The sequence below is a fragment of the Diadema setosum genome, chromosome 21 (genome assembly GCF_964275005.1).
Source record: "Diadema setosum chromosome 21, eeDiaSeto1, whole genome shotgun sequence".
Taxonomy (NCBI): domain Eukaryota; kingdom Metazoa; phylum Echinodermata; class Echinoidea; order Diadematoida; family Diadematidae; genus Diadema; species Diadema setosum.
The window spans coordinates 4226352-4370530 of record NC_092705.1 but is presented as its reverse complement, the minus strand read 5'-3'; the positions used below and the strand labels follow the sequence as shown (position 1 = coordinate 4370530).

General features: G+C 38.4%; 6 protein-coding genes and 1 long non-coding RNA gene across 8 annotated transcripts in view; 2 read left to right on the top strand and 5 right to left on the bottom strand.

Moving 5' to 3' along the window:
• Positions 1-3917, bottom strand: part of LOC140244143 (large ribosomal subunit protein uL2m-like) — a 10120-nt gene extending 6203 nt beyond the window's left edge. The window contains exons 1-2 of one of the 2 annotated variants that reach the window (XM_072323772.1): positions 3884-3917; positions 899-1334 (exon numbers count right to left, since the gene is read on the bottom strand). In XM_072323772.1, coding sequence (XP_072179873.1) covers positions 899-1226 — 328 coding nt within the window. In that variant the 5' untranslated portion in view covers positions 1227-1334; positions 3884-3917. Of the gene's footprint in view, positions 1-898; positions 1550-3883 lie in introns of those variants that run through there. The other variant, XM_072323773.1, reaches the window with a different exon arrangement.
• Positions 3918-9117: 5200 nt separating this feature from the next.
• Positions 9118-20433, bottom strand: LOC140244822 (methionine--tRNA ligase, mitochondrial-like). The gene is made up of 11 exons (XM_072324436.1): positions 20241-20433; positions 19332-19522; positions 17210-17296; positions 16320-16448; positions 15630-15741; positions 14915-15045; positions 13501-13607; positions 12366-12465; positions 11407-11518; positions 10590-10805; positions 9118-9893 (listed from the first exon to the last, which is right to left on the bottom strand). Exons 1-11 carry the CDS (start codon positions 20431-20433, stop codon positions 9508-9510), a joined length of 1764 nt encoding a protein of 587 aa, XP_072180537.1. The 3' UTR covers positions 9118-9507.
• A 7280-nt stretch (positions 20434-27713) lies between these two features.
• On the top strand, positions 27714-33423 carry LOC140244821 (G-protein coupled receptor 161-like). The gene is made up of 4 exons (XM_072324435.1): positions 27714-27766; positions 28407-28893; positions 31232-32037; positions 33107-33423. The coding sequence occupies exons 2-4, from the start codon at positions 28412-28414 to the stop codon at positions 33421-33423; spliced, it is 1605 nt and encodes a 534-aa protein (XP_072180536.1). The 5' UTR covers positions 27714-27766; positions 28407-28411.
• A 23222-nt stretch (positions 33424-56645) lies between these two features.
• On the top strand, positions 56646-59106 carry LOC140244680 (uncharacterized). Its single transcript, XR_011902302.1, has 3 exons — positions 56646-56724; positions 57881-57895; positions 59026-59106. It is a non-coding gene; the product is annotated as an uncharacterized lncRNA (long non-coding RNA).
• A 10963-nt stretch (positions 59107-70069) lies between these two features.
• LOC140244310 (transcription factor RFX4-like) lies at positions 70070-92355 on the bottom strand. Its single transcript, XM_072323952.1, has 18 exons — positions 92178-92355; positions 90704-90899; positions 86948-87089; positions 86269-86392; positions 85190-85549; positions 84049-84168; positions 83131-83208; positions 81702-81868; positions 80750-80841; positions 79778-79836; positions 78446-78593; positions 77710-77804; positions 77144-77261; positions 76362-76481; positions 74561-74724; positions 73841-74108; positions 72308-72552; positions 70070-71170 (listed from the first exon to the last, which is right to left on the bottom strand). The coding sequence occupies exons 2-18, from the start codon at positions 90810-90812 to the stop codon at positions 71081-71083; spliced, it is 2499 nt and encodes an 832-aa protein (XP_072180053.1). The 5' UTR covers positions 90813-90899; positions 92178-92355; the 3' UTR covers positions 70070-71080.
• Positions 92356-99552: 7197 nt separating this feature from the next.
• On the bottom strand, positions 99553-125212 carry LOC140244820 (ADP-ribosyl cyclase/cyclic ADP-ribose hydrolase 2-like). The gene is made up of 7 exons (XM_072324434.1): positions 124908-125212; positions 118474-118603; positions 117135-117353; positions 114388-114464; positions 112065-112157; positions 110414-110500; positions 99553-99694 (listed from the first exon to the last, which is right to left on the bottom strand). Exons 1-7 carry the CDS (start codon positions 125210-125212, stop codon positions 99553-99555), a joined length of 1053 nt encoding a protein of 350 aa, XP_072180535.1.
• Positions 125213-128314: 3102 nt separating this feature from the next.
• LOC140244519 (GPALPP motifs-containing protein 1-like) lies at positions 128315-138276 on the bottom strand. Its single transcript, XM_072324146.1, has 5 exons — positions 138165-138276; positions 136710-137353; positions 134941-135105; positions 133110-133280; positions 128315-132217 (listed from the first exon to the last, which is right to left on the bottom strand). The coding sequence occupies exons 1-5, from the start codon at positions 138274-138276 to the stop codon at positions 132059-132061; spliced, it is 1251 nt and encodes a 416-aa protein (XP_072180247.1). The 3' UTR covers positions 128315-132058.
• Positions 138277-144179: the final 5903 nt, after the last annotated feature.

Here is a 144179-nt window from a genome sequence, read left to right as displayed (position 1 = left end):
GACGTGTAATATTTGAATATAATTAGTCACATGTGACAGCTCCTTTCCTCTCATCTACCTTCCATTGAGTCAGTATGCTGTCATAATTTTTACTACATGTACAAGTGGACAAATTTGAGAATATCTAGTTTTCTTTTCACACGGTTATGTCATGCTACATGATTTTTGTTTCACTTCCGTTGTCGAACATTGCGGTATATGAACGTATAACGAGCGTATATGAACCACTATATAGCAAGAACAATGGAGCATGTAATCGTGCACGCGTGGGCAAAGCATTCCCCAAACGCTGCAACTGGTGTCCCCGAAAGCCGAATTATGTAAATGTATGCGACGCACCAGCCAATCGCATGCGAAACCCTGCGCCGTAGCAACACTGGGGATATTGGCGCGGCGTTCGAAAGAAGCTCAAAACTGATGAGTGCTATCCAACATAGGGTGCTTAAAATTCCATTTTCGATAGGAAAAACTTAGTCTAATGCTATGAAATTTAGTGTAGATGTAGAAAACATACCAAAGATTCGATTTCTGCAAAAAACCTAAATCGACAAAAATAGTGGTCAAAATCTTTGTACCCCGCCTAGGAGGGAATTTGCTCTTGCGACTTTTGCCTGAAACCGTTGTCGCGGGTCACAATTGGCCTGATTCTACACACATCATAAAATGTCTTCTATTTTTTTCAGTACATGCATTGTTTAGCATGAAGAGAAAAACCCCCCACAAATTTCCTGTTATCCTTTGACTTCTCAAAGGCTTCTCTCCTGATATTACATGGCACAACATGTGATTATATTGTATGTTAATCTTTACATCATACTATCATACTAACAGAAACTAAGAATGGAATAGAATTATCATCATGTGGTGAAGAACAAAGAATCTCTGAAGAGTAACAAACCAGTATGATTTCTATTGGTAATCCTTTTCTTGCCGAGAGGTCTGATAGTGTACTCTGGAGTGTTCTTCCACGGTCTAAATCTTTCTAGTGGAAGACTGGTGTGCAGCTCCCTGTGCAATGGTCTGTCCACAATGCTTGGAGTCTTCAGAGACAGGGCTCTGATGGACAAATTCTGCAGGAGGGATTTCTGGGGTAATAGCGAAGAGCTGGAGGGGAGGAGACTGGCATGTGAGGCGCAGAGGGTGCTGGCTTGGCCCCGGGCGCTGCCCAGTAGGGCCAGACCCTTGAATGCCTTGCACAGCCTTGTCAGAGTCGCTGCAGAGGTCATTGTGTATTTGTGACAGAGCACTGCTAAGCCCAAATGTTATGTGACTGACTGTCCCAAGCACTGCAGCCTCAGCTACTCGACCAAGGAAGTTCTTTGTGGATGATACATCTGTGGTGGGAGAGAAACAGGTTGGACAATTATTTAATGCCAGTTTGCATCTAGATGGCAAGTAGACCACTTTCTAATGTAATGGTATTTAACATACCTGTACTAACCAAATGTGTTCGCATATATGAAATTTGAGTTCTTTTTCGAGCTGTTTTTAAAACCTACAATTTTCTACACACATAGGAGCTTGTCAGACAAGTTTTTTTTTTTTTTTTTTTTTTCCAAATTTCTCTGTAGTGTTGGTCCCTGCAGTGACTTTTTTTTTTTTTTTTTTTTAGTTTGTTAATGTCTAGTATAATAAGGCAAGTATTATACCCATGGCCATACATTGTCGCCTAATTTTGGGCATAAAATATCTTACTGCAGAACTTGTTTTCTTGTGCCTGTGGTGCATGGTGTGGTAACTACATGTAACTACACACCACTACCCTGTTGCTGCACAGAAATGCTGTGCTTTGCATGGCATCTGGTTGAGCTACAAGTTGACTTGTGTAGTATGGTACTCTATTTACACCTGGTTGTACCTGCCGTGACAGTGTGACAAAATAGCATTCATGTTACTGTAGACATTAGTACTTAAGCTGTCTGTAGATGTACAATTGTAGATCTACATGTTTTTAGTAATCACTGAGCAGAGGCTGAGTGAAACTAACAATTGTGACAGAGTAAAGTCCACCACCCCTGGCATAGTCCTGGTAGCAGGACTGTCCAGCTGGGTTCTAGATCCCAATTATTCCCATAACTTTAGAAAACATAAGACAATCCAGAAGTTACTAAAATAAAGTTTCTAACGTTAGGCCCATGTTTTAATTACTGGTATGTATTTTCTGGTCAATCTGGACAGCCTTTAACATTTAGTTTTATGGGGATTATTTTGACTGGTGGGTAATTTGTATTGCGATTTGGGCAAGAGTTCCTTTTGAGACAGCCACCCAAAAGTGAGTGCGTGCATCCGTGCGCATCGCAAGCAAAGTTAGGCTAGGTAGAGTTGTATAGATCTGCACTTATTTAGTACTAGTGTGGTTGGGGTGGCTGTCTCAAAAGGAAGTCTTTCCGCGATTTGTACTCGACCACAGGGCTGTGCAGCTGTGCTTGTTTACAAGTTTACAGACTCTAAATTTACTCAAGACCTAGTTTGTATAAAGACGGATGTCGCGGATGTATTTTTTTCATCCATATTCTGATCCAGACCTAGTAGATGAGTAGGAGTGAGATCTAGATCTAGAATCTAGGGTAGTCCAATTCTATCAACGTCTAGTCTAGATCTAAACTGTAAACATGGTAAACATTGTCACTGCAGTGATCATAAAATACAAATTACAATCTAGAATCTACATTATCTAGATTCTAGTCAGTACAGTATGCAGTAAATTTACCAGTAGTCTCGTTAGAGTCTCTAGATAACCTATAGAAACTAGGCACAGCCCGACCAGACGCAGCACACAGCCCAGATGTTTGCTTTATATCTTAGCGTTGTTTTGTTTTTCTAATTTCATGTACATTTGTGATAAAGTTCGCATTAAATACTCCCGATTAATCACGAGCACCGATCGAGCCCCTCTCGTGTATTGGAGTGGCCTAGGCAGGTGGACAGCCAATCACGGCCCGTCCTCCCCTTGCCGAGACGTCTGCTCAAGGTACCGAGCCGGGCTGGCCAGAAAATATGATCGTCGATTGGGCAACTCGAACCGAGGCCAGTGAGGGAGATTTATTTGATTTGATATGATATATTAATTTTGAATTATTTGCAATAAAATGAAAATAATATAGGGTAAAATTTGGAAATTTAAAGAAATTTTAAGAATAGACTCTAGATCTAGAAAGGTATGGCGTAAATATTCCTCGAGGAATGATAAACGCCAAATAAATTGGGCATACTCGTGAAATAGGCCCCACCACTGCGTGTCCGTACTAATACGATGGCGGCTTGCCTGTTTATACTCGTGAATTCAGCCCCACCGTGTGGCGTTCATCGGTAGGTAAGCACGGCGGTGGGGCTTCCTTCCACCATTGTCCACAGTATAATACTCGTGAATGCGGCCCCACCAAACGGCGTTTACGCGAGATTGATACAGCGGTGGGGCCGATTTCCACAGCATAGCATCTTTCGTCCTCCCTTTCTACCGTTTTTTGCTATCATAGATTCAAATAACAACAAGAAGAAGAAGCAGTGAAAAGCACGGCGACACTTTTGTACGGCGACAGGGTTCATACATGTACTATTTTACATTTAGTTTTACTTAGGTAGGGCCTAACCTAACCCTACGAAAACCGAAAATGGATAACAGACATAAATTAAAACGTATAAGCCTACACAGATATACATGTATGGGACAACACAGTTGCACTCGTGTACTGTACTGTGCACCTGTGTGGTGTCCACGAGTCAAAAAAACAGGAGACTCGGAGAGCTATCGTAACACCAAATCGAACTTTTGCCTGTCTTTACCAAAGCGCTAAACATTCTTCTAGACACGAAGACAGAAATTCAACTGAAAAACTCACACACGTGCACACTTCTGACAAATTCTGAGCAGACTTAGGCCTACCTGAGAGATGCGTCTACGCACGACTGGCACGGCACGGTTACGGACGGCGGCGCCGCGCTGCCGGTGGGATAAACTGGCTACTATCAATATGCGGTACGTTGGGGGGGGGGGGGGGGGGGGGGGGGGGGGGGGGGTAGGGGGATGGAGGGCACCCGGCTCCATAAATAATCATGGTGCCTCTTGTGAACATATCAAAACCTTAGTCCTTACATGCATGCATAGACGTGTAGGATTTATTTACGCACTTGCGAGAATAGGGTAGCAAACAAAAGTAAAAAACAAACAAACAAACAAACAAACAACCTAAAAAACAAAACAGACCAAAACTGCAACCCACTGGTGTCATTGATGTGAACTTGTTGATTTTCAATTTTAACTCAATTCAGAAGAAGCAATATTCTGTGATCAAGTTGGCTCTACTAGAATTGTAAATGAGAGCAAATGAACCAAATATGTAACATTTAAAATGAAAAATATATATATATTTTCATTTTTTAATTCAAATTTTGAATGGAAAGGATAGAATGAAAGTTGTAGTACCACTAGAAGGAAAAAAAAATCATCATAAAATATACAGCACATATTTAGATACCGGGTATTCTTTTGGCCACATAAGTGATGATTCAAGGTATTGGTATGAAATGCAAATACAAGTCCACAAGTAGTAGCATTACATATACCTTGTATATACTTATCGTTTCTATCATTGCCCAAGTGAAAGCTTTGCTGGTCTCTGGCTTATTTACTCTTTCTGGAGTGGCATAAAACTTTCAAGGTAAAGATATTTTTTCTTGGAAAGACTGCAATACAAAACAACATACCACACGACATCCTTTAGAATTCTCTTTTAGTTGGTTTATTTCCAATAAAAATACAGTCGTATCACAATGGCCATACAGAAGTTGTGGAGTCGTATAAACAAGCTAGAAAGTGGATAAAAATTGACCTAAAAATTAATGAATGTCTGTGGTGAAATTTAAAGACATGAGTCTCAAAACAATCATAACGAATGAGATGCATAACGCTTAGCCAGACAGTGTTTAGCATGAACTCTGATGCAACCTTTACCTGGGTCAATGTGAAAGGTTACATGCAGTGTTCATACAGATAATGGTATGGTCTCTATGTTGAGATTTTTACTTCCTTTTTCAAATGATACTTTCGTCTCAATCCATGTAGTCTTGAACCACTGAAACACTTGTGCAAAGTGATTGATAGCACACATCCCAGGATAGTGTGAAAAATTTATACCAACTCTACGAGAAGACATTGGTTCTGTACTCCAGATTAAGTGTCAAGGCAAAATTGAGCAATAAAACAAGTTGTGATTTCAGAGCTAATAAGTACTATTTTACTTCTTTTTCTTTTCTTTTTTTTTTTTTTTGGGGGGGGGGGGCAAACTTATAAGAGATAGCCCAATATTGGCACAATATACTCAGTCAGTATGATAAAGCACACAGAAATTCAAAAATATTTAATTCCACTAGGCTATGATGCTCTTAATCCTCACACATGTAACAGTGCAAAGATCAAATAATTATAACAAAAACCTGCCAGATAAAAGGAGATTCCTAGTTTGTAATAGACTTTATGAGAAAAAATTTTCAACTATGAATGCATATAATATACAATGTATTGGTAGAAAAAAAAAGATGTTCTCAACAGAAATTTCTGAGAGAGAAAGCTCTTACCTCAGGAATGCTGCCCTTGGATGACACAGGCTTTGAGGTCACAGGTCAGATGTCAAGCAAAGGGCAATTCCTCACTTCTCATTGTATGTTGTGTGTGTGCGTGTGTGTGTGTGTGTGTGTGTGTGTGTGTGTGTGTGTGTGTGTGTGTGTGTGTGTGTGTGCGTGTGTGTTTTCAAAGCATAAAACTGTCTGAAACAACAGGTTGGAAGGGATTATCAAATAACCCCTTAAAGGGATCTTGCAGACTCAGGGTAATCAATTTTACACTGCACAGAGCACATTGAATAAGACTTTAGATCTTTCTAGGGTAGATATACAATCTTTTGCCTTCCTACTAGCGAATTATTATGGTTTGAGAGAGGTCCTTTATTGTGACATGTAGACGTTTAAAAAAAACAAAAAATCTGTAAGATGCAATATATCCATGCATGCAATCATGAAACACTTCCACTGTCAACTGGTTGTATTACATGTACAATGTACCTGTATCTACTGTACTTGTTTTATCCTCCAGATACAAAACGAAGTACACTACATTGTAGGAATAAGAAAAATATTGCAATTCACATGAATGCTTTATGTGTCCATGGATGTAGATATAATTTCACAAGCTCTTTCATTAGCAATATGCTCATCTTCAAAAACTTGACCTTCCTATGACTTACGGTATCAGTTATGGCCCATTCCAATGCAAGATTGCCTCAGTCCAACAGTAGGGCAGTAACTGACACATTGGGGATCAGGGGGGTTAAATAATCTTTTCTCATTGACAGTTGGTTTCCATATATTTGGGTCAAACGGCAAAGAAAGTGTTTTAGCCAATGTATCGATCAGTGGGAAAGAAAAGCATTCCTTTTGATCTTTGTCAGGCATGAACAGTACGAGGGGATGCCTCCCTTAAAAAAGCAATTGCAGTATTCGGAGGGCTGAAAAGGCATATATTTTGGGGAGAACTTTATTTTCCCCTTTCCTGCAATAGATATGTGAAGTAATATAATTGGGGGGAAAAAGCATTTTCCATGTATGCATGAGTACATTTAGTAACAAATAGTACAAAATGCTGCAAAAAAAAAAAAGAAGAAAAAAAGTTGGCATTTCTGAGGTTAATACACTGTACAATCCTGAGGGCACACCATAACTAAGCACCCTCTTGCATTAAAATGCATATGGATTTTGATGGACTTCAGCACTTTATGTATAAGAGGTCATTATTATTATTATCATCATTATCATTATTATAATAATCATTCAGACTGACTGGTGCTCACCATCATGTTGTTCCATAGCAATAGTTAGAGTCCTGTACTTTGGAAATACATGTATATGTTGTGCAACCTCTTGTATACAATTCTATTGGCACATAACTATTAGCTGTACTCCGCACATTTTTCTGTTTAAATATTACACACACCTGACATTTTGAAGACAGTTTTCTTCATCCACCAATACTAATTTCTGCCCGTAGGGGGCACTTCAATTGTACTTCTCACAGGGCAGCACACACCAAGAATGTAACACTTCTCTTATCTCTGTGGACAGCTTCTCACAAACTGATATCAGGCACAGCTGGTCTGAAGATTCTTGTGATTACATAGTAAAATGGTCATGAATCCCCCTTTTTCATTTTGAACGGCTTTACAAATCGTGTTGTATCTGGATGCAAATAATGAAAAAGTCAACCTCTGAAGCGAGCGAGCCTGGGCTAACCCAAAATGAGCATCTTGGAAAGGAAACATGAGATAACTCTGCTCCATTCCCACCAAAGAATTAATCATTTGTCTTTGTTCTTGTCCGACCACAAATGACTACAACCCCCCTCCAATAAAAACAAACAAACAAACAAACAAACAAACAATGACAAAAAGTGTGGGCCATGTACAAAATGACACATTAAACTTCTATTTGAAAACAACCACCATTGCATATGTGCTCTTAGAGCCAGAAAATTTCTCAAAGTGGTCACATGTCCACACAAATTTTCATGCTAAAGTTAGCATCATATAACATTTTTAGTTCAATCACTTCAAGTGAGTGGAGGAGCAAGACACTGGTTTTATCTTCCAGGAAACACCTGTAGGTCGGCTCCAAATAGCCAAGATACCCAAACTTTACATCTATACACACCATCTGGCATGTAAAATAAGTTAATTCAAGAAGCACCATAATCATATCGTCATTCAGGTACACCTGTGCCAGAGAACGGGAAGGCGGAAAGGCTTGGGAGGCTCTGGTACAAGCGTTACGGTGAAATGCATTTTGAGAGAAACTGAGCTTCTTCCAAGCAGTTCCCTTAATATGCACTGCACAAATAAAATTGGCAATGTGTCGCAGCGTACTTGATGGACTAGCCACACTTCAACAAGCTGCACAAGCTTGTCAATACTCATACACTCTGTATCAAAGCTTTACTGGTAAATCAGAAGGATTTATGAAATCAAATTATTTGTTGCTTATGATGCTAACTCTGATCATCTGATAAAACATTTCTGGTTACTGAAATCTGATCACCATTTTTTTTCTTTTGTTTTTGTTTTTGTTTTTTAATCTGAGTACATCTTAAGCCACCTTTCTGAATTTCAAAATGGCCACCACAGAAAAAAACAAAAAGTTTTGCAATAAATGATCAGGGGATAAATATTTCGTAGCAATAACATATTCTCTGTATATCAAGTCCCAGTGCATTGGCCAAAGTGTATATAAAACATTACATGTATCACAAAGGAATTTCTACATAAATGCAAAATGTATAAATCTTTTTTAATGAAAAAAAAAAAATCAAGCAGTCCCTTGTTTAACAAGGGAGACTGCTCACAGGCAACAAAATGCATCCTCCTCCTCCATATCTGGTTCTATTTACAGAGGTAGTTCTAACCAATCACTGAATTTAGTGAAATCTGTATTAGAGGAATACCGCTCTCAGCTACAAAGAATACCATTGTGTCTGCTATTATAATTCTATCATAAATGCAGAATAAAGAGCACTCATCATCATCACCACTGAAGAACCAGAACCTAGAAATATTCAGGTTAATATTTCTCACATAATGAATTGCACAAAACTGTCATACAGTCAGAAACATAATTCATTGCTGGGGTGACAAAACCTTGTATCTCAAATTTTGGTGAAAATGACTTTTTTGCATTAGTGGTCAAATAATCGGTTAAGTGATGTCCTGTCCAAATCCCAGCTGTCTTACCCCAAAAATGAAGCCACCACGGCATGTCAAAGGAACGGCTATCCCATTCAGTATAGTGCTTTGGCCGCCATGTTTTTTGGCTCTCCTGAACATTTGACATTTTTGAGATACGAGGTCTTGTCGCCCCAGCGACGATATAATTGTGCCAGCCTGCATTTTGTTGCATGAGGCTAACTTTGCATACACAGCTGGGATGATAACCTGGCAAATAGCACTACAGTATTCCGAGGGCTGAAAAAGTACATTTTTGGGAAGAAAATGCTACAGATGTGATCCCTTTCCCATCCTATAAAGTGCTCGTCCCTCTATCTGGTTTTGATAATTGAAATCATAATCATTTTATGTGACATGTTGTGGGGGTACCATAAATGTGGTGAAAAGGCAAAGTACCATGACATCAGCAATAACATTTCTTTATCAATACTATTATCATAATCACACACATCCACAGCTATCATATGATAATAATTCTCTGGATATTTTCCTGCAACTAAGTGATGGCTGCTATCACAAAATATCAGGCAAACCAATGCATGGCTGCTCCTCGGTTTCACTGCAGGTACGTTATCATTTATCGTATGCAGATCCTGCCCAATCACCTAGAGTTCTTTGATAACCTTCATAAGATTGCAGAAAACTTAGGCGACTTTTTTGGCAACTTCACTCCCACTTGCACCAAGATTGTGGACATCTCGGTGGCCTCGTTCACATCAAATGAATAAATCTGGAACCGGCGCTATCTTCTTGACTCTGTCTTGAGTCTGGAGAAGAGCACACTAGAGTCTCCACTGAGTTGCCTCCCTCCACAACCCTTGCTCTCACCAGACAGGGCTTCAAAGCACTTCAAGTCTTTCCACCCCCTCTCCCCCTCAGCTACGCCCATCTTCGTCAGCAGTCGGTCCGTCAGCCGGGGCACCACGGGCTGGGCCAGGATGCCGCACACTCGCAGCGTTTCCATGGTGATGTGGATGACTGAGTCCAGCCAGGGGCGGTCGACGGGATTCTTGGCCAGGTTCCACGGCTCGTGGCGCTGGACGAAGGCATTGGCCATGCGAAGGCAAGTCATAATTTCCTCCAGTCCCCGGTAGAACAGGAACTGGTTGTAGTTTTCAGCCACGATTTCTGAAAGTGATGTGAACAAAATGCAGGTAGAAATAAAGACAGCTGTCTACATTACTGTCAGTAAGCTACAACAATGTTGTCTACATCTAACCATTTGAGGACGAGTCCCGAGTATACTCCAGCAGGGGTCTATGGCAAATGTGTGTTGTAGCAAAATTAACCCGTCCTCAACGGGTTAATCATCTGTCAATTCAGGCGAGACAAAAACAGATGCGGTAGCTCAAATTTCTGAACACTGTGAGGCAGTACGAGAAGTTCTGGAGGGGGGGGGGGGGGGTGCTGGAGACACCCTACTCTACCCCTGGCCTTATACAGGGTTAAATAACCATGTCTTATGATACTGGTTGCCTATGATCTGCACTTTATAATCATAATAGGCCTCAGTGAAACCAGGTGGGCATTGTTGTTATTTACCATTTTATCAAATCTGATTTAAATAGAAAAGAAACACTCTGTCCCTTTCACTGTACATAAAGCAGCACTCCCATGCGTTGGGAGTCACAATGTGTGTATATAAAAGATACCCCGTCTCTTCTCGCAGAGAGCAGCATGTTATACAGATGAAGTTGTCCCTCCCTATCACATGCATCATCCATGCTGTTCATCCCAAGTGATCAGCAAGGTTATTAAGTGGTGTTAACCAGGCACAATGTAAAAAATAAAAAATGATAGAAGTGTCTTTGACTTGCATCCTACCCGGCAATCTGTGCAGTGAATTGACCAGCAAGTAATCTTCATCCACACTCCTTGCTGTTGGAGAAGCACCCGGCCGGCTGGGGAAGAGGTTGGCATCCAGCAGGGGGAAGACTTGCTGTGGGTTCAGTGTCGGGGCTGCCACCCTGGAGAGGAGGTTGCCAAAGGTGTCTGCCAGTTCAGCGTTGAGTAGCGCTGATACTTTTGTGTCTGAATAGTCTGGAGATGCACAAGAGGAAGCAAATTCTTAACCTTGTATCTCAATGTAGGATAAACCAATCAAGTCCTGGAGGAATCTGGTTGTAGTTAGTCACTGACTTCTACAGAACTATCTGGATATCTCATGGGCCCATTCATGCTGTACAAATGATTGAAGCTGCCATGCCGCCATCTTACCAGGCAGACTCTATGGGGACTTGCACGCATTTTCCTGTGGAGACTGTCACCAAGATCATGCTACACGCACAAGTGTATGGAGATGTGCGTAGTAAAATGGCGGCATGGTGACTTCAATGCAATTGGCCAATGAGATATCTAGATACTTCCTATAAAGATCACTGAAGTTATCACCATGTCATCATCAAATTGGCCCCTCTATATTTCACTGCATATCTTATACTGGAAAAAAAAAAATAAAACAACTACATGCCACTGGAAATGTTCATTAAATCTCAAAAATAAATGTCAACACTACTGAAAATTTGTAATCCATGTGCACAGCATGAGTTTCCGTTATTTCATTTTTTTCTTGCAAGTTCCAAAATGACATTTCTACACTTAAAGTAACATATTATCATGTATGAGATTTTGGATGAACCACCTCCATCGGAGTGAAGGACGCCCTCTCGCAACAGGAAGTAGCGCAGGCCATCTGCTGTGTAGTGGGCAAGTCTGTCAAAAGGGTTGATGACATTCCCTTTGCTCTTGGACATCTGTGTCAAAAAAAGAAAGAGAAAGAAAAATGAGAAACATAAGGGGAATAAGAAGGAGGATGAAGATAACAAAAGACAGAAACAGCAAGTTATAAGGGTCTCATGAATTATGAAACATGTCTACAGTAGGAAATGTTACAATTTAAAATATGAATGAATCCTCTAACAATAGCTATTTTTTTGTTCCATCTGACAATTCATTATCATAGAAATCAATTCATTCTCACTATATGGTAAGAGGTGTGAACATGACTGGGAAATCTGCTTCATCATGGGCAAGAAAGAAAAGATGAAAATGATGTGCAAAGTTACCTTTGTAATAAAAATGCATCACTAAGATTACAGTACAAAGACAATTTTCTTCTCCATACCAGACATACCATACAATCAAAACGACATTTTTGTATTTGATATCAAAAAGTACTTTTGTTTTCTCTTTTTTAAACATTTTTTTTTTTGTTTTTTGTTTTTTGCTCATCATTGAAAATGCTCGTTTCAAGATTAGAAGTCTAATGTCAAATTATTATGCAACACACATGAATTGAAATCACTGCAGCTTCACAGCAAAATATTTAATCTCAAAAAGCATTGTAAAGCCAGGAATCTGAGACTTTGTAAAAAAAAAAGAAAGAAAAAAAAAAAAGAGGTGGTTCATATGTACTATCAACCCGTTAAGGACAAGTCCCGGTATATATACTCGGGTAGATGTCTATGGGAAATGCATGTTGTAGCAAAATCAGTCTGTCCTCAACGGTTAAAATTGAAAGGGGGAAGAAGGTAGAGATGATCTTCTAGGGATTGATTTCAGGAAATCAATCTAGGGGTGGAAATAAGCGGAGGATTTCACCTTGAAGTTATCCCTTGTCCAATGGGAGTGGCAGACAACGGTTGCCGGTGGTGATATGTCTGCTGCCATCAGGAACGCTGGCCAATAAATGGCATGGAATCTTCAGGAAAAACGAGTGATATTGCAAAAATTGTAACATGTAGGAGGAATTCTTTTTTGGATATATGCAGTAGGTAAAATATAATAGGAATTGATTTGGAATTGCAAAACTCTGATAAAATTAAGCATTAAACCAAAATAATGGCCAAGATATTTGAAGGTGACCAGCTTTGGCTCACCCACACACAATTCACATCATAAACAAGACTGTGTTACAAAACAGATCAGTTTCCCAGTAGACCTGAAATATGTGTTTTGGGTAAACCAAGTTGATTTCCCATTTTGTTTCTTGCTGATGGCATATTACTTCCTCTATCTAGATCCACTTCATATCATCAGTCCACAGAACCAGTAAATTGCCTGAAGATATCATTCACTTACTGCCTAAGTATGTACTGTGTGAAAACCAATGGGGAATCAGCATTATTTGGATGCGAAAGGCTTAAAAGGATGGTACAGTATTGGTGGAGATGAGGATTGGGCTTTTAACTTTTTGCGAGATACCAAGAAAGCACTTATGATATACATGTAGTACAGAGCCAAAGTTTATTTGATGAAAATCGGGTTTGGAATGACTGAAACGTCTAGGGCAATTACCCCCTGGGCAATTACCCCGCACCCTTCCCCTGGCCCTAATCCTAATCCTAATCCTGAACCTAGCCCTAACACTAACCCAAACTCCTAACCCTAAACCTAACCCTAACCCTAATCTTTACTCTCACCTTACCACTAACCAGTATTTGGCCGGGGGGTAATTGCCCTCCGGGGGTAATTGCCCGGATACGAACAATCCAAAAACAAAGTAAAACAAAGCGATCATAATAAAGTGTGGGTCCCACACTTTATTAGAATAGTTCGTTTTTTGATATCTCAGCCATGTCAAAACCGATTTTCATCATATAAACGTTAAATTCCTCATAGAAGTAAATGCTCTTTCATATTAGGAGGTTTCTCCTTATCTCACAAAAAAATAATAGAAACCTGAAATTAGGTCTCAACCAAAACTGTACCATCCCTTTAAGATCTGACCCCTTACTTGAGGATGTCCTTTCCAACAATGTGGGTAGGAGGCCACAGTCGCTTCTTCTCAGGGTATCCACTGACCGTCAAGTAGTTGACCAGTGCGTCCAGCCACACGTAAATCTGTCAAGAGTGAAAAAAAAGTTGGCACTTACAGCTTTCAATTCCCTGTTTATAGAGTGGTTCCTTGGGACATCATCTTTTTTATTAACCCTTTTGAGGACGAGTCGCGTGTGTATTCGGGCAGGTGTCTATGGGAAATGCGTGTTGTACTGTCGTAGCTAAATCAGCCCGTCCTCAACGGGTTAACAGCAGAATCAAATGGCACTGGGCATTGTCAATGTCCTGTTGTAAAAGAAATCTTGGAAGATGAAGCTTACAACTGCAGCATGAAAACATTACGCAGATGACCTACAAGGGCATATGCACGATCTGAACTGATGCAACACAGGATAACTTATTATTTATATATTTATTTATTATTATTTTTTATTTATTTGGCGTTGAATATTTCTTGATGGGCTTCTTCATTATGACCACAATACTTTGGCAAATACTCATGACGGAGTTGTTCTCCTTTTTCTTTTTTATTTTTTGGGGGGTGGGAGAAAGGGCATTGTTAAAACTTGCTTTTGTTGTAAGATGAGAAAAGATTCCATGATTCTCCACGTGTGTAGTTGCATCATTTCTTTTTCTTATTTTTTTTTCTTCAAAATCATCCTATAGTCAAGGCGCTAATTCCTGTAAGAGGCTTAATTAAGGAGTTCGTTCAACCTAACGTTACCAACCCTAGTCTTAATTTCTAGCTGTTTTTATTTCGCCTTTATTTCTCTGAGTTACAGCTTGTGTGTTGTGCAGAAGCCCGCTGTATTCCGCTAAGCCGAGTGAGGGTGCATGCTCAATGATTGCCACAAAAAAACGGTTCGGGCGTCACAATCGCTGGGTATGCACTCTCACTTGGCTTGCTTTAACTCGGAGAAATAAAGACGAAATAAAAACGTCTGGAAACTACACTACACCGATCCCAGCTTAGGGTGAAAAGTCAGTTTGCAGGCAAAAACCGATGTTTGTCGCCGAAAAAGTCTTTGTACGCTAAGACTATAACACGCACCACTGGCATTGGCGCCTGCTGCAGTGCTAGTAGTATGTGTAGTAGTCTTAGTGTGCGCAGACGCTTCCTCGAAGAATATGGTCATGTCGCAACTAAAATGGCCTGTAAAATTTCATTGATACCACAATTTGATATCACATACTACCTAGGGGTGTTCCAGAGGGTCCAACCGACCACCCCATGCAGTCAAACCTTTTCTGCGGGGTGGGTTGAACGAAGTCATTTTTTCTGGGTCGCTGCGCCTGGACTACTAGCATGCAGAATATTGTCAGTGGTCATGATCATACCATAATCCTATCCAAAACATGGTATAACTTACAGTCTGTGATGGGTCTCCAGGGACAGGGATACCCCATGGTAGGCGATCCCTCTGCCGTGACACGGAGAGATCTTGGATGCCTTCTTCAAGCCAGTGAGTGACGATGGCATGGAATTTGGCCGGCTGCACAGCTGCTCAGAGCAAAGGGGGAATACACAATAGATTATTACAATGACATAACATCATACAGAACCCCCCCCCCCCCCCCCCCAACCACCATATTTCAAGTTCCTTCTAAAATCTAAACTTCCTTCGGCAATAGCTATGAATAACTATTATCTACCTACTCTAACCCTACCAAAAAACTGTGCCTTTATCTATCATGAGTTTTGAGCCTAGAGTCTTGCACATATTCTGATAACAAATTGAAAAAAAAAAATGGCGTAACTGTTTGTGTTTGCAAAGTTTGTTTAACAATTATATTATAATCCCATTGTTGGGAGAGGCTGCAATACAGGGCCTACATTGTATGGGACAGTGCCAGTAGTGCATGTAGTAGTCTTGGTGCAAACTCCTTTACGACCAACAAGGGTTTGTGCCTGCAAACTAGGTTCAAAGCATGTTGCTTTGCTTCCTCCTACCATTGACTGTTTGTCTCACCCCAACCCCTGTGTTTTTTTTTTGGTTTTTTTAGACATTCATATACATTAAAAAAAGGACAAATAGACACTTTACACTGACCATTATCTGTAAAACACAGCACCTTTAATCCCACCTTGTGGATTAGTCTCAAGCCACCTCAGAAGCTTGTCCTTGAATGCACTCAGCCGAAACATGTAGTTCACCTCACTCGTCCACTCAACAACACTGCCACTCTCCACCGAGACCTGGGAAAAAGAATATCAGCAGGCACTCTTTGTTGATTATCATCCACGGCTGAATCCCCCAGAAAGGGTATTCAAGAAAAACACCAGTTATATTTAGCTTTTCATGAGAAAATGAATGGGATAGAAAAAACCAAACAAGGTATACAACATGTATCATCAGAGACAAACTAATTGTAAAGCAGAACCATTGATTTCAGCTCAGCTTCACTTTTGTTATGAATTGTTATGCATCAAACTTCTACTCTGAGATGGAAATGGAACGGGGGGGGGGGGGGGGTTCAAATAATCCAAATTTGTTCAATCATCTATGAAAGGCACTCCAATTGACCAGTGCTGCACTGTAGGATACCTTGATGTGCGAGATAAATATCTTGTATCTCGTATCTCATATCTTGTTTACACGACAGGCAGATGTGTCTGCAAAATCAGATGTAGAAGAACATTTCACACAGAATGACTTCATCTGACCTTAAGTGTGTAGGCCAATAATGGACATACACAAATTTCTGCATGGTCTTGTTGTGTTTAATTGCACACATTTATCTGCAGTCTCCTGAATCAAGGTTTATATCCAGTACCTTAATAGTACTTCCATCTCCTCGATCTATCTCTTGTATCTGGCCATTGGTCAAGAAGCTTTCGTCTGTGACAGAGTACCATCCCTCGTATTCTCCCTTGTAGATGAAACCTTTGTCCACCAGAGTGTTCTACAAGAAAAGATCGAGAAAGAAAGGAATGTACGGAGCATAAGTAAACAGTACTGAGGAGAGACAGGAATCTTTCTCTTCTTCTGAAGATGCGGAATGCACACGTTTGATGTTCAGCATACATTTTGAACGTGAAAGCTGTTGTATTTGACAGGAGAGGAAAAAAGCTTGAAAATAACCTTCTAAACATTAGGGATAAGCAGTCTAAATCCTTGAAGGTTGCTTTATTGTGACCTTCTAACATTCCTTATGGAGAATGCACATTGTGTAAACACACGAAGGCCAGTATTCTCACAAAATAAAGAATGTGTAGACGTTAGAGCCAAATCTCTGCATAGCCTCCTTTTAGACGTTTACCCTTCACAGAATAATATCTCACAGCTCTTGTAGGTAACTTATGGTCACACATTAAATGATGAGAAGAAAAAGCCAGAAACTCAGATACATAAACTTGTCCTCTGCACAAAGAAAACATTGTGCTGCTGTGACAAAGGCATGAGCTTGGATTTAAAATGCAGACAAGCTTTGGATCTCTTGTTTTAATGCCCTTTGACCAATGAATCTCCAATTTTACAATGTTCTTTGGGACTTTGACAAGAAATTTCAAATGAGCTCACATTGCAAGAATTTGACAGCTCAACCCCCCCCCCAAAAAAAAAAAAAAAAAAAAAAAAAATTGGTCTAAATAATATTTTGCCCATTCAGTAGGATGATACCCTTCCTTATGGAAGGTATATGTCAAAAGTTTACGCTGAGCTCACCCAAAAGTGATGTACTGCCGTGTGATGTCTTTCTTCTGTGGTGCGAATGAAATCAGTGTAGCCAATGCTGCTCAGCTTGAAGAGTCTCTACAAGATGCAAGAGAGAATGCAAGAGCTAGCTTGAAAAACTGCTTGGACAGAGGGAAGAAACATGACTGCAAACATTTCACGATAAGTTTTGGCCTGAAAAATCAATTTTGGCCCCTGCCCGGCAGAAGGCCCTGTGGCATGAAATTTCACCCAAAAATTGAATTTTTGTTCGCGACATAATTTAACAGAGATTTGAAAGCTCTCTTATATAATGTGATCATCATTTTTGTGATTTTTTTTTTATTCGCAAGCCATAGAGCCTTTCTGCTGGGAGACATGATTTGAAAATGAAACAATAATGATTGAAAATAAGGTTGTACCTCTCTCCATCACTTTCCAAACAATAATTTGATTATACACACTTCCTTGAATATTGATTCAAAGCAATTGGCAGCAGTTCTGTAAGGGGCCACTTATCATGTATAATTATCACATGCATGCATTTTTGTGCCTTCACAATTTATGGCAATACGAGTCAATTATTGTGCTTGTGTGTATCAAGAACATGCTATGAGTTTGGACCAATTCCCAACATGACTTGTCCAGTATGTCTATTATAAATTTGTATATCAAATCAGGACAACATAGTACTAGCATTATCTTTTAACAATATAACTGAGAGGTCATTAAAATTCTTGCATTCTTTAGCCTTGGTGAAGGATTGTTATTTTGCTCGGGTGTTCTCATAAAGGGGGGGGGGGGGGCGGGGGGTTAAAGAACACCCCATAATATTGTGGGGCTATAAAGACACCAAAGATCAAAATATCATCAGAAGTACTGATGGGTGCAAGACAATTTTGAGGAACTCACATGTAGAATTCACATTTGTAACACTTGTTTCATAAACAAAGAGAAAACCTATCAAGAACAGACAAATCCTACAGTATGTCCCAAAAAAAATTACAACGCGGCCTTCCGCAATGATATCTTTGAAAATAGTGAATCAATCTTAATAAAAATTCAGGGTATGAGACTATAACTCATTGCCCACATCTTACAGAAAACCCCATTCGATTTGCTTCAGTGGTCAAAGAGAAATACGGAATTTTGTAGAGGATATCGGGAATCTCTTCTGTCCAAGTTCTGTCTATTGTTCACACACAAGATCATCGAAATGCTAAACTCGGAAGAATCCGATTCATGACATGCTTTACAACAATCCACATTTCTCTGTGACCGCTTAACCAAATTGAATGGGGTTTTCTGCAAAATAGAGCGAAGATGTTATACCTTAAGACTCTGAAGTAGCACGTACACAGGTTGATCATAATAGGTGTTATCAATTCGAAAGTCTGATTGTAATTTTTGGGGCGACTTTCTGCAGTATGTCCCCAAAAAAATTACAATACGATTTTCGCATTGATAATGCCCAATATGATTAAATTTTTCAAATGCTACTTCAGGGTCTTAAAATATAACATTTTAGCTCTATTTCGCAGAAATCCCCATTCGATTTGGTTAAGCGGTCACAGAGAAATGTGGATTGTTGTAAAGCATGTCATGAATCAGATTCTTCCGAGTTTAGCATTTCGATGATCTTGTGTGTGAACAATAGACAGAACTTGGACAGAAGAGATTCCCCGACATCCTCTACAAAGTTCCGTATTTCTCTTTGACCACTGAAGCAAATCGAATGGGGTTTTCTGTAAGATGTGGGCAATGAGTTATAGTTTCATACCCTGAATTTGTATTTAGATTGATTCACTATTCTTAAAGATATCATTGCGGAGGGCCCCGTTGTAATTTTTTCGGGACATACTGTATTGCTTCAATAAAAGTTTGCGATATCTTTGATTATCTGTACATGTATATGTGATGAATTGTTTCATTTCAGTCAGTGGCATATATTCCTCTTTATGATCCATCATTTGACAAACAGTGGCTGAATATGGTACTAAAGAGATGAAAAACATCAACAACACGTTCCCAACATCATTCAAGGAACAGGAAAATGGAAAACTGTAACCTTCTACTCTTCAATCTTATGGTGAGAGTGATTTACCATGTATTGAGGAGGGTGCTGCGCCCCTACCTTGAACTCTTGCGACACTTCATCACAAAAGTCTTGTGGCTCCTTCCGTGCTTGCCGCGCGGCTTGCTGAATCTTCAGGCCATGCTCATCTGTTCCTGTGGCAAAGATGGTGTCCCTTTCTCCCATGATCCTTTGCCACCTGTGAGCTGCATCAGCCAGGCATGCAGAGTAGAGGTGGCCAATGTGAGGCACTTTTGAGGAAATACGAAGTGGATATAAACAATAAATAGACTGTAATTTGAAAAATAACATGCAATCCAACTGAATTTTCTAATTGCTTCTACTGGTTAAAATTCTGAGAAAGAACATCCTCCTAATGTGTAATCAACAAATCATATTTAGAGCTAACAAAACAATTGAACTATTTAACCCCTTGTGTCTGACCTCACCTTGTCTGTTCGACCAGGATGGCCTCAACAAGGCATGGTAAATTTCTAGAAAAGCAGAACAATCTGAAAGTGCCATTGGCCTGCTAAATGGAAATTGAGCGTTCTGCGGAGCCCTGTTGCATAAAAAGATGCAACGTGAAAACATAAGAAAATGAGATATCAGTCAGGTATCAGCCTATCAGAATTGCGTATCCAGGGACTTCTGTTTGATTTTCTGATGTCTTCGATCTGAACTTTTATGTACAGTGTAACAGAGTTCTGATTTGATGTAAAGATTTTTAGAGTTATTGGCTGTTTCTGAGATCTTGGGTATTCCTGATTGAAAAAAAAAAAAATGAAGATACATCAACAAACTTAAGAGAAGTTTCCTCTCTTAGGGTTATGTATAACACAGACAATAATACTTACTGTAAAGCACAATATTTTTGCAGTATGAAATTTTTGCTAATGACATACTTTCTTTACATTTCTGGACAAGACATTCTGTATCTCATTAATCTTAATTTTTGCTATCAAATACCTGAATTAACATAAAAGATTGGAGTTGTGAAAAAAGGCTTGTTGGCTGCTGGGGGACTTGAAGACTGGTGATCCCTCTGCACACTGTCTGTGCAACTCAAAGGTGTACTCATCTGGAAGCATCGTGCAGCAAGATGGGGTGAGCACCACCGCGGCTGGAGCAGGGCTCTCCTGATACACTGCCTCACTATCATGTTGGCCCACAGTTGACTGAAAAGTGCCCTTGGTCAAATGGTGGATGCTTGGTAGTGAACTCAACTGGTCTACTCAGAATTCATAGCAGAGCTCAAGTGTGAACCGACCATAGCACTCAAATGTACCTGCATACAATGCAGACATTATGATCACATTAGAGAAACACCGACAAATATTAATCAACATCAGTGCAACATCATTAATAATAACTAGATCTAATATGCAATGTGTAGCCTAGAACTTGATCCTACATGTAGTCTGCAGTTTATGATCATCTTCTTGCATTAAAAAGAAAATAGAGACTATGCACACTATTTGTCATCTTAAGCAACATGTGTAAATTTCAGCAAACCCTATCCCTAGACAATTGTAGCACATAACAATTCATGAATTGGAATCACAATGGCAATGTCAACAAATAAAAAATAAAATAAAACAAAACAAAAATTAAGAACAAAAATATCAAACAGGAAAGAAAATAACTTGATACTCAGCAACAATGTATCACTCAGTATCACATAGCTGGAGCAGAGTTGTTTGTGGATATGTTGGAATCATAGAAATCTAACACAATCACAGTGCGACTGTCATATGGGCACATAATGTGGCATGCATGATTACATCATTGTTAACCCTGACATTTCGGTCATTTTAAAACCCGACTGTAGACAGAAAATCTATATGTCCAGAGGAGTTTTATATATGTACTTTTTTAATCTTACTTCCTGTCTTCTGTGGTGTAAATAAAGACTAAATTTAAATCTATTTTTTCACAGTTTCAGTCTAACCCGACTGCAGGGAGAGCTTCGAGAGTAGATGGCACAATACCAATCGGTTGATAATATTGCACATTGTAATAATTACAAATCATCTGTAAAAGAGTAGCTTTTGGTCAAGAGTTAGATTGAAGAATCTTCTTAATAAATCTTATTCTTAATGTTATGATGCACTTTCCGTGAACACTTAAATTTTAGTTTTCTGTCTGCGTTGAAAGTGTTAAAATTTTATTATTAGTCTAAATACACTACTATCGCAGTTTTAAACAAGAGATCAAAGTTTATAATACTGCAGTAATAACATTTACTAGCACTACGTACAAATGGACATTAACGTAGATAGAAGACAATAGCTGTTTAGAGTAATTTAACCGCATTAACATTTCGGTAAATACCATCTATTCTAATTCCTCGATTATCCACTAACATCAAACACAATGTTTGGGACTAAGGAAACTTCGGCCTCCACGCCACGGTATACGGATGTATGGACCATCGCTGGACATGGACATGGTCATGCCCCATGGTATCCGAGGCCTGCAGATAGAGAGCCGGATGGATATGGCTATAAACCATCACTCTGTCTTCAGACAACAGACTAACAGCGGCACAGCATCACTAAGATGTATGCTGTCACCGTGCAAAGCCAAAGTATCAAATTTTACGCAATTAAAATAAAAGAAAATGCCGAACAGTACCCTGGATGGACCTACCTTCCCGCATCCATTCATGACCTGGGAATGCCACACACGTTCGAGTCGAGTGTATGTGTATTACGTGTAAATTCTCGTGTATGGGACTCGCTTTAATTCGGGACACCCGTGCACGCACCCAAGATCTACCGGCCCCCAGGGCCTGTTGACAAAAAAAAAAAAAACCCAAACAAACAAAAACACCCATAACACCCAAGAGGACCCCCCCCCCAAAAAAAAACAAACAAACAAACAAAAAAACAAAAAAACAAAAAAAAAACAAAAAAAAACAAAACAAAACAAAACAAAAAAACAAAACAAAAAAAAAAAACCCCAAAACCCCCCAAAAACAAAAAACAAAAACAAAAACAACAACAACAAAAACAACAACAACACCAAAACAAAACAAAACAAAACAAAAAACCCATAAACAAACAAACAAACAAACTGCGAAACCATCATGTCAAAGTTGATGATGATGGTGGTGGTGCTGATGATGATGATGATGACCACAACAGAGAATTTAGATGGCAATCGTGGAAAAGAGGAACTCACACTTCTAAGAAGCATGCACTTATTTTCTTCAGACTGATGCTATGAAGGATGTTAGGGTATGTGAACCAGGGACGTGGGAAGACCCCACATCCCTGGAGCAACCCTGCTTTCTGGTAATAAGGGCAGGGTGATGAATAATGTCGACAAGGTATTGGAAATAAAAACGACCTCTCTACTCTAAAGGCATAAGTGAGATGGCTATAAAGCTAAAACTTTGGATAGATTTTAAGCTGTTGCTATATCAGGCAAGGTTTCTAGTAGACAAGCTAGTGAACATTTTTGAGCAGATCTATCGACAAAGGAAGGGTCCGGTCTGTAGGAGGTATGGGGAGACAAGGTTTTCGTGTTCGTGATAAATCTTTTGAAATGTGTGTAATATTTATGCATTTTCACATAATAATACATTGTACCGGCGATGGAAAGGATTCATTAACGATGCGAAATGCAAATCGCTTCAGTAGACATGTTGTGTACGTCAAACCTGGGAGTTATTCCAGATGGAGCGACAACTCGTCGTAATCCATGCAATTTAACACATGGTTCTAAAGCACTAACTGTGATATCTATTTTATTTCCTCTTCGCTTTGAAATCGCGCTTGGCGCCACTCTAGCTTCAAGACGAAATTTCACATTTCATTGAACTACAAGCTGTATAAAAGTGTAATTAGAGCGCTCCTAGTCCTGATTACTGAATGCTCTCATTTGTCACAGCACCAGACCTTGATACCGCCTGTAGTTAAAGGGAACACAATCCCAAAGAGCAATGTGGATTGAGTGAAAGCAGCAACATTATAACATATCAGTGAAAGTTTAAGGAAAATCAGACAATCGATGTAAAAGTTATGAATTGTTAAAGTTTTGGTGTTGGAACCGCTGGATGAGGCGACTACTATAGAGGTTATGACGTATGTGTGGACAATAAAGAAAATTCCACAAAAATTCACTTTTCTATTAGCATAATTTGATTTGATTTGATAATGGTTTATTAGAACAAACATGCAAAGTAATGAAAGAGCACTTGACTAAAAGCTTCCAGAAAGCAGGGGGAATAATTGCTTCCCTTAACTATTATGTCAGTACCAAGTTGATGGAATGTGTAATCTTCATGAAAAATGAATTTTTGTGGAATCCCCTTTGTATTTTTCATTACTTGTCCACACGATATGGTACGTCATAATCTATTGTAGTCTCCTCATCCAGCGGTTCCAACACCAAAACTTTAAAAATTCATAACTTTTGCATCGATTGTCCGATTTTCCTCAAACTTTCACTGATATATGTTCTACTAATGTTGCTGCTTTCACTCAATCCACATTTCTCTTTGGGTTTGGGTTTCCTTTAAGCGCATAAGTTCTCGAGCATGACTCAGAGAACAGTAGTTCTTTCTCCATCTCTTGATGTAACATCTCCCTGGTACGATATGACAAGTAGGCACAAGTGAAAACACTATTATTCACTCATATTTTCAGAAGAATCCCTCATCGAAAAACATGCTGTCTCTTGACCACGTATGGCGAAGAATGCACCTTGTTTGGGACGCATGAAAGAGGACCCTGAATCCCCTAGCATTACTCTCTCTCCTATAGGATACGTATCTTCCACTGAATCTATTCCTGTAAGACGCATGTAATGGGAGATTATGCTTATCTTTATGTCCTTCATGGCCTCTTTTACATTTTACTTCTGCCCTCATGACCCAAATATCAATTAGTTTCTTTCTTACTTCATTATGTACACATCCTGTAATTCAACTTGTGAAAATCCAATCATCTATTCTTGAGTTATTGTGAATCAAAGGTCCTGTTTACCTTTGGGAGCAGTGATTTTAAAAATGTTCAAGATATCACTTTTGATGCATATGTGTAGGCCAGTTGTATCACAAAACATCCTACCATATAAAATTTTTGCAATAAAGCCTAAAATATAAGGCAATATTTTGAACCAGTAATGCTGGGTTTTTGTTTCATTTGCAAATGGTAAATTATGCCTTTTTTATAAGCTTAGTTTATTTCATTATTCTTTATGACCCCGATGACCTTTGACTTTTGACCTCCAGATGAAATTCTTTCTCCACGATTTTATTGTAAAAACACTCTACAAGTTTGGTGAAATCCAATCTTCCGTTCTTAGTTATTGGGAGATCAGGAAGCTTATTTTATGTCCTTTATGACCACTATGACCAGTGACCTTTGACCTCATGATCCCAAATTTAATCGTTTCTTTCTTGCCATTATAAACACACCCTGCAAGTTTTGTGAAACTAATTTACAAATTTGCTTTTCCGTTCTAGAGTTATCTTGTACACAAACAGACAGACAGACAGACACACAGAAACACAAACAGACAGACATACCGAAAACCGAAACCGAAAACATACTATGTTCTATGCGGACACTGAACGACCACTTCTGTCAGCTTCCCCAGAAGGCATGGGAAATGATATTTTGACTTGTAATTTCAATAGCAAGTCGGAAAATTGCGTACCAATCACACACACACACACACACACACACACACACACACACACACACACACACACACACACAATGATGGCATACATTCATATCGCTCTAAAAATTTTACATCATGCACATTCCAGTAATTTAAGTGTCTGCCAAGCGATAGCAGCACATAAGATTTTAAATGACAATCTTATAATGAAGCTGTACAAAAACAGTGACAACGATTACAGCTAATGAGCATATTACGTCAGATGATGAGGTCATTGCTACACAACTCTCCTTTGTTATGGTTGTAGCCTACGTGGAGTGGAATTAATGTAAGTCAATATTTTAGCGGCTATGATACCATTTGCAAAGAGTCACAATGCTTAATTCAGGAAAATGCATCCCTGATGCAAGAGTTACATTTTCTTCTCCTTTAATTAATTTGAAAGGAGTAATTCACTGGAAAGAAATCGCGGAACACACGTGCCACTCGGTAACATGTGACTGCCATTAAAAAAAAAATCTACATTTCTTGACTGATTCACTGTATGTTTAGGGAAAGATATGTAAGTGCATTGCCACTTCAGTTCAAGTCTACTTATTAAAAAGATAGAGCAATATCAAACTAACAGAATAAAAAATAAACAAACACGCACACACCAAAAAACCTTTATATCATATGATATAGGTATGAATAAAATTACATGTTTTCTCTCAACGATCGTTTTTGTTTTTGTTTTTGTTTTTCAAACAAAGTTTCTAGTGTAATAGGCGATGATGTCATGGCCAAACAACATTCCGATAACTGTGTGCAAGAACCCCATTATTAAACAACAGCCAAGACATGTTGTTTATTTCGTCAGTATTACTCAGTAAACGAATTTTGAGAAGGAACAACGACAACAGCAACAGAATTGATGTTAACCATACTCTCCTCGCTCCATTATTTATAATCCTTATTGCTTATAACTACAGCACGGATTTGTAAATAACCCCTGTCATTTTGTTTGTAAATACCTCCTAAACAAAAGCCCTTATTCGACGGTAAAGAGACCAGTGACAAGAACTTTGTTTTTTGTTTGTTTGTTTGTTTTTAAAGCGGGCCTTGAATAATACTAGTCCTGTAAAGGTACACTTCCTGTATAAATGCATTTATTTTATTTTTTTTATTTTTTTTTTTATTTTTACTTCGCCAAATAGAGCAGGATCATTTTCTCTTAAAAAAAAAAAAATCAGGTGGGAGGAATGTTTCACTACATGACGCCGGACCTGAAAACAAATCAAAAGAATAATTCTTTTGATTTGTTTTCAAAAGAAAAAAGAAAAAAATCGGCCATTTTGTTGAATTATTTTTTTTTTTTTTTAGGGCTGTACCCTGGGTTACCAAAAAGTGGGAAATTAATTTTTTTGTGTGTGATTAATTCTTCAACATTCAATTATGGCCATTGTTCTTGTAAAAAAAAACCCTCTTCATCCTGTAGTTTTCTCAATTAATCCCTTGTTAACGTTATGAGTAACTATTTTACAGTGTATCATTGATATTGTTTCATGCTGTTATGACACTTGTACACCCTGTATTATTATTTATATTGATTCCCCGTGAAATAACTATCTTGTGTACTGATGCTAATTGCGAAAGGATATTTTGTTCGGCACAAAGTGCACAAAGCTTACAAAATTACGGGATCGAAACTACGTCTACGAGATCGTAACTTTGGCACAGCTAGCGGGCTATTATAATAGTGCGTGTAGTCAGTGCATGAAGCGCTATACTGAGTATCGCACTGTACCACGGGTCAGTACAGTGCGCATACGTAACGCAGTAACTCTGCGGTTGTACTCGAGTGAACGTGAGATGGCGCTACACAACGTGGTACCCCGGGTTACTACGATACCCCGGGGTAGCGCGTGGTGCAACTGATACAGAAACTCGCACGTAGATGGCGTCAATATTCGACACACAATTCGTACGACACACAATCGGAGCAGGGACAAATTGAAGCAGGGAGGTGTCACCTTCCTGATTGAAGGGAGATCATCAGTCTCTATCCCGCATTTCCATGGTTATCTAGTCTAAGCAGGGAGGTGAGAGTCTCACCTCGTCTGACTAGTTTCATGGTTGTAGTATAGGTCCATGCATGGTCTATCCCGTTCGAACCATCTGCATGCTCAAGCCATGGAGATACAGTGTACGTACTATACTGGCAGTTCCATGCTCAAGCGATAGCAGACGCCAATTTTTATTTAGTGAGCATGCGCATTGAGTGTAGTAACTTGGGTGGTCTCCCTATTGCCAATCTAGGTCAGCAATGTATGAGTTTTTGTGAGGTTTGAGTTTTAAATATGTTATTTTTCCAATATATAACCAAAATTTTAGTACATTTTATTTATTTTAAGAATATAATAGTTCAAAAAAGGACATTTTATGTAAACAAATCCTATAGATCTGTAATTTTACCGAGTGAGGTTGCTATTTTCGGCCACCCACATGGATTGGCGATGAAGTAGTGTACATTGTACTGTAGCTTTTGTGAGTCACTCTCGCTGCCACAGTGACCAACGAACAGGACCAACCTTTCATGTGTATGCTAAGCTGTGCGCAGTATAGTATTAGTAATCAATCATTCTCTACGTTGGAATTACACCTCACACAACTCTACCCCCTTGCGCAAAATGTCTACGACCGTGAGGGTAGAACCAAGATCCTGATCTTTGCTAGAACGTAATTTTCAGCGAAAGGACGTTTAATTTACAAGCTGATATGACGTCAGTTTTGTTGAGACCTTCTGTCAATGATGGCACTGGCACTGCACTAGCTTGTAAACGTGTTGTGCCGTGTGTGACTGATTTGAATAAGCTGTGGTAAGTCAACATCATTGTGCAATTGTAAGCATGCAAAATGCCTTGGTTTGTTACGAATGCTACCTTCTTCTGGTTTAAAGAGGAAACACAATGTTCAATCGACGGACCTTTTCCCAAGAGAAGATGCTTGTAAAAATCGAGAACTAAAAAGTGCTAACGAATAGAGTAGAGTCTGGACTGGAGACTTTGCTGTAAGCCTAAGTCAAGTGTATAACGACCTCAGTTTCACCTTCAAAAATTCTAATTTCATTTCACTGTGGCAGAAAATACCACAGATTAAATTACCATGATCATTGATGATTACGGCACGGGCTCAGAATGTTGACTCAGTACGTGCAGAATTCTCAGCGACAAACACAAGTGCAAGTCAAGTGGCCTCTTTTTTGTGCGCCGGCGTGGCGCGGTGCAAGCTCATCATCATTGGTACCTAATCTAATCATGTCGGTATATATTGTGTCATTTACAATGACAGAAAGAGTCCCATGAATTCGATCAATGTTCATTTGCAGTGAAAAGTGGTGTTCACAACAGGTGCTGATTGCTGTGCAGTACATCATGTATGACAGTATTAAAGTCGTAGAATGTCAGGTATTATGTGTGTGTTTTTCTTTTTCAATTCCACCCTTCCTACCACTACCAGTCTTTATGAAACTCTGTCATGAGTCACCACAGAGGAGATCAATATCACCAATGGCCCTAATCACTCCTGATCCGACGACCGATCCAATGTCCCAGCAAGCAACAGAGCTTTCAGATGGTCCAGCAGCAACCACAGCAACTTTTGAAGGACTGGGACAGGGAGAAAGTGACACCAACACCCCGCAGTGGGCGATCATCTTGCAGGCCGTGTCCCTGGCCATCATCACGGTGCTGGCTGGCGCCCTCAACGCCGTCGTCATCCACACGATCCGCAAGCGCATATACCTCCAGACGCCTAGCAACCGCTTCATCTACAGCATGACCATCTCCAACGCTGTCATGACCTTTGTGGTGCTGCCTTTCAATTTTACCACCATCATCATTGGGGAGTGGATATTTGGTGTGGTGATGTGCAATCTCATGGGTTTCATCACACTATGCACATTGACTGGGACCATCTTTAGCATCGCCCTTATTACACTTGACAGGTATTGGGTGGTTGCCTTGTTTTGTGTGTGTGTGTGTGTGTGTGTGTTTTCCCAAATGCAATCAACAGAAAAGATTTATAGCAGGATTGTGACATACACTTGTTTGTACCCTGATTCTTTATCTCTCCTGCAACCACTTCATACCCCCCCCCCCCCCCCCCCCGCAGTCATGCTTACATGTTATACAAATAATGAATGTTTATTAGTGCAATGGACAGAATATTTCATTAGCTGAAAGATGAAATGATCCATTCAACGACTCACGAGGCGCAGCCGAGTTGAATGGATCAAAAATTTCATCTTTCACCGAATGAAATATTCTGTCCATTGCACGAATGAAAAACATTTATTATTTGTTTTATATAAGGCCTAGAAGAGATCCTTGTCCTTTCATGTTTTATTAATAATTTAGAAACAAGAGAGAATCTGAGATTGCGAGAGTGCTCACTGGGCGCTGTCGCATGTACATACACTGCAAAACGCAAGCGTACGCGTAGTATGCCGGGCTCTCAGTGAGCGTGCAATGGAGCAAATCGTATGGATCCAAAATTGCATGGTAAATGGAACCACAATTGCACGGATGATGACGTCATAGTGAAATGGGCCGAATAATCAATGTCAAACAACCAATCAAATTACAAGGATCTCTTCAGGCGTTATATAAAATATTATGATATATCCACCTTGCCTGCATTCTTTGCATATTTGTGACCCTGCACCAGAAAACCAACAAAACGTCGCCAGATTTTTAGTTAAGAGCAGATTCTGAAAGAGCAGACTCTAAGCTTTAAAATGATGTATAACTCAATTCAAATGGACTCCCCTAACCTACCTAAATATTGGAAAGAAAGCACACACTCTGGAAAAGTGTGAACTGAGAAAAGAGGCTCTGAAGTGCACAGTTTATTGAAGCGTTTTATCTCTATCAAGCCGTGCTAGCTGTGCCATGAAAGCGACAAAACACAGGATGCAAAGCAACAACAATGAAGGGATTATCAGATTAAGGTGAAATTGAGCATAGCACATTCTGCCTGTGATTAATGCTAACTTTCAAAGCAGTAGCGCCATCCTTCAAATGTTATTAGACTTGAAAGTGAAGAGTGTGCAAAGGATTTCAAGACATAAAAAGCGGCCTTTAAGACATACCTGATCATTCTACTCTTCCCCCAAAAAGGGTTGTAGAAAAACTGCTAAAAAACTACTTTCCCATTCATGTTAAGATACAAAACTAAAGAATAATGTAGAAGAAGGATAGCTCTTTTAGAAAATATGAAAAACCCAAGATTGACTTGGTTGAACCATTTCACCTTTTTTGAGTCCTCCCGTAAAATCAAGAAGTGCAACTTTTTGTTCGTTTTGTGATGCACGGTCACATTTACTATTATTATTACTACTACTACTATTTCTATAATTTCTTTTTTTTTTTTAGAACTAACTTCTGTTGTTAACCCAAATACATGTATTACATGTAAGTACATGTGTATTCAGTGAATGTATTGCAGTTAGAAGAACATTTTTGTTGAAGTTCGGAGGAAAATTGGACTATTTGTTCTTTCAAAAGTTATGAAGTTCGTAGGTTTTGTTAAATCGATGTGGCATCATCGCTGGATAAGAAAGATTCAACAGCCTTTGATATCATGGTGGGGGAACAATTCAATACAAAGAAAATAGCAAGAAAACTGGACAAGATTTATTTATTTATTTTTTACTACAAGTACAAGTGGAATACTCTTTACTTGTCACATAACAATCATGTTAAATGTAATATCATTGCCCCTGCCTTCTGAAGTAGAATGTCATGAGCTCTTTCTATATGCAAGGAAATGAAATACCGGTAAGTTACTGTATACGCCGTTATTTTCGCGTACAGATATTTTCGCGAGTGACAAGGTCATAGACATTTTCGCGAGATGTTGTTTTTGCGAATCGACGCCGACGTTTACGTTAATGCTCTATTAACAAAGCACATGGAGACAATTTCGCGTGTTGTTAAATTCGCGATCCGACTGCAATTCGCGAAATTCGCGAAAATAAAAGGGTATGCAGTATATAAATATTTGTATATCATATAACAGGGCTGCACACTAACCCATTTTTTCTACTTGTCAGACAGACAGGTCAGACCAGTGGGTACCAAGTTTTTCAATTTTTTACTGGTTCATTCCTGAAAAAAGTTACTAATCCGACAGTGATTTTTACTGGTCCTGGACCATTAGACCAGTGCCAGTGTGCAGCATTGTGTATAACTTATTTCATTTCCTAGCATATAACTATATGTCTGTCTGTTATTAATTTATGTTAATTCTTATTTTGATTTGTTTTTTTCTGTACTCCACAGGTATTATGCAATAGTTCAGCCCATGCTGTACCCATTGAAAATGACATCGAATTATACTTCCCACTTGGTGGTGTCCATCTGGATATTGGCTCTCATATGTACCCTTCCGCCCTCATTTGGTTGGTCGAGGTATACGTATCGACCAGCCAAGGCAGCGTGCATGACGGAGTGGCACTACCATGTGTCCTTCTCCGGTTTCTTCGCCGCCTCGTCTACCCTGTTTCCCGTTTTCCTTATATGCTACTGCTACGTAGGCATTCTGAAAGTTGCTAGGCAGAGTTCCCGCAGGGTGAGCCATGGCAATGTCGTGGTGGAGGAAGCAATAAAAATCATGTCTCGGAGGCGATCGCGCAGAACGTCACTGCTCGTGAACATACGAATGAACTCGCCAACGAAGGCTTTACGGACAGTCCTTATTACTGTAGGCGCACTAATGCTGACTTGGTTTCCATTTGTTGCGGAGCTGCTGTGTGAGGCGGTTCTGGGAGACTACCACGTTGCAGATTGGTTTGAGGCAGGCGCTGTTTGGTTGGCGTACTGCAGCCTCATCTTGAACCCCATAATCTATGCTCTGTGGAATAAGACAGTGCGCAACGAGATCTTAGGGATGTTCTGCACGCGATCTGTGAGCCTACAGTGGGCGTGGCGAGACGACGACAAGATTCTCGCCCGGCGCAGAGAGTCGCGACGTCTCAGCATCAGCGGTAGCATCACAGATCTGAGCTACACAACAGTGCTAAAAGGGAAGCTAACCAACAGTACCCTTGTCACCACCACTGGACAGCAAACCTCCAGCAATGGATCTGGTCAGTTAAAACTTTATCTCTCTTAAAGGAATGGTATAGTGTTGGTTGAGATGGGGCTTCAGGTTTCCATCTTTTTTGTGAAGTGATTAGAAACCTCTTCTGAAATACTAAAGAGCATATAATTCTTAGAGGAATTCAAAGTTTACCGGTATATGATGAAAATTGTTTTTCAAATGGCCGAAATATCCAGAAAATCCTAATAAAAGGTAGGAACTACGTTTTATTAGGACCACTTTGTTTTGCCTTGTCTTTTTTTTTTTTTTTTTTTTTTTTTAATATATATGTAACTCAGCCATTTCAAACCGATTTTCATCAAATAAACTTTGAATACCTTTTAAAATTGTATACTCTTTAATATTCTATGGGGGGGGGGGGGTTCTAATTACCTTGGAAAAAGTTGAAATCTTAACCCCCTTCTCAACCAAAACTGTACCATCCCTTTAAAGCATTTATAATGATACTTGCTCTTATACTCTGAAATGAGAAACAAAACTTGGAATTGTGCATGTATAAAACATTGTATTTCATTATTAGGGGAATTGTCTGAGATCAGTGAAAGTTTGAGCAAAAAGTAGACAAATGATGATATCATAAAACCATACAAAATGTCTAAAGAGATATCATTTTACACTCACATACATATATTCAGGGCCATTACTGGGTATTCACTGATTTGTTGTGCTGTTTCTAATTTTCAATGTTTGATGCTAGTTTATTTCATTACAACCATCTATCTATATTATCTGCTGACAATACACCACTTTGCATTATGTACATCATGACATCACAGTCCTTTCTTCACTAGGTCGGTTTATTTTACCTCCCTAAAAAAGCAAGAAATACCATTGTGTGGTCTGCACAAGACACATCACATCATGTGACCAATATGGCTGTAGGATGTTATGGCAGGAAACTTGCTGAAAAAGTGAAGAAGACAGACACAAAACAAAACTTCCTTTTAATTGTAATACAACTTCTTTAATCAAATGGATAATTATGCTCTGATATCCCCTTTGCTGTTCTTGGATTGTTTCAGTCCATTCACCTGTGTATTCCAATTTTCCTCCAGTTGTTTCAGGTGTGCCCTTGGCAAGCATACATGAGATTGGGTCCAGCAACAGGGTCACCAGTCCACCGCTGTCCAGCAAAAAATCGAGGTCAAACTCTGGGCAACAGAAAATATCCAAAGCAACAACTTCTAGGGTGCAGCAAGTGGGTAGTGTCACAGCTGACGTCCACCGGCCGGAGAAATCTCCAGTGCGAAGGTCGGCGAGGCTACTGTCAGGTCGCAAGGATGCTCGGGAGGTCAAAGGTGAGGTCGACAGTGGACAGAGCAGCCACCGCAAGCTCAGCATCGTGAGTGTGGATGAGAACAGCACGAATTGATAACAGCATTGTCTTGTCCTGTGATGGCTGAGCTAGAATATGAGTGGCTTGAAATTCATGGACCACCCCATGCTAAGTTGCTGTATAAGATTTTGTCCAAAATGCCTTGATGTTCTTAAAAAGGAGGCAACTTGGCAAGCACTCATGGCAAGTGGGCCTGAAAATTGATCGGATTCGATGTGTGTTGAAAGTACACATACTGCTTTACTGGGTAAAGACTTCAATTGTGGTGCGTGCAAGTTAAATAACTTTGAATCTACACTGTTTTCTTGATCGAATTTTGCATGTAGGTGTGTGTGTGTGTGTGTTTGTGCATTTGTTTCAGTGCCAAATGTAATTCAACTATAGTTTATGAGATACACTACTGTAATATGTACAGTAGAGGAAATTCCACCTTGATAGATAATGGTACTGAGAAGTTTGTATGAATTCACATTGAACAAATTTTAACAACTCTGACCTAGTATAATAGGGCAGCTGTGAGTGTATAGAGGTCTGTATCAGGAATAGTGCTGTGACTACATAGAATCATGGAATATGAACCGCTGTTTCGGAGAGAAGTGACCAGAACAGTTTTTGAAGTGTCGGGGGGAAAAGCAACATTTACTTTTAAAGTGGAGTTTCAAGGTACACTGCATTAGAAGCCTGCTCCATTTTTTATGCTTCCGAGTACTTCATCCACAGATGACATTCGGCATCAAAATTAACTGGAATTGTAAACACTACATTATGATTTTAAAATCAAATGTGATATGTAGCCCCCCCCCCCCCCCCCCAAAAAAAAAAAAAAAAAAAGTGCCGAAAACTGCTTATCCAATAGTGGTGAGCCAGTGAAATAAAATGGAGTCAAAGGAATGGAATCAAAATTGGAGTTACCATTGTATTGCTTCACTTCACACATCCTTTTCTGTGTCAACAGAGAATCTTATTTTGTACTGTAAAAGTCATTAGGAATGTTTCATTAGAAATGGATTACATTGTATGTTTATTTATTCATCTAGTTTTGTACTACAGTAGTTGCATTTAAATTGTGAAGCTGTAATAAGCCTGCCTTTGATTGTATTCTGTACAGTGATATGCAAATGAATATTTGCATGGGATCTGTATTTTGGCTGAACTTTTCTCGTTTTACTGTTGCATTTGTTTTGTCTTTTAGGACAAAGTCTTGTTTTGTGTTTGTTAATTGTTTTGTTTGTTTTGTGGGCCAAGGTCATGCTAGATGCAAAGCAAATTGTTGCCATGTATTCACTGATGGTGAGTCAAATACTCAAACACTGAAATTCATTGTACAGTTAAAGAATACAGTCAACTGTGCATACATCAACAATGCATGCCAAATAATTAACTAGGTGGAAGAAAACAAAATGTACCAATTTACATTCAAAGCCCTACCTGTGTTACTATTCCTCTCTTATGCAGAGTTGAATATCTCCTAGGCCAATTGCATTTTCCTCAGTCCTGTCAAGGTTGACTTATGCAGAATTTATTTATTTATTTATTTTTTATTTATTTATTTATTTATTTTTTTACAAATGTAATAAACCATGTCAGCTAGATAGTATATGTACAGTAAATATGCAGAACACGGGTATGCACTTTGAAAAGTATAAGTATAAGTTCAAAGGCAGTTTTGGGGTTCATGAACATAACTTATCCTTTCAGCTTCACTATCATATGTCTTCACTCTTCACACTACAGTGAAAATGTTGTTTTTGGTGTACTGTTTTCGCTTGAGGTACTGCATCCAGGTACGAACTGCATTCTGAAGAGCCTAATCCTTGAAGTCACTTACACTATAGGCCAGTGGAATCCATTGAACCCATCCACCTTGATTATAACTCAAGATCACTGCGGATGAAGTACAAGTCGCCAATTTCTTGCCGTGTATTGGAAACCAAAACAAAACCGACTGTTTCACTGAAAATGTCAGGAATCACCACGATGTCAGTATTTACAAAATGTACTCTGTTGAATGTTATATTGTATTCAAGTACAGTGTAGTACTGTTCTGTATGTAAATTATTGCAAATGAATGATTTATTTTCAAAGGATAATAATTAGGCATTGCTCATTGTTGCTGACTTTATTTACACAAAATATAGTAGTCTGTGCGTGAGGAGAAGCTCACTTCTACTAGCAGTTCTGTAAAATGTTTTGTTACAATGAAATCAAGGAAAAAATATGAGTGGTATTAGATTTCTGTGCAGAAAAGTGCTGTAGCAAGTTTTAGATGAAAGAGAGAGAGAGAGAGGTGGGGGGGGGGGGGGGAGGGGAGCTGTGACTAAACATTCTTTTGTGTGTGGTTGTGTGCTATTAGTAGTCACATTCCCAGTTTATCTTTTTACACTACACTGTAAAACTGTAGGATACAAGTTCTTGTTATTGCAAAGTACAGGAGGAAAGTTATTCGATTGAGAATGGGGTGCATTCTGAATCCAGTCTTCCTTTAATAATCTTATGAAAGAAATCAGAATGCAAATAAGGAACAACTAGTGCTGCAGAATGGCCTTAGTACTTTGCAAAAAAACAAAAACAAAAAACAAAACAAGAACGAAGAAAACTCAGGCTTTCTTTTATACAGTACAGTGTATTGTATTTAGTCAATGCCATACATGTAACTCTCACTATAACTGACCTACAACAGTTAATGATTGTTGCGCGAGGATGAAGAGTCATTTCCAGGCAAATAGTGACTTGCAAAAATTCATTTTATTCCATACACATATAGGCCTACTTGTATAAATGTATGTGAATACATGATTGTCAATTCTAATTTGCAACATACATGTGTAGCTGTATTTGTCCATATTGTTCTCTCCTTCCCCCCCCCCCAAACTTATGCTATAGTTACTTCAAAGATCCTTTGCTATAGACTTAATAGTTACTTCAAAGATCCTTTCTGCTACTCGCAATAAGAGTGTTATTGTCTGTTTATATTAGCTTGTCTGTTTTCTGATTTGTTTGATCGTTTGAATATACATGTTCCTGAAGTATGGAGTATGCAAGTTAGTGCCTCTGTTGAGTTCTTCCGTGTCTTTTGGAATAAATTGGATTTCGACTATGACATTACATTGTACATTTTTATTTTTTTGTCCCCGCCGAACGAGTTCGAGCAGGGGACTATGAAACGGGCTCCGTACGTGTGTGTATGTGTGTGTGTGTGTGTGTGTGCGTCCGTGTGTGATCAAAATGTTCAATTTGCTACTTCTCTGTCATTTATGAGCCAATTTTGATTCTGTTTGCTTTATATGATAGCACTACATGGGAGCTTTGAAACTTCTACACAGAATTTCAGTTGTGACCTATGACCTTGACCTTTGACCTATATTGTACATTTTGCTACAAAATGCAACTCCTTCGCCATTTCTAACCCGATTTCGATTCCGTTTGCTTCATGTGATGGCACTAGGTGAGGGCTTCAAAACTTTTACACAGAATTTTGACCTTTGACTTCTTTGACCTTTGACCTTGATTTTTTACCTATATTGTACATTTTGCTACAAAATGCTACTGATACTCCTTCGCCATTTCTAACCCGATTTCGATTCCGTTTGCTTTATGTGATGGCACTAGGTGAGGGCTTCAAAACTTCTACACAGAATTTTGACCTTTGACTTCTTTGACCTTTGACCTTGATTTTTGACCTGTATTGTACATTTTGCTACAAAATGCTACTCCGCCATTTCTAACCCGATTTCGATTCCGTTTGCTTTATGTGATGGCACTAGGTGAGGGCTTCAAAACTTCTACACAGAATTTTGACCTTTGACTTCTTTGACCTCTGACCTTGATTTTTGACCTATATTGTACATTTTGCTACAAAATGCTACTTCCGGCGGGGACATATATGACGCACCGCGTAATTTCTACTTTTCCTTGTTGCAAGATTTTGTCGATGATGCCTATTTCTCAACACGTTACCTTCGTTTGTTTGTTTGTTTTTTTCATGGCAACGATGGTAATGACTATACTGCAACGAGACCATTAGGTTGGGGCTGAGTACACGTAATAGTAAATACAACTTGTAAACCCGGTTGTAAACAAAATGCATAGTAAATCATACATTCAAATGTGCAAGAATCCATTTCCGTATCAACACACACACAGTAAAACTTCTGAGAAATGCAAAGCGTAATGTTATCAGCGTTGATGTAAGTCACAAAAACACAAGAGAGGTTGCACATTTTATGGAACTCTGCTAGAGCACTTATAGTGCAGTGAAAACACGTTTATAACGAAGAGTCTTCAAGGTGCAATTGATTGACAAATTGCCCTACATCGACGTAAATAAGCACTGAATTGATCAGTGTTTTCTTGATATAAAGAATTCTCAAGATGCTTCACACACGTTGAAAATTGCAGTGGTTATGTGTGTGCGTGTGCGCGTGTGCGTGTGTGTTGATTGAAATTGTAGCTAAAATATGGGTAACAGGCAACAGGATGGAGCCGGGTACTAGTATCTGTGGTATCTGTGGAGATATTGCTAAGAGGACTCATTTATGAACGCATACTGTATGTCGCAACATTGGTAAGTTGAAAGTTCGCTTACCTCTCTAGCACTCATCACACCAACAGCAGACTAGAGCAGCACACACGTGTTACTTGGAAGGAGTTGTAGCAGCTCAACTTTCTCTGCTTCTCTCTCCTCCTCAATCTCCTTCTCTCCGCTCTGATCTCTCTGTCTTTCCCACTCTCTCTCCTCCTCTCTCCGTGGGTCATTTATCCTCCCCTCTGTTTCTCTTCAAAACAATTCCAAGGTAACCGCTTGACAACACTGACCACTTGCTTGTTTCACTGTCTGATACCAGAGAGGTGAGTCACCTCCTGTACATGTATAAATACCAATTGCTCTTTGTGTGAGAAATGCAGAGTGTATCACAATTTCACCGTCGTCACATCAGTGACTGGCTCCTACACAACTTGGTGCAGAGCCTCTAATAAACCATCATCAATACTACAATGTACGCTCGGAGTGGCTCGTTGTCTTCATTTCCTATAGTGTATACGACCTTAATTAATTAGTGAGTAGGTGTTGCTACCACTACATCATCATTAACAATACTACTCACTAAATTGGTGACCCCGTATTACGAACAACAACGCAGCAATCATGACTGACACGACATCAACTCCAACCACGCCCGAGCTTGCCTCAACACAGGACGCCGACACTCTGGCCGCAGCTGCATGCCTTCCTGATTGTGATCTCCCCTTTCTCGGAGCCGATTTTCTGCATCACTGTAATCTGATCTGCTTTTCGACATGCACCGTTCAAATATTTTTTATTATGCAGGGCTAGGGAATGTGTGGTTAGCACAAGGGGGTAGATTTAGTGCTGCATGGATTTCACACACCTCAAAAGTTAGACTTTTTGATATGTTTATTCAAGAGTGGAGAGCAGCAACATGGTCAAATAGAATCTGTACAAATTATAGAATGTTTAAGGATAATTTGATGTTAGAGAAGTATTTACAAGTCTTGTGTAAGAAAGATTATATTACATTAAGTAAATTCAGATGTAGATCTAATGGATTACCCGTTAATAAGGGCAGGTTTGATGCAAGCCTGACAGATGAATTGCATTGTACTATTTGTTCATCCGATGATATAGGGGATGAATTTCATTATATTTTTGTTTGTCCCTTTTTCAACAAAGAGAGATTATTGTATTTACCAAGTAGCTTGACGGCCAGTAGACCAAGTGCATTACATATGGCCAAATTATTCAATTCAACTAATGCTTGCCATTTGAAAAAAACTAGCCAAATTTGTCAGAATTATTATGTTTCAGTTCTCTTCAATACCAAAGAAGAAAGACAGTATTTTTGTAGAAAGTAAAGTAGATGTGAATGTTTGTACACGTAGTGGTAGAGTAGTTAAACGTCCTTTACGCCTTGTTTTGTAAACATATTTATTTATATCTGTTATTTTCACACGTACATGTACATTATCACTTATATTTTTGTATTCATATATTGTAAATATGTTTGTACTCTCATACCCCGAGAGGGGGTCGATAGAGTCAATAAAATCTTACAAATCTTACAAATCTTACTTTGCATCAACGGGATTGCTCCTTTTTCCCGTCACCGGCCCGCTGCCACATCACGACATGCACTCGACCAGCCCGCGGCCACTCCCTCAATCAATACATTCACCTAAAGGACTTTCCCTCGATCTCGTGCACGCATTTCATCGACACACCTATCGACATTTCAACCACGCTTCTCTAGTCATGAGCAACTCGATCCCCGACTCAACTGGTTCTCTGAACCATGTTACGCTTACTGCCGGGGAAATTCATCGCGCCCATGACGAACTGACATTTATTCGACGATTTCGACCCCGCCACTTACGCCGGCACCTACGCTCATCTTTTGCACGTCACAATGCAGCCGACGACGACATCGCCCGCCATGCCAACGCCAATCATCTTCGAACATGCCATCGCAACGAGCACGCTGCATGTTTTTGCCCACCACGATGCCGCCCGGCCGCCGTCTACTTCACTCGCCGCACGCCTCGACGGTTCCTTCGGCAGGCACGCACGATCGACATCTACGACCGCCTAATCGCCGCACTGACACGGACACCTGCCAGCATCGACCCGCCTTCAACCGCACGACGCCATTCGAATCGCTCGAACTCTCGACACGATATGATACGAATTGCTCAACAGCTGTCGCTTTGACACGATACAACACACCGCGATACGAATCGCTCAACTCTCGCAACGCCACGGTACGACTCGACATCGCCGACCGTTACCGCATCGACCGCCACGAACTCTCGATCGCTTTCTGCCTAATTTTGACTCGACCTCGAACACATCGCGCATCGCCTTCTACCGGCACGACTCGCTGCTGCCGCTGGCCATCTCGCGCTTGCCAACTATCAACACGACATCTCCAGGCGACTCACTGTCCTGTCGAGCGACCGTTGATAGCTGACAATCTGACATCGACATCGACCATCCGTTCATCCCGACTCTCGTCGTCCACACCGCGTCCTACTGACTACAGTTAGTCTTCGGCAACCGCGATGGCCGGACTTTACCCGAGCACGTTATAATCGCAAGCGATAAAAAGACTCAGTCATATTCAGGACATTCGTGTTTGACAGTCATTTCACCGTTTGTATCATGTTTACTATATCATGTCTGTCAAGTAAGCATCACCTTGCACATTTCAATTATTGTACTATGATCATGCTTTAATTCTCTAAAATTATATGTTGCCTTTCGATATGCGATAACACGGTTTATAAACACTGCCTACAACGACACGCGTCACTTGCCAGTGATTATTTTTGTATCGTCATCTTGAAACGAAAACATGTAAATTGACAGAATTATTGTGTGCCAATTCCTATCGTTCATACGTTTATTGCCTTACATGCATTTTAACTGTACACGACGCATACAGTTTGACAAGTTCATTGCTTTGAAACGTTCAGCATAATTAACATTTGTTCCGTTCGCATTTCTCGAACCACGTTCACTTTGGCATTGTCTTGTATACGATTACATAGCGCGTTTTATGCCTTACAACGGTTCACGAAATTCAACATAACGAATGTGTGCATGTACGTTTTCCAAACCATTCAGTACAATTTATAATTTCCATGTGTGCTCTAGCCTCGCTGCATACTTTTACATTTTCTATCGTTCCCATCTCTCTCTTCCACCTTTCGAGAAGCTCACTAGGGGGGAGCTACTGTAGCAGCTCAACTTTCTCTGCTTCTCTCTCCTCCTCAATCTCCTTCTCTCCGCTCTGATCTCTCTGTCTTTCCCACTCTCTCTCCTCCTCTCTCCGTGGGTCATTTATCCTCCCCTCTGGTTCTCTTCAAAACAATTCCAAGGTAACCGCTTGACAACACTGACCACTTGCTTGTTTCACTGTCTGATACCAGAGAGGTGAGTCACCTCCTGTACATGTATAAATACCAATTGCTCTTTGTGTGAGAAATGCAGAGTGTATCACAATTTCACCGTCGTCACATCAGTGACTGGCTCCTACACAACTTGGTGCAGAGCCTCTAATAAACCATCCAATCTACAATGTATGCCTGGAGTGCCTGATGTCTCATTTCTCTCTACAACTTTATTAGTCAGTAGGTGTTGTTGTGAAGTGTTTACTTGCAGACCTGCAATACGGACAAACACACATACAACACATCTCCCATCACTAAAGAGTCCCCTGGCTAACTAACTTGTAGCCAGTTTATTCTTCACATAATTTGGCATGGGTTTACATGTAAATCTGGGTTGTAACATATAAATATTCTTATACAAAATCAACGTAACAGGATAATATTAAGCAGAGGGGGAAGGTTTAGGTGTGAATTTTCTTCACTTTGTCTCCCTCTAGAAATGAAACTTAATTTCTAGAGGGAGACAAAGTGAATTAAGAAAACTCACACCTTACATTACATAAGTTGTCTACAGTCACACAGCTTCATAAAACCTTCGTGTTTTATATACAACGTATAGGGAAATCTTAAGCCCATTCCAAACAAACATCCAGCTGTTACATAAGAAACACACAATGTGTAAATCTACGATTACAGTCTAAGTTGGTCACAAACGGCATGTGAGATATGACATTGATGAGCAATGTCACCAATACATGTGGGACAAACATTGTATGACTTATCATAAACACAGATAAATATATGTTCGAACCTTAATTTCATCCTATTTGCCAAACGCACACACACACACACCATTCCAGCCAACCATTCCAACAATTCCAGTGATATATCTAGTTACATAATGCTTTTGAGCTTATGATTAAAAAACATCCCATATCATTTCCTTTTTTATGTTTTAATCACAAATATCTCCACTTAAAGAGAATGAAGTTCAATAGTTTTGCGATCAACTCTATATTCGTGTATATAATAATCTATATTCGTGTATATAATAATCATATAGGGCCTACTATAGTACTACAAAGGCATGCTGCTTCGCATCTGGGCACCGTTTCATGAAAGTTTTCAGCCCTGACAAGTTGCCAGTTTCTGACAACTTCAGTAAAATCCTTGGTTTTGATTGGCTGAGAAGCTCAGGTGTCTGACTGTTACCATGGTGATTGTCAGAAACTGACAACTTGTCAGGGCTGACAACTTTCATGAAACGGTGCCCAGCTGATGTTTAAAGGGACGTCGCTATTCTATACACTGACGAGAAAGGACAGAACAGGTGGTGATCATTTAAAATGAAGATAATTATAAAAAGGAGAACAAGAATACAGCGAGATTAAGAAGTGGCAGGTACTTTGTGTTGCTCTTCTCCTCAGGTCTATATTGCTCTCTGGCCTCTTTATGGAAGATGACACAGAAGGTTAAAAACAAACAAACAACGTATTCCCTCCTACCAACTGACATATTCTGTTCTTTACTTCTATTTTCTATTCGGCCATCATGGTTATTTCAGATTTTCTGAACACGTTGTGTGCTTATTGGTGCGACTCTCTGGGTTTGCGTGTATTTTGGGACATTTAGCATTTCTCTTTATGCTTTTCTTATCGACGTACTACAGTGACAGTTTGACGAATGGTTGACAAAGGGCGATGTTTTAAAACTTAATTTCCAAAACAAAGATAATGGATATCAATATCAATGATGATAATCGTGTTACTAGTGAAAACAATACTTTCATGTAGGTAAGACTCTTACTAAGGACTGAGGATAAATGATGCAACTAAGGAAGTATTCAGATATTTCAAGCAAAGTTTACACAGGAGAGATGGTCGTAGAATCATACCGAATGACTATGAATGCGAAGAGCACACGTATAGGCCTACTGCTTTCGGTAAAGACATTGAAGCTACAAGCGTATTATACTCGAACGGGAGACCTCTTTGTTGGAAAGCCAAGGCACATCCACTCACTGACTTACAATGCAGTGTGAAAGTGTCAAACACACACAGTGCATTTCCTAGTGGCCTCAACATGAGTGTGTCAGAGTATAATTGTTATTTTTCTTTTTTTTTCTTTCCCTCGTTTTCTGTGTATATGATTCTAGACTGTATTGATGTCAACGTCTATATGCGAGTCCAAAAGTGGATCAGACGCTTTGTAATTTTACTGTCATTGAATGCTGTTAAAAATGTTTGTTTTTGTGATGTCAAAAATTCATATTCCATAATAATGATTTATGAAAAAGGACAATGTTTTGTTCTGATCAATAAAATCCAGAAAAAAAATCGTTATCTCCAGGAGATAATGATCAGTCAAGGATATACAAGACGAATTTGTCTACTACGGTGAGAACGAGAACATATATACACAAGGAAAATAAAATTCCACATGCCCATTCGTATGACAATAAACCATTCGTCTGATAATCATGTCATTAAAATTTTGCTGTTAAACAACACGTCTCTTCACGTCGTGCTTCGTACCCCCAATGACACAAACGAACCGATTTCGTGAAAGAAATTGCAGAATTATACTGTATGAAAGCTTCTTCAAGTCCGGACACGCAAGAGGTTAATCGCAAGCTTTGTAGGATTCAATTACTCTGTTTAACCCCACAGAGGCGCCTTCACATGCTTTGGCCCTCTATCAGCTATTCTTTGTTTGTTTTGTTTGGGAGTGTTTTTTTTTTTCTTTTTCATATTGTGGGAAACTTCTAGATTCCACCTTCTACAATTAGGTGACTTTCCTTGGTGCGAAACCAGTCTTTCAATGATATTGTCATAGCCTATTCATTTATCGAGAAAAGAGATTAAAATCCCAAAACTGGCAGACATCTTGGTATAATACGAGGTGGTATCATTCTCCAGCGTGTCCAGGAAATAAAAAGACGATGATTCTCGATTACCAGGCTTCGCTATATACAACAGTCTTCATTGCCCTTATATCCGGTACGTACCTGTTTTTATAGTGACCATCACCCTGTGCATAAAAGCTGATTAATTGTATAAGTTATTAATTAATTGTATAACGATCTCAGATTGTAGCGTGGTGATAGGCCTATAATCGATAGGTGAAGCATTGTATACATTCATAATGACCTTGTCGGTAATTCCGTCACCTATAAGGTTCCATGTGTGTAATGAACACGTAACGATCTGACGGGGATAGAGTTATGAATTGACGAATTGCATGAATATCTTCAACAGGGAATGTTTATCAAATCTTATTTTCATTTTTATATTGTCTTACTTTTGCCTTGCAATTTGTTTCGCTTCCGAGCAATGAAGTAGCAGCGCACCGAAGAAAGAGATAAAATATAATATTATGAAACACTGTTGATGGAGTACACAGTGATTATAGTATCTTACTTCATAGAATACATTGTCAGATTGTAAAACACCAGCTTCAAAAAGTTGAGAATGAATGTCCTTGACATGACCTTTGTGTGTGAGTCAATCAAAAAGCATTTTTGATTTAAGTCCTTTAAAAACCCCTAATTTATTAAGTGGCTATTAATTTCTGCATTTCAGTTTTTGTGATTGCGGCAGGTACTCTGACATCTACGTAGTGTGATTTTTTTTCCTCCTTTCTTTTTCGTGCTTTCCAGGTGTTCAAGCATCATGCTATAATAGTGAGTATTTTTGCATCATGCATATGCAATAACTGATGCTCTCTAGTTTCAATTTCCAACACAATACTCGATGTTAATGATTACTTTAAAGCAGGACACCCAATTTTCATATGTTAAATGGAGAATAATCAATGGAACAGATGTAGGCCTATGATACTAGAATGACAACCAATTGCCATTCCTTTTTTTACGTGTGCTATGCGGTTACATAATTATTTGGAAGATATTAGACATGGTTAAAGTAAGCCAGATAACATTGGATAAGCATACTATTGAAGTATGAGGATAACAAGACGATCAAAGGTAAAAAAGACCATAAAACTAACCTCCAGAAAGGGGGGCTATTTGATGTAGTGAGTACAATGGGGAAAAACATACAGATATGATGACATGGAAGCTGGTCTTTAGAGACTAAGCTTTATTCTGTGATTAGTGGGAGAATTTTGTTATTTTTGATACCTGCAAAGAAATGTAAGATTTGAATGTTGTTCTCGTCATAACAATGGCTAATAATAAATTCTCATGTTATTTTTCCCCAGGCCCCACGTCATCATGCACGTCAGGTCGTAAGTATGCGGACAGCGTCACTAATCAATGTTCTTCCATATTAGTGATTATGATGAATACGTTCTGTTGTGTGTGTGTGTGTGTGGGGGGGGGGGTACTTTTGAATGCTTGTCAGATGTGTGTATTCTGTCTGCTTGTGTCTGTGTATAATAATCATATGTGTGAGTGCGTGACCTGAATTCCGCCGAGATGCAGTGGATTTCAATCATTTTAATCATCTGTTTGGGTTTTTTTTTCGACATATTTTATTGTTGTGTTTTTTCTGTAATTTGGTGACTAAAATGTTGCTACCCTTTGCATCATTTGTGCCTATTCGAGTGATTTATTGTTCCCGTCGCTACATACTCTTACTCATATTATCATATATCATTATCATCATCTTTTGTTGTTTCTTTTCCCCTTTACTTGATTTGACGTGGCAGAGCTAAAATGTGTCGTTAGTTCCCATTCCGTGGATCTTGAAAATAAAACTCAGTTCATACGCGTCCAAACTCAACATGCATTATAATGATTCACGCTATACAAATGCAGATAGTCATAGGATCAGGATCAACCTTGTTTAGAGAGCAGGGTTTATTTATGCGAGTTCGGCTCCGCTTCGGTTAATTAACACTTTCCAATTTTGTAACTATAGTGACTCAGTAATGATGCACTTTGCCAAAAATCTTCGGAGCATGAAGTGGGGATCATAAGCTCTTTACTTACAGCTTATACAGTTATAAGTGGAGCAGGATTAAACTTTTTGAAACCTCGACAGTTACAAAGCGATGCATTTACCTTGACAATTCATAAATATATTCAACATTAGTATTTCATCTCAAAGATCACAAAATCGCAATTACAATTATCACAATTAGCCCCATTCACTGAAATTTAACCTCTTCTTCAGTAGCAAATGAATGCACTTGTAATATGATAATGTTTTAGCTGCGGCAAGTCGTCTGCTGCTGTTAGATTGGACCAGTTTATTACATCAGTAAAACCTTCGCCGAATTTTCCCAAATTTATCCGAAGTGCTTGCATTACGCCAGACATCGTAAAGATTTTCTCTTTGCTCTTGTTGCATTCCCCGCAGTGGAATGAGCAAAAGTCTTACATTTTGTAATTTCCAAGATTCTAGCATGAATAAAACACAGCACATAATTTATACCAAGTTGTATAATTTTCTTTGAATTTCCACTTTAAAGATCTCAGATCTCACAGGGATTAGTGTGTAATTCATTATGTTGTCTGTACTCTCTAAAAAACGATAGAGTGAAAATCTTCACTCTTGAAGGAGTGAATAACAGAAAAGAGTGAGTTTAGAGTGAAATTGGAGCGAATTTCGAGTGAAAATGTTCATTTTCACTAATTTTGGAGTGACCTCAGGGATCACTCCAAAATCTTCGAGTGATCCCTGAGGTCACTCCAAAATTAGTGAAAATTAACATTTTCACTAATTATTCACTCCAATTTCACTCGAAACTCACTCTTTTCTGTTATTCACTCCTTCAAGAGTGAAGATTTTCACTCTTCTTTTTTTAGAGAGATATGTGCAATGCCACTGGCAATGAAAATTCTGCTGAATAAAAAAATGGACACAACATTCACATTCGATATAATGTCCTGTACAACCACAATGATGACCTTTCGATGCTATTAGGCTTGACAGAAATGTGACGTCTATAAAAAAAGAATGGCACGTCGACTCTGTCATAAATTGTGGCCGTGATGACTTTTTTTTTTAAATTTCAATTTCATTAGTTGTTCTTGCATTGTGTTTGTTTGTCCTAGATTAATGATTGCGAGTCGGTAACCCCCCCCCCCACACACACACACACACACAAAAGAGCAAAACAGAACAAAACAATAACAAATATAGAGCACGAATCCACTTTTATTGCTTCAATCCATCTAACTGTCGGTGCTTCATGTTGTTCTCTCATTACAGAATGCTGTTTTGAAGATATACCGGCACAAGAAGGAACGTATAATGACCCATCTCCAAAACAAGACTGCTACGATGGCGGCGACCGTATTCTCTATCAATGCCCTGGTACTCTGTACGGGCCTCCCTTTAACGACTGCGGCAGCGATGGACAATGGGCCATTCCATTTGCCCCCACATGTGAAGGTATAGTGATACGTCTAAAATGTCACATGGCCTGTCAGAGCTCATATATGAAATATTAAGCGTCCTTTAAATTGACATCTCAATGACAATGGGTCAACATGTTATTGGATTTGATTATTGTCCATTCTTGTTCGAAAAAGTTTACCAGCAACTATAACAAACAATCACCATAAAACATGTTCGTACGTTTGCTATTTGCGTTTGTTCCAAAGTAAAGCAAAGTATCGCATATAGCGTATGCGGTAAACAACATTTGCCACGCATCAGCTGACAACGTTTCACAGTTCAGCTTGCTCACTGGATATCTGATATATATTTTTACTGTAAAGGATAAACTACTTTTACTTTAGTATCCTTATTTCTATACTCCTTGAATGAGGCATGAAAGAATTATCCTTCCATATTTTGTCGGTGATTCCAATGACGAAAACTAGATACAGGATACTTTCTGCATGGGTATCGGTGCGAGACGTGTGTACTGTTTATTTATTTCTTCTTCGTTTCAAAATTTTCGCGCTGGTCTTCTCATTATTAGAATAACGATAAAATATGGTGCTTCTTCGTCATTACAATATCCCTGTACAATCCTTTCACAAGTCTCGTTTCAAACTCTTTCCATTCAGACAATACGTGCCCTAATCCTACCCTAGACGACAAGGGCACGATATTTCCTGACAAATCGGAGTACAATGCATTCGAGACAGTCACCTTTGGGTGCGACAACTCTTCTCTCGTGGGTGTGACCACAAGTAGGTGTGAGTCTGGTGGTACGTGGAATCCTTCTACCGTGCCTAGCTGTGCAGGTGAGCATGATTACTCGAGCTTACGTCACCCATGACAAACTGACATGGTACTTACTTCATGCATAACACACCAACAGACACATTACTCTTCTTTATGGGCTTGTGGTATATTACCATTTGCTCTGGTTCCGATCTAAAGCTCATCACATGCAAAAACTAATTCAAGTCAAGAAAGGGGGACATAAAGTGATTCTTGCCACCCAAAGCTTGGATGAAAAGAGTTGTCATTGCTATATAGGCCTTCTTGTGAACGTAATTATGCAAGGGCAATATTTATGAAATTGTCAAGAAATGTTGTCCTAGTACGTTTATTTTTTTCTAACAGAACTTCTGTTTTTCGACAAAAAACGTTTTACTAGATACTACAATGTCTATTCTTTTTTCAAATATGTAAGTTTATTCCCTTTCTGTTTCTCTTTCAAACCGGTACTTTGTTAACGCGTGCAGATATAAAGATAGAGGCACTCATTCAATGATTACCTTTGTTAAGATAATTTCTAACCCCCACCCACCACCTCCCGAAACCGTATACTATGTAAGCACTCTACATGCAATTTTTTTTTGATTTACGTTAATATTGTCAATTCCTCTCCTCGTTTAAAATTCATCTTATTTCCAGACGACACCAACGTTTTTTTTTTTTATTCCCATAAGGACATTGCAACACTGGTTGATAAACTGAATATGGAATTAAGCAACATCTCGAAATGGTTTAGAAGTAACAAGCTTTCATTGAATATTGATAAGACATGTTTTATACACTTTCATACGCTTCAATCCCAATACCACCTTCCTCAAAGTATTTCTATTGATGATACAAACATTGCTGAGAAACATTCAACCAAGTTCCTAGGAGTGACCCTAAGAGAGAGATAGCAATCTAACTTGGAATACTCATGTCCAGAATATTACAACGGCAATATCTAAAGCAACTGGTGTTTTAAGGAGAATAAAGTATTTATTTAATGATCAAACTTTAATAATGTTATATTATATAACACTTTATTTTTACCATATGTAATGTATTGCAATATTGTATGGGGCAACTGTAGCAAAACTAAATTGAACACAGTTTTTCTTCTTCAGAAAAAGGCTCTTCGTATATGCACACATTCAAATTTCTTGGCTCACACTGATCCCATATTTTATCGCCTAAAAACTCTAAAGGCCCATGATATACATTTATATCTGACTGCCATATTTATGTATAACACACTCGAAATTTATTACCATTTTTTTTTTCATAATGCCCGAATCAATGATCATATTCACTCATACCCCGTCGTCCCCATGATTTTTATTTAAGTAATCCAAAGCTTTTACTTGTTCAAAAGTCGTTCAGACATCACGGTCCGGATACATGGAACACTCTTCCTGAGGAGTTGAAACAGTGTGCCTCCTTGTTTTCATTCAAAGCAAACTTAAAGAAGCACATTTTATTACAGTATACTTCAAATACGATCTAAAAACAAATAATTTATAATGTTATGACTAATGTTGGTTTCCCGACAGCAACATCGCATATCGTTCCCTCTTCCAGCAGACCAATTCTATTATTTTAAATTCCAGCCTGTCTGCCCTTGTGCACTTTCAAGCACTTGCACTTGCACGCACATTCACCGCCATCACACATCAGAGTTTATTTTCCCCTGAATCTCCGCAGCAGAATTTGTATTGTTACGAATCTAGTATACGTGCCTACCTTTTCCTCGGGCCGGCCATCCTTTCAAGCAATGCTTACAGTCAATGGCGACCCTCTGCAAAATCGCTTAACTACAATTGTTATTGTAATCCCTGCTGCATAAGTCGACATGCATACTGTATATCATTAATTTCCTTTTATATCGTTGTTTATGCAAGTCAAACGACTCTGTTTTAAATTTACTTTGTATGTTTTCCACATGTTCATGATTATGTAACTTTTGTATATTAATTTGCAGAAAATAAAGTATCTATCAAAAAAATCTAACATCTGTTTAGCTGCGCGGGAACAGCTTTTATTAGACCGATATCCCCTTCATACAGGCTGTGCGTTTACCCCGTTTATTCCCGATCTAGACAAGTGCGTCCCACCTGTGGTAGCTAACTCTGACTACGCCACGCAGCTCCCACCGGTAGATCACGCCACCACCATCACAGTGAAGTGCGATCCCAGCTACTCGACAGGGACTGGAACGGATACAGACATGACTTGTAGGGATGGGAACTTCGATGTGCCTGACCCCGTGTGCTACGGTGAGCATTATCCCATATCTTGTGGGCCTCTGAATATTATTTCATTCAGTAAACAAACAAACAAACAAACAAAAACCAACAACATTGAAGATCCAGGTGATAACATCGGTGAATATAATGCCATGGCAAAATATCGATTAGAAGGCGAACATTCCGTTTTGAACATTCAACTGTACCTCGGATCAAGTTGATAACTAAACGTCTAGGAAGAATGAAAGAGACGCACAAAGGAGAGAGAGAGAGAGAGAGAGAGAGAGAGAGAGAGAAAATGCGGTTTTTAATCTGTTTATAATTTCATCCAAGTACTTATTCATCAACTGGTATATGCATATGTAAATGTTCGTATCATTTTGATACACCAGCTACCTCAGAAATAATATACGCGCGAGTGTACGTGTGAAAGTGTACTACTTTGTGAGGAAAAGCAAGAAAACCATGCTGCAGTCCGCGTAAGGCGTGTCTGATGCACAATACATAATCATTCTCATGACTATTCTAAAATGCCAGATGTCATTACGATAATCTCTCTTTGAGTGCCGTCTTCACACCTCGGAAACCACATTTCTGCTTTCTGTTGTTATCTTCTCTTCATTTTCTTGGTTAGTATTCATTAATTAGAGTCAGAGAACAATGTCTTTCTTTTGTGCGCTTTTTTTTTTTCATATACACGATTATTGCTTTGATTGCAAAAGTCCATTGCTTTGTTTACATCAGATTCTCTTCTTGGCAACACATTATTCGAATTCCTGTTTCTCTCTCAAACCGGTACTTTGTTAACGCGTGCAGATATAAAGATAGAGGCACTCATTCAATGATTACCTTATTGTTAAGATAATTTCTAACCCCCACCCACCCCTCCCGACAACGTAATATATAAGCACTCTACATGCAGTCTAACATCTGTTTAGCTGCGCGGGAACAACTTTTACTAGACCGATATCCCCTTCATACAGGCTGTGCGTTTTCTTGTTTATTCACGATCTAGACAAGTGCGTTCCACCTGTGGTAGCTAACTCTGACTACGCCACGCAGCTCCCACTGGTAGATCACGCCACCACCATCACGGTGGAATGCGATCCCGGCTACTCGACAGGGACTGGAACGGATACAGACATGACTTGTAGCAATGGGAACTTCGATGTTGCTGACCCCGTGTGCTACGGTGAGCATAATATCCCATACCTAGTTGGCCTCTGTATATTATTTCATTCAGTAAAACAAACAAACAAACAAACAAACAAACAAACAAACAAACAAACAAACAAACAAACAAAAAACAACATTGAAGATCCAGGTGATAACATTTATATCGGTAAATATAATGCCATGGCAAAATATTGATTAGAAGGTAAACATTCCGTTTTGAACATTCAACTGTACCTCGGATTAAGTTGATAACTAAACGTCTAGGAAGAATGAAAGAGACGCAGAAGGGAGAGAGAGAGAGAGAGAGGGGGGGGGGGGGAAAGAAAAATGCGCGAGTACACCATCGGATTATAACGTACAAACTTTGTGTTGAACAAGCAATATAATAGAAAAGAAAAAATATTTAAATCTAAGAAAGTAGGTTGTCATTATCAAAGGAATGATTTAATCTTGAAACTTTCATATAAATGCTTGGTGAGAGGGTGCTTTTTCGAAGAATGAATTGCTTGTGGGGAAAGGAAAAAGTTGGCGGGTATCATCACAGTGTGTCGATCGTACTAATAAGAATCATTATTATTGTTTGGAAAACCATGTTGTCACATATTTAGGGTTTTGGAGACTAAGGATGAAATATGTATACCACATACTTCACATAAAGAAACTTGCCCATGTTCATGTGTGTGTGTGTGTGTGTGTGTATTGTATAGTCATAACTCACACATGGGTACATTTTACTTCATAGAAAACTGTGGTGTCTTGGCGTCCACGTTCCCCAACGGACAAAGATCGGGTGATACCTCACCGTACTACCACGGGGAGGTAGTCACCTTCACCTGTAATTCTGGCTACACTCTGGTGGGAGCCGTTACCATTACTTGTACAGACGCAAGTTGGAGTGCACCAGAGCCGTCCTGTCATGGTAAGACAGCGTTGTCTATTGATATCGCCCACACAGATAATGCACACCACGTACATGCACATCATGCTTTTAACATTGTTTGATACCCTTTAATCAAACTAGTGTGAAAGCGAACTATACCCATGATAGCAGCAATGATCAGATTATAGTTTTCTGTATGGCAAGTTTGGTTTATTAATTCATTATGTCATAAAGTTTATGTTCTTGAACTCTATAAAGAACGTGGGTTTCTTATTACACTCATACTATGCGTTGGATTGGCTATACTTTTTAAGACACTAAAGACATGTTAGGCTTTTGTCAAATTCTAACGACTGTCCCTATTGATTATCTCTAACGATTGTGACGGCCTATATGTCTTACTAAGTTTTGTTTCTCCTGTTTCGTTTGTTTGTTTTTTTCTTGTGTGTGTATGTGTGTGTGTGTGTGTGTGTGTGTGTGTGTGTGTGTGTGTGTGTGTGTTTTGCTTCTATTCAATACTCGCATTAGCAGTACGGGAAGGAAATGGTATTGGAGTATCATTGCGAGTTGTTTTTTTCGTTTTATGTACTTTCATCAACTTTTCTCACTCAGATAAGCAACACACATAATTGGAGATGTTTTCTTCAGCCGTTATATGTATATAATACATATAATGCATATTTATTCTTTGGGGAAACTAGAGGAGATCCTACCCTTTTATGTGGGGAGGTCAGAGTTTAAATGATCGACAATTGCGTTCTGGGAACATCGAAGTATGAAAGATAATATTATAAATCAATGATTAAATTCTGCACCAGAAAATGCACGCACGAACTTCGTGTTTGTGATTTGTGTTTTGTTGTGTTCATGAACCCATGCGATATAAACGTAACTTTCATCTGATTCTTAGCACATGAAGGTAGGGAATGGATGTTTGGAACAAATAAAAACAATAGTGAAATCACAGTGAAAACAAAACTTGAACAATTCCACTGTTCGAAGCACAAGATAGACAAGGAGTTATAGCTTTCAGCACTGTTAAGGATGCATACACAAATACACATTGTCTGAAAGTAATTGAAATGAGCTGAAATGAACTGAATATACAAGCAAGTAAGCTGTCTATCATCAATAATCAAACAATTTTTCTTCTCTATTTTTTTTCTTTTTTACGTAGATGACACCTCTTCCTGTACGTCGGCTCGTAAGTACATACACACTTCTAAGGAGTGCAATGAGTGTCATGAGTGTAAACCAGTTTGAATTTAAATCTGGATTTATGTGAATTCAAATAGTAATGCAAAATATACCCACCGCATAATGTTTCTGTGTGTGTGTGTTTACGGCACCATGGAATGCTTGTACAAACCTACTATGGATTGATAAAATCTACAACGATACATGTAACTATAATATACATACATGATTACTTTCACTATTTTGTAATTAGATCATACGCGGCGTGTATGTACAAAAAAAAATAAAAACGTTATTATAGGATAAAATGAATATCATGGGCATTATTTGCTGCACGAAAAATAAGAAGGGTTTAATTTGTTCATATTAATCTGCCGAAGCGTACGACTAAGAATGACTTCTGATTGTAATGTCTCACGTATAACTCCACTCAAGTACTGTTCTTCTATGTGTCTGTGGGTTTTTTTTTTTGTTGTTGTTAATCAGAATTCATGGGAATTGAATCCTTTATTTTTCTTCAGTTCCTTGACATCGCCAATCACACTTTTATTTGGTTCAATTTTCCCTGGGTTCTGACATGTTTCGGTGCAGTTTCGTGATATCATTATTTGTGGTGAAACCGTAGTCTGAACAAATTTAGAAATGAAATACCCCCGTACATATTTCAGGATTTGAAATGAAAATTACCCTTAAACACGAAAAAAAAAACCCCACATTTTAAAAATGTATTTACAGATTGATTCTGTTGTTATTGTTGATTTTGGTGTTTGTGGAAATGTATTTGCAGAGACAACGGGGAGGGACTTTCCCATGGAGTATCTAGTAAAACAGTTTATCCCAGCTAAATAACATGTTTGATGTCAAACAAAAGCGATCTGTTATTTGAAAATGAACATGGTGTCGAAGAAAAACTGGTTAAAGAAAAGAAAACACAGATACACCGCATTGTCATTAGTTCTGCTTCTAGCCCTTCTTTTTCTCTCCCTCGTCCCCATTAGGATTTGGGGAAGGTGCACACGACGACTCCCACTACCACTTTCCCTGTCCCGCTTCGCAAGCCATGCAGGCACTTCGAAGCATAAAAAAAAATAATAATAATGCATGACTATGAGTACTGATGACTTTATTCTTGTCGCCCTCCCCTAGCAGGATTTGAGTATAACAAATCAAATGTTGCTATGGCAACAATGCCTTCCCACAAAGCTATATTTCTTAACCCCTTCCCCACCGCCATCCGCAAGAGAATATAACTCGCTTGTCAGTGTTGGCTCATCTCTGTGTGAGTCAATTGAAATAAGAGAATTTGAATAAGGGTCTATGATCGAGATAAAGAAGTTTCAATTATAGGAATGACTACTGCTATGGTTGCAGTATTCGTATGATGCAAAATATTGGGAGCCAAGTCTAGGGAATCGGAAAATACTGAGAAAAGAAATGTTAGAGGAATCAATACGTCGGAATAGGAGAGATCTGTCCACCATTAGTGCATCGAGGCAAGTATAGGCGGTTGGTACATAAAGCCTAATATACGTTTGAATATTATTTACGCACAAGGGCCTTCTTCACTGGTTTTGTTTTTCATATGACGAAGAGAATTCCCGATTGTGATGCATCACATTTGTCCCAGATCAATCAAGTGTTTAAAGGAATACTCGAATCCTTAACACCCAATCCTCCAGTCCCCTCCCTTTCAAAACGTGGAATTGCAATTTCTCCATGCTATCTCTTTCATATAGAATGTTGTTTTGAAGATTTACCGGCACAAGAAGGAACCTACTTCGATCCAAGTCCTACACAAGACTGCTATGATAGCGGCACCCGTATTCTCTATCAATGTACCGGAGGAACTCTGTACGGACCTCCCTACAATGACTGCAACGGTGGAACTTGGGCCATTCCATTTGCCCCTACATGTGAAGGTATAATGATACATCTAAAATGTCACGTGGCCTGTCAAAGCTTATGTGAAATATTAAACGTCCTTAAAATGACATCTAAAAGGAAAGGCCGTCTACGGTAGCCCCATATACTGGATTTTGTGTTTCTTCTCTCTTCTCTTTGGGGAAGTCTATACCTGCAACTATTACAAAAAGGTAGATGAATTCTTAGCTTCAAATAGTCACTAGTCCCCTCGACGCTACATTCAGAGTGATGGATCCTGTCGAGTACTGAAGTAGAAGTAGAAGTATAGCTATCAAGTTCGATCTATCCGGCAAAGTATCTTTATACAACTGTGGTAAAAACAAGTCCGTCTATGTGAGCTGGCAATCTTAAAAGTGTTGCTTGCTTACTTGATATCAGAGAGAGAAATTTGTCTCAAAAAAGTAACACCGTCATTTTTACTGCTCAGTATAAACTATGAATTAAAACATGTAGTTTTCATGTTCAGTTCACTTTGTGATAATTTCTATTCCCCTTAAAAAGCCGAGGTATGCACACTGGATGATGAAAATGAGAAATAAGTTATTGAATTTTCTACATGTGTGTTGCGCAGATTCATACGTACACTGTCTTCTTCGGTTCGCTCGTTATGATTTACAAAAATCTAATGACAATAAGATATTCTGCTTCTTCGTTAGTACGACCCAAAATACATTTGGCACCATCTCATTTATCCATCCAGCCGATTTTTGCCCTAGGCCTACATTAGACGACAAGGGCACCATCTCTCCTGACAAATCTCAGTACAGTGCATTCGAGACGGTGACCTTCGGGTGCGACAACACTTCTTCTCTCGTTGGTGTGACCACAAGTAGATGTGAGTCTGGTGGTACTTGGAACCCTTCTACCGTGCCCAGCTGTGCAGGTGAGCATTACTGTTTTTGTTTGTGTATTTGTCATGATGTCATGCCTTCTCAATTTTTCATGTATGTTATATATGAAATTTGGAAAAAAAAAATATTTTTAGCTAATACAAGTAAAGGCATGTTCTCATATCAAGATATATCAGAGTTCACATTTGTTTGTTTTTTGTTTGTTTTTTTATTTAGGGTGGTTTTAAAGCAAGCCTTATATCTATACAGCTGAAATATGAGATTTTTCTCATTTCTGTGTATGAAATGAATAAAGAATTGTGAGAGCATGGCATCTTTATCGTGCTCATTTGAATATTCATAAGGACTGGTCAAGAAATGTTTCGTTATCATGAAATCTGATTTTCACATTTTTAAGCTTTGTTTTTTATGTTCTGCGTTGTCTTGTCTGTAATGATTTGTAAGAAATCACAAAGATACTTTTAGGATCTTGTCAAACTCTGAATAACACTATCAACCTTCGGATATATTACATATCCTGTTACGTGCATTTCAGGTTTGCGTGATTAGTGTATATGTCCTACCAAATTTTCTTTGTCATGTTTCTTTTTTTATTCTCTTGTATGCGTTCTTTCCAATAGTGCTTACCTTTGCAAAAGGGACAAATATTTGATAGTAGAGTCCATTACGTGGGGTTCATTCGCAATTTACAATGCATTGTTTGAACTTATCGAAACGTGTCCGTTGTTGCAAATTGTTCATCAACAAAGGGCACTTAATCTAATTTCATATGACGAGGGCAAAGTTCAGATTTCTAACCCATGCAAAACATTTGCATTTCATGCACGTATGCACAAATTTGAATATTTCGCTCATGTTTAAGACCGGTCATATAAACCTTCTTTGCGAAGAAATTTCATGAGGAAAACTGTTTTGTTCGTTTATTTATTGGCTCATGAGTAAAGGGAATTAATATTTCTAACCGACATTTGGCCGATAAATGAATATAGCAACACACAAAAAAGAATAGAATGTACTTACATGAAAATGATATTGAAGATATTGAAGCACATGACAGAAAGTGTCATAATTATAAGGATATATACAGAGACATCATTTGCTAATTTGAAGGGTAAACATTATCTTGTCTGTCTACAATAAGTTCACGTGTTTTTACTTTAATTTTGTTATACGCAAACGCCACCTCAGCCTGCGCGTCACAACGTAAGTATACGCACCCTTAATAAATTAAACCACTTTGAATTATTTTGTGAATAAAATCACTGCATGAATATACGTGAATGTGTGTTTTTTTATTTTTTTTTTTGCACAGATACCTAGACATAGTAATTAGTTTACGTGAACAAAAAAAAGTTACACAAAATTAGAGTATAGTAGGGCCTATGTCGTTCTACAGACAACAGTCAATTGACAGTAAGAAAAGAAGTGAAAGCGTAATAACCAAAGACAAGATAAGTGTCATTTACCTGGTTTGCTGGGATGACTACAACTTGACAACGAAAATGTTTGGGGTTTAAACTTGTTTATCTAAATGACTCGAACGCATTGTTCTGCCAAAAGTGTAGGACTTTAGAGTAATATTTTACGTATACATGTATTTGCGCGTCAAGTACATGTAATATTATATCACTGTTCTCTTCCCTCTGAGTTTAATCAGAATTCACGGAATTGATGCCGTGTTTTGCTTCCTTCCATATAAACCTCCTCCTAGTGCCATTTGAAAAGAAGAACGCACTAACTGATAACCCTTATCTAGTACCTGACATGAGACAAGTTATCATTTTTTCATATTAAGAGAATTAAAAACAAAAGAAAGAAAAGTATACACGTTCCATCGTCTTTACACTTACATTATCTGCGTATAATCAGGTATATGTTGATTCCGCTTATCTTCTGAAAGAGGCAGGTCGAATGTTTTAACTTTAAGCTACAAAATGAAGATATTATGATGAATTCGATTATTTCTTCGAATCCATGTCCATGTGCGACGTCACAAAGTGTTGTAGTCTTCCTATCCCAAAAATAATGGCACCGAAACTTTAATTCATAACTTTTGAACGGATTTTCCGATTTGTCCCCAAATTCACTGATGTGTTCTACAAACGTTGCTGCAATCACTTAATCCACGTATACATTTATTTGGTTCCTTGGGTTTCATCTCTCTTTACCTCTATAAGTTTTGGATGTGAGCTTGATTTGCTAGTTTGCTGAGTTGCTGAATTTTCGCGTCAGTTCACAATTGTTTATACAATCAGAATCATAATGACCTATTCCATTATGTTTCATTTATCACTTGATCAATAATAAACGCACTTTTTTCTCTCTTCGCATAGAATGTCGTTTTCAGAATATACCGACACAACTTGGAACGTACCACGATCCAGCGCCACACAAAGACTGCTACGAGAGAGGGGATCGCATACTGTATCAATGTGCGGGAATTCTCTCCGGGCCAACCTATAATGACTGCGTTGGAGGAACCTGGTTGATTCCGTTTGGTCCTGCTTGTTATGGTAATGACAGTGACATGCAAAATGATCAAGGTCGATTTATGCACATGGAATGCAGCAAAATTCAGTCACATATAGATTTATTTCTCTCATGTCAGGAGGAAATGGTACATGCGAGGAGAAAACGCAATTAGTTTCTATTTATTATTTAATTCCGTCTTCCTCAGTTAGATAATAATAAATTGATAGCACCTGACTCGCGAAATTCGCGAAAATAAAAACCTCGTGAAATATTCAGCGTATACAGTAGTCTGCAGCCCTGCAGCTTGCCTTTTTTTTTTTTTGGCATCAAAACGGGGAAAGAAACAAAATGTAAGAAAATATGTTTTGCCACACCATATTTTGTTTCTTTCATTTTTTGTCTTTGACTTTATTCAGCACATTCTACAGTTATTGCCCACTAGTGTTTTCTTGTGTGTGTGTGTGTGTGTGTGTGTGTGTGTGCAGGTGTGAGTGAGTGTGTGTGGGAAGGGATCCAAAAGTAAAATTTTATAATACAATAATTTTTATTTTGAAATATATCATTTTTAGATCTAGGTCGGAGGGAAAAATTCCTACTTTGGAGGAAATTTGTAAAAGAATAATAAGTTTTCGGGATGAAGAAAAAGAAATTGCTATAAAAAGAAATAAGTTGGGATTACATTTGCTGAAATGGGAAAATGTTTCTAAATTTGAAAGTCGTTTTTATTAGGAAGGAAGGTGGTATCGCTTCGGGTGTGTTTTGTGTGTGGGGTGTATGTGTGTATGTGCGTTTTTGGTGTTGGTGTGTATGTGTGTTGGTGTTTGGGGTGTATGTGTGTGGTGGTTGTGGATGTATGTGTTTGGGGTTGTGGTGGGGGTGTGGGATAGGTTTGAGTGCATCGGGGTTGGTGGGGGATGGGGATTTGATTTCAATGAAATGATTTCATTCTAGTTTGTATAAAGTATTTTTGTTGCTTTTTTATGTATATACCCTTGTATATATATACCCTTACATACTCGATTTATAATCGAGTTGTTATGTTGAAGAGAGATGATTGGCAGTATAAGTATACCATAGTCAAAGATACATATATATATATACATTTTTTTTTTTTCTGGTACATGTCAATACTTTCTCGTGAAGAAATGGTCAGTAGGATTGATTTATAATCAAGTTGTTATGTTTGAAGGGAGATGATGGGCAGAGTATAAGTTGGTAATGGATTTGTCTTTTGAATGGCATTTGTACCGTTCTTATGTTCATGTTACACCCAGAATGGGTTGAGTTATGATTAATTTGAATGAAATCAATAAAATATCATTGAAAAACAAAAAGTGTTTTTGGTTCCATCTATATTTAGGAATTTAGCACGTCATACTGTATATATTAGTTCAAGTCGTTTTCATGAATCTGTATCCTAAATACGAAATATCTTGCTTTTCACTTATTTTCGTGTATGTATACATCTGTGCATGTACAGTATACTAAGTATACAAATCAGTAGAATACTGTACTGATGGTATGAAATCTTTGCCGCTTCATCTAAAAGTTTTACATGATTACTTTTCTTTTTATTCAGAGAATACGTGTGGTAGACCTATCTTGGACGACAAGGGAACAATATCTCCAGACAAGCAGCAGTACAATGCGTTTGAGAGGGTCGACTTCGGGTGTGGAGGCACATCTACCCTTGTTGGTGTGGCCACAGGCTGGTGTGAGTGGGATGGTACGTGGAACCCTTCTGCTGTGCCCAGTTGTGCAGGTGAGGAGGTTTTCTTGATTTACCATTGCAAACAATCAAACAACAAAGCAACTCGATAGAGATCACCATCTAATATAAAGGAAATATGTATAGTGTGATTTAAAAATATAAAATCGTAACCATACGCTTGTATCGTTGTTCCGTAATAACTCTTAATATTTCCTGTTTTGTATATGTACGTCTTTATTTACAAAAAACAGACAAAAAAATAACACACACAAACAAATGATAATTTCAACAAAGACCAAAGAACCTGTTATCATTTAACTAGATTTTAAAGTGAATGTTTGCATGGCATCGATAATCTATCGTGGAGGTAGCGACAAAAAAGGACGCCGTAATCAATAATTACTGAACAAAGTAATGGAAGTGCTTTCCCACCGAACCGTCTGATAGTAAGAAAGAAATGAAAACCGGCTGTCCCTGAGCACATTGGGTCTGTTACTTGCTGTCAATTGCCAATTCAAATCGGCAGAAAAGTCAGCATTTATACCTATATAGTAATAGAAATGACAACATGATGCAGTAAGTTTCACTTTGATTACGCGCTGTTTTGATATACGTATTTGAAATCATTGTATGAAATGAAAATGAAAGCATTAAGTTTAGCCTACGTTAGCTTGCCTTACACGAAGAACTAATGTATAGCTGCTACCCTAAGCATGAGTTTTCTTTTTCCTCGATGAAATTTCCTTTACACATAATATTTTGTTTGTCTTCTTCTTCTTCTTTTTTTCACAGACGGTGAACCGACCATCTAAGGGAGTGGTGGACATCGGATAAATGCTGTCTTGACTATAGATGTTACAGATCTGGCACAGACAGCTGGGAGGAGTCAATGAACAACAGCTTATTCGATCAGTCAAACGGTTATTTTATGATGATATTGGCAATAAAAGCCTATCAAGCAGATGTGTATGTGTATAATCATAATATTACGTAATACAACATGCAAAGTCAACGAGTTTCATGAACATTAAAGTCGCAGATCACTAATACCCCCCAAAAAAGAAAAAAAAAAAACAAAAAACAAAACAAAACAAAACAAAAAACACAACAACAACAACAGCACTTACCCGGTATATAACACCTTCATTTTTTATCATAATACATACATATATATATATATATATATATATATATATATATATATATATAATTATATATATATATATAAACACACATACGTTATACGAAGTATTCCTCCATACACACACACACACACACACACACACGTCGTCGTCATCTGTTGTGAATAAGAAGTGGTAAGGAAAGTAGTAGCTCAACCTGGAATTGACTCCTGCCAAATAAATTGAAAAGTGGCATTCCATGGTAACTTCTTTAAGACAAACTATAGTGTGCTTTGCATTTTCTACGTCAGACGTTTCGCTACTTGTTAGGAGTGTCTTTCTCGTATACAGAGGGCTACAGGTTGTTGTTGTTGTTGTTGTTGTTGTTGTTGTTGTTGGATTTTTTGGGGGAGGGGGGTTGTCACCGACAGTAGTGGAGGACGTTGTTTTTCAGCGATTTGTGCATGTTGTTACACATTGTATAATCGAAATCATATGTTCTGAACTTGACTGCAACCGTTTTCTTTTTTTTTTCTTTAGTTAGATTCAGAATAAAAGCCATACGAAGGCAATTTTGAATTGTGTTTTAAAACTTAACTTGACAATACAATATTGTATCGATTACTCCCTAAGGATGATCATGAGAATACCTTGCTTTATATGCCAAAGGAGAAAAAAGATAATGATGGCCCCGTATAATGCTAAGGAGGTGAAGAAGAAAAACATTTCATTAACTCCACATATGGTGGCAAAAAAAAATTAACATTTGGAGAGGCGTCCAGTTTTGTTCGGTTTTCTCAGTAATTCTAAAAGGATTTCGTTCATGTGTTCTTTTAGGACTATTTCGTGCTATTGCATTTTTTTAAAGGAAGAATTTCCCTTTTGCTGATATCCATGTTTTCAGTGATTATTATTGACATCGAAAAAGATACGAATATATTAGTTAAAAGATAGCCACCGTAAATACATTCTCTTTTCTCGACTTCACTGAATGTACAATTCTACGATTATCTTGTAAACAAGTATGACCTAACATCCAGAGATTTTCTGTCCTTCAACACCCTCTGATACATTTACGTTTTCGTGAAAAACTTCTTTGAGCTTACCCAATGGTGTGGTGTTTAGGTTTAGGTTTTAATGAAGATGGAAATGAAAATTCCGTAAAAAAGACAGTTTACTTTCAAGCAGTATAGTAAAGGCTATTAAGAGGATGTCATTAAAGCAATCCAACTCGTTATGATTTTAAGAGATGTAATTTCTCCAACTGAGGGCAATAAAGGGCGTTCATCGCTCCCAGCTAAAGGTCGTAAAGGACTGTTTTTTGTTTTGTTATTTATGACGTCCTTCCGGCAATTTGTGTACTGTATAATGGACAAGTGGGGGTAATTCCACAGCTTATTAAACTTATTGAACCGAATGGTCATTGTGAAAACAAATTTAAGTTCATCATAAATTCCGTAAGTACCCTTGCAGTTTACACCCTCCGTGTTTTGTACCGAGTTTAATAACAAAAAGAAAGAAAGGAAAGACAGAAAAACGGCAAGAGACTGAGACCATTGTAGTAAACTTGGTCATTTCAGTCCTTTTTTTATACCACTCACAAGGAAGTCATTCACTCTTTTAAGCCAGTCTTAGGAGTACAGGCACTTTTAACATGAAGCGTGGAGTCCTAATTGTTGTCATGTTACGTGAGCTTGCTGGTGAGTCAACTTTTTATTAAGTTATAATGTTTCTTCGATGAGCTTTGGAAGGAACATACTGCATCAACTTATATGCATAATAAGTAATTGTTGCACATGTATTATTATGGTTGAATACATTTTCTACCAACGGCCAAACTTGAAGAACCTGTTTTCATGTTTTGAATGTATGCTGTTTGATATTGTCAATCATGCGGAATCTCATTTTCAAATTGAATAAAGAATCATTATGGCTTTTGTGTGTATAGTTCAACAATAATCAAATGTGTTATCATTTATGTTAGAAATCCATTGGCAGGTGACGACAGATTTATTGCCTCATTCAAAATTATAAACTATAATTCGTCGCTAGTGGGACCCATATTGAAATTCGGATGCCCTGCCCCTTCACTGTACACACGAAATAATATGAATCACCAGTCTGTGAATCACATAACATGTAGGCTTAGATAACTTGTTTGTAACAGCTGTCTCCTTTAGAAATGAACACTGTGTTATTAAAGAGCTTACACTTATGTAAGGTAATACTTGATTAATAGGTATATGAACCACGTAAAGAGAACAGATGAAAAGGCCTTAAAATGCGTCGTTTGGGGGTGTCAAGTTTTATCTGCGTACTTGAGGGCGTTTAAGAAAAGTTTCATTAGAGCGCAAATCCTCTAAATCAATTGTAAACCTTGCAATGAATTATAACTTTGCCAGCGATTCAGACTCCAAGTTCCGTTTGATCTATTAGCTGCAAAAAGATGTAATTCACATTAACTCGCTATACCTTACCTATCATTTTTCTTGCAACATCCTCGTGGTTGCTACAACAAGCGTCACATAGGCCCTACTGTTGCCAAAGAGACTCAGAGTATTATTACACGTATGCAGAGCTATCGACAATTTGACATATAAAATTACGCAAAAATGCAAGGAGATTTTTATGAAATCCAAGCAGAATAAATAGGTGCTTCTGAACTTTGTCAAACGTACAACAAGACCTTTTCCATACTTGCGGTGTTTGAGATTGCGTATTAAAGGCAAACACAACTTCATTCGGTATTTTTGAACTTGCACCAATGAATTTGACGATTACACCGCGTAGGTTTCATTATCTGCATCTGAATAATAGTCCCTTAAATGATGTTTGAAGTCAAGGTTGAAATTGGACTGCACTAACAAGCCCAGAGAATAATGCTTCCGAAAATTTTCATTACGGGAATATATTATCTGAGAAAAGATAAAGTAATGGTATTTGTTGATTATATGGACATTATGTCATCATTGTACTACCAGAACGTATGCACTGGTAGGCGCCCTACTTTTCGGTTTCTTTTTTTAAGGGAAATTTTGGACCAGTTGTCCTTCTATGAACACAAGGGATAACTAGAAATGTCGCTATGGCGACTGATGCCTCCGCCATAATGCATGATTCTCCCAGTAGGCGTATAGTACAATGTCTTCACAATGTGTGATCCGTGACAGTTTCACATAACTGGCAAAATATTGAAATGACAGGTTTGTCAGAAATGTCTTGAACTGGGTTTGCTTTAATTCTTTAAGAGTGCAGGTACACATAATATGGGGAATTGAGAATTTTTACTTGAATTCTGACAGACCTTTTTATAAGTTTATGCATTGAGTAATTTCCAAGGTATGAAGAAAGAGTGTAATGACGGTACAAAATGGATTTTTTATTTATTTGTTTATTTATTTATTCTTTTTTTTGGGGGGGGGGGCATTGAAATCTGGCCTTTGACCCTTAACCTTTGACCTTTGACCTTCTGGCTGGAAATTTACCAGAGAATCTCCATTAGGTAATGCATGTATTAAGTTTTGAAACTAATAATGCAAGCATTGCATATACTAGTATATGAGGGAAATAGTAACATTTTGAAGAGATGACCTTGACTTTTGACCCCTGACGATTGACCCATGACCCCTAAATTCCCTAGATAATCCCTGCCAGTCAGTACATGCGTATGTACCAAGTTCCACGAAGATACATTGAACCATTTGCGAGAAAAGTGATACTGCAACATTTTCACCTAACCTTTGACCTTTTGACCTTTGACCTTATGACATGAAACTCTCTCTGGAGAATCTCTACGCAGTAGTACATGTCCACACCAAGTTTCAAGAAAATACCTTTGGGCATTGCATAGATATGGGGGAAATTGCAACATAAATTTTGTAGCATTCGGCCTTGACCGTTTGACCTTTGACCTCTTGCCTGTGTCACTAAAATCTACTCAACTAATTGTCCTATCATACATCATCCTTGGACCAAGTTTGGTGAAAGCTGCTTCATCCAGTTTTGAGTTATCACGTGAACAGATAAATTTTAGGATTTGACCTTGATCTTTGACCTTTGACCTCTGTCCGATTTCACTGAAATACTAATCAAGTAATTGTCCCATTATACATCATCCTCCAACAAAGTTTGGTGAAATTTGCTTTATCCAGTCTTGAGTTATCGCGTAAACGGATACAATTTCATGATTTGACCTCGACCTTTGACCTTTAGCCGATTTCACCCAAAATCTAATCAAATAATTGCGCCATCATACTTCATACTTGGACCAAGTTTGGTAAAATTCCAGTAAATATTACTCAAGTTATCGCGTAAACGAAAGCGGACGGACGGACGAACGGACGTACGGACGTACGGACGGACGGACAACCCGAAAATATAATGCCTCCGGCACCACTTCGTGGCGGAGGCATAAAAATCTGATAAGAGTCACATAAGGATAAGAGAAGTTATTAATAGCGTAAATTTTCGCCAAATTGTGAGGTGAATACATTATCAAATCAATTATTTGCATGTTGTTAAATTGATATTGACTGTTCAGGAACTGTTTATTGATCAACATTAGCTAAACTTCTCTATATGATTAATACCTTCCCCTTTTCCGATTTCGGCCAAGGTTTCACTGTTTTAAAATTTGCTCCACATTTCTTTACACACCAACTTTTAAAAGAATGACTTTCCATATCCCTCCGTAATTTGTGAACCCTCGCAGCGGTGCAATGAGATAATAACGGTCTGCGGTAAGAGGAAAATGGTAAATGGAAGCACCGTACAGCTTGTGGCGAAGAGCTCATCTTCAAAGCCAGCCAGAAATGTCTCCACAATGGCATCGCGTGTCAAACAGTCGGTTCTGTGCAAGGAGAAAGGTAAAATTTAATGTTTACTTTTCAACCGATATTCACATCGATACTGATCGATTTCTCAAAAACAGAACGTGAAAAGAAAGAATGAGTAAATAACCACTTCTTTATGATGTTTTATATGGTGTAAAATAATAGTGATTCCCCTCGGAAGCATACATTTCCACTCTATCTTTCATGGTCTATAGGCATTGTGAAACTTCAGTTTTAAACTTGATCTTTTACTATATAACTACAAAAAAGATAGTGATATAAAACGAGCACAATATATCCAGCTGGGTAATAACGGAAACAAAACGAAGAGTTTGTTCGCAAAAACCGATAAGTCCATTTTTGAAGATTTTGAAGTACGGCCTCTGTCATAAAGTACAAAATAATACCTTTTAAATGATATATTGGTCACTACATGTAAAGGTACATTTTTGAAGTTATGGTCAAAAGAAGCAAACATTTTCTTATTATTCTCTTTATTTTTCTTGACCTTTAATCGCAAATATCTCCATTTGGCAAATATGGACTTATCGGTTTTTGCGAACAAACTCTTCATAAAGCAGGCGGATGGGAAGCGAGTGGAACTTGAAATGTATTATTTTCATGATTATCTGCTTATCTGTAAACGCTGAAAAAAAAAAAACACACACAAACGCACATACACACGCACACGTGATCGAGAACTAATGAGTACAACTTGCTTTCACGTAGTATGTTTATTGTCATGTGTGATTCTCCACACTACAGTTTATGCTTTGCACCACGCGGTACTCCGGGGTACCGTCGTACCCTGGGATACTGCGTTTTGCGTTTGTAAAATGTATGTAGCTATAAAATTACACATTGCCATTATAGAGGCCAAAATAACTAGTCGGCGAAAATGATCCTAATGCCAATTCAGCCTTGTTATAGTTGTTTTTTTAAAGTCACAATAGTGATAGTAATAATAATGATAATGATGATAACGATGATGATGATGATGGTGATGATGATAAGTGATAATGATAATAATAATAATGATAATGATAATGAAAATAATAATAATAATAATAATAACAATAATAATGTATGCATTGGCACCTGATGCTGATTTTAAAGTCGAAGTGGAGGGTACACAAGATATGAATTTCATCAAACACTTTATTTGTGCTATATGTGAAACTGTGCAGAGAACTTTAACTTCACTATACATTTTCCCCTCAGACTTGGCACTCGAAAAGGAGAAGTTTGCAGTTATCACAAAGGATAATTCGTTCCTCGTAGCTCGCGTTGAAATGACACCAGATCCAGGACTTAGTGCGATCAAAATATACGACTGGATACCGCCTTCACCCGCACCCACAGTCCTGTCATGTAAGCCTGTTGAGGAGGCTGTATACTGGGTTCAGAGTGAAACAGACTCAGTGTTGTGCACTTCTCTTGTTGACACAACCACAACAAGTATAACTGCAAGTAAGGAAAGAGTTTGCCTTTGTATTGCAGACTTGTGCAGAGCTCATGAAATTTGACATTGTTACCTCCCCTCCCTTCGAAACTATAAGAAAAGATGTCGATTTCTGCATGAGAACTTGTTTTCATTGGCAAATGCTTGGGCTCTTCTACAACTGCATGTCCCTGTTCAATCGCGGTATGAAAATAGTGATACCCAATACTTTCAAATAAATATCAAATTATCATATTTATTTCATAAATTATCATATTTATTTCCGAGGTAACACTAGTGACATTTCACCTTTCATATCTTCAAAAGAAGTTAATCGAATTGCTGTATTTTACAATCCTATTGTACAGTCCACCCTTATTGCTCTAGCTAGTAATCTTCCTACCCGTTTAGCCAACTTTAAAATTTAAAGGGCATGCTTTTCTTTTTTTTTTAATGGTTATTTGCCTTTGTATAATATGGACGCATACATGGTAACGAATAAATCGGGTATAAAACAAAAAGGAAAAGACAAACAAACGACAAATATTGGAGGCCTACCTTAATTTCATCTCATGGAATCAAATCACCTTGGTTGCACGTGCCTTGTACGAGTGCATTTACAGACAAAAAAGATATTAAAAGTTATTCCGATAATTCTTTATATCAAGCTCCCTCTTCTGCGTATTCTCTTCTAAGTTCCTCCACGAACACTGTGTGACGAAAGTGAGCTCGCGTAAAGTGGATTATTTCTCAACATTTCTGTCGATGTTTATGCAGAATTATGTGTAGCTTTTAGATGGTGCCGTCATATCTTATACTCTTATTTTGAGTAACGGACCTCAGCCCGGGTTCCGTCATTAACAAAAATATGATTAGCCTTATGTTAGCTATTTTTGATATACTGGTATATACTGTAATTGTAGTTTTATGATATAATATTGCTTTGATTTGGATCATGAAAATAAGTGCATAACAGTGTACGTAGTTGCATTATGTACTGTCGTGTGTGTGTGTGTGTGTGTGTGTGTGTGTGTGTGTGTGTGTGTGTGTAATCATGTACCTTGATATGACACACCTAGCTATCACTGTTCTGTTTCATTACAAAATTTAGTCATTAACGTGTGGACGACGATAACTTGACCCCGTCCAATTGCCTCACCCCTCTCCCACACCCAGCAAAATAATTCTCCCAGTGTAGCTGTAATGAACACATAACGTTGCAAAGGAATGGTATAAAACAGATAAACACACACATACGCACACACGCCATGGGCCACACACACACATATTACGGCAAATACATGTCTTGCATTTATCATGTTTTTGAAGTAATGCACAATACATCAAATATGAAATACAAAGACCATCCTTCTTTTCTGACTGATAAAAAAAAAAAGACGGATGATTTGGCTCAAAAGTAGAAAAGACAGAACAGGGCCCCGTTGCAAGAAAGTTGCAATCAATTGCAAATAATTGCTAATTTTGAAACAACCATTCTGATTGGCTCAGGGTCTGCCCTATTAAGAAGACATGCATGTAACAATGATTTTGATTGGTCAGTGACAATCAGTTGCAAGTTGCGTTTAAACGCAAAGTTTCTAGCAACGGGGCCCAGTTCTCCTAGGAAGTGCGTAATAAAACTACCGCGAAAAATAGGAAACTTCTACTGAAACAAGAACTAGCAATGGTCAAAATTCATATTCTTTCCTCCAAATTCAGAATAGTTGGGAGGTCTGAATACATATTAAATACATTTTCACCACACAACTACACTACAAACACTGCTTCCACAATGTGATATTTTGTGTTTGCGTAGGTCTTTATTAATCGCTATTTTTATCATTAAACAAACAGACAATTGAAACAAGCTGTGTAACATTCCATATTTAGAGCTGTTAGTAGTTGTCCTATAAAGCATAGAATAGACTCCGCGAATTAAAGCAGTCGCTGCCACAGCAAACGCATAAGGTAAACATTTCAAAATAGCAAATGGTCACAGAAAACTTCACAGAAAGTGAACAGCATCAAATCTTCTGTTAAGTCTCCCTTTCCCAAGAAGATGAAAGGGTTAACAAATGAAGAAAATTCATGTAAAAGGGGCTAACTTATTTTTGTACGCTAAGATTGCTAATACAGGGGAATATCTTGGGCAAGTGTGACAGGTTGATCAAGAAATGATTTACCGGGCACGAAGCCAACACCCATCGCCTATGACAGGCTCTACAATAAAGAACGAACAAACAAACACTTGCTTGTGATCTGTGCCACTTCAATACGTATAAATATCGTCAAGTACGAGGACATGTGAATAGTCAAAAGCGAATACTAGGATGTTCTCTGATCCTCAACTTCATGTCCACATAGTCAATTAGAGTTAAAAACAAAACAAAATACAAATGTAGAAAGAAAATGATTGAAGGGGAAAGAGGCTTTACTAAAACGCATGGAAGACTAAAATCTGCATTATTTATGATGTAGACATACACATACACGTGGAGAAGACCAAACTCTTTTTGTAAAAAAAAAAAAAAAAAGGGGGGGGGGGGCAACTTCCACGTCCTTTCAAAACTCTTATGCAATACAGGGAGAAATTAGATATGGACTCTAGTGTATAATGAATGGTACAGTAAAATCAGTAATTGATCCAAAAATGAATGCATATCATTTGAACATTGTAATGTGCTACCATTGTTTGATTGGCTGAAAATGCACTCATCACGTGTGTCTACACAATGCGTTCAGAAAGCTGGTCATACACAAATGTAGTTTAATGGGATTTACACTGAAAGGATAATAAGGACTGGTATCCACTCAGCCCGTAATCTGCGGTGACGTCACTGGCTGGATTACGGTCTGCACGTCGTCTATGACGTACTTCCGGCCGTCTCCAGATGTCAAGAACTGCCATGGAGAAAAAGGTCATTTAAGAAATTATTAAATGTGACCGTGCACCTCAAAACGAACATAAAGACGCACACACTGATTTTGCGTGAGGACTGAAAATAAGTGAAATGGGTCAACCTAGCCGAACTTGACTTTTTCATATTTTCTGAAAGAGCGGGTCGTCTTTTACATTATGCTAAAATTTGGTATCATAAAACGGGCAGGAAAGTGTGTTTTTTTAGCAGTTTATCTCGATCATTTTTGGTAGAATAGTGTGATTAGGTGTGTCTTTAGAATCCCTTTTTAATTTTTGAAAAACCTTGTCCACACTCTTCACTTTCAACTCTAATAACTTTTGAAAGGATAGTGCTACTGCTTTGAAAGTTGGAATTAATCATGGACAGAATATTTTAATGAGGCACGCTTAATTTCAGTTTAATCTGATAATCCCTTCATTGTTGTTACTCTGGCGGTTTACTTTCTGTTTTTTGTCCCATTCATTGCACAGCCAGCACGGTTTGGTAAAGATTAAGTGCCTGAATAGACACTGTACTTCAGAGCCTCTTTTCTCAGTTCGCTCTTTTCCTGAGTTTGTGCTTTCTTTCCAATATTTAGATAGGTTAGGAGAGTCAATTTGATTTGAGTTATACATCATTTTAAAGCTTAAAGTCTGCTCTTTCAGAATATGGTCTTAACTAAAAATTCATGCCTGGCGACTTTTTGTTTGTTTTGAGGTGCATGGTCACAAATATAAAAACAAAATGTAGACCGAAATGAAGAATGACCACAAGAGGGAGGAATACCTAAATACTGTACCACAACTGATCTCGCTCGAGATGCAATAACGCGATAAAGGTTAAAAAGGAAAGAAAGAAAAGAAAGCTGTATTCACTGGAAAACGTAAAACCCAGATAAGCCATTAACAAGCTTCCCAAAAGTACAGTCTCACGAACACACATGCGTATTATACAAGTAAGGCTCGACGCTAACTTTTTTGTCTTGGAGGCCCGCCAATTGCATTTTGTGGTAGAAAAAAGTAAAAAAAAACCAAAAAACAAAAAAAAAACAAAAAAAAAAACAAACAAACACCAGGTTGTTTGAAGAAATAGAAATATGTTTATGAAAATCTGCAATCAAGAATGAGGAAATCCGTACCTGGCCTTTGTGCAGCTCTAGTCCCGGAACTGTAGGCACATTTAGGGTGAGGACCGGAGGTGGGGGATTCGTTGTGGACTTCTCGACGGCGGACCCTTCCCCGCTGGCGGCGGTCGCGGCCTGCGCAGGCGGGTCGGACACGGAGCTCGGGAGTAGCGTGGCTCGGACCAGCTTGCTGGTGACGAAAGAAGTGGAGCCTGGTCCTGGAGCTATTTGTCGGAGAACTCCTGCAGGCGATCGCACCACTAAACAAGGACGGAAAGGAGGGGTGAGCTAAGGATGTATGATAGAGACTCATACCATCGGGGAATTTTGCTCTTTAAATAATCAATTTGTTGCCTTGGGCTTGTACCTAGCACCTCCCAATTTCGAGTGTCGAGCCTTGTATTATATTGAGAAAAGAAAATGGAATTAATTAAGTCATTTAGTCTACACATAATTTACCCCATCCCCCGAGAAAAGCCAATTCAAGAAGTTAAACATAGCAACTGAGTTTGTTAGAAAGTTCTGTTCCAGAAAGAAACAATCATACATGGATCAAAAAAAGTGGTCAAGTGAAAGATACTTTGTATCATACCTTATGAAATGCTATCGATGAATAAACAACAACAATAATAATAATGATAATAATAGATATAGATTGAATAATTGTTTCACAAATCACAGACTTATGTTTTCTGGGACTTATCGGTTCCAGTGACCATACACCAACAAGGAGCCTACAACCAAACCATGAAAAGAGAGTGGTGATACCCTTGGTCTATTAATGGCAAATTTCCTAGGAAACGGGGACCATGAAATACGCTTGGTCTAAGTGGGCGCGTGACAAAAACAACAAGAAGCAAACAATTAATAAAAGAAAGACAAACCCTCAAAGACCTGATTATAGATCAATTAAACGTTCTGAGTTTTTGAACGGAACAGTAGAAGTGCGTTTAAAAGAAACTTGCAAGGGTAATGATGCCTATCATGCAACCCGATATCTCATGTAGATATGAATGTATTCTGAGATATTTCCCCTCTCTTTGTGCATTTTTGTACTCCTTACAGTTCGATTACATCTTTAGACAGCCCCAGCGTCCGCGGTACTAGTCTCTTGCGAGTAGATAAGTTGATGTGTGTGCATGTGTGTGTGTGTGTGTGTGTGTGTAAGAGACGGTGTTTGGGCGCGTATAGGCTCGTGTACGTCCAGTACAACTCATTGAAGTACGCTTCGTGTGTGCCCTCTCTGAAGGGGATCGTTCATATGGCTTGAATAAGGGTGCAATGAGCAGTAAGAAGATCTAAAGACCACAATGATTGACATAATGTTGACTATGATGCAACGATGGAACAAACGATGAAAAGCAAAAGAAAAAAAAAAAGAAAATCTCTTTACCGTTATCTCAGTTAGGTTCGCTTTTACTATCATATGACACATAAACACTATGCTTAATAATTGTGTTTAATGCTTATGGAAGGGCTGTATCTCTGTTACCTTGCAAGTTCACCTACGATTCAAAGAAGTTGGAAGACATTCAGGGATAGCGGTACCTTTTGTGGAGGCCTTGTTTGACTGTGCAGTGGTGGCGGGTGAAACGTTCGTACCGGACAAAGCGCTGAAGCAGGAAGCATCGCTGCGGCCCCTCTCCGGCGTTGCTGCCAGAACGTCTCCGTCCCCTGTGACGCCCGGACTCGCGGCTGAGGCGGCGAACGCCAAGGGGATGATGTCGGAACTCCGGATTGAGGCTTGATCGCAGCTAGGGCCATCGGAGCCAGGGGTAGCCGTGTCCGCAGGATATGGCGCCGGGATAGCGATAGTCTATTTTAATTGAAGCAGGAAATGATTGAAATGTGAATTATTGTGACTAGAATTTGCTTGTAAATACTATATACATTTTCATTTTACTGGCTTCTTTTTATAAGTGTGGCCTCATGAGTTGGCACACTAGATTTTTGAGGTATTGTCCTTGTTTGTGCAAAGTCAGTTTCTTTTTTTTTTAATATCAGTAAGAGGATGTAAAATAGATGACACAATACGAATGCTTCCCTTGTGAGGCGATGACTTCATCGCTTTCTCAAGTTTGCATGATTAAACGTGAGCGTGATCTTATGTCCCTATTTCTGAAGACATGTAAAATATCTCCGATTATAACGAGAGTTTCACTGTTTTGCTTACTTAAATAACTTTATTTTTTCAATAATCATCTAGCGTAATTATGTGGTAGGTTCGCGGATACGTCGGCGGGACCTCTACAAAATGTCTTAACATACCTTACGTGTGTCCGTAGGCCTGCTTTCAGCCGAGTCAGCGGGATTGCCGAGCATCGCTGGTCCCGAAGATGTCCCGCTCTTTCCGGGGCTGGTCAGCTGTTCTAGGAGGTCGTCACACTCGTCTGCGTCGAGATCGACGTCCATCAGGAGGAATCTATCCGACACTGTGCAGGTGAAAATGACCGTCATTGCACGATAATAATGATAATAATGATAATGATAATCATCATCATCTTCATCATCACTATCATCATCGTCGTCGTCGTCGTCATCATCATTTTCATCATCATCATCATCATCATCATCATCATCAACATAATGTCTTATTTATGCAGGGTAGCGTCTTGCATGTCTTCAGTGTTGCCCCTGCTCTACCAGAGGGTCCTGCCATTATTAATACCCTAGCGTTGCCAGGTACCCGTTTATAAACCTGGGTCGAGAGGGACATGATAGGTAAAAACAACTTGTCCACGGACGTACAGCACTGGACGGGAATCGAACTCCGATCCTCCGATGAGGAGTCGGAGATCTTCTCCACTAAGCCACAGTGCGATGATGTTAAGTCTTGAGGTTAGTCACCAGCGACAACTGCACTGCTTTGTACGCTTATCTGTGGACACGATTTCTTGTCTATCCATTTTTTTTTTGTTTTTGTGTAGGCCTAATACAACTCTGTGTTCTTTGGAACAGGTGCTGAAAGTGTGCCGAATAGCACTGTTTTGGTTCTTCATTGATAATATATGTTTCTCACTTGCTGTGATCTGCAAAATGGACGCCGGATCTTCGGAGGTGAGATGGGAACAACTGTCTTTTTATGACATTTCAGGAAATAAAAGCTTACTCATAGATATTTTCCTGTTTGTACTTTAGAGGAGGTGAGGGTCCCATTCAGGTGTAAACTACTCTCATGGGAGATTACTAGTAGGCCTACATCAAAAATTACTGTTGACTTGACATGTTATCTATGTACAGACATTCTCAAGACAATGCTGACCATGAAGAATGGAATCTGTTCACGTGTCGGCCCCCTGATGTAATGGCACTGAAACATTCTATTGTCACGCTGTGTTTTAACTTCAAAGTTGGTTACCATACGTTTATTACGTACAATCGACAATGAGAATTCATGCAAAACGGCTTTCTAAAACAACTGCTGCTGCTCGCGAATGTACTACCGCTTATATATTTATCATACTATATAATATAGTTTCTTGTATAATTACTATTTTTGAAAGTGATTCTGAAGATACAGGTAGTACTTATCATCAGGGTAACAACAGAAAGCGATCACGATGGTGATGGAAGATGAGAATGACAGGAAGATTTCAAGTTTTGTCAGTCCAAGCAAATACCCTGTGAGGGATAACGCCGAAATATCCTATAGAGGATAAAACGGGAGGACCGAGCGAGCTCGCCGAACCTGGCTCAGTGCCAAGCGAATCGCCTTCACGTGTAAAGTCTATGGGAACTGACAAAACCGCTTCGACATGCGTGTGTTAAAACACACACGGTGTATTTTGCTCACCGCGGATTGCGCTCGTTTTCCCTCAGAGTGAAGATTATTAGTCTTTCCTTTCATAGACCCTTTTGCAGGATACTCCGCGGTGAGCAAAATTCACACGGTCTCTGTCATAGCACAACATGTTCGAAAATTTTGTCCACTTAGCCTCATTCAATCCGGCCTGAATTTGTCAGGCTATGAGAGGGTATTTCAGGTTTATCCCTCACAGGGTACTTGCTTGGACTGTTTGTGGGCAGATTTCTTTCTGGACTTTGCCCCAAACTATGTGTGTTCACTCACTCGGGGTTTGAACTCCCATCACTCGACGCCAGAGGGCACCTTCTTCTCGCTGATACTTGTGAACCTCCGACACATAGAGAAGGTATTCCTCGTAGAACAGGTTGAGCAGGTGGAATGACCCTGGTGTTAAAAATCATGATAACATGTCTAGGTTGTCCTCGGATTATTCAAGAATGTAATCCAAAATTCAGTCAACAAAACACCTTACACATATAGGCCTGTGGTATATCATTTAAATTTCGTATTGCCTTTGGTCCCTCTTTTTTTGTTTTTGGCTCATTGGCAAATCGGAGGTTGTTAGCTCCAAACATCCTTAACAAGAAATAGAAAATGACAAAAAATTAAAAGATTTCGTCCAAAGCACTAATTAAAGAGTTCTGTTCTGAAGGGCGTATCTGATCACAATGTCCATGATCTATCTTTAACAAAGACGAAGAAGATATCTTTTCAACTGAAACACAAATTAGAATTATATCAAATCGAAATGAAGGTACATTGAAATAAAAATAGAAATTCTGCTAGTTACGTCACAGTCATATGAAAAGTCAACTTTTTACCCGATAAATGATAATGTCTGTTGATCATCTAACATCGAAGGGTTAGAAGGCTTGTTCTCCATCTGACTGCGATAAGATCTGCACTTGATCGTGGTTGCGTGAAGGGATTTTAAACATCAACTCCTTGGTGTACGGTGTAGGGATACATTTTTATTAAAACGAATGAAATTATCTGCAATGGCAATCCTCGGGCCAGCTCCTACGGTGTTACTATGTATGTATTACCGAAGCTGGTTGCACTGCGTAGTGTTTGGTCTCTGATGATCAGGCTGCAGATGTAGCACCAGCCAACCAAGAAGGCGCGCTCAGCGTTCAGGTACTGCTTGCTTTCCCGCGGGAAACCCTGGGAATGAGAAGAAAGAACAAGAAAGCAAAGAGAGACAATGGGAAAAGTGATGGTTTGAGTTAGAGAAAGGGGAGGGTAGGGAGAGGGAAAGAAAGAAAGAAAGAGAAAAATAACGATGAAGATGAAGAGATGAAGATAATTGAAAAGATAGATTGTTAATGTATCATAATTCAGCGCAGATCTGTTTATTTCATGCCCATGATCATGATGAAGAGCAGAAACTTACAGGTAAAATACATCATGCGTGATTTATATAACAACTAATGAACAGTGCATGTATTATGGTCTCTGAAACGGTAATTGCAATGGATTGAACGAGGAATGCAGAAAATTGCAGACGACATAATATCTTTTTCACTCCGTAGAAAAATATACACATCATTATTATTAATAATACACAGTTGCGTTGTGATTTCAACGATACTTGTCTAATTTGACCTTTCACCTTTTCGACAAAGTAGCAGCGGACATCTTCCACCCACTTGATGTGTTCTTCTACAGATGCACGTGTGTCAAGCAGCTCCCGGAATTTGTCCATATCTGGCAGGATTGTCAGAAAAGCGATAACAAATAAACAACAAACAAACTCGGATTGTCGGACAGATTAAAAAAAAAAAAAAAAAAAATCCGCAATTTTCGAGCCAGCGGTGACCAGTGATAATATTTCTGCAAATATGGCATAACCTTACGCACCCGAACTATATCCCCCAACCCATCCCCGCGTACAATGCAGGAATTCACAATCATTCTCGAATCTGAGCAGCAAAAATTTCAAATCGATTTTACGAGATGACCAATGACTAAGTTTGATAAAAAGAGTTTAAAACGTTAGTTCAAAAACAGCGCAATGATGTAAACATGATCTTCACCTTTGAAAAATATATTTACCACATTGCAATTATCATAACTAGTGAATGTTTATAACCCGAGTAATGATGAATGTCTGTCATGTCTGCAGATTATGCCTCACTAGAAGTGTGCCGTTTTAGTCGTCATACAAATGTTAGCCTGAATGCCACTGCATTCAAGAGCTACAACGTTCAAAAGATGAGGAAATATGTAACCACGGCTTATGAACATTTTCACATTTCATCCATATGTTACTGACTCTCATCCTCCAAAACCTATTAATTTTGTATGTGATGATTATGGGAATTCTAACGTCTCAACGATCCACTCACGACATCGGATTTCCCGGTGAGACACGCCCCGCGCCTCTGGCACCGCCCACATGAGCTGGTCGCACACCGTGTCGTGCTCTGTGCGTCGGTCCCAGTCAAGCCGCATCTGAGTGATGGTCGCATCGGCACCCAGGGCGCTGCGAGTCGCCTATTTCCACGAGGAACAGAGAAAAAAAAAATAAGAAGACACAAAAAGGGGGTATTTTACACACACACACACACACACACACACACACACACACACACACACACACACACACAACAACAACATCCAAACATACACATACATTCACACAGACAGACACATACTCGCATAATGTCTCATAAGTTAACCCATTCAAGTAAACTGCTATGATTAAAACTGCATGAAGTCATTTACACGAGAAGAATGAACCGGAATACCGTCGCGCGTCGGAATGAAATTAACACATATTCCTGATATCTAAAGTTCATCATCTTGTATATTTCATATGTCTTGTTGAACCTTGATCTTTAGTCCTCAAATTTGCACAAAGATACTGACATTTTCCCCCCCAAAAATGTACTAATATGACACTAAACGCAATGTTCACAGTTTATTGACGTGACAACTTTCGTGAATGATAAATCTGCGCCAGAAGGACCCGAAACTGATGTATCAGTCTCATTGTCTTTGTCACGAGTGTTACATATCATTACATGTTGATAAAGACGTAGCGTAATCTGTTTTATTTTGTTCCTTCTCGCAACGGTAGCATTGAATAATTTCAGTTTACACATGCTAAGCAGAGATTGTTACTGATACTCCATTATCTGGGACGGCAAAATTTGGCCTTTAGTGCTATACCCCTGCAATACATCCAACAAGAATTTGCGCCATTTATATGTGAAGGTATACATGTCCGGCATCCCGACATTTAGGACACCGAATTTCACTTATTGAGCCGGACTTCAGGAAAGGCTGGTAGGTTCCACGTGCCTTACGGGCAATGACGGGTATTGAGCATACATGTACACTGTGACCGGTTTAAGGACAGACACATGATACTCATTATCAGAGGTTGCTTTTCGCGTTCATTACACCATTACCCGAATTCTCCTTTGTATCCTATAAGGGAAAACTCCACTCTCTTCAAATTGACTTTAATAATAAGAGTCGAATAAAGTCGAATAAAGGAATTAGTAAAAAATGTCATATAAATCGGAGAAATAAATAATGTCATAATCGCTGAATACTATCGTTGATATTGCACATGGGAATCAGACATCAAATTATGTCATCATCTGTAAATGGTTTGTGCATATATAGAAATTTATACATTCATTGGTACATCATCGGGAATTTGGACAAACCTGAGCAAGATGTGCCAGGGAAGTCTTCCTCTTCAACAGTTGGGAGAAGCGCTTGGCCACTTTAACAAATCAAAAACACAAGAGAGTGCAAGAACAACAAACTATACGTTTACATCGTTGTACATGCGTGATGTTGAGAAAGAGCAGAAAGAAATATAGATTACATCCTCTCATCCTAGTTAGTAAATCTTAGCATCATTCAACACAATGTTGACGAAGATTATAATTTTTACATGATTTGTACTAAGATTTGGTTTTCGTTTGTTGAAAAGCTAAAAACACCAACACCGAATCAAATTCATAGATCATCATCTACAGGATCGATAGCATTCCAGAGAAGAGTGTTCGAAAATGCGAAAAGTATATAGCCATAACAATGCTAGAATTTTCTTTTTTTTTTACATAAACCAGAAAGGAGACAATTCATTGCTATAATGATTATATGCCTGCACTTACAACATGCAGCATCGATGTTCTTTTTCCCAAAATGTTTCTGACAATTTTTTAAAAATGTGTTTTGTTGTTGTTGCAATGAAGGGTAAGGAACATAATTGTATATATTGCTCAGCACAAGTATTACAGGATGATGATACTACAGCTGGGTTATGAACAAACATGATCGGGATTATTATCGATCTTATTATTATTATTGTTATAATAATTATTAATATTATTATCATTATTGTTATAATAATTATTAATATTATTATCATTATCATTATTATTAATATCATCACCATGATCATTATTACTTTATTTGTGCAAATATATTTTTGCTTCAAATATATAATATGATGTATATTTTCATGAAGAATTTGGCTACCGTATTTGGTTACGAACATACCAAAAGGCATCAGTAAAGGTCAACATACATTTGGATTGCCGAGGCCTTTTAAGTCAGCATTCATCATAAAAACAAACAAACAAACAAACAAGCAAACAAACAATGGATTGTTGACATTCTCTTTATACCTGGCAGCTTGTATTGGGCCAACTGCTGTGGGTACGTGGTCTGCACGGTTTGCGGAAATCTGCAGGAAAACTGACGGATGCTCTGCAACAGACTATCAATATGAAAACCGAAAGAAAAAGCAAAATTATACAACCATTCAATAACTGAATACAGAATCTTGCTTAACACAGATATCTTCCTTTACTACTTTTCCTCTCTTGCTCCGAAACTATGGAACAATCTTCCCGTCAGCATCCGACAAGCCAATACACTAGATTCATTTAAGTCAAACCTCAAAACATATCTCTTTAGGAAGTGTTATCTGTGTCGGTAGTGTACTAGTATTTGTAATTGTTGTCATATATATGATTGTTTACTATACTTATATGTGGATTGCTTATTGTTTTCTTCTTCACTCGTTCTCTAGCTTTGTTTTTCCCCAGCGCTTAGAAATATGATATTAAGCGCTTTATAAATGTTATGTATTATCATTATTATTATTACGTGAAAAGCACTAACATGTACTGCACACACATTTGCACTCCAGTAGTTTGGAGCAACTGAGTATTACGTTTAGATGTAGACAGTAGATGTTGATGTAGATCATTTGTTTCCCGTGCCCGCCATAAAGATCAAAAGTTACCAAAATCTTGATCTCCACGCATATGTCAAAGTAATATCTATGTCACGTCTTCCACCCCTGGCCTGAGAATACAGCGTAAATCTTGTGTTTAAAAATGTTTGATTTGTGATGTTGAATGCAGCTATGCAGTTTCCTGCGAATTAAATATCAAATCATGTACGGCCTGCAATATCGTTGTAGTGTGATGGAATAAATTTAAAGACATCATAGAGCTATAATGCGCGAAAGAGATTCAATAACTTGTTCCAAGTCTGCCCTATATAAACAGTGGAGTAAAATTCAACGCTCTGCAGTTTTACAGTTAGTGGTTTGTCACATCTGAACCGTACTTGGTTGGGACGGGAGCAATGGTCCCTGGGATGAGCACGAATGCTATGGTGTGGTAGACGTAGGTGTCACAGACAGCCAACGCCTCGCACACTTGGGGGCAGCTCTCCAGAAGGGTTCTCTGCTTCACGCTTAGGGCACTCCAGAACGTCTGCACGTAGTAGTCAATCTGTGAAACGAAGAAGAGATTCGGAGCGTACAGAACCTCTGGCTATAGTATAGGTAACCATCAACCTTCCTCATCTTTTCCGTCATTTGCGACGCCGACGTTAAGGGGGCGGGGGGAACCCTATTCTGCCCTTGCGCAAGATAGCTTATCAAAAAACAAACAAACAAACAAACAAACGAACAAACAAACCCCGATCTCGCGTCGTCTGAGTTTTCACGACGGTTCTGATCCCATTTTAGCGTCCGTTCAAATTCATGGCGCAGAGAGCTGCTTGATGCAGTTAATGACGAACAGCACATGGGGCCCTATTCTATTTTGTATAGGTAGCGTCTTCGCGACGCCACAGCGAAGTACTTTGCAACACAATGCAGGGAGAGAGAACGGTCGTCTTAACGCCCGCGTCGCATATCTAGAGCTTCCTATCATACTGACAAAGATATAAACGTCTTTAATGACAAAGTTGTTCTATTAGGATAAGAGAACATGAAAATTTTGAAATTTGATAAAATCACTGGTCATACCATGCAAGCTCTGTTTTGTTTTGTTTTGTTTTGTTTTATTTTTATTTTTTTTTTTTTGTGGTGTGTGCTCGTGGTGCCTTCTGAGAGCAACCAAATCCTGATGAGTTGAATTTTGCATAATTCAATCTTGGGTTATTACACACATACTTGGGTCATTTCATTTCACATTTACATTCGTAACATGCTTCTACAGATTAAACAATAGTTATACAAATTTGTTAATTCCATAATTATACTAACAGAAGGAATCTAGACAGTGAGGGAATGCGTCCATCTAAAGAAAGAGTTATAAAAGCATAATGGTCTTTAGTTTAACGACCCTACTCGAATCAATTGCTGTTGATCTGATTTTTCGTTTTCAATCTGATGATCAGGTTATAGTCGGTCAAACAAAACAACTTTGCTCATTTAGCTGTAATTCTTTATTCTATTGTCTTTGAATTATTCACTCGGATCTCGAACGAATTGTTGTTGTTGTTGTTGTTGTTGTCGTCGTTGCTGTTGTTGATATAACCTGGGTTAGGATAAGATAACACGACACGTGCCGTTGTACCAATACAAGAAGCCAGTCCTTGCTGCTGTAATAACCGTATTAGAGTGATAATGAAAACCAATACGTGGCTTGGTGGTTTCATTATTGTGCTGGTATCAACAGTTGTTGTTCTCGTGGTTACACAATTAATGGCCTGATTAAAACTACAACATACAAATAGCGGCCTTATCGGACATTCAATATTTTACCTCATCCAGGCCGCCTCTGAGTACGACATCGAGAATCATCGTTGAGTGTATCTTGTAGTCTTCAAGAAGGATATCTACCTGTGTTTAACAATCCACCAAACAAACAAACGAACAAACAAAAGCAAAAGTAGAACGACCAAAACATGATACTAGTCATTAAAGAGCAACAAATTAGAGCAATGCCCTATGCAATGCTACTATCAGTGGTGCACGGAGAACGTGCCAACAATGCCGATGTAATGGTATCACATGGACATTAAGATCTGGAAGAAAAAAAAAAATTGAAGCATGTATACTGGCAAGTGAAATATTCGTAGAGGTGTGTTTGTGTGTACGTGTGTTTTGTTTAAATTTTTGATTCTGTGGCTATAAGAACAACAAACTCGAATTGGACATTGAATTGAAGTTGTACACCATGGTTTGTTTCAGAGACCGCTAATGTGATGTAAGCATTTTTCAGAAGTTACCATACGGGACCGGCTTTTACAGGTCCCATCCGAAGGACTAGTCAATGGAGATAAAGTGCCCTGCCAAAGGGGCACGGCCACAGCTGGCAGGAGACTCGAACCACTGACCTTGTGATTCAAAGTCCGTGGTTTTATCCATTCAACCACAGTTGGTCGTTGCTGTACCTCCTTATTTTGGAGATTCTTAAATTGACTGATTGATTTGCTTTTTTTTTTTAACAGAAAGAACACAACATATTACGACATAAATCTCATTAACTTCACAAGTAGAAGTAGTAAGCTACAGAATCAACAAACTTTAACTCAAAACAAAAATATACAAATAGACTTAATTAAGTTAATCTTGCATTACAAGTTAAAAGTTAGAGCTATAGAAAGTGCAGATGGCCGCCATATTAATTAAGTGTAGCTTGAAGGGATGGATTATAGGTGTGGAACTGAAGCTCCCCACCTCATTCTTGTTCAGTGTAGCCGGGAGATTGACGAGCTGACTGGCCCTGGGAAAATCCGGCAGCATCGATTCCCCGGGAGGAATCAAGGAGCTGACGCTGGGTGGTGGGACTGGTCCAACCTGACGAGGCAGAGTGATATAGAGCAATATTTGAGGTCATTTAAAGTGAAAACAAATACTTTGTCAGGGCATTTAACAAGAGAAGAATGAAACTATCCACAGTTTGTCTCTTCGTTCTAATATGAATGTATGTGATTATACTTGTAGTTACCGCTCTTTGTACTTGTGAGTAAAAAGTTTGGCAAATCTTGTCTATCTGAATTCTCCAAATTAAACTTATGAACAAGTACGAGTCTGCATTTTTCGGGTTGGATCACTGTATTACAGATTGGTCATAATTACATCTTTTGAACATGGGTTTCAGAAATCACATCTATACCTGTCATTCATCACAATCCGAAGTTGTATAAAGTCACCCCTCCAACTGCTTTCGTTAGACTTTTATGAAAGTCATCCACATTCAAGCAATGCCATCATTCTATTTCATTAGCTTTGGATGTTCTACTGCAAAGTGTAATATCATTTGGGGTGCCAGTATGTGTTTCATCGCTTCTAATGCTGTAATGGTCCCGGGATGATGACCATTAACTTTAGGACAGCCAAACCGAACAATGACCACAATAATAATTAATTCTCTTTCCTTCTGCAATATATTTCTTGGGAGTGCTCAAGGCACTGTATAACAGTGTTTCTATTTTGAAAGATCTTTGACGCGTCCTGCCAGCTACCCGAGTCTCTGATACTGCTAAGATATTATATGAGCTATGTAAAAATGGGGTTAAGAATTTCCTTTAAAAATGCTTATAAAAGTTACAAATCTGTTTGTGGGAGAATTTCAGATACTCAGTATTTTCCCTGGACAGTATTGTTAGAATAAACCATTTCGCAAACAGTGATAATTGCCACAGATACTGATATTTGTCAGAGATTTTCTCTGCAAAGGCAGTAAATCCAGTGTTGGTTCATGCATCATGATCTTTCATGGAGCTCAGTCAGCAAACCGTTCGACAATTTCTGAATTTGAGCCACCCAATAATGTTCAATACTGTTTCACGGTCAAGTGAAGTCAATGAGTGTTTACTGGAGCACTGTTTCCTAGCGTTGGCTTTGATGCAGGCAGCGTCGGGGTCATCAGGTCGCAGCCGAGTCCCGCCTTTCCTCCATCCTGCGTCATCATGAGAGCTCGCTTCGCGCCGAGTCCATCACCATGACTGGATGCGTGCGGTGTCATCACGGGCGAGGAAGCGAGCGAACCGAATGTCTTCGCTGTCGACGTCCCGGCCCCGCCAGGGGGACAGGGCAGCGACATGCGCTGCGAAGCCACGAGGGTGGAGTAGTAGGGCGAGTCGCCACGTATGCGTATGCCGTAGTAATGGTACTTGGACTGTCCTCTGGTTCCCAAGCGACGCGTCTTCAACTCGGTAAACACCTGTCGAATCATCTACGGGAATGCCAGAGAAAGTTTAAAAAAAAAAAAGTTGGAGCCCGCTTTATACCTTCCTGCCTATGGTAGAGCATATTGTTGTGGATGACTTGAGTGAAAGTAAAACTTTCGAACAAGTATGAAGAGACGGCATTACCGAAAGATCTTTTTCAAACATGCATGGATAACTTGGAGTAGATAAAAATCCTCTCAAGTCTGTGTAATTTTCAATGGCACGCCATGTTGACTAAATCTCTTTGAACAAAATAAAAACAAAACGAAGCTTTATTGAGATCGGACCTAACACAAGATACAAAGTGTGGTTACATTTCAAAGTATGACATGTTTTCACAAACCATTGACATTCGTCATGATCGTGATGGCCTCATATTGATCAAAATCATATATGTAATGAAAACATCATGGACTGAAAAGTTTCAAAATGACTCCCACATCATAAAAAAAGTTTACGTTTTCGAATGTCAAGCACGAGAGAGTACTAGTAGCCTCAGATTACGTCATATTCTCCAATCATGTCAACGAGAGAGCTATGAACTCTCTAATAAATACGCATGATATTATAACCGATCAAGATATAAGTGTTTCGTGAACTATACGCGAAATTTTAGTTTCCATTACCGTTCGACTCATTATGTCCGTTATTGATATAAATATCTCTATCAAAAGTAGAAATGAACGGGATTTGGAATTTGAATTTGACTGCATTATCATTTTACCTTCCCGAAGCTCGCGGCGTTCACGGGCTGCATGTTGTCCTTCTGACAGCACTCGCAGTAGTGGTCGTAGATGAGACAGCGCGGCAAGGAATAGCCCTGCGACGCCTCATAGTTCTGCATCAACCTGCACAAGGAAAGTCATTCACATCCACTCTGGAAATTAGTTTGTGTGAATAGATGTAGAAAAAAAAAATCAGATGAACATGCAGGACAGTGAAAGTGTAAAGTAAAACTAATTTTGAGGATGGAATTCACCTGCGAGTGTAAATGGATATAGTGATGGTCATAGTGTGCTCGTATCTGGACCTTTACCCAAGGGATTCGAATCATGTTGGGAGTTTACATCCTTAATGGACGTGTTTTACCTGAAATGGCCACATTCGTGCGGGTGCAGAAATGGGTACTGTACTTTTGAAAATGCTGGAATAATGAATGATGTAAATGGAGAGATCCTCTGGAAGCGCATTACAAACATTCAAGAGGCTACCCATCGGTACCTTGCATAGCATTATATTTTTTAAGTTATCATTACCGTTAGCATCAATTATTTTAACTAGCAGCGATGTCGACAATTTACGCAGGGAATATTGAGATAGATGACAGTCACAGAATAGAACTAAGCCAAAATCATGACAAAAAGGGAGAGAATTTGAAGAGTATTTATTGAGATTTATCTCACCATTCGTAAGTAGTCGTTGCTTGTCCGGTGTTTTGTATGCTCCCTTCGTCCAGCTGCCCGAGAGCAGACCCTTTCTCCACCGCTACGCGCTGCTCATTAGAGTCTAAGTCCGCGGGCCCGGAAATATTTTGTTGAGTAACACCTTGCGATTGGAAGAGAATAATAACACTATGTTCAACTCGCAGCATCTAGAGCTGTGCTACTTTACTTTGCTATAGAGTTTTTGGTGCTGACATTTTACGAGATAATGCGACTGGTCCTCCGTAAAATTATAGTAAGTAGTGGTGGTATTATGGTAATGTAAATCTTAACATTACAAGGAGAGAGATATGAATTTCGTCCTAGTTTTTAGATTTTTATGATATATTTATAAACTCATAATGATATAAACTCATTAAACATAACACTATTTACATATGACTGCTAAAATACAGTGCTTCTAAGTAATCATTTATATCACTTTTTAAATCACTTTTCAACGAAAAGTTCAATAGTTAAATACAACGAGGGCCCCGTGTCTATTTACTATATACGTATTCAATACAAGTATCAACTTCAACCTTCATCTGGTTGCTCTTCATTTCTTCAGAGAGTTATACTATTACCATAGTAAATACATGTTATTTCGATAACGAACAAAATCAAACAAATAAAACTGCGGCGACATAAAAAGAAGGAGAGGAAGAAGAAGAAGAAGAAGAAGAAGAAGAAGAAGACCGTGTTATGTGCTGGAGACAAGTATGAACAAATGTCAAAAAATACCACTGCAATTTAAAAGCACAAGTAACACCGATAGTGCTGCCCAAATTACATCATATAGATTCTTCTTCTTCTGGTTAAAGCTGCCTCCTTCCATGGGCGTAAATCCCGGGGGGGATGGGGGGGGGGGGGATATATCCCCCCCTGAAATGGAGGAGGGGGGGATGGCCTGTACAATCATCCCCCCCTGAATTTTGAAGAAAAAAAAATGGAGGAAGCAGAAATGTGATTGTATCAATTTTGGCATATTGCATGACGTTTGTACGCCGGCCTTCAGACAGGTAACAGAGCTGAACAGTATTCTATCTTGTAGGAAATCGAATGCATAATTTTCTCAAGCGCTCGCTCGCTTCGCTCGCTCGCGGACATGGACATACACTGTAAGGTATGGCTCAGACGTTGACAACGTCAAATAGTGTAGGCCTACATATAAACATGCTAAGACGAGAGTAACTTGGGACCATCTGCAAAATATGTACGAAAACAAACAAACAAACAATAACAAAACTATATTGCCATAATTGGACCCCCTCCATTTCCTGAATCATTCATGAGGAACGACAGTGACTGATAATTCAGTCAAGATACATCTATGGGTATACCCAGGGAAGATCAGGGGCGTCGAAAATATCTCGGGGGGGGGGGGGGGGCAAAGGGCATTTGCCCCGCCCCTACGAAAGTGTTTAGGCAGGCAAATCATTTATCCCCCAAACAATTTCCGAGATGAGGACAAATTTCGAACTTTCTTAATGGAATTATTGTCCAAATACCGCCAGAACTATGCACCAAATCGTTGAATTGCAATCATAAACATGCAAAAGCTCCGCTATACTGGATCCCTTTCGATAAGTACACTGTTGAGATTTACGTATATTTCCCTAATTTGTCAAAGAGTGTGCAGCATATCTTTCACTTAACAAAAGGTCCCTCATATGCAGAGGCGTCGATGGGGGGGGGGGGGGATGGTTCCCCCATAAAAGTGGGACAAACCAAATCGCAAAATATAGCTAAAAACGGCAGTTTTTGGGGTGTAATATGTTAAAATTTTAAAGCTCGCTCGCTCCGCTCTCTCGCATTTAATCGCTAAGCCATTCCCCTTATGTTGCTACCAGTGATTGACAGCAGTTGTGCCCGGTGCGTCCCCCCCCCCCTAATCTCCAAAGCAAAAAATATAGCTACAAATGGCAGTTTGGGGGACTGTAAGATGTCAAAATTTTTCAAGCTCGCTCGCTTCGCACACTCGCATTAATCATTATGCCATTCTCATGATGTTGCTGCCATAAATTGCCAGCAGTTTTCGCCCGGTGCTCCCCCAAAGCTAAAAATAAAGCTACAAACGGCAGTTTTGGGACTGTAATAAGTCGAAATTTTGAAGCTCGCTCGCTCCGCTCGCTCGGATTTAATCATTATGCCATTCTCCTGATATTGCTGCCAGTAATTGCCAGCAGTTTTCGCCCGGTGTGCCTCCCCTTAATTTCCAAAGCGAAAAAACACAGCTACAAACGACATTTTCTGGGATTGCAAAATGTCAAAATTTTAAGGCTCGCTTGCTCCGCTCGCTCGCATTTAATCGCTATGACATTCTCCTGATGTTGCTGCCAGTGATTGACAGCAGTTGTGCCCGGTGCGTCCCCTTTAATTTCCAAAGCGAAAAATATAGCTACAAATGCCAGTTTTGGGGACTGTAAGATGTCAAAATTTTCAAGCTCGCTCACTTCGCACACTCGCATTTAATCATTATGCCATTCTCATGATGTTGCTGCCAGTAATTGCCACCAGTTTTCGCCCAGTGCTCCCCCTTAATTTCCAAAGCTAAAAATAAAGCTACAAACGGCAGTTTTGGGACTGTAAAATGTCAAAATTTTCAAGCTCACTCGCTTCGCTCGCTCGCATTTAATCGTTATGCCATTCTCCTGATGTTGCTGCCAGTACGAACTGCCAGCAGTTGCGCCCTGTGCGCCCCCCTTAATTTCCAAAGCGAAAAACATACAGCCCAAAACGGCAGTTTTTTTTTTACTGTAAAATGTCAAAATTTTCAAGCTCGCTCGCTTCGCTCGCTCGCATTTAATTGTTATGCCATTCTCTTGATGTTGCTGTCAGTAGTATTTGCCAGCAGTTTCACCCGGTGCCCCCCCCCCCTTAATTTCCAAAGCGGACAAAATACAGTCACAAACTGCAGTTTGGGGACTGTAAAATGTCACAATTTTCAAGCTCGCTTGTAACAGTTTGTCAGAAATATATCACTCTCCTCCCACTTTATATTTCATGCAAAAGAGTGAGACATCCGATCCCTGTAAAGTGTGTGTGTGTGTGTGTGTGTGTGGGGGGGGGGGGTTACCAAGCTTCTCTCACCCCCCCCCCCCCCCCCGTCCCCCTCAAGGCTGCGCCGGTTCGGTTATGGGCTTGTAATCGTGGTGATGGTGACTATCGCCGATCATCCCCCCACTCCTCAGTATGGATTTACGCCGTTGCCTCCTTCAATTAGCTGAGTATTCTTGCAGATTAACGTAAAACCAGCAATCTCTGTAAGGGGCTTTACAAATCAAAGTCAAGGACATTATAAAGGGTCATCCCACGAGACCGACAACCATGAGTCATACAGCCCACGAGTCCTACAGCCCACGAGTTCGACACTAGGCAAATAAAGCCCATGAGACCGACACAAAGTAAAAAAAAAACCAGCAAAAAACAACAACAACAACAACAACAACAAAAAACCCCAAACCCCAAACCCAAACTAACATGATCGACAGATATAGAACACGGGGTTTAATGTGTCGGTCTCGTGGGCCTTGTTTGCTTACTGTCGAATTCATGGGCTGTATGACTCGTGGGCTGTAGAACTTGTAGGCTGTATGACTCGTGGTTGTCGGTCTCGTGACGTGCACCCCATTATACTAGTAATTGTCTGTGTAATACTAATAAAAGAGACAATCAGTCTAGGTCAAAGTTCTACAACAATTGTGAGAGCAGGACCTTCCGATGTGGATACCGTACCTGTGTGCGAGTTCACAACTGCCTGGATGTCGTCCTGGGAGATAGTGATCAAGGGGGACGAATGACCACTGCCCAGATCATCGTCCGTGGACGAGGAGTCCTGATTCATAGTGACTCCAATGGTAAAAGGGCAGCGTGACTCAAGTCCTGGAAGGTGATGATGACGATGATGATGATGAAAATTGTTGGTCCTCAACTGACAAGCAAATTAGAAAATTATTCATGTACATAGGGTGTGTATGGGGGGGGGGGGGGTAATTTGAATAACAATGTTAGATATTTTCTGAAGAGGTTTGCCATTGAAAAACAAACAACTAGAAAATGTATTGTATTGTACATTGTATATTGTAATTAGGACCTATTGCAATTACTGTTGACCGTAGTAGATAAGGCCAAGAAAAGCAAAACCAGCTAGAAATAGAATGAACACCAGCTCACAGCTGTCATAAGTAAAACCCTCAAAGCGAGGCTTTGTTGCTTGATCAACTTTAATTAGGGTCTACACTAGACTCTAATTGTCTAAATCCCTGTCGTACTCGTAGAGTCGTAGATATGTTCTAGTGTAATAGAACAGTGCGGAACATAGAAGTCTCAGAACACTGCTTCTAACAGTTCTAACGTTAGTGTAGATGTCTACTTCTACTAGACGTTTTTCTCAGGCAACATTTACATAACTATATAGCAAAACAAATATAGAAAGGCTCTAAAGTTAATGATAAATTAATTAAAGTTATATTAACACACCCTTAATACAATTAAGAAAGATTCTCAGCCCTTGAAACTATTAATTACCACCAGCGAGTCACATACTAGTATTCAGCCAAATAACACTTGATCTCAAATAGATTCTGTGATTGATGAACATGGAATCTAGACCCTATGAATGTTATGAATGTGTGTTTTTAGTAATTTTACACTTAACGTTACACTTAACTGTACAGTGCATGTTTGTGTATTTTCTAATGAATTAAAACTGCCTTAGCACAAGAGTCTACTGGCTGCAAGAAAAATGCACCGATGTAGATAGTAGATCTAAAACCAGTATCCCAAGATCTTAAACAATGTTTCATCCTTCTGTTAGTGTTTTAGAATTTTCCTGAAGATTTAAACTGAAGGCCTACACTGTCGACTGTCGTATCTAACGTTGCGAGATTTTGCCGAAGTATGACCCTTGCCTTGCTACTAGACGTCTAGAGTACCGAAAGCTCAGGCCCCTTTTGACTCCATTTTACTCCATTGGCTCGTGTATTTGCATTGGCCTTGTTCTACGTAGAACAGAGAGCCTGGTCTAGGGCCTACCCCCAGGTATTTTTCAACAGCATTCAAGTAGATTCTAGGCAGTTTTGCTGCTCAAACAGTATGGAGTTTATAGTTATTCTACATTTTACTCTTAAACTTGAATTGAAATGTAAGGGGAAACTCTTCACGTTCATATTAGGCCTAGGCCTATATTAATTTTGTATGATAAACTCACCAAATCCCCAGAGGAAAACGGCTCAGCAGGTGAATCAAATAACACGCCAGCAATTGTGTTTTTTTCGACGATAAATTGGTCATCCGTCCGTGTAACAATTAGAATCAGTTTACAGAGGTGTTGAAATTATGCATTGATTCCGGTAGAATCGTGGGTGGGTCGTAATTTGCGCCGGACATTGTGCTGCACGTCTAGAAAATCTAACGTTAGACCCAAGCCTTTACAATATTGCAAGATCGAGTATGAGCAATCTTTGGTATGAGTATACGCGCGCCGGGCGCTAACTTAGGTGTTTTGTGCGCGTTGTGTATGCACCATGTATTGTATTACAATGGCGATGGGTGCGCGTCGCATGCGGAAGGCGAGGCGCATTACATTTCCTGACGCATCATGATACGCCATATCGTGCGTGGTACACGCGTACTAGTATGGTTGGGTGCTGTTATACCGGCCACCTAACGTTTTTCTATCAATAGAAACGTGAAAAATCTCACAATTTGCCTGAAATTTTACTCACGTGTGGAGAAAATACTCCGGATTCACAAGCGCGCACTGAAAATGCGATCTGAGGTACGCGCTCTAGTAGATGGCGGCTTCGAACGCGTGGGGGGTCATTTTTTTTTCCGCACTCAGTTGCCCTGTTAATTTCAACCGACCACCCTGACAATACGTATAAAGGGCACTTAAATGCGTTTTTTTTTTTTTTTTCGACAGGCCGCTGTTTTTTTCTAGCCGTCATTTTTTCCCCAATAATATTTGAATATATTTTGAATTCTTCGATATTACTTTTGAAGGAATGTTTGATGAATTTCAATTGATTTTCATTAGGAAACGTTTCATCGTAATTGAAATATATTAGATGAGTCAGTTTGTTTTTTTCACATTCATTTCTCGTTTCTGCTTCAACTCGTACGGTCGTAGCGGGCGACAAAATAATTATGTCATGTGTATGTGCAATCGCCACCTCAAAACAGTCTGAATATGAAAAAGCAACATTAAAGGATAAATTGACATTACGCGAAATGGGAAAATTATACTTCACGAAATACCGGGTTTAACTATTGCATCTTGTTAAGATATATATATAGAATATATTCTTTTTGTATTTACCTCAGTCAATCTATTTAAAATGATTTGAATATCCGATGTTTTCAGCTTTGCCCCGCGCTCCACTTGTTTATTTTCTCTGATCCTCATACCATAAAACTTAATCAAATATTATCTGGCTATGAATCTCCACTTGCGTAAGACCCAGAGAGATATTAGTTATTATGATGTTCATACTGGTGAATTGAATACATTTTAAAGATTTTGTAAGTCCATCACCTCTCACGCTTTTTTTTTTTTGTATCTGTCTTAGATAAAATCTTTATTCAGACTTGTGACTGAATCATGTCAAATGTGTACAATGTACACATGTATGTTTGTATGTTTTATCTATATTTTGCACACAACCTTTTGTTGTCCTTTAAACAGTGTATTATAGTTATTTTTTGTGTCACTACAATGTAACAATTTCTTTTGATTGGTCTGAATAAAGGCTATAAAAAGCGTCAAAAAAAAATGTGTAACGTGTGTGCACGATCGTACAAGCGGCGGCGGTGACAATTTTGCGGTCAAAATCGTCAAATTTATAACGGAAGGATACTCTACATAGTAACAACGAGTCAGCAAAGGTAGGCCTAGTTATATGTAGTTACACGATAAATATTATTCGATTTTGCTGAATTTCGTTAATTCAGAGGGAATACTTATTTGTTTTCGCCTCATTTTACTCGGTAGCGTAGCCCAGTGAAGAATCGAACACCGCTGCGCGTAGTCCCGTGCGTACATTTTCTTTCTGTACGCGCAATGCCATTATAGTGCGCGGTCGGTTGATATGGACCCGGTCGGTGTGTTGAACACCTACCATACTAAGTATTGCGCGATTTTTCCATGAATTCCATTTTTTGATGCTTTTCTTAACATCTCAATGGGAAGAGACGACATACAAACTGTTTTTTTTCCTGTCATCATACTCTCAGTCGTTTATTCAAATAACCATGCATGCAAAATGCAGTCATGAAAATCAGTGTAGAAATCCGCATGTTCTCAAAAGTTAGAATCTATAGATTCTAAGCCAGAAAATAGGCTGAATTGGTGAGGCCTGTTTATGATTTCTTAATTTGATTTGATTTGATTTGATTAATTGATTTCTGTACTATCATTGCACATGAACATCATGCGCTACACATCATGTTTATAGTAATAATAAGTTACTTGACTGGTAAAGTCTTTCAAAACACCAAAACACGATGCTCGTTCTGAGATGATTAATCAAGACGCAAAGGGCCTATATATATTTCAATCCTCAACAAACTATATATTCCCGACGGATATATACACAATATATATATAATATATAATATATATTATATATGTATAATATATGATATATAATAATGTGGACTGTTGGTAGAGCTAGCGCGATCCACATTGCGCAGATGTTTAGGGTTTGTTAATCCACCGGTATATTTCAATTAGGCCTAAAGATTTCTTTATCTGCACTTTGGTTTGTTCAAAGGACAATGATTGGAATGAATGGAAGAGATGGACAGAGAGCCTGAAAAATCTTTAATGAGAATACATGTAATATCATGCCTAATGATGTTTGGCGGTGCGTCTCAGTGATCTGTCGCGTATTCACCAGTTTTACAGAATTGAATCACATTTGTGTGTGGTGTGCACTTAGTCAGATAGACACGCGTGTAAATTCTTGTCGTCTGTTTTGTTTTTTGTTTTTTCTTCCGTGCGGATTATAATCGGGGATGCAAGATACTTTGATGAGAACAGTTGTGACGTTACGTGTGAAGAACGATAGAAAGAAATTTAGGCCTATGTTTATAGAAAAGTTATATACTATTTTTACTCTTTTATAGCATGGTAAAAGAACACCCGACATAAAATAGCAGGACGATGGCATTACCCTTAAGACATGTAACAGCAAGTCCAGGGAACGTGGATGCACTTTTCATTTACAGAAAAATTAAATTTTGTGAACTTCTCTTTATGCAATAGGCCTATTTCCTTATATCGTTCTCCAGGCGCGATGTTAGTAGAATTGTAGTAGTAGTTATATATATATATATATATATATATATATATATATATATATATATATATAGCGAAGAATCAAGAAATAAACTAGTTTTGCATTATTTCGCCAATAAGAATGAGTTTATTGAACAACTCAAATTTTCGGTGGCCTCCACCTTCTTCAGGAGTCTCGACATTTGAGTTGTTCAATAAACTCATTCTTATTGGCGAAATAATGCATTACTAGTTTATTTCTTGATTCTTCGCTATATTGGAGCCAATACGTGAATTCGCAACATACGGGTATATATATATATATATATATATATATATATATATATATATATATATATATATCTACACACATATTTATCGATGGCAGCACCGTCGCTTTTAAAAAGTCAAAACTTTTCAACGGATTGTCCGATCATCCTCAAAGCTTCTCTTTAATGTATTCTGCTAGTATGGTGCATTTACTCAATATTGTTCACATGCATACTATTGTAGTAGGTCCAGACCATGCCGACCAAACCAGAATATAACATGTAGTTGTTGTGATTCCTTGCAGTAGTTTCATTACGACGCTCGGTGTAATCTGAGAATCTACGTATATCAGTCTTTCAAAACCTTTTTAAACGATACTATATATAATCTTGAATTTCATCTTAGCAGAAATTCCTTGCGACGCTCTTCCCTCGTGGAGACGATATGAGCTCCCTCGAGGAGACTTGGTATGCATTTAATATTCTTGTTTATATCTCTTTAAGATCTATAATGTTTGTTTTATGTTATAAGTGCTGTCTGGGGCAAATTATTTGTATAGGGCCCCATTTCTCTCTCTCTCTCTTCTTTCGATCTTTAAAATAACAACAACAACTCTTCTCAATCTGTGTTTTATGTCTTTCAGTCAGTCTTTCAAAACCTTTTAATACGATGCTATATTTTTCATCTAAGAATTAAGCATGCGAGAATTCGATTCCATCAATGCCGTTATTTTTTTTTTACATTATAGAAATGACACATAAAATTGCAAAGTAATGAGTTATAAATAACAAGAATTTTGCTTCGCATTTTGTGTTTTGCTTGTTTCACTCGATTTAGTTCAATCTTATAAACACTTCGCGAGGTGAAATATCTTGTATCTGTAGTTCGGAAAAAAGAAATCATTTGAACTAAAGCTTTGCATGCAATGATTTCACTGAAATTGTTTTATTGATAACAAGTTTTTCTTTGTCTCGGGGGCAACGGACAATATTGGTGTGAATTTTTATATACATCACAAATATTCCTATTTCATTGTAGGCGTATACATACTCTGACGTTTGTAGTTCCCATGCAAGGTTCATTAATCCAAAAATGAACAAAAGGTTCGTTATTCCGAAAGTTCGTTTCATCGGAAAACACAAATTCCGCATACGCACAGATGTTCTTAAATTAGAAAATGAAATAGGGTTTGTTAGTCCACCGGTATACGGCACTATGTTCGTTATTCAAAACTTTCATTAATCCGAAAATAGAAATAAGGTTCGTTATTCCGAAAATACGAGAAGGGGGGGGGGGGTAGTGCTATTATTATGAACCTTCGGAATAGCAAACCTTTGGAATAACGAACCGTATATCATATTATTCATTTCCGGAATTACGAACCTCGGGATAACAAACATTTCGAATAACGAACCTCCGAAATAACGAACCTTCGGAAAAATGATCTGCAACCCACTGCATTACAATCTTCACGCCGACATCAATCCACTGATCACACTCTCTGAAAGGAAACACGCCGACAACCAACGACACAACACGAATGAAAACATCATTGTCTCCAAATCCCCAGTAACAGCATGAACAGGGCCTTTCTGTCTATAATGTACAATTAAAAAGTAAAAAAAAAATGTTATTGCTTTCAGCCAGGAACATACATTGACATAGCTATCGATGGCTTGTGTTATCATTAAAATGATATACCATTGTTGAAGCGTTGTAATTATAGAAAGTTAGCAACCTACATTACAAGTTCAGATATTTACAAACACACACCCAAACAAACAAACAAACAAACAAACAAACAAACAAACAAACAAACAAACGTTTTAACAGGTTCCTCGATCTCTACACCTGCATGAGAACGAATTTATGCTTCCGTATAAAATATTCTCGTCATCAGTAATTACAATCCCATAAATAGATAGACACAGGCACAATTACAATTCACCTTTGCAAATCTTCACATTATACTCATCCCTCTCATCTATTAAACCTAAACGTTTAAACTTATGGATTGTAGCGAAAAGGTATAACACTTTATCTTCCACCTCAGCAACACCTATCTCGCACTATACATACACTTCATTTGCAGCATGTTTATATTCTATCAATATGATCAATGTCAATTTCACATGCCTTTGAGAATAAGAAAAGAGTCATTGATACAAAACTTTGAAATTTCGTAGACTATTTTGACAGACTTGAAGCACAAGATAAGGCACTGATTCTGAGAAAACCACTAATCACAAATGTCACGTTAAAGAGTGGAAAAGGGCAATATTTTTAACTATCTATGACAATAACGTAACTGTCCCTCAATGCAAGAACTATATCACTTAACTTCTATAAAATAAGGTCGTGCTTATGATTGTAAAGTGATTTTGAAACTGATTGGATGCACAGTCATGAGAGAGACAAGTAGGGTAATATACTTCAATTTAATGACTTGGCTAATAGCCTTGTAATAATCCATGTGATTGTCTATAGGTTTGCACATTGCGCTCTACACTATTCGTTTTACAGAGTCTATAGTTCCGAAGCAGAGCCCATGCCGATTAACCTCCATACAACTTTCATCACGTTCGAATAAATTGTATTATATTCATTTTCAAGTCGGGACCTACGGTAATAGCGACTTGAAATAATTACCAATCACTTTACGAAATGGCGCCAAAATTCGACATTATTGTAGCAAACATTCAAAGCAAGGTTGAGACCGAAGGTTTGCTTCTCATTAATATACGCCGAAGTGGGAATCTTAGCATCCGTAAAGGGCTTCTGGGTTTATGAAGTGACCTTGCAACTAATGTAGATTAGTGATTTTAATACACAAAAAACCTTTAGATAATACCTTTATCCAAAGTATTATACATAAGAATGGATGTGTGTTTTCGTTGGAAGTTGTTATTAACATGCTTCCAAATACTAGTAGCCTATTGATGTTACCACGACACGATTTGTTTTTGTCTTAATTTTGATCCTCCCGTCAATTTTATGATGTGTAATTTCTTTTCTCTAAACACTTTCATGATACTATCTTACAGAGAGAGAGTGAGAGAGAGAGAGAGAGAGAAAAAAAAAACCTATCCTTCTGAACCTATTTCTCTTTTGCTGTGAAGTAGGCCTAAATGTTACGCTAAAGCTCTGGCTATTTTCCTTGCAAATGACCAGTATTCAAAACTATTCGTTTTGGGGTGGATGCATACGTTTCAGCAAAAATTTGATGCATGTATTATACGCGAAGCTGGCAAGCCGTAAAGACCGTAGCCTTTTGTCAAGGCCCTCTCGCTGTATGGTGAAGAGAGCCCAGCTGAGTGGGGTGGTGCGCTCGGCTGGGCTCGCTTCGCTCGCCCATTACAGCGAGAGGGCCTTGACAAAAGGCTATATAGACCGTGAGTCGGGCGTGCAAACGTGGCACATGAAGACTTGAAAGAAAAATTTACACTGATATAGATGTAAATTGAGTGAATGCAGCAATAGTAATAGAACACATCAGTGAAAGTTTGAAGAAATCCGCGGACACTTCGTTCAAAAGTTTTGAATGCTTTAAGTTTCAGTGCAGTCACCGCTTGATGAGAAGACTATAACAGTCTGTGGAGTCACATGCGTAGAATGAAGCAAAACAAGAGAGTTCCATAAAATTTCAATTTTTGAAAAAAAAGTACACATTCCCTTGATTTATCTGTTTATAGTGACGTCTGTTAAGAGTAATATTATTCCCGCGACTTCCGAAAGTGCCCTTTTATTATGAGAGAAAAGCGAAATTAATCATGTTGAATTTTCTTTATCAATTTCTTTATATCGTTCCACGCACGCGGCATCACAAGCTGTAGTATAGTCTTCTTGTGCAGCCATGGTTGCCCCTATGAAACTTCAAAAATTTATATAACTTTTCCTCAAGCCTTCACTGACGTGTTCTACTAATAATACTGCATTCTCTCAATCACGTATCTATTAATGCGAACTTGTCCTTCAAGCAATACTTAGAGCCTCTGTTGAAAGATTGTTCATGAAATATCCTGTCAAAGACGAGCCCTCATGCTATTAGAAACCTCTGGAATAGACACGTGATGAACAAAATGGTCCACGTCACTGTGGTCACCACGCCCCCTGACCCCGAGCAGGAGGTACAGGTGGAGTGACCCGGGTCAGAGCTGCACTGGATATACCGCGTGATACTGGAGATATAGAGATCGACAGGGAGAGAGAGAAAGTATAGAGCAATATGGATCAGAAATGATAAAAAGACGGATCCAAGAAGTATAAGTATGAGCTCTGACATTGTTGTGTATTGAATTATAGGCCTACATGGAATATGAACGTTTGACAGACGTTTTTAAACTGATGCGTGAAAGTATCGTGTTTTATTCGAGGAAGTAGAACGTATTTCATGCATGCATGTGTGATAAGGTGAAGAGACTGGTGACATGCGATAAGTTTAAATCGAACAATTAATGAAATTCTTTATTACGTATAGCATAAAAAAAAAAGAAATAAATTTTCTCAAGTATTTTTTTTCTTCTTCGTGACACGCTGTTGAGTGAAAAAGTCAGTATTCAATAATTATGTACCATTAAAAGGTGACGGAGGTATCGTTCTGGGATTGTCTGTATACTGTTCGTATCAACTCCCGCCTAAAGACATGTATAGATCTCGATAATAATAATAAAGAAAAACTTCAAAAAATAGCGTGTATAATGCATTATGAGGTGTTAAGACGCGCTGATTATGCACTAGTTTACAAATATAAAAAGAAGAGAAAAGAACAGACCCTCGAGATAAAAAGTTCAAAGTTCAAAGGCTTAAAAGCATAACTTTATGCATGGATGTCCGGTGGCATTGTATAAGGGAGGAGAGAGAAGTATATGTCCACAATAAAGTGACAGGGTAAAAGGTAAAGGCCAAGTTGATCGCAACTCGAATTTCGGTAAAAAATAATTTCCAGACGTAATCGTTGCAAGGAGGTCAATTGGAACGCAGTTTGGTAGAACTGGAAAGACATAAACTAATCTGGACAATTATTACTTCCATTGGAAAAGCCTGTTTGAGTTTAATGTGAAAATTTGAGGCCTATATAATACGCTTTCTTGCTGAATGTTCATCAAGCCCTACCGCTTCGGAGTACAATTGTAATTGCATGACACAAATGTTGTGACTCTCATTGTCAATTGCTGTATGACATAATAAAGTCTGTTTATATACTTTTAAGTGCTGGCAGTTTTGATATTGTGTGTAATGCTACAATGTCAGTGCAGCAATCCTGGCACAAGGCATCAATAATGACGAAATGAGCACGGAGGTCAAAGGTCAAAAGTTTAAATAATTTTTGCAAGTCACTTGAAAGACTCGTAAAATAAATCACTATAGTATAGGACCCTGGGAAAAGAGTGTAGTACATACACGTATGTTATGCCTACATCTCAATCACTGATGGGTTTCGCCTCGACAAGGTAATGAATAAATCTGCTGGTATAGAAAAATCTACAGCAGAATATCAGTCAAGTGAAATGGTTGGAGTACGAGGACATATCCCGCTCACTGCATTTACAGAGAGCATCAATGATTTCGTATATAGGCCTACTTAAAAAAAAAAAAAACAATAAAAACTTTCAATCAAAATCACAAAAGACGTGTACATAAAGGGCAATGGCGGTATTTATTATTAAAACACTATACACACTAAGAAATACGGGTTCAAATTTGAACCCCCCAAATTGTCGGTATACAACCACCCTATAGGGTGCAACTTTGCAACCCATAAGCATTTTGCACCCTTAGAGGTGCAATACGCTGAAATTTGAACCTGCAGGGGTGCGGATTTGCGCCCTCATATCTTTTTTTTTTTTTTTTTGCTAATCAAGGGTGCAAACATGCACCAAAAACATTAATACATTATGAATTGAAAATTTGGACGACGAGTACCAAGGTTTTACTCGTAAGATCAAACTTGCACTCTGACGGATATGTCTGCATCTTTGTAGGTACGAATATAGATATTAAAGACACCCAGTCGCGAGGATACATGGACATATTTCAGCCGCGGGCGGCAGCACGTAAGGCCCAAAACCACTATTTCGGCACAATTGGACAATCGCAAAACGAGAAAATTAAAGTTTTTAGAATAGGTTTCATTTTTATACCAATCCATGACACAAATATTCAAGTTTGTAGTTGAAAAATATGAACACACAATCTTGCTTTATTTTTGTGGTGTGATAATTTCTTTTATAGGGCGTAGATTTCATCATGTAACATACGTTACCCATGTCATTTTATTTCAAATGCTTTAAAATTGGTGACTACAGTCTTTGATTGAGATAATTATGCGTCAGATGTGAAGTATACCATCGGCTGCCATGTTTGTAAATGCTGCCTGCAGATGGGAAGGATGGCAAATGACCTGTATGCTATACTGAACACAGCATGTCCTATTTTGTTAAATCTTATTTCATGTAATGTTCATTTGTTTTCTCGATAATTTGATGTCAGACTTTCTTCAGAATATATTTTCAACATTTATCAGTCCCAAATTGCCAACCAATTCTTGAGTATCATTGATGAAACATGTGAATCTATTTGCGCAAAAATATATTCGTCAGATTCCACGTAACGTATGTTTCACGTTAATGTAACGTAAGTTACAAAGATAATACTACTACATTGTGCAACTGATTTTGGTACTTTTTCTTTTTGGTTTTGGTATATATTCTTACATTAATTTCTCGTCAACTCTAAGTGAACGTATATTATAACAAGATGTCGCAATATCATGGTGATACAATTCTCAAAAATTACAATTGAAATAATTGTAAAACTGCAAGACTTTATCACATGTCCGCGTATCCAACTCTGGAGTAGAACATTAATCCGTTACTGCTGATATTTTGAAGACGATTGGCTTCATACTTATGAATTTATGGCATTGAAATGATAAGAGTTGGGAACATGCTTTCACGTGCCTGCACGGACGAAAATATTGTCATGATGTACGTGTAATATAAAATGAGTGGTGGGTAACGTAGGTTTCACTTCAATTTTATCATAATGGAAGTTTTCGTATGCTTGACGTCTTGTAACGTGTTATCTTCATATTGATGTCTTGTAACTTGTTATCTTCAGCTGTCACTTCATGCTCTTGAAAGATAGATATGTTTCGAATCCATAACTTTACAGACTCCATAACTTTGCTGTCGCAACAGTTATTCTATGCAGGAACAGTTTGAAAATAGCAATTGCAATACAATAGTATTCACAAAATTTGTAACACTTGTATGAAACAAGAAACGGCAGAAACGAGATGGTTACTCTATTAAAGTGTTTCATAATGAACAATAACGCCGTATTGCTTGTATTTGAAATTTCTGAACTCGGTAAACAAGAGATAGGGACAGAAGGAACCAAGAAATGCTCTTTGTTAATTAAATAAATGACCACTTTACTAAGTTGACTATGGCAAATGAGGTCGATGAAATAACGTCAAATTACATAGTTGCATTAGCACAATACTGGGTAGGATGAATGAAATTGTCATTAGTGAAATGATGTACTCGATTGTCATTGTTTTGTATGCATAAGGCAGTATAATCCACAACGATAACAAGAATAACAAGTCTTGCATTAATAATTCTTGCCGTATCTGGAAATTGTCTCCTGCATGGAAAATGTTTCTGAATCTTTCAAAAGAAAAGTGAAAGGACAAGTTGCTATACATGCACAACAAAGGTACTGATAATGATTACAGGCAGGCCCGTAAGTAGGATTTTCATGGGGTGGGGGATGGGGTCAGAGTTAGAAAAGTCGACTACTTCCAGTTATAATCACCTGACAGGGAGAAAAATAAAAGCTCCCGTGCCATTTTTTCTTTTGTTTCATTTCTTTTACCGGGTTTCATCGACTGACAAGCAAGAAAAAAAAAACAGAAAGAAAAGAAAATTGAAGAAATATAAAGAAAGGCTTCAGATTAATTCTATGCTGCCAGTACGAGCCCAATTTCATGTTTTGTTTTTTTTTATTTGTTTATTTCAAACTGGGGAGGAGGATTCTGCGATTCATTTTTTTCTTTTTATTTCCTTTTGTTTATATTTTGACTGCTGGCAAAGGGGCGGGGGACCTCGAACCCCCTCCCCTATAGTTACCCTGGTAGGGTAAATAAAAAAAAAGATGCGTGACTTTGCTTCTTTTTTTTTTGTCAACTACGCGACGGGTATATGTTTTTATTTTCTTGAATCTTTGGTTAGAGATATGATTTTTCGCCAATCTGATTGCAGCTTATACGTTCCCTATGGGGTTTTAATCTCAGCACTGCTCTTCCCCATTGCAACTGCATTAACTTCAACGAGAAGGAAGAACAAAAAATGTTGATGTCTTAAACATATATCTTACTGAAACATACATCACTATAATTATTATTAGCATTATTATCATGTAGGCCTAATCTCTGATGGTATACTCAGTAATAGTTAAAATTACATTTCTTTAATGCACATGTATTTTTGTTACCTTTTCTTCATTCAAAGTGTGTTTTTCTTCACTTTGAGATCATCAACGATATAACGACACAAATTTGAGTTAATTTTCTCCGTTAAAAATAGTCAGGTAGTAGTTAGTCACCATATTGATTTATGATAACCGAAGATAAATATAATTGAAAAGACTTATTTCCCTATGGAATTCCCTCAACTATAGTTCTAGAACAATTAAATGTTATTTTTATCCACGCACATTCCTTAAAATATCCTTTTTCAATGACATGAAATGATGAAACTTACGTTACCAAAACTAGAAACTTACGTTACTATATTAATGCAGGGACCTGATCCAATAGTTTTGAAGTAGAGATCTGCGTAATCCCTAAGTTTATTAGCTATTCATTGAATTTTCTTAAAACAATGTTAAATTCATTGTTTATACCTGGAATATGACATCATTAAAGCCAAGTTGAACATCAACCCCACCAAACGATTTTTTTTTTCAAAGATACTATGATTATGTCCCCTTTTACTGCATCCTCCTAACAAACAAGAACATACGGCTGTAAATGAATTTGATATGTTTTGATGGAGAAACTCATCAACATCATAACTGCAACAATTAAATTGTCTCAAATTAAATGGGCTTTTCTGTGGATTGTCTGTTATCAACATGACAACATCTTGAAACTTACGTTACCAAAATTTGAAACATACGTTACGTAATAAATTGAGTGATTTATTTCAAAAGAATAAACCTGTACAGCAAAGCAATAACTGGATTTTTACGGTGGAATCTACTGACTTAATAAAGACACAATAAACAGAAGTAAAGCATGATTCTATGAAAAACAACAACACATTTCCAACAATCAAATACTTACTCAGTTTTTCAACACATCATGTAAAGGTATTTTGCGCGCTGCCAATGCTCAAGATGCCATTGAAAGATGTTGCTGAGCTATCCCATGACCTCAAATCGACGGCACAGATTCGAGAAATGTACATTTAGGTGGTAATTAATGGTGTAATTAAGCTTTCCGTCATTTGGTGGTAACGTAAGTTACATCACGTATGTTACACTTGTGGATTAAATCGTATAAGTTAGCAACATAATAATGAATCTTTTGCCACCCATGGGTATGACGACAATCTACTCCATTAGTCTCGACTCTAGAACAATCATTCAGAGCCATGCACCTTCATACTTTTTACAAAGATGGTAACGTATGTTACTTCTCTTAAATCTACCTTTTTAAAATCTATATTTGCGAGATTAGCAGTCGCATGTCTTTTGAAGCTGAGTGATTAAATATCTTTTAACATAAACTTACACCCCTTTTGGTCAGAAAAACAATACAATTGTGTAGTACTCACTGTAATAGCATAACCAAGTTGGCAGTACAAAGATGGTAACGTATGTTTCAGCGGATCTGGCGACACATTTCCATCAGTTATTTTGTTGATAAAGAATGGTTAGTTTAAAAAGTTGTGTTAGGTTTTCATAGAACCTTAAGCCACTTTTCTGAAACCGTGAATAAGCTTCCTCTTTATACTCATATTTTCCCACAAAGTTGAGAAAACATTAAAAATCATCGTTGGCGACATGCACTTTTAAGCCTGTTGGCCGAACTTGACCCTCCACCAATGGATTAGTGGTATAATTTCGCCTTCGAAATGATTTCAGTTTTTGTTTATATGTCCCTTGGCATCACATAAAATCACAGGGGCATTTTGAAAGAGCTTTTTATCTCTCCTAGGTGAGTAGGAACATAAGCGACACGATTTTTGACCAATTGCGCCGAAATAGTGGTTTTGGGCCGTAAACTTGCTTCCGAAGTTGCTACGAAGAGAAATGTGTGTGTGCGCAAGACATCCCTAAAGCAATGTATCGCGCTATAGTATCTCGTTTGCTCGCTTGATTGATCTGAGCGCGGCGGGGAGTACGTTTTGTGTAATGTGAATTGAATGTATGGTATACTGTATGTACTGTGTGTGATGCAATGTTCGCATGAGCTATATTATAGTAGCTAGCTGCCTATTGACCGATTCTGTGACGCGCTATGTGTATTTTTGGCATGGGCGCAGCCATAGTGGGTGTATCAGCCGACCCCCCCCTCCGCACTCCCCCACCCCTCTCCCTACATTAGCACGCGCGCAGAATGAAAAACTGCTTTAGCCAATAGGCGTCTCGTACTGAGTGCGCGAATGCTTGCTAGTGCGCGAACCTTTGTTACAAGTGCGTGGTAAACATGTTGCCCGGGGGTGGGGGAGAGCAGGGGGGGTCGGCTGATACACCCACTATGGCTGCGCCCTGTGCCGTAAAATGTCTGCTGCCCTCAACGAACCCGAATCGGTCAATACTTCGTACGACTACAGTGTACGCCTTCTCTTCATCGCACCGTCGATCGTCGTCACTCGTTAACTACACTGTAATCGTCAGATCAGATTATATATAGGTAGGGTGGCCATCATGGACGATGACACATCGTCATGGGTAGCGGATATTACCGCCGAGTTGTCCATTCTGAACGCGGACGATTGGGTCGGAGACCCTGTGTCTTGTATGGTAGCCCTACTACATATCGACCACCCTTATTGAAACCGACCGCGTATAATTCGCGCACTGAACACTTAGTACGCATTTCTCTGCGCGCAAAGCACATAAAAATGGATTGGCTTTGAATGTAGATGAGGATGGTGTGGGAAAACGCGATAATTCATTGTTCATTAATGGTTTTAATCAAGGACAAAATTTCGAATGAATATTTTCACCGAATCGTAATGACAGCACAATGTAATGTCTATGGAAGTTTCTAAAAGGCTTCTAAAAAGCTTCGTACAACACGGTGTTCAATACAGCTCGGTTTGCGTGCATTGTCAATGCAAAAGCAGCGGTCGATCCTAATAACGCGATTTACCGCGGGGAGCTGAAACGAGGCCACGCAAGTTCGTCGGCGATATTTTTGCACTGAAACTTCGAATCGAAAACGGCATTGATAGAGCTGGATTTTCTCAATCACGTAGGTCCGGTTTTTTTACGTGAATTTCAGTGTTAGATATTCTTATCAAGCAGATAAACATTAGGCGGTCGATTAGTAGTAGGTCCAACCATACTTGCCATGGCGTGTGTAAATTCAGGACGGGGAAGCGACTGTGCCCGTGCAGGGCCAACGGCCACAGTTGCAATGCACACAGTAACTGTGGCCGTGGTAGAAGGGGGCCGTGCACCAACCGACATACCTTCAAGTCGAAGTAGGGCCTAGCTAAACTAGAATCTATTATTGTTAGATCTATCATCTTTGAACCTATTCCCCTGTTTAAACATTAGAGTTCTACAAGATCATCACTGACAAGATCTATTGGGTTAGACTACATGTATGATGGAGCTTGCGATAGATCTATTCATTTTTTTTTAAATTTATTTGCAAATCCTAAATCATATTCTTGGGGAATTTGCATAACATGATTGATATGAAAAAACTTCTCATTTAATGGGACTAATGACATTAAACTGACCCAGCAAATGTCATTTCAATTACGGCGTTATCATAATTTGACATAAATGAGAACTTAGAGAAGTTTTTCACGGAATTTACATAGAAAAATAGGCCTACTTGTCGATCAAACGCAAATGCCCTAAAGTTACTGATACTAGATTAGAAAAGGTCATTCCACTTCAATCATTGATTCATGTGTAGACTTCTACTTTCACCATCTGGATCTGGATTCCTTGAAGTTGTTGACTTGACCAGCTGGGGTTGCTTGATTGGCGTAAGCCGTGGCAACACAATTCCACCGTGCATGTCGTAACACGAATTTGCACATTCTAAATAGAAATTCCTGCAAAACTGTTCATGCAACTCCAGCAAGTGGAAAGCAAATTTTTCATCGGCACGCTGACGCTGAAGCCTCCCCCTCTGGTCTCTTACTTGTCCTCCAGCTAAGAACACGTCTCTCTGCGTTCTCCACTCGTCGATAGCGTCAAACAAGTAGATACGTTGCCTCGAGTTGGACGGCTGTTTGATCTCCATTGTGAGGGTTCATTACTAAACCAAAGCCAAGGCTAAGCCGAAATAGTACAGCACTTTTTATTGCAAACAGTACACGCATACCACACACAATATTGATATTGACATACCGGTACCGACGACTTTCTATCAACTTTGTTATGTTACGATCCGGCCCAACGTACTGTAAGCTGTACGTATAACACATGCAGCTGACGCAGCAGACAACATTGCACGATGAGATCATAACAACCTGCCATATGGCCATGTGCATTGCAACTTGCTATACCTGAAGCTTAGAGTTTTAATATTTCTTCATCAAAGCATATTTATAAATACCAAATATTAAACAACGTAATAAATGAATAATTTATGATATTGCTGTATATTATTTTCAGACATTTTGAAATATTATTGCTTAGATTGCTGAAATTGGCACCATAGTGCATAAACAGAGACTGGAGCCAGATACGTACGTACGTACACCCGACAGCTCTCACTACTTGTTGTGTTGCGGACCGGGAGATATTTTCATGCGCATGGCTGTTGTGCGGTTTTGTGCATGCACCCATTCGGCCCCATTCGGCAGGTATTCGGGCGTCCATGTTGAAATTACAGTGGACAGCTCGCACGGCGCTCGTGCCCCATCTGGTTTTCGCTGGTGCGCTGCGTAGCGTCGTGTTCGGCATTCGGTACGTACGTACGGGGGTACAATAACGGGAGGAGCAGCTTGTCGTGCTTTTCTACTGAGCTGCGAATCGCCTGCGACGACCGGCTGCCTTTAAGAGATTTAATTTTCTACCTGCATAATAAAAGGTGCAAATGTGCACCCCAGGGTGCTGCTATATAGGGACAAATAGGGTGCAATTTGAACCTTTGTTTTCTATTGTGTAGATCTTGAAGGATATTGTAATCGGTTTGTATATGTATTGATTTCACCTATATTCACATTATTTCAGCAATGTTAACTGTTGCATACTATCAAACATTCATATTTAAACCCCATGTTGAATACAATAGCATGTCTATACATTAGAACAAGAGATGACAGTTTAAAAAGAAGGTTTGATGTGAAGAACTTGATTATGGAAAGATCACTTCGCCTTTGAAGAAAAAAGAATTTAGGTAATAAGAAAAGAGTATGCACTCTAAAAAAAAATAAAAAAAAAAAATAAAAAATCCGGGTCAGAACTGACCCGGAACCGGGTCCGTTGGGGTCACACCCCGTTCCGGGTCAAAAATGACTTGGAATTTGGTCATGAAGACCCGGAATGGGGTCACCTTGACCCAATTAATGGCTCTGGATGGGGTCATATCTGACCCCATTCCTTGTTCATTTCTGACCCGGAGCAGGGTGTGACCCCAACGGACCCTTTCCGGTTCAGTTGTGACCCGGATGATTTAAGAGTGTGTATTAGAGCGTATTGTGATTTGTCTTTGATGTAAGAATGGTCTGCCATCACAAGTTTGAAAATGTAATGTTTTGCATCGAACCTGCAGTATCTTATAAAATCATAATGCATGTTGGTACATGTATAAAAATTACAAAATTTTATATAATACATACATACATACGGTTATAATATCAAGAATATGAACCAATATTTCCTGCGTTTTACCTATAAGATCCTAAATCCGATCAAGAGAAGAAGGAAATGTAAAGAAATTGAGTGACATTTTTTTGTTTGTTGTTGTATTGATTGATTTGAATTTATTTCCACTTTGTGTTCACAAACACACACACAAAAATCCCGTATTAATTGAATAACAAATGATTACTGCTTTTATCACTTTACAATAACATTTTTGTCCATTTTTATGTGCAAAAATAATCGAAACAAATATACTTATAAAATCATCTGCAACAAAATGAATGGTAATAGTAGTCGTAAAAATTAAAATGGGGCAGCTAGATAAAAAGGCACAGCTTGTATTACTTAGGCCCCTGGAAAAAAAAAAATCACATCACAGTGAGACACATATAACAATAAGAGAGTTATATAGGACCTACCGATCGCAACGATAACTAAAACTGACACTCCGCATCATGAAAGGGAGAGATGGGAGGAGAGGATATGATATAGGGGGACTAGATGCATCTCTCTAAAAAAAAATGAGTGAAAATATTCACTCTTGAAGGAGTGAATACAAAAAAGAGTGAATGTAGAATGAAATTGGAGTGAATTTTGAGTGAAAAAGTTCATTTTCACTCTTTTTAGAGTGACCTCAGGGATCACTCCAAAATCTTCGAGTGATCCCAGAGGTCACTCCAAAATGAGTGAAAATGAACTTTTTCACTCAAAATCCACTCCAATTTCACTCTACATTCACTCTTTTTTGTATTCACTCCTTCAAGAGTAAATATTTTCACTCATTTTTTTTTATTTTATTCTTATTTTTTAGAGAGTGAGATACATACCTCGGATTGTCGATGCAATGGAATTGTATTCCTTTCTCCTCTATATGTTGCTTCAGGGTCAGCAGAGATCCATTTACACAGCTCTCACTGCGATGAATTATTAAAATACAAGACCGAGACAAACGAGCGTCAAAATCGAAAATACCCATGCTGTAGCATTGATCGTCGGAAAAGTTAAACACTCTGATGTGACTGTTCACATGCAACCTGAATATCAAATCATAAAGCACTCGTGATCGTCAATAAAGTTTTGACATATCCGATGCGTCAGTTTTCCTCCGACAATGACAAAAATGCATGAGTTACTGAAAGGGGTGTCATTTTCTTGACAAATTCTGCTAACATAAAAACAAATACAAAAAAAAAAATGATGTGTCGCAACAAATAAGTCATTGAATTACGGTCATTGAAATACATACGTTGTTTACAGGGTCATGATACATTATTGGCCTATACGTATCATAATATGTGTGTGTGTGTATATGATGTGATCATGTATACCCTCATGATTACGTAAGAACACAACACACGTGCGTTCACTTTAAGTGGGTATGCGTCTTCTTTTCAAGGTGCAGTCTTCTCCTCACAGTATATTGTAGTATTAAATAATCACTATGAAGACATCTCCTGTAAAATCAATGATCATACTCTGTCTGAAGAAAACAAAAGTACATTATTCCTTTGTTAGTTTGCCTTTGATGACTAGTTTATACATTTACATTTACACACAGAGGCTCTGATACTCCCAGCGAAGAATAGGGGTCAATACAAATTCAGTTGAATAAAAATTCCGATTCCTTTCCTTATCTTCTTACTAAACTCTCTCTCTCTCTCTCTCTCTCTTATAATAATTAGCTTTGTCTTTACTTGTTGTCCCCTGTCTCTTTCTCATGTCCTCTAGTGTCTATTGTCCCGTCAATGTCTATGCCACATGTTAATAACAAATGTCCAATGTCCTGTCCTTAATTATCTTGTTGTCTTCAGTTGTGGGCTTTATCTTTCTTTATTATCTACATGTAAATTTATTTTTCATTCATTCATTTGGATTTTCTTTTAGGGACCCGCGCATTCACAAGCACAGATTTTGGTGGCTCCCTTTAATTTTTGATGAACGTGTTTCAACCTTGCCTTTTATTACAAAGGGCAAGCACATCTCTGTCAAAACACTGATATTCTGCAAACTGACGTCAGTGTACAGTCATCTCAACTATATCTACTTTGTGAAATTGTGTTCTGTTGAAAAATGAAATAAATTTTGAATCAAATTTAATATGACTTGAATTGAAAAATTTCGTGATGAAATCGAAATTATCCTCTTATAACATTAGGCCTAAGACGTGTAATAATACTCTTGGTCAAGCTTTAGAGTAACACTCTGCTCAGAGTTAACTAAAGTTCTTTGATTGTTTATTTGTTTATTTATTTATTTATTTATTTATTTATTTATATTTATTTATCTATTTCCTGTTTTACTTAATCAGGGTAGCCTCGTCAGTTAAGAACTGCTATCAATGAGGGCCTTGCTGAAGGGTAAAACATATACAAAATGCAAGACATGACATTTAAAGTCAAAAGATTACAGATAAAACTGTATTCGATTTGTAAACCAAATTGAATAATAAGATTCGATCCGGTCTGTCAGCCAACTCACGTGATCGTGCCATCCAAGTTATGAACAACGTATGCCGTTAGTGAGGATACCTTTGCCGGATCCAAGTTCTTCACTTCTTTGGAGCGGAAAAAACTGAATAATGACACACACACACACACACAAAAGTAAATGTATACCAAGCATCAAGTCCTCATTATGATTAATTATAATGATTAAGACAAGTGCATGAAAGTAATTCAGTACTACAAGACAGAAAACACAAAACAACTATTTGTAAAGGTCAGAAATGATAAGAAATGGGGTCAGATATATGACCGCATTCAGACCATTAATTTTTTTTTTTACCCAGGGTTCTGACCCGGATTTTTTGTAAAGTGCATAGAAGTTAGATGAACAGCAATCTATATCTATGAGGGTCCCATACCGTACAAGCTTTGCTTTTGAGTGGGATCCTTCATTTCAGCTTCCATCCTTGTACTATGCATATGTAATATACCTTTAAAAATGCAATCACGTTGTTACTCAAGCATGATCACATGCATAGTCAATTTTCGTTGTTGAAATCATTACAAATATGTTCTGTTAATGCATTCTACTTTTTCTCCTTTATATTCCATGGAAATTAAAAATAAAGTTAAACAAAAGTTGAATTTTCAATCTAGTGCTCAAATTGTAATGTTATCACAAAATTTGAAATTCTGTGGTATTATGCTAGATAGTAGTAGTAGTAGTGCTAATAATAATAATGATGATAATAATAATAATAATAATAATAATAATAGCAATAATAATGGTAATGATAATACTGTCTTGATATTAATATATAATTTGCGTCTGAATTAATTAAGAATCAACTTCGGCAATATAATCACGAAGGTAGCAAACGACTAAAAAGTGACGTAAATCACATATAATTTCAGATTTTTCGTTTGCCAGCATTTACATGAGTTGACTGTCTACAGGAATGCTTCATGCGTGTTTTTTTTTTTAATAATAACAAAAGGGATATGAATGTATGACTGAATTACAACAGCATCAACACACGAAACAGCAAGGATGTCGTATAAAGTATGATAGATTTCCATAGTGAATAAAAACATGATAACGGCATGTATATCCGCTGCAGTTATGTGAATGTAGGATTTTGAATTTGTATGGCATTAATTCGATACAAAAAAAAGTTCTCTCCCCCCCCCCCTCACACACACCTAAACAATCACAAGGATCGTTCAAAAAACACAATTTTCTAGTGGCACCCGGATAATCCGGAAAATCTTTTCACGACAGTGCTCAAGGCCTATCGGGTAACAGGCATATTTTGGCGATATAGTTTGCACTCTGCGAGCATTAATCACCCGGATGTTTTTCAACAGACTCTTTAAGGGTGAGTACACGTAGTGAGATAGGATGACCTACTTGTCCTTTAAGTCAGTGTAACTCAATGTGATGTGTTTTCTTCTTCGATGAAAATAATCAACAATAATCTCACGCTGTCATGCTTCACACGTCATAATAACTATGCAACTCTTAGGATATATATGTTTATAACAAAGACACAAATGTGCAATAATGTAGAATTTTCTGACAATTTTTTTATTGTTTATATTAACATTTTTATCTCACTTAGGTAAAGAAAACAATATTCTCTGTGGATAGATTTTATTCAATTAATTTTGATTATACATATCAGTTTCTGTATTATTATCACTATGTTCAAATTAGAGTACAAAATTTTAATTTCCATGGCCTCATGCTGAGAACATAACCTTTGTGTACGATAAAAATAAAACAAAACAGTGCATAACAAACGAACTAAAGTTCAAAACCGTAAAACAAAGAGTTTATATAATAGATAGAAAAGCTATGACAAATCAGGTTGGTGTTCTTTCTATTAGATTTCGTGGATTAGTGTACTTTTAGCTCTCTGGAGTACGTGTGGTTGCGTATTGAGAGAGAAGATGACGGAGAAAAGAAAGCATTAAACAAAAAGTGATTGATGTATATAGATCGACATTATGAAATCATTCTATATGGCTTTCCAAATGTCCAAATTTCGACAGTCCTATAGGAGGGGGAGGGAACCCTGAGAGGGAGCATCTCTTGAGCTTCCCGGACCATCAAGATGATCCACCTTTTTTTGTACCCTTATAAAGCGAAGGACAGGCCTAACTTAGACATCGAAATTGTCTTCAGAATTAACTAAAGTGAATAAACTTTCCAGCTGTTAACTTACCAGCGATGACAATTGTTTGTGTTCATAAATACGTGCACAATGTGAAATCATTATTTACTATTCTTTTTACAAATCTGTCTACAAGCATCTGTTAAGCAGAACAGTAACTTACGTCTTCATTGCGCTTACCTAGTTTCCCTGTATGCGCCATCGATTCGACTCCCATTTAGTACCACTTTGACGTCACCGCTGGATTCGCCGGCAAACTGTAGCAGCACAGCAAAACAAAGAAACAAACAAATTTCAATCTATTGTTTAAACCAGATAAATGAAAGACGAAAAAGCTCGACATGAAAACAAATAACAGCAGACTTAACTGTCAAGCAGAAGGAGAAACTTGAATAGTCGAGAAATATCCTGCAAATAATCATTATACCTAGATAAGGATACAGCACTTTGGTGTTCATCAACTGAGTATACCTTAAAACGTCAACCCTCTTTGTTTGAATTTAGCATCCTCAATGTAGTACGTCGTGCGGAACGTCAGAAAAAAACATATACCAAGATAAAAATCAGGTAAAGTCAATGTAAATGGTATGGTTTTCCTGAAAAAAAAAAAATCATTCATCGTATTGACATTAGTAAAGGCAGTATTATTTTAAAAAGGAGCGCAATACTTATTGCAGCGCTAAAGGCGTTTATTCCAAACTGCGTGTTCATCGGTAGTCATTGTGATCCGACGACGCCCCTTTTTCAGCTCGATCGATCCGTTGCAGTCAGGAAAGTTCATTCTGTCAGACTGGTTCTTATTAGAGGCTCGTTTAATGCCTTAGCTCCATTCCTTGGATTTTGTTTTTTCACCTATTCCGCATCATCCTTGCCCTTCCCTTGGCCTCATCTTTTTTTTTTTCCCTCACCATCTGTATCATTCTCGTCGTCATTTCCATTATCTTCAACGAGTTTTTCTTCTTTTTCGTCTTCTCTTTCTTGTCCTCCTTTCCTTTCCTAGGTATTTTCCCCACAATCTTATTTCTGGTCATTTTTTTTCTTTATACTTCCTATCCTTTTGGTATTCCTAAAGACATCTGAAGAGGATTTCATGTGTTAAAGGCCGGACCTCTTGTGTGAGTAAATCCCATTTTAACTGTTATGTGAGTTTGTACCTTTTGTATCAACATTACGTTAGTCAGTATATGTTAACCGCCACAAGCTCTTTAACGTGGAGATAGAATGTACTTAAAGTGCAATTCTAGATCACATCCAGGTTGACTATAATAATTACAATAACAAAAGACCAAACGATGAAAAGAATGGTAGAAGTTTCTTCAAAATCAGAAATGAAATAAGAAAGCTTTGGAAATCCATGTCCATGTAGGCCTACTTAATATTTGCACGAATCATTCAAAATAACTAGTGTTATGATATCAACTTGGAAAATTTTCATTCAGTCTATTATTTATATTTTAATTTTTGATTTTTTATATTGTTATCTATCCAACATTTACATTACTTTTTTTTTAGCAAAGCTACTATTGAAACGCAGAACAACACACACACTCAATTTTATTATTTATTCATATACTATTTATATTTTATCGTGTTTTTAACGAAAGAAAAAGGAAATTCAATTAAAATGTATGTGTATATCAATGGCAAAGATGTGAAGCCGCCTGTTGTCGTTACCCCCACCTCATACATAATTTGCATGACATGTGGTTATGAATTTTTATCACTGTTTCGAAGAAAATGTAATACTTTTTTTAACCAGTTTCTTTGTTTCATTTTCGTCTATACATATTAAAGCCATTTTGAACATGGTGTGGAAATGCTCTTAAAGTTCAGGAATTGCAAAATACTTAATGTTCTCAAATACTGGAAAGACGTCCTTCGGAGGAACAACGACCGGCTGTTACATCCCCCATCTGTCAAGATCGTCACTTCTGGTAAATGAACTGTCATCTGTTCATTTGACTTTCTCCTCGGCTAGAGCTGGTTTCTTTACTACACAATAACTTCAGCTATAACGTTGTCGTTGTGAGAACTCCGCTGCATGTATAGCGCTCATCGTTTTGTTTCGTCAGAAGAGTATAGCCCTTAAACCTTCCAGTTCCACCTCGATTCACGTTGTTTTCATTATTTTTATTCAAAAATATCCTAAGCGAAATACAAAAATAATACCTTAAACTGACTTTTGACAGGAGGTCGTATGTTGTATGCGTATATGCTTCTCCCATTAATGTTAACATCAAACAGAACTCTATCTTCAGATTTACTGTGGTAAATTCTAACTGCCATGATAACAACTTAATCGTTAGCGTTGGAGTGCTAATTTTCAAGTATTTGTTTTCTAGATGCGATAAAAACAGCAACAGTTGAAATGACTTTCATGCATGGAAGTGCCAGTCCCGGAGAATTCAGTGTGTGAAATTGCTATTGTTTCAAGTGAACCAAAGACAAAAGCGTCTCTTCAGACTTCGATGAATTTCGATTAATATACAAAATGTGTGTATGTATCCATGTATACTTTATAATTATTAGATATTTCCAGTGTTGCTATTTCTGAATGATTCTTTAAAATGCATGTAGGCCTAGGTCTATACGCTATTAATGTCATCTATTGGGAGCCTGGTCAATCCAAATGTCATTTCTTCGTAATCATACGTACGTAGTTTCCTTCAGGAAATGATGATATCGAATGGCATTGCATAAGATGAATTTAGCCAATACTTATAACAATACGTGCAAGATGACTACTAATAATCGTATTTATGCTGCTGGCCAAAGCTATGTACTTTGGAAGTTCACCAACCTGCGACTAATGCAACACCACACCAATGATCTTTCTCTCTCTCTCTCTCTCTCTCTCTTGTGTGGTATTTTACAAGGAAGATTAAACAATAACAAAGAAACGTTCAAATGATACGCTCAAGTCATACCCGCTGTGACGATTTCGCCCAGAATGAAGCTTGAGTCTCGTGAGTACAGCTGTTGAACACGGGGCACCTGTCGTAATTGATACCAGGAGCGTGGGGCTGACTGCAGAAAGTCATCGCGTCAACCAGTCGGCCCAGTAAGGTCCGCTCGATGTTGACATGCTCCTCAGAGAGAGAACTCATAGTGTTGGCAATGCTGTACATTCCTGAGTAGAAGAGTGTCTGTAAATTCGGAAATATATCCGAACTTTCACTTCTTTTTCAATGAAAAATAGTTCTTTATTATCTATTTTCCAACAATCGAAAAGTATACCGTGCATTGTACGATGTACATAATATATTTCTAAATTCACATTGTTTATTAATTGGAAGGAAGTAGGGCCACAAGTCAAAAGTAATCAAAATATATTGTGTAGGAATTTATATAATGAGAAAACAATAAACACACATTGCGATGGTGACAGAAAGTAAGTATAGCTATGTTAGCTGAGCCCGTCAGACGTTGATCACTTAAAAAAACAAACAAACAAACAAACAAACAAACAAACAAACACCGGTATACAGACAACATAATTATAATAAACAAAATTAATCTAAATCATGTAAGTTATACTATTAGAGCATTGCTATGATACTTATAACATATAAAGGAATATTGTAAACAGTACTTGTTTCAAAGTACAGAGGAAGTACAAACTATAGATAACAAAGTTATGGCACAGACAATAATCATTGAGCTATTCACTCTTCAAACAAATTAAACAATCGCAATATAGGTCTTGAGAAAATCATTAAATATTTAATATTATTATACTAAGGAAATGTGTTAACCAACTACACTATGTTCTCATCGCTTTATTTCTTGACTGCATGAAGGGGAAAAAAAGACGGTACCTCACGGATTTTAAGAACGTTTACCAGAAATGTCTGTTTAACAATGGTTAGAATCTGAGTCGATCTTTTGCGCAATATACATGTAGGGGGATGTTATTTCAAAATTCGATACTCGCCTTATACATGTAGCAGCTATATATGCTGACGATAATGATGGATGAATGCTACGATGATAGTTTATACAACCGATGAAAACTTATGACAGCCGTGTAAAAAGTGATGAATATCAACACGTATTATGATAATCAACATGCAGATGACTCCTAATGATGAAAGTCATACCAGATTATAACAAGGATAATGACATAAATAGAAATAATGATGATAATAACAACAATAATAACAGCAATAATAAAACTGATTAAAAAATAGCTGAATAAAAGTGATTCTTGTAATGGCAGAAAAGATAGACGATTTGGTAGGTGTCGAATCGAAAGATTCGCCATACCTTATGACGAGGCAGACGGGTAAAGGTTAAGTTGACATACGCCTCGAAATCTTCCGGCGACGTGGAGCATTCCTCACGGTATGCGAAACTTAGATTGAAAGCTTGCCATAATGCCAGACAGTCATCAGGCCTGCGAGAGATGGGTCAAAAGTAGATACATGAGATGTCAGTGCTTTTCGTAATGAGTATAATGATGATATTGACGTAGCAGAAACGATCTATGATAACCTTTTGATGGATAGCCTTTGCGTCGGAGCACTCCTGGGGCACTGGCGTAGCCGGGGGGGGGGGGGGGCGATGGGGGCGTTCACCCCCCTAAGATTTGGACCGGGGATTTGGGAGGCGGAAAAAAAAATGCGTGTATACTGTATGCATACACATGAAGCGGGTCTCCTTTGCAACCTTTCATCAAATAAGATCATATTTGTTTTTTTGAAACTTTCACTCAAAGTGTGCAGATTGCAGAGAGTGTGCAGTGTGAGATTTTGCCCCTCCCCCTCTGTGTCTCTTTCCCTAACTTAGTACACTTTTTAGATTTACAAAAAAAAAAATATATGAATAATTCTGAGTGCACAAGACTTGTCACTTATAGTCCGAAAACTCAAAGTTCCCTCATGTACAAGGGGAATTTCCCCTTTTAATCGACCCTTTCCTCCCTCAGTCTCCCCCCCCCCCCCCCCAATCATTTTTGTGTGTGTGTGTGATTTCCCAAATATTCCATCAAATATGCGTATACGAGATATCTCAATTTCAACCTTAAAAAGGCATAAGCTCTATTGTAAGGGAAGGATGGAGATAACACTCGCCCTCGCCTTCTCCCTGCTCGCCCGCCCCTCCCCCCCCCCCCCCCCGCCATGCACAGAAGTAGACTGCGGCTACACTTTGAACATAAACAGTTTTCCAAATATGACACAAAATGTGCGCACCAAAACGTTAAACTGCAATCAGAAAATTATACAGAATCTCCTTCCACAGACTTGCTACACTTCTCTTCTGATTGACAAATTTCCAGATATTCCAACAAAAGTGACATGTTGTGCCAGATTGTTGAATTTCAGTTCTAAAAGCTTAAAACTGAAAAAAAAAAGCTCCCTTGAATATGGGAGAGGTATCTTGCCACCCATTAATTGCTTGTTACCCACTATAGACTTGGTACATTTTTGGGAATGACAATTTCCGAATTTTCCACAAAAAGTGTGCCCCAGATAGCTTTATTTCAATTCTAAAAACGCAAAAGCTCCGCGAGCGGGAGGGGGAATCCCCTTCCCCTAAGTTCTACCTCACTAGACATGGTAAATACACACAGATAATGCACATTCGGAATAAGAGCTAAATTCCGTGATTTTAACACTTCGATGAAAAAGTATTGCACCAAAAATTTGCACCAGATCGCTGAATTTCAGGTCTGAAAACGCAAAAATCACTTTCGTGTGGGAGGGGATATGCCCCTATCTACACCCTCGTGTGCATGCTTTTTCTGTTTGATTGCTGAACAGACAGGGTTCATGATATTCAGTGTAAGAATTAATACAAGACGATTATTTAAATGACACCATTTTAATAGACAAATTGTTCAATAATAACCTACATCAAAATATACTGCAACCTTAAACAAGTGGGACTGTTTCACGTCGATTTACGCGCAAAAACATGCATCAAATTGTACCATTTACAACATCAAAATGCAAAAAGTTTTTACCGTGGGAGGGGGACACCCCCTCCCACACCCTCCCCTCCTCCTCGCTCGCTCCGCTCGCTCGGGTTCAGTCGCGTTCATGATATTCAGCGAAAAGAATTAATACAAGAAGTGTATTTAAAATTATACCATTTTATAGGCAAATTGTTCAATGATAATCTACATCAAAATATACTACAACCTTAAACAAGTGGGACTGTTTCAACTCGTTAAAACACGCAAAAACATGCAAAAAATTGTACCATTTGCAACATCAAAATGCAATAAGTTCTCACCGTGGGAGGGGGACACCCCCCTCCCACACCCTCCTCTCCCCCTCGCTCGCTCCGCTCGCTCGGGTTCAGTCTCGTTCATGATATTTAGTGAAAAGAATTAATACAAGAAGTGTATTTGGATTATACCATATTGTAGGCAAATTGTTCAATGATAATCTATACCAAAATATACTACAACCGTAAACAAGTGGGACTGTTTCAACTCGTTAAAACACGCAAAAACATGCATAAAATTGCACCATTTGCAACATCAAAACGCAAACAGTTCTCACCGTGGGAGCCCTCCCACTCGCTCGCTCCGCTCGCTCGGGTTCAGTCGCATTCATGATATTCAGTGAAAAGAATTAATACAAGAAGTGTATTTAAACTATACCAATTTATAGGCAAATTGTTCAATAATAATCTACATCAAAATATACACGTACTGCTACCTTAAACAAGTGGGACTGTTTCACGTCGATAAAACGCGCAAAAACATGCATGAAATTGCACCATTTGCAACATCAAAATGCAAAAAGTTCTCACCGTGGGATGGGGACACCCCCCTCCCACCCCCCCCCCTCTCCCCTCGCTCGCTCCGCTCGCTCGGGTTCAGTCGCGTTCATGATATTCAGTGAAAAGAATTAATACAAGAAGTGTATTTAAATTATACCATTTTATAGGCAAATTGTTCAATAATAATCTACATCAAAATATACTGCTACCTTAAACAAGTGGGACTGTCGATAAAACGCGCAAAAACATGCATCAAATTGCACCATTTACAACATCAAAATGCAAATAGTTCTTACCGTGGGAGGGGGGACACAACCCTCCCACACCCTCCCCCCCCCCCCCCCCTCGCTCGCTCCGCTCGCTCGGGCTCGGTCGCTTCGCTCCCTCGCAGACTAACCGCCCCCCCCCCCCCCCAAGATGAAATCCTACGCCGTTGTCCTGGGGGCATTACTTATAATGAAGCATTTTGTATGACAAATTTGTCGGACAAATTTCCTCTCAGTTATCCCAGATGCGAATGTTTCAGTAGCTTATAACAGTTTGTCGCAAAAAAAAAAAAAAAAAAAAAAAATCTGACACACCGCTTTGTGAAATGCCCCCCCCCCCCCCCCATAGCAGACGCCATATTATGACCTTATCATTTCCAGTAAGCTATCACAGGTGTGTGCAGAGTGAGTTAATTAGCTAACCAAATCATGATATAATTATGTAGGATTCGAATCCAAGATCCCTTGATTTTAGGTCCAAAGCTCTATCAACCAAACCATGAAACACCTGGACTATGAATGATAATAATGACAATGAGCGCGGATATAATGGGATCCATCAGTTGCAAACTGCTACGAATTCATGCCAAAATAGCCTGTAAGTTAAAAAGGTTGTTGCAACAAAAATGACGAATGCGTGTACAAAATCTCTCATTTCGCAATACAATTGTATGGCACGACTAAAACAAATAAATAGACAGGTTAAAACAACATAAGATCCACGAAATATATTCCTGATATAAGGGCTTGCCCTGCTGCTGTTGTGTTGTGACTGTTATTCAAGGGTTGGGTCCATTTTGGTTCATTATTATGATCAATTCACATTTGGGCCCCAATTCACAAAGAAGATTTCAGCGCATTACTTCGTTTTTTTCCAACGATGAATAATCAATGTCACGTTGATCGAAATATAACAAACAAACAAACAACAACAACAACAACAACAACAACAACAACAACAACAACAAAATAAACCACACACGCGTGCGCACATATATATATAATCATTATATACATACAAAGTTTTTTCAGGACTTCTTTTTAAAGTGCGTCTATCAAATAAAAGTGGCTTTGTTTAGACTTGTATTTGCTGTTCCTTTTTAGAATTTACTTTTTTCTATGTATCTGCATGACAATTTGACTTACATTCGTGCTACTTTCTCCGAAAATACATTAAATTCAAATCGGTTTTGAAGTTGATACATCGATTAATTAATTGTTATGATACCAAAATTCAATCGTAAGATTTTTTATCGTGTCTGTAGAATTAATTGAATTACAATTTCAGGGCGTCTTAATCTAATAGCTTGTTATCGATTTAAATATAGGTCATCATTATAGGAAAATAAACATGTGCTGTGTGTGCGTATAAGTCTTTATGTGTGTTAAAGGGATCGCAGAGTTTCGGTTGAGACCTAACTTCAGGTTTCTAACATTTTTGGGTGAGATAATGAGAAACCTCTTACAGTGTCTTATGAAATATGAAAGAGCATGTAATTCTATAGGAGGAATTCAACGTTTATTTGATGAAAATTGGTTTTGAAACGGCCGAGATACACAAAATAGAGCAATCCTAATAAAAGGTGGGACCCACTTTTATTATGATCGCTTTATTCTACTTTGTTTTTGGATGTCTCAGCCATTCCAAAACCGATTTTCATCAAATAAACTTTGAATTCGTCTTAGAATTGTATGCTCTGTACTATTTCATAACAGTGGTTTCTTGGTATCTCATTAAAAGAAAAAAGTTAAAAGCCTAATCCCCGCCTCCACCAACACTGTATACCATCCCTTTAAGTTTATCATAATCTTTCACCTCTATTCCCCCGTACCTTCTCGGTCTCCTAAAATGTCGGCCAGCATAAACACAAATTTCAACATCGCTGCCCACCAGTTGCCGATTTTACTTTTTTGTTTGTCAGTCAGAGCGAGGACATTGGGTTCATGTTCGTACATTATGGACGGGGGGGGGGGGGGGAGGGGGAGGGGAGAGGGAAGAGAGGGGTATTCACAACGAGCATCACAGTCACGTGACAGTCATGTGACATTGAGGACAGCGACTCTCTTCTGACAGCTGTGGGGATCCATACCCTCGTTTCTAACTGCTTCATTCTTGCCGCTTTGAAAACATGTTGTTGATACCATTTCTATAAGGCCTACTATACTTCCTTCTGCTACATATTTATACTTTGATGACTCCTGTTTTCATTTGACCATACTATACAGCTTTATGTTTTGCTTAATTTCATTTCCACAAAACTATTTGTGAATCTTACTTGTTACAGTATATCGTGCTATGTACACATTAATGGCGTCGCTATCTTATTGCTTATTTCATCACTTTGGATAATTTTGGGTTTTTTTTTTTCTGTACGCAACTAAATGATTACAAATGTTACAATTTTCTCACATCAAGTTGATTTGTTTACCACTTGCAGTATTGCAACATTCTTGTCAATTCATAACACCAAGAACCTCCTTAAAAAGGCGGGTTTTTTTTTTCTTTATGATCCATGATATATGGATATAAGCACGATTATTCCAAAAATCGTATGCGTTTACATCATGCTTGTAAAATATAGTCAATTTCCAAACTTTCGTTGTATCACCATATAATTATGGCCACCGCAAAGCCTGACAGACCTCCATTGCTCCGAATAAAGTTTCGTCTAATAAAATATTGGTGGTTGCCTCATTTCCGACCAGTAATTCCGGTAATAGAAGTCGTGTCTGCTTGATTCTTGTTGTCGCTGTCATGATTTTTAAATAAAACACATACTGATTACAATCCTGGCGTCGGGATGATGAGATCAAGAACAAGTCACGATGTTATATAGACTTGGGAAGTGCTAGAAATTTGAGCAGAAACACTCATCCTACTCAGTATTAGACGTCATGATCATTGCTGTGACGTCATTGTGGATGAAGAACAATTGTTACTTCACTTTGCCAGAGTAGGACATAACACATCAAGGGGCTGTGAATTTGTTCTTAGAAGTTGATGCAGTATAACTTTACCTCTCCCCTGGATCTTCAACTCACATGAAACTCTTATCTTTTGATTTCAAAGTTAGGGAAATAATTATGATTGAACACGTATGTTCATCACTTTGCCTTGTTTGAATACTACACAATGATTATTCAAATTCATGACATTCTTCCGTCGAGATGTTTTCATTGCAACTGTCCGGTGATCAGGAGGTCGTAGGTTCGAATCCTGCTCGAGTATGTACGCCCATGATTTTTTTCGGATTCGGTGCTTATTTACGTCGATGTAGGGCAATTTGTCTATCAGTTGCAATACACCATGATTGTTCTCTCTCTCTGTCGACGCCATCATCTCGTTCATATTCCATTGTATTCCCTCACGATTGTTGATTTCCATTTGACCGTTTTTTTTTTGTTTTTTGTTTTTTAGCGTTAAAGGGCTTTGCACATACGTAATCACTTTTTTAATGTATATATTTCAATACGGTTTTGTATGTATATATATATATATATATATATATATATATATATATATATATATATATTACTATCAACCTCAGGGCTATTTTACAATGAGTCCGTATATCAATTTACATCATATATGAAACAACACATTATAATAAAGTTAAAAAAATACTAACATTCACAACAAGAGAAAGAACAGATGTTGACTATAAAGTAAAAAAGAAGAAGTCGTATTATTATCGTCCTTACTTTTGATTGTCTTCGTCGCAGTACTTGCATCGATATTCAAAGCACCTTCCAAGGAAGATATCTCGCAGATTGGCCGTCGTTCCGTCGCCGTACGTTACTGCAGCCTCCGTCGTAGTGGCGGACGACGACGTAACGTTGACGTCGTCCGCTCGTCGTTCGCGACTTCGGATTTTCGATGGCCAATCTCGAAGACTACCGAGAGCGTGGCCTTCTGTCAGGGTCACCTCAAATAGACTCGTTTCGACGAGAAATAAGACGACAATACTGCAGAGAGTCTCGCCTTGGCGTCTGTAGCTCGGAAACATTTTGAGCGTATATATTGCAAGATACACATGTACTTCAAACACTTACGCCGGTTTACGTCTGCCCGTTTCGCCAGTAACGGGAGGAGAAGAAAAAGAAGATGAGTTACGTTAGCATAGTTGATCAAAAGGAGACAGTACCAGAGTGATATAGTCCCTCTTCTTTCTATCTTAAACGTCCACCTTCTGAATCGACTCGACTTTCCTCTTCTCTCTCCCAATCAGCTGGGAAACGTCAAGAGATTGCACAGTTCAGTCGACCTCACTGCAAGGGAGGCAGAGTTGTCTGGAATCAGACGACAGAATAATCTGTCAAATTGAGACTTCAACATTATATCCTCGAAAGGAACACTGACATCGGACTAATGATGTCACTCACGTCAAACTACCAGTATCTAGGCTGGAGGCAAACTTCGCGCAGAACTGTTTGGGGGGGGGGGGGGAGGCAAAGCCTCCATACTGAGTGACATCGCTCCTTTAATACCGGCATTTCTTGTTTGCATTCGTTGTTTTTATTGGTTATCTATTCATTTTCTAGGGTTTTGTGCGGCATGGGGGTGTTAAAATTTATGGATGATTGACACGGGGACAGTAACGTTGTGGATATCTGATCTGTCTGTTGTCGTACGGATCCATGTCTGTTCACTTCAGAGGCAATAAAATCTGTTGTCATCTACCATGTCTGCCGGACTTACCCACCAAGCGTGTCTATCATAAATTATGCACGTACATTAAACTTGGTCAATATTGGGGCAATATTTTGAACATTATCCTGCTTCCTTGTAGCAGAAAACATATTTGGCTATTTCATTTTGCCTGTTTAATACTAGATTGATACTGCATACGAGAAAGCCTCCTCTCTGTTACACATCACTACACCCACTTTACATGCTAGCATACTTGTGTCAATCTTTTTTACTATCATTTTCATGACACGAAACACCCGACAGATCGCATAGACAATTCTCTGTTTTCCTCATAAAACCAACGCATTCATTACTTTTTCAATGTTTTGGATAACAATTTGATTTAAGAAAAAAATCCCGGCAAACATATTTCCCCGGCCCTATTCAAATTAAGTTTCAACGGTACTTCCTCACAAGCACTGTAGAGATATGTATAATAATTATACTGCAAACCCGTTATGGAGCTATTTACGCAAATATGCTCAATAATTATACAATGTAAACAAAGCACATTGAAAGAACTTTGTCTCACAGCACGTTTATTGTATAATTGCTTTGAGAAATCGCCAATGCACAAACAAATTGTTTCCCTTTAAACGCGTTGAAAGTTCGACTTTACATCAGCTCGTGTAGTAATTGCTGTGAGAAATCAATGCACTTTCTACTTCCTGTTAAACCCTTTCGCCGAAATGTTGTTGCCATGGTGCCCTCAAACAAACACTTTTCATGAAATTACACGTACAACATCTTCCGGTGACTTATTGCGGCCGCAGTGCCATCGAATATTATATCAGACAAGTTAGTGAGTCAACGATAGGGCTGTTATCAGTCTATTGGTATGGAATAAAGAAAGCGTTGAATAGCGTATGATTATTTTTTCCCACTGGATATTAATTATTCTACATCAAATATAAATATTAAATCTAAACAGATAATACATCATAATGATCATTTCACACAAAGCACTTTGAAAAACAGACAGTGAAATATTATACATATCAAGAAAACAGGTGTCTAAACAGGCACCATTTTTCGGTATGATCAACCATACATGTACACTTTTACTAGGCTATTTCTTTTTTCTCAGAAGCTAGCGAATAAATACATCTGTAAATGACAGAAAAAATAAAATAACATGAATATATAAACAGATACATTCATATATCACAAAGACAACAACCACACCAAATCTTTCATCAAGGCAGAATAAAAACAAAACAATACAAAAGACCCAACCCTCAAGCAAAACCTAAACATAGCAACAAAAACCAAAACAAAGGAATTTCTTCCACTAAGTACAAGTATGACTAACAAGGAAAGTCGCACTATATCAGGTACAGTCAACCTCGCCCACGTTGATCTCGCACAAGTCGAAAAATATTGGCTAAGTCGAAGAAAATTTATCCCCGGGTGATACTGTATAAACATGTGTTAATTCTATTGTGCAAGGAGAAATTCAGCTGTTCAAGTCGAAGAATTTTCTTCGGTCACTTATAAATCACATCCATTTACAAGGCATTATCACTGGAGTGCTTTATCCGGAAAAGTGTGTGGGAAGTCCCGGCAAAGATCACGAAGGTGTTTCTAGATTCACAACTACTGCGTCATTTCAGGCAGGGTTCGACATCCGATCGAAAGAATGCATTATGATGCTCAACAATTGTATGCAAAGTTATTTTATTCCCAATGAAAATAATGTATCACATACATTTATATGCTGTACTTCACTGAAAATTCATGTACACCACTTTCTCACATGACCAAAGTCCAATAAGAGATTTTTAGTGCTGCGATGTTTCTGTCTATATGGATTTATATGGCTGAACCTACTACAGTGGACTTCCACTCGTTATAACCGAACAAATAAACAATAAAAAAAAAAAGAAAGGATAAACTTGAGAGCTGTATTTTTATCTCGTTGGAGCCGGAATTTCGTTATAACCGTATTCGTTTTAACGGGAGTGCACTGTACACTATGATACATTATGAACTGCATCATTATGCTTATTCACGAACCATGATTAAAAAATCATAACATACACATAAAAAACATACCCTTGCTCTTCCTTCCGTACTCATCACTTCCACATAAACAGACACACGCACACACACACACACACACACACACGCACACATATACACAACAGGATCAACAATAACAACAGCAAAAACAAGCAAACGCACGACCTGCATGTAATGATTATAAGTTTGTGTGTGTGTGTGTGTGTGTGTGCGTGTGTGTGTGTGTGTGTGTGTGTGTGTGTGTGTGTGTGGAGTAATCTTCAAAACATTCAAGTTCTGGACATTACATGACCAACAACAAACCAACAAATAAAAACACACCAAACAAACAAACAAACACACATGCACACATCACATTGTACATTATATAAAACACTACGATAATACAACAATCAAGTCATGTCGTAACAGATTATCTTATCTAAACTTCTCGAATCCTGGACTATACCACGTACATTTCTACATGCGGTTTTACATATTTACAACGTACACACTGAAAAGGAAAAAAAATAAATATTGTACTGGTTGATTACTTCTCAACATGGAAAGTTTGTGGCTCCCATGTGAAGTGTATGTTGTAGTTCAAACATACGGTAATAATTATATCATAAAGGCGATATACATGTACTGTATCACCGAAGGGAATTGATCTGCCACCTGGCAAGGACAAAATAATGTACACTGTAACGGCATCCTCGCCAGTTCCCTGAAATTGGAAACTTCGGCGTATGCCCGGAAAGAAACATACATGTACAATGTTGCTGTTACATGCACTTTTTTCCTAATACAACTACAGGCGTTTCAGGTGTCATTGTGAGCTACTATGTTACTGAAATCCATTTAAACACCTGTGGCATCAACACAAACAAAAACTTTATTAACAAGGTGCAATTCTAGGAAACACTCCGTACCCAAAATTCTTGTCTGCTATCAACTTGTCGTCATTGTTTTCCACTTGTCACGGTTTTGATGGAGAGGAAAAACACACACTACCATGGAATCATTATCATAACACGATTACAAATATCTTATAATACGAAGAAAGTGGTGGTAACCTCTTTTTCATAGTGAGTTGGTTTCCTCTTTTTATCATCGACAAGAGATGGAACAGCACTTAATCAGAACATCTCAGATCTCACAGTGACAATGATAATGATATATATGTACTTGTAAGATGTATAAATCCATGTAAACCTGCAGGGCAACTATGAAAAACAGAGTTGCACAACTGGAAAGGCCAAGCAGGCAAAATATAGGTTTTCTCGGCCAATTTCGAACTTTTTTCAGTCCAATTCCTAATTGCTGCATTCAATTTAGCAATTTAGCCTAGATGGCATGTTCGGTATTTCAATTTTATAATTCTTCATTCAAATTCATTTTGGAGCATTCAAATTACCTTTAACATCATTCGAATCAGCTCTTTTTCAGTTCAAATTCGTAAGACAAGCACCATTTCGCAAATCGTTCATTCAATTTAGCATGATATAGTCACATGATCACGTATACGCTGCATTCGTTCATTCGAATTCATTCTTGGGCATCCAATTTCGCATTTACTGCAGTCAATTTAGCAGACACGTTTATGCTTTTATGCCTTTGTTCATTTTCATTCATCATAGGTATTCTTTGCAAGCATCATGACATTTCATATTTTCATATTCATTCTTTATTCTGATATCATCTTTGCAATAGCTCTTTCAAAATATGTGTATGTGTTTGAAATGTTCGATAGCATTATTTCATTCACATATACATTAATCTTAAGCGGTTTTTTTTTTTTTTTTTTTTTTTTTTTAAAACGGGAGAAGGAGGTTTCAATTTGCATCGTGATCATTTCTTTCATCTGCATGTTTCATTATTTTCATTTGGTGGGTGCTATATTGCGTTAATCATCATTAGGGAATAAAGTTCTTGGATCAGCTCTAGCCATCAATTTGTTGTTGTTGTTGTTGTTGTTGTTGTTGTTCATTTTCCATCTGTGAAGATGGCTGGATAGCCCATATTCAGCTACACTAAGCTGGTCTTCCATGGGGTCCAGTTGGATGTGGGGTTGGACCACTTCACCGGGTTTAGACACCATGCTCTTTTCGATGAATGAATGAAGCGGGATCTTTTACGTGCATGAGCTGTGACCCTCTCATACACGGGACCTCCATTTTATGTCCTATCCGAGGGACAGAGTGTTTTGCCTCTTGCTAGAGGGGACGGTATGTTTACACACAACATTGCTCAGTCCAGACTCGGGTTCGAACCCGGGCCGCGTGATCGTGAGGCAGACGCGCTACCGACGCTACCGACTGAGCCAACTCACCGTCCTAATGTCAACGTTATAACCCTCAAATGCTTCTACCCATTCTTTCCCTGTCTTCTTGAGAGATAAGCCTGTATCTAACTTGTGTGCCATGACTGGACATAAGAAAGTGAAGTGAAGCTATGGTACTGGTGCATGTATACATGTAGTTCTCATAACATGTATGAAAGGAGAGGGGCGTTACAGAACAACAAACTTGAGTTATTTAGGATCAAAGATGGTGAAACAAAAATTCACATTTAAATACATATAAATCACGGTTCTCACCTTTACAAAATAGAAATAACATTACGCCAATTTGAATGAACAGGTTTGGAATTTGACTGCCTATACGCGAAATTGAATGACTGAAATACCATTTGCCGCCAGTGCTGGCAAATTTGAATGACTGAAGAGCATGTGCCAATTTGAATGCCCGTTTTACGAATTTGAAAGGCACATGTGCGAATTTCATTGATCGAAATGCTAAATTGAACGAACAAGTTGCAATTTTGAATGACAGAATGTGCAGTGACGAGGATTTTCGCTAATTTGAATGAACCTTTTATCAAATGGACTGACAAAAGTGCGAAATTGGCCGGGAAAACCTACATTATTGTAAAGAAAATAAATAAATAAATAAATAAATAAATAAACAAGTAAACACATCATGAAAATAACAATGACTTTAATAACAAAGCTGCAACTAATATCAATACTTACATTGATGATAACAATAACAGAAATAATGATATTGATAATAACAACAACACTAATAAAAAAGCCATTTGACTGATTCTTGATACAGGAACTAGCGCCATCCGGTGTTCAGTACAAGACAAGGCATATTTATGATTAGCATAGGCTAGGCAGGACCATATAGAAGACATTCCAGTTCCAAAGAAAGTCTTGGAAGTATTCTCGCAATGCCTTCCAATTTACTACAAAAAAGACACCAAATCTTTCGACCAAACGGACATCTGATTTCCAAGAAGGTGCCCCATACACACCTGGGCCTTGGGACTGAAGAAGCCTTGTCCTCGATAGATATAAAAAATACACAAATAACACTATGATAATTGATTAATTGACATATTCATAGCCTTTCAAGTTCCATCAAGAAACCCATTTGCCCCGACTTGATAGACCACTGATCTCCATAAATACATGTACTGTATAAGCTGTTATTTTCACGTACAGATATTCTTGTGAATGAGTAGGTCAAGAAAATTTTTGCAAAATGTTATTTTCGCAATTTTGACACCTTGGCTATCATAAGTGCACTAATGCCTGTCAGTCTGAGATATTTTTGAGTATGGTAAAATTTGTGGTCCAACACTGAATCTCGAAATTCGTGAAAATCAGGCCCTCGCAAAAATAACAGCTTACATAGTACATGTCCTACCAAACTATCCCCCTGTAAGGTATCCGGTCTTATTTTCTCCACATAGCTGGTAGCCTAGGGGTTTGCCAGATATACCCTACAAACCACTGCTTCAGTTTATCTATTAGAACATCATTACTGAAGCAAAAAGAGCTGTGATATACAAAAAGATCACTTTGACATTAACTTTGCTTTCTTCCTCGACTTCTTTTGGGTCAACCATCTCCTTTTTGCATTAAAAACTTCAAAATACATCTGCCTCATTTTTAGAAAAATAACCTGCGCTCTGTTATGTTGAAAGCCAAGTCACACAGTATACACTGTATTAAGTCTGATTTAAAGTATCACAGTTCTTGCTGCAGGGTTCTGTTACCATAAATGCCTAACACGCTGTCATTCAACTTTGGTGCAGTCAAGACGTAAAAGAGGTATTGGTGGCCAACTAATACAGCTGTCGGCATCCGTTCTCACAAATACACTTTATCTGAGCTGTGTGAGAAGCGAGTGTTCAGCTCTGCCGACTTCTTGATGAGACGCTTTCGGGCAGCGTCGTCGAAGCGGTTGACTTGGAGGTCATGCTCTCGGCTGAATGGCCGCCGCTCCTGTGGCTCCGCCCCTTGCTCTTCCTGAAAGAAATGGAGGCAGTCAAATTTATAAGTTTCAAAAATGACCAATGGTAATTGCCATGCAGAAGAATGGCAAAGTGATGACTGAAAATCATTCCCTTTGTAATCAGCCCACCCATCTTACAGCTGATAAACACTGACAGAGATTAAATTTACTTCAGAGAAAGAAAAATTCATTGGGTCTTCACACTAAATTTACAACAGCAGAATAGTTTCACCCAAACAACAGCAGGCATGGAAAAAAAAAATGATTCAATGCAAGAATTCATTAATCTGAATAATATGTCCAGTAGTACCCACTGAAATACTCTGATAATAGGGATAAGAACCACCACTGGCTATCTGACAAAAGCTTAGTAGTCCACAGCAGGTGGGTCTAGTGGATATTACGCCTATCTAGCAATCAGGAGATTACTTGTTAGAGTCTAACCCGAGTACGTATGCCCTTGATTTTTTTTTTTTTTTTTTTTTTTATCATGGCTGCTACTAAAACACTGAATAATCGGTGTTAATTCATGACCACAAAGAGTACTGTAAAACAAGGAATCTTCACGTGCATGTTAATTTCGTGAGCGGCAACATTCGCAAAATTAAAATGCACGGGAAAGTTCTTGCCTACACAATATGCATTGGATGCCAGTGGCAAGTCGCGAAAATTTCATGCTGCGAGAAAGGCCGTTGGCTCCAATTCGCTAAATTTTCATGCCGCGGATATATCTTGTTTTACAGTAATTTATCCATCAGTTGCAATAAAAAAAAATTAGACACAAGAATTCATTTATTTGAACAACAGCAAGGTTTCCCTGAAAACAAAGATGAAATTATTCCCAAAAGTGTCCCAGTCTTTTCTTGGAATAAGTATGTAGAGTCATGGCGCATAATCTGATCATACCAGTTTCCTCTTGCGTGCCTTGCTGTGCATGTCGACGAGGGACTCCCCTCTCTTGGCCTTGTTATACTCGTCCACCTGACCGGCCAGTCTCTTGTCCCGGTTGGACACTGAGGGCTCCCCACAATTCTTGTCAGCAGCTTTCCCCTGAGATGATCTCCCCTCTGCCCTTTCCTACCACAAAGGGGGAGATAGAGGAAAGAAATGTGAAACTCTTTCAAAATTTTTTTTTGGGGGGGAGAGACTTTTAATTAATCTCACAGATTAATTGTAGCTATGTTTAACACAGGATACATTGACCTTTGTCAATGTATGGAATCCTATCATCTTCGCTCAATTTTTCACTTAATAGATTGTATTCATATCTGGTCAGTTTCCCTTTTTTGTGTCTATCCTGTGATCCTATGATGAAATGTTTTCACTGAAGTATGAATGCATTTCTCTCTTTTTTTTTCACTTTTTGTTTGGTGTCAAGTTCTGAGCATGTATTGTTACCTGTACCTGTATACAGAATAGATAGATAGACCATAGATTTTCCTTGTAAACATGCATTTACATATATATATATATATATATATAAAACTGCATATATGCATGTATACAGCTGTACATATCTTTTTTTTTTCTATGTGTAAATGCAATTAGCTGATATTTGTTAACATCATAGTCAGGACAAATTACATACAGTAAACCTCGCATGAGTCGAAGCTCTTGGGACTGACAAAAATGCGTCGACTTAAGTGAAATTCGACTCTCGCGAGAGTCGATTTTTTTTTTCGACTCAGTTATGTACATGTATTATAGTACATTTGCATGCATGTGTGTGTGTGTGTGTGTGTGTGTGCGTGCGTGTGTGTGTTTGCATTCAAATTTGTCTGTTCTTGAAGATAATGTTCTTATTTTGTTCTAAATTGAACATAAAATTTGTATCAATACTAGTAGTTAAACGTAGTTCTGAGAATGTCTGCGCTAATGTGGCAATGTGCATGTGCTATGTCTATGGTGCAACATAGGTAGCCATCTCTGTCAACCTACCCTGAGACAAACACTCTCCCAGGCCCATCCCACCTCCATTGAACAAAACTACTAGTATACAGCCAGCTGGGCACGCACGAACAAGCTCCGCCCACTTGGCCTGTCACTAAAATATTAAAGCAGCGATTGGTTGACCAAGGAGTTCTGGCTTGACATGGATAAAGTATGGATGTGCTGTGTGTATGGATAAAGTATGTGGATCGATGTGCTGTGTGTATACATGTATACATGTGTATGTATTCCACATGCGTGCAGAGCGGTACGGTGAGTGTGCATGCTTACCTGCAGCAGGCCAGGGACGGGGTTCTGCGACATGCCGATTTTTTTTGTTCTCCTCTAAATGTCATGAGAATGCCAGACAAATCTTCTTCGGCTCAAGTGATGTAAACTACGTGTATTTTGTAAAAAAGGGACTGAATGTTTTACTTCGACACAGCCGAAATTCGACTCTCGTACTTCGGCTTATCCAAATATTTCTTAGAGAAAATACATAGGGAAAAATCGGGACTTTTATTTTGCTTCGAGTTAAGTGATTTTCGACTCACTCGACGTCGACTTATCCGAGGTTTACTGTATATGAATTTACTTTGCTTTACTTTACTGTACATTACATAAATCAGCATTAAAGTCACATAATTTTTTTTTATTTTTTGCAACAGGTATGCACCTCTCTAAACAGGTTTAACACCCATTCTTTCACAGAGGAGTCTCCCATCCGTGTATGGGTCACTGCTCTGTCAAAGTGTAATTAAGTACAGCATCCCTTTTCTGTAAATAGATTCTGGCTGTTCCATTGTACCTTTGCCTTCCTCGCTTTGTCTGCCGGGGTGTCAGTCCACACAGACCTGTCCCCTCCGTCTGGTCTGGCCGTCTTGCGGAAGCTGCGTGGCCCGAGGCCAAAATTTGTGGAGTAGCCGGGAAGCTCGGTCATCCAGGATTCTCTTAAAGGCTGCTTTGGCTCATCCTAGGTGACAGTAACAAACACGGCATTATTCTTATGTTTGACTATAATATATATATATATATATATATCTACTCTCAAATAATAGATAGGAGTGATCTGAGGAGAGTAGCTATCACATGAAGAATAAAGCTACACTGTAGATTAAAATGACAAGAAAAGATTTAACCCTAATCCCACCGTTTTTTTTTTGAGGGACTTGAAACCACCAGGGGGCCTTTTTGGCCCCCCTTCAGATCTTGGTCGTGGATCGCACGATCCTTGCGAAAATTTGCACTAAGGTAGAAGCCAATGTAATCTACAAGACAGTATAGTTAGATTTTTCACATTTTAATTCATGTATTTTATATTAATTAGTTTATGCTAATCTACGCAAAAATATTTTTTTTGCCTATAAATAAAAAAAGATAAAGCTCCAAGACTTCTAATTTTTGGTGAACATATTCTTTTCAATATCCTCAACAATAATATTGAAGCAAAAATTCGGCTTCATAATTATTTCCTATGTATTTTATCGTTTATTGAATTTCTTATGTATTTTTTAGTTTTTTTACTTTTTGTTTTTGTTGTTTTTTTTTCATCAAAATTTGTCGCAGAAACTTTTTAAAGCATAATCAGGCTAAAATAAATCATTATCAGCCATTGAGAGTAAAAATATTTACTTTTATATGAATTGTAAAAACACAATTTACATTGGATTTGTACACAAAATCACATTTATGAGCAATTTTTGGGTCGACAAATTTTTTTTCAAAGGGGCGTGGCTTCAAAACGGTATGCCCAGGAGCGACAAATTTGGTCTCAAAAGTTGCGCGATACTTGAAAGAAAAAAGTCATAAAATGTCGCGGCGAGAGCATCACGCATTGCGGAATAATCACGTGAAACGTCGAGGGGGGGGGGGGCATTTTGGCCCCCCCGGTGGGAATAGGGTTAAGAGGACACAATCACAAGGAATTACAATATACTTTAATGATATGCAATATTACAATGAGGAATCAATTTCATAAGATAGTGTGGATTGATATCTTATAATACTCTCAGTTCCCATTTGATTAAACTGTCAGCCACCACTTATAAATCTAGCTTTTGAAACCACTCCAGAAATAAGGACAATATGCTACAGTTACATCATGTATCTGTGATTATAACATAGATAAACATGTTTCAGCAATGTCCACAATCTACCACAGAATCCTCAAAACACGATCACAATGTATTTCACTTTTCAAATGCATACTAAGCATGTGGATGGACATTTCAATGGCACTATGGATCCCACTGAAGATCTTTGGCTTTAATAATTACTTTATTTTGTATCAATTCCAGTTTGATATCTTTCTGCATCTGACAGTAATAAAACTGGTAATTGCTTAGTACCATAATTGATACTGGGCCTTTGTCTTCAAAATTGTGCATTTTGTAGAATGCTGACAAGTGCTGCACAAACAGCACAGAAATTGTCACCAGGTGATACATTACTAGTGTACGAAGCATTGGTTGCATTTGCAAGCACAGAACTGCAAAAGAAAAAAAGGAGGGGGAAAAAATGACTCTTCATCGCTAGGGTATGATCTGATATCAATACATCAATGGACAAAACGCTTACCTGTGCCTGCAATTTATGTCTCATGGCATTTGATCTTCTTTCAAATTCGTCTGCAGCAGAGTTGGCAAATTCTGCCTCTCGTCCAGGTGCCAGTGGCATGGGACCTATAATGTCATCATCGTCATCATCACTATTGCCTTCATCCACAGGTGTGCTGCCAAAAGTTTGCTGATTTGAAGAGTGGGATGGGATGTCCTTACTCTCTTTATCCCTCTTCACAAGAAGTCCTGGTGGTAAAGCTGGCCCAAAGGTGTCATCTTCATCTTCCTCCTCAACATCTCCACCAGTACTTTTGGAGACTCTGGAATTCCTGCTGCGGTCTGCACTATCTCCTTGGGCATCATCATCAGCATCTACATTAAATGTATTCCACCTGCTGTAGTCCGGAGGCAGCGAGACTCCGTAAGTTTCAACCGCTTTGAAGCCCTCGTCAGCAGTCTCCGTCCTCTTGCTCTGCAAGTGTGGAGGCAGAGCTGGCCCGATGGCAACATCATCTTCTTCATCGCAGTTTTCATCATCATCCGCCTTTGTTCCTGCTGTTCGCTGCAGGTGTGGCGGTAAGGCCACACCTATTGTTGGGCAGTCCTCATTAGCACTGCTGGTGTGAACGTCAGACTCATTTGTCCTGCCATGGGATGCTCCTGCTGTAATGCAAAGTCATAACATGAATTGGTGTGAAATTCTATGGTAGATGTAATAAATAAATAAAGTACCATACTTTTTTTAACCACAGATTGTCAGGAAGTAAGTGTTTGCCTGGAGGCAGCTATTTTGGAAAAATAATTCCTACTTGGTATTCTCGATGATTTTTTTTTTTTTTGGGGGGGGGGGGGAAAGTTAAACAAAAATACATTTCAGAACACTTCTACACTGTAAGCAATTGTCGCATTTGATGGAGCAGAAATAACTACACTTGGAATAATAAATGAGTGAGTGTGGATACAACTGCTAAGTACCCTCTCACTGATGGTCGGTAATTCGCAAAAGTTTCATACGATGAAAGAGGCCAGTGGCTCCAGTTCAAGATTAAAACGAAATTAAAGTTTCATGTAGTCAAAGAGTAGTACAGTGTAACGTGTTAGAGCGACATAATGAAGTGCGTTCTTCATGAAAAAATCAAGAGACAAACAGCAACATGTCCACGGTACATTGCCCAGCAACATATCGATCTATCATGGCTATGCATGCATGCTTACACTATAATAATAATAATAAAAAAAAACATAAAACGGTATAGACGTCTAGAACCTGCATTTTGGACTGCAATTGTCTCTTCGGACTACGGCCTACGTTAACGTTAAACTTAATCACAAACGTTTTTAACTCACCAGACAATACACAACACAGGATCAAGCGATTGGGACTACACTGCTGGCTATACATGTAAACACAGATCTGCACATATGCACAAAATTTTGGTATCATATGGAATGTGCCATTATTTCTAATCGGTACCTGGTGGAAGTTTAGGCCCATATGTTTCTTTGTCGTCATCTTCCTCATCGTCCTTTGCTCTGTTGCTGCTGGGCGCCCAACCTGGGGGGAGTCTAGGACCGAGTTCGGCCATGATCGCAACCCTAGATGAAACACTTCAGCTGTCCGATGCTAGCATACAGAGGGCGCACTTCGTTTGTGCTCCGCTTTTTGCAATGTTTTCCCCCATAATTACGCTCTTCTGTTGAGTATGAAAGACCTCTCGGCCTTTTTCATTTTATTATCATTACTGTATTTTTTTTTTTTGTTAATCCGGATAGATAGTTTCGATTGTTATTGTTTTTAGTTCCGTAGTCAGATAATCAGTAATCATACAATGAAGGAGAAAATATATCATAACGGTAACTTCTGAAGAAAGGGAGGATCCCCATTTAGGCGTATTTATAAAATAGGCCTATGGATTTTTTTTCCCCCTGCTGTCCGACATTATTTTGCCATACATACAAAAGAATAAACCCTATTATGCGACATAAAAAGATATAAGCTTCAAGTACAAAGAGATCTTTCAACAATAATTAAAGGAAAGGAAAGAGGCAAAAAATAGAAAAAGGAAGCAATAAAAAAAAATAAATTGGATGCTACTTTTTTGTTTACTACAACATTAATCTGAATAGATTAAAAAAAAAGAAAGGATTTTAAAGTTTGGGTATAACGAATTTCATCAGTCATTGCTTTTGCATTCATATTTCCTCAATGGAAGGAGGTCATTTTACAATAATTGTCAAAATTTGGCTCAGGTAGACATGGATTCAGGTTCATTCCAATGCATAACATTGGAATGAGTATGACGTCAGGGATTGGTAGCGATATTTTGGGATTTTCGTCTGGCGATAACACTTTTGATGCTCTCGACTCGGGCTCAGAAGAGGAGGAAGAAAATGCAGATGATGTCAGTAATACGTCATTCACACATCAGAGTGATATTGGTTCACCACTTCATATGTCTTCACCCAGTAGAAAAGTTGTAAGACCTAGGAAGTCTAACTTCCGATCCATTAAGATCCTCAATGTCAACTGCCAAAGTATTCGCGCCAAAAAACAGTCTTTCCATCTCCTGACGCAAATATATGATCCAGAAGTTGTCATTGGTACTGAATCATGGCTATCGTCATCAGTCAATAATAATGAGGTATTCCCAACTGATCAGTATCATATTGAGAGAAGAGATAGACCTAATGACCCTCATGGTGGAGTGTTTATTGCTACTAAGAGAGAACTTCTAGCTACAAGAGAAATCGAACTTGAAACAGATTGTGAAATTCTCTGGTGTAAATTAAATATGGCTGGATCTAAGACTCTTCATATAGCTGCGTACTACAGGCCTCATGAAAATGACGAAGAGAGTCTTGCAGAGCTTCAACGATCCCTGTGTAAATTGAATCGCGATCATATGGTAGTCATAGGAGGTGATTTTAACCTACCTGGATGGGATTGGGAAACCAGACAGGTGAAAGCATGTCATCACCCAGCGCTTCATCATGCTTTTGGTTCTATGCTTGATGACCATGGGTTAACGCAGGTAGTTACGGAAACAACCAGGAAAGAAAACGTCCTCGATCTATTCCTAGTAAATAGTCCAACGTTAGTCATTGATGTCTCAGTTGTACCAGGCATTTCAGATCATGATTGCCCAATTCTCACAATTGCTGGTTGTCCAACTCGCCAGAAGCTACTAAGAAGGAAAATCAACATCTACAGCAAAGCGGATTGGGAGAAATTTGCTGATTTCATGCAAGGTGTAGGCAAGGAAATTGAAGATAAGCTTGACTTTTGCTCAGTGAATGAGGCTTGGGTTATGTTCAAGAATGGAATAGAGAAGGGAATGACAGAGTTTGTTCCACATAAGATGACATCCAAAAAGAATGACATACCTTGGATTTCAAACAAGATTAAAAGGTTGATCAAAAGGAGAGATAGGTTGAACAAAAAAAAGTCGGAACATGAAATTGAGAAACCACGGGGTAGTCCCTTTTCAATTGGAGGAAGAGTTGAAAGCAGTTAAGAAATCACTGCAACAGGAGCTAAGGAGGGCTTATTGGAATTATGTGGAATCTCTTTTTTCTATCGATGAAGATACCACAGAGTTTGAGAGTATGAAGAGATTTTGGGGCTTCATCAAACACAACAGGACTGATAATACAGGAATAAGGGAACTGAAAAGTGATGGTATTACGATCACTGATCCAATTGCAAAAGCTGAAGCATTGAACCAACAGTTCAAAAGTGTTTTCACCAAGGAAACTCCCATACCGAATGACTTACTACCGGAAACCTCAGACTTTGCAGAAATGGAGGATATTGTTTACATCAAAGGGTGTAGAGAAGTTGCTTTGTGGTTTGAAGACATACAAGGCCCCTGGACCGGATGGTATAACTCCACGAGTCTTGAAGCAGCTGGCAAAAATTCTGGCTCCAATTCTTTGCAATATATTCCGGTTGTCATATGAATTAAGTGAAATACCAAATGATTGGCGTGAAGCAAATGTTGTACCAGTCTACAAGAAAGGTAATCGATCTACTCCTGTAAACTACCGCCCCATTTCGCTGACATGTATTTGCTGTAAACTAATGGAACACGTTTTAGCCAGCAAAATTATGAAGCATGGGGACGAAAATAACATCATTTTTCCCCTACAATATGGCTTCCGTAAGAACATGTCATGTGAACAACAATTACTTGGTTTCACAAGCGATTTACAAAAGAACTTGGATGCAGGTCGTCAAACGGATGTTATAGTCATGGATTTTTCAAAAGCTTTTGACAAGGTTGGACATGAGCGGCTTTTACGTAAACTGGACTACTACGGTATCAGGGGGAAAAATCTGAAATGGATTCAAAGTTTTCTCAATGGATGAAGTCAGAGGGTTGTTTTGGATGGTATTAAATCTTCTTCAGTAGCGGTAGGATCTGGAGTGCCTCAGGGGTCGGTTCTTGGGCCTTGCCTCTTTCTGCTTTACATCAATGACTTGCCTGATGGTCTCGCGTCAAAGGTTCGCCTTTTTGCCGATGATGCAATTTCTTACATGACCATCGACAATCAACATCATACGCAAAATCTTCAAGAGGACCTAAACAAAATTGGTGACTGGGCGAAAAAATGGATGATGGATTTGAACACAGATAAGTGCAAGGTTTTGACAATATCCAGGAAAAGAAGTAGGTGCAACACGTGTATCATCTAAATAACGCCCCTCTTGAATCTGTTGAATCCGTGAAGTACTTAGGTGTAACCATTACTTCTGATTTGAAGTGGACCCAACACATCAATAATACTGTCAATAAAGCCAATAACGTGCTTGCATTTCTAAAACGCAATCTTCGCATAAAATCTTCTGATGTTAAAGCCACAGCTTACAAAACGTTGGTTCGACCAATTGTTGAGTATGCTTCTACAGTTTGGGACCCATCCACCAAGAACCTAATCCACCAAGTGGAAATGGTCCAGAGAAGAGCTGCGCGATTCACTTTAAATCGCTACCATAACACCTCAAGTGTCACCAAAATGCTACAAGAACTTGATTGGACCACTCTGGAACAGCGCAGAGAAAATGACAGGCTAATTATGATGTACAAAATACACAATAATCTTACTCCTCTTTCAGCACAGGACTATATTATCAAACAGGCTACTCAGTTAACGAGAGCCTCGCAACCACACTCCTATCAGGTACCATATTCGAGAACTGAATCGCATCGCCATTCGTTCTTCCCAAGAACTGTAAGGAACTGGAATTCCCTGTCGTCAGACATTGCTTCTGCGCCATCTGTGGGATCATTTCGAAACCGTCTAACGGTTGATCACAGTGGCTAGTTGTTTTCGTCAGATTTTCTATGTGCTTGTAAATATCTGTAAATAAATTGTATTATAATGTAAATAGCACCAGTCTGCAAGAATCTTCAGGCTATTGAAGGAGGCAGACTTAACCAGAAGAAGAAGAAGAAACGAAGTGAATGGTCAGGTCAGGAAAACTATCAGCGATTTGGAGGAAGATTATAAAAAATCATTGTCCTCCTTTGGTTTTTCATAGCGCTGTTCAAGAAATTCCCAGTCCACGGCATGATTAATAATTCATGCTGATTAGAAAAAAAAAAGAATATTGATTCATTTCCTTAATAAGGCCCGCTCTATTTTGAAGGACTCACAGAAAACCTTGTGGAGCGGATTACCAAATAATGACTATAATCACACACACACACACACACACACACACACACACAAATTTGGCAGAATTACAGATTTCTATATCAACTTCAAACTTGATTCTACTAGGTGTTTCAAAAAACATTTCCCACTTTTGATCATTAATAGCTCAAAAACTATTCATCCGATAAAACTGTCATTGATATAAATAATAGCTGAATAGTGTAGGTGCCTACAATTTGGTTTGAGGTAATTTGAGTGTGAAAGCATAAATCAGTTTCATTAAATCTAAGATTGATTTTGAAGTAAGGTTTCAGATTTTGGTCAAATTTTAACCCTCTGTACAAAAATGAACTTTGCACAGGAACCAATGATGTGTATGTGAGTGTGTGCTGACAATGGCCCTGAACAATAGACATGCCTGAACCACCTGTTGACGAGGCGTCAGTCTCGTGCTCCCAGGCACATGAATGCTTAATCAATAATTCATGTGGATTGCCCTGGGCACTGCTAGTCTGGATTCATGCACGGTAAAGGGTAAACTGCATGCACATAAAAAGGAAGCACACGTTTCCATGTGCTTGCAAACACCACATTCCGTTCCAGCTGGCAATCATTTTCAATTTTTGCTTCACATATCACTAAACTTGGGATATAAATAAGCATAAATGATCTAAAGTTCCTCATTTTAATACAACTGTCTACTAATTAAATAGTCTGACAAATTTTTCGCTTTTTGATAAAAAAAAAAATCATTTTTGGTAAAGAGTTTAGCAGCATTTATCATTGGGGCGATATGTTTCACCATCAGTAGATTTATTTAAGGCTCCATTTACACAAGTGTATACTCTAATTGATTTTCTTTGCTCCCTGTCACCATGTTTACGATAGAACAGAACGTATTCATTGTAATTTCGTTTTTCAGAAGTAGGGAGAGCACTGTCGAGACCCAACGACAGTATCGGCAGGCGTTTGACTTTACACAGATACTGCCAGAGGCTGAATAAAGACTAGTTGTGATAGTGGAATTTCTCATGAATATCAATGAAGCATTCAAACCCTAACCATTGTTTAGGACCATTGTCAGGGTGTTAACCACACACTCCCATGCACACCCATTGACCCCTGTGCAAAGTGAAATTTTGTACAGAGGGTTGAAAATAGAGCAAAATCTGGAACCTAACTGTGAAATTAATCATGGATTTCATGAAACTGATTTATGTTTTCATATTCAAACCACCTCCAACCAAATTGTACACTATTCAGCTATTACTCATATCAATAACAGTGTTATCTGATATATAGTTTATGAATTATTAAGAATCAAAAGTGGGAAATGTTTTTTGAAACACCTAGTATATGCAGCATGTCTTCATTTTTCAAGAAAATCAATTATTGATTTGCTAATTTTCGAACACATTTTTTTTTTTTTATCTGTGTGAATATGACATTTCAACTCAGCGTCGATATGATTTCGGATTTGATTTATATATGTATATATATATATATATATATATATATATACATATATATATATATATATATATATATATATATATATATATATATATGTATATATATATATATATATATATATATATATATATGTATATATATATATATATATATATATATATATATATATATATATATAATATACATGTACATGTATGTGCATGTACAATGATAATAGAGGAACCAATAAATAAAATCAAATCAAAGACATTATGTACTTGTTTCAAGTTTTTGAACTTTATACGTTGACGATATTACATATCGTACGTACCGTCAAGCATAAATATTATTGAGTCTTTGTATGATTAACCAACTTGTT

What these genes read in the sequence shown, in the direction of transcription:
- LOC140244820 (XM_072324434.1), bottom strand. Translation starts at nt 125,212, where the DNA reads ATGTTTCCGAGCTACAGACGCCAAGGCGAGACTCTCTGCAGTATTGTC. An exon ending in GGCGCATACAGGGAAACTAG is followed by an intron (nt 112,158 to 114,387) that starts GTAAGCGCAATG and finishes GTCATTATTCAG; the next exon opens with TTTTTTCCGCTCCAAAGAAG. An exon ending in AACTTGGATGGCACGATCAC is followed by an intron (nt 110,501 to 112,064) that starts GTGAGTTGGCTG and finishes AATTCATCGCAG; the next exon opens with TGAGAGCTGTGTAAATGGAT.
- LOC140244310 (XM_072323952.1), bottom strand. Translation starts at nt 90,812, where the DNA reads ATGAATCAGGACTCCTCGTCCACGGACGATGATCTGGGCAGTGGTCAT. An exon ending in CCCTGGCACATCTTGCTCAG is followed by an intron (nt 78,594 to 79,777) that starts GTTTGTCCAAAT and finishes TCGTGGAAATAG; the next exon opens with GCGACTCGCAGCGCCCTGGG. An exon ending in GCTGCTACTTTGTCGAAAAG is followed by an intron (nt 77,262 to 77,709) that starts GTGAAAGGTCAA and finishes TCTCATTCCCAG; the next exon opens with GGTTTCCCGCGGGAAAGCAA.
- LOC140244821 (XM_072324435.1), top strand. Translation starts at nt 28,412, where the DNA reads ATGAAACTCTGTCATGAGTCACCACAGAGGAGATCAATATCACCAATG. An exon ending in GCCCTTATTACACTTGACAG is followed by an intron (nt 28,894 to 31,231) that starts GTATTGGGTGGT and finishes TGTACTCCACAG; the next exon opens with GTATTATGCAATAGTTCAGC. An exon ending in AACCTCCAGCAATGGATCTG is followed by an intron (nt 32,038 to 33,106) that starts GTCAGTTAAAAC and finishes ATTTTCCTCCAG; the next exon opens with TTGTTTCAGGTGTGCCCTTG.
- LOC140244822 (XM_072324436.1), bottom strand. Translation starts at nt 20,433, where the DNA reads ATGATAGTGAGGCAGTGTATCAGGAGAGCCCTGCTCCAGCCGCGGTGG. An exon ending in CGGCAGTACATCACTTTTGG is followed by an intron (nt 16,449 to 17,209) that starts GTGAGCTCAGCG and finishes CTTTTCTTGTAG; the next exon opens with AACACTCTGGTGGACAAAGG. An exon ending in GTTGGAAAGGACATCCTCAA is followed by an intron (nt 12,466 to 13,500) that starts GTAAGGGGTCAG and finishes TTTTTCCTGAAG; the next exon opens with ATTCCATGCCATTTATTGGC.
- LOC140244519 (XM_072324146.1), bottom strand. Translation starts at nt 138,276, where the DNA reads ATGGCCGAACTCGGTCCTAGACTCCCCCCAGGTTGGGCGCCCAGCAGC. An exon ending in TGGGCCTAAACTTCCACCAG is followed by an intron (nt 137,354 to 138,164) that starts GTACCGATTAGA and finishes TTTGCATTACAG; the next exon opens with CAGGAGCATCCCATGGCAGG. An exon ending in AGGCACGCAAGAGGAAACTG is followed by an intron (nt 132,218 to 133,109) that starts GTATGATCAGAT and finishes CATTTCTTTCAG; the next exon opens with GAAGAGCAAGGGGCGGAGCC.